This window comes from Ornithorhynchus anatinus, chromosome 16, assembly GCF_004115215.2.
Source record: "Ornithorhynchus anatinus isolate Pmale09 chromosome 16, mOrnAna1.pri.v4, whole genome shotgun sequence".
Classification (NCBI taxonomy): Eukaryota; Metazoa; Chordata; class Mammalia; order Monotremata; family Ornithorhynchidae; genus Ornithorhynchus; species Ornithorhynchus anatinus.
The window spans coordinates 5,035,444-5,160,435 of record NC_041743.1 but is presented as its reverse complement, the minus strand read 5'-3'; the positions used below and the strand labels follow the sequence as shown (position 1 = coordinate 5,160,435).

The window sequence follows — 124,992 nt, the reverse complement described above, 5'->3', positions numbered from 1 at the left end:
GAATGAAAGAGCCCGGGCTTAGGAGTCAGAGGTCATGGGTTCGAATCCCGACTCTGCCACTTGTCAGCTGTGTGACTGTGGGCGAGTCACTTCACTTCTCTGTGCTTCAGTTCCCTCATCTGTAAAATGGGGATTAACTGTGAGCCTCCCGTGGGACAACCCGATGACCCTGTATGTCCCCCAGCGCTTAGAACAGTGTTCTGCACAGAGTAAGCGCTTAACAAATACCAACATTATTATTATTATTTATTGAGTAATTACTCTGTGCAGAGCACTGGAGAGCAGCGGCAAGGGCCCGGGCTGGGGAGTCAGAGGTCCTGGGTTCCAATCCCGACTCCGCCGCTTGTCAGCTGGGCGACTTGGGGCAAGTCACTTCACTGCTGTGTGCCTCAGTGACCTCAGCTGGAAAATGGGGATTAAAACTGTGAGCCCCACGTGGGGCGACCTGATCACCTGGTATCCCCCCAGAGCTCAGAACAGTGCTTTGCACGTCGTAAGCGCTTAACAAATGCCATTTTAATTACAACTGGGCCACAGAGACCATCCCTGCCCAACCCAACAAAGGGCTCACAGGCTAAACGGGGGAGAAAGACAACAAGAAGCAACGGGGCTCAGGTATTTGGACACAGAATACAAGAAGCAGCGTGGCTCAGCGGACAGAGCCCAGGCTTGGGAGTCAGAGGTCATGGGATCGAATCCCAGCTCTGCCACTTGTCAGCTGTGTGACTGTGGGCAAGTCGCTTCACTTCTCTGTGCCTCAGTTACCGCATCTGTAAAATCCGGGATTAAGACTCACGTGGGACAACCTGATTACCCTGTATCTACCCCAGCGCTTAGAACAGTGCTCTGCACATAGTAAGCGCTTAACCAATACCAGCATTATTAATAATAATAATGCTGATGGCCTTTGTTAAGCACTTGCTACACTTTGTTAAGCGCTGGGGAGGATACCAGGTGATCAGGTTGTCCCACGTGGAGCTCACGGTCTTAACGCCCATTTGAGGCTCAGAGAGGTGAAGCGACTTGCCCCAAGTCGCACAGCTGGCAAGGGGCGGAGCTGGATTGGAACCCAGGACCTCTGACTCCCCAGCCCGGGCTCTTGCCGCCGACTTGCTTCTCAGTCAGGCGTCCATACCGTCAAGCTAGAGCGATAGAATCATATTGACACATCATCAACAAAATAAATAGAGTAATAAATAATATGTGCAAATCCGCCCAGGGGCGGGGGGAGGAGGAGGGGCAGAGGGAAAGGGAGGGCGCCAATAGAGGCCTTCCCCGCCGGGTGGCGCTGTTGCCCTTTCCGCGGCCTGTGGGGCAATTTTGGCTTTTAATAGATAGGACGGCTCTTTGCTCGCCGCCTAATATTCACTCATTCCCTCGTATTTACTGAGCGCTCACTCTGTGCAGAGCACGGTGCCAAATGCTTGCTGGCATTGGTTAAGCGCTTACTATGCGCCAAGCACTGTTCTGAGCGCTGGAGGTAGAGACAAGGTCCTCAGGCGGTCCCACAGTCTTCATCCCCATTTGACAGATGAGGGAACAGAGGCCCAGAGAAGAAGAAGAATGTTGGTATTTGTTAAGCGCTTACTATGTGCAGAGCACTGGGGTAGATTCAGGGTAATCAGGTTGCCCCCCCGTGAGGCTCACAGTCTTCATCCCCATTTTCCAGATGAGGGAATTGAGGCACAGAGAAGTTAAGGGAAGTGACCTGCCCAAGGTCACACCGCGGACAAGGGGCGGATCTGGCATTAGAACCCGTGACCTCCGACTCCCAAGCCCAGGCTCTTCGCTGCTAATAATCCACTAAGCCACGCACTGTCCCGTGCCAAGCACTGTTCTATGCGCTGGGCGGATACAAGTGAATCAGGTTGTCCCACATAATAATAATAATAATCATGGTATTTGTTAAGCGCTTACTATGTGCAGAGCACTGTTCTAAGCGCTGGGGGAGATACAGGGTAATCAGGTTGTCCCACGTGAGGCTCACAGTCTTAATCCCCATTTTACAGATGAGGTAACTGAGGCACCGAGAAGTGAAGTGACTTGCCCACAGTCACACAGCTGACAAGTGGCAGAGCTGGGATTCGATCCCATGACCTCTGACTTCCAAGCCCGGGCTCTTTCCACTGAGCCACGCTCACAAGCTTCATCCCCACTTTACAGATGAGGAAAATGAGGCCCAGAGAAGTGAAGTAATTTGTCCAAGGTCCCACAGCAGACAAGCAACAGAGTTGAGATTAGAACCCATGACCTCTGACTCCCAAGTCCAGGCTCTTCGCTGCTAATAATGATGGTATTGGTTAAGCGCTTACTGTCTGCCAGGCACTGTTCTAAGCACCGGAGGAGATTTATATATACAATTTTGTTTATTTATAATGATGCTACTGGTATGTGTTTACTTGTTTTGATGTCTGTCTCCCCCCTTCTAGTCTGTGAGCCCGTTGTGGGCAGGAATTGACTCTATTTGTTGCTGAATTGTTCTTTCGAAGCGCTTAGTACAGTGTTCTAAACCCAGTAAGTGCTCAATAAATACAGTTTAATGAATAAATGAGATACAAGATAATTGGGGTTGGACACAGTCCCTGTCCCACCCAGGGCTCATGGTCTTAATCCCCATTTTACAGATGAGGAAATTGAGGCCCCGAGAAGTGAAGTGACTGGCCCACACAGCAGACAAGCGGCCCAGTCGGGATTAGAACCCATGACCTCCTGAATCCCAGGCCCGTGTTCTATCCATTAGGCCAGGCTCTTGTGATCCAGAGGCTGCTGAGCTCTTTTGCACTCAAATTCCTGGAATGGAAGTCGGTTTAGGGACTTGCCGAAATGGGAATACTCACGCACAAGAAGTGGGGCGGTGTAAACCTCTTGCAGTATGTGGGGAAACTGAGGCACCGGGTATGGTAATGATTTGACCCAGGTCTTATAAAGAGTCAGGAACGGGATACAAGATAATCAGGTCCCACACAAGGATCACACTCTGAGTAGGAGAAAAAACAGGTATTGAATTGTTACTATCAATCAAGAGTATTTACTGTATAATAATAATGATGGTGTTTGTTAAACATGTACTCTGTGCCAAGCACTGTTCTAAGCATTGGGGTTAGAACAATCAATCGTATTTATTGAGCACTTACTATGTGCAGAGCACTGTACTAAGCGTCTGGGAGAGTACAATACAACAGAATTAGCAGACATGTCCCCTGCCCATGATGAGCTTGGTGGGAATTTGGTGAGCTGGAAGCCTTTTGAGCCTCTGTGTAAAACAGAGTACCGTAAGGGGAGATTTGAAGAGACGTAAAGGGTTTAGTCAAGCCCAAAGAAAACACACAGCATTCTGTTCTCTTCACAAAATGCCAAATGCCTCTTTCTGAAGGGAGAAAGGAAAGGGGCAATAAAGCAGAAACACAAATGTACCGGTTTTGCTTTTAATTGAACGGCAGGAGCTGGCTATTTAGCGTCTTTGGACAGAGCAGAATGGGTTCTCCTCAGCAAGGACAACGTTTACGCTACCCTCTTTACTGTCATCGTTATGAGTTAAGGCAGAGGGAGGAGGATTTTCAAGTGAATTAAATTATTGCCCCTGGGAGGGGAGCCAACCGTTCTCCGTCTCCTCACCAGTCGCGTAGGACAGTGGAGAAATGGGATTCATTTGTGGCAGAAGGAATTTATAATATAAATTGAGGGCTGGAAGGGACTATGAGAGGTCTCTGAGGCCAGGCCCCATCTTCTCTTTGGACCGATCCATCCCATTTTAAAAGACTTCCAGAAAAAGAGATTCCACAGTGTCCTGTGGAACCCCAGTCCAGTGTTTAATGACAGCAACTCTGTGGAAATACTCTCTGGCATCTGACCGTAGGACATTCTGTAGAGTCGAAGGCCTTCTTGTTCTAAATTCAGGGGAAACCAAGAATAGCCGACTATTCCTTGCAAAATCCTCCCAGCTCTATCGGCCTTATTGTTTAGTGAGACTGTGAGCCTCCTGTGGGACAGGGACTATGTCCATTCTGATAAACTTGTATGATAATAACACTAATAATTAAGCACTTGCTATGTGCCAGGCACTGCAGAGGATACAAGCAAATTGGGTTGGACACAGTCCCTGTCCCACCTGGGGCTCATTATCTAAGTAGGAGAGAGTAGGGTGTAATCCCCATTTTACAGATGAAGTAACTGAGGCACCGAGAGGTTAAGTTTTTGTTTCTGTTTGTGGGGGGAGAGGTTATTGATATTTTTTAAGTGCTTACTCTGAGCCAGACTCTGTACTAAGTGCTGGGGTAGATTCAAGCAAATGAGATTGGGCTCAGACTATGTCCCACACGGGGCTCCCGATATGAATCCCCATTTTACAGATGAGCTACCTGAGGCCCAGAGGAGTTAAGTGACTTCTCGGGTCACAGAGCGGACAAGTGGCGGAGCCAGGATTAGAGCCCAGGACATTTGACTCCCAGGCCAGTGTGCTTTCTACTAGGTCATGCCATTTCTTTGAACTTTTAATTTGTTTTTTGCAGGCTGGGTATTGGAATGGATAAAGGCTGCTGCAGTGTTTTCTCCATAACTTCACTAGAAACCCTGGACCCACATGTTTTGGGGGGGCTTTTTTCAAATAAAAAAGGAACTAAAAACAAGTTGTTTTTGTCTTAAACTTTGGCATTCACAGAGTCAAGCTCTGAAAAATCTTTACAGATGTCCAACTACTAGTGGCTCAGGTATCCCGATTTATTTTTCCAAATTGCAATTTGTCCCAGCTCTTAAATTTTTTTTCCAACACATTTAACAGATTAAAAACAAAATAAAGGTGAAATCCAATTATTCAATCTCTTTTTCCCCTCAGAAGTTTTTTGGGTTTTTTTTTTTAATCATTGAAAGCTCAGGCTTCAATTCCCCTTAGTCTAATAAATTAAAGTCCATGTAATCCTTCTCATACTAAAACTATGCCCTTTCCATAATAGCAACATCATGATTTTACTACCCAAACTTTATTTTTGCCTCATCTTTAGGGTGTGTATCTCTGACCATGATTTTACTGCCCAAACTTTATACTGCTTTTTCTTAAGCGTGTGAATCTCTGTTCATGATTTTACTGCCCCAACTTTATTTTGACTTTTCTTTAGGGTGCAAATCTCTGTTCCTTCTTGATTTTTTTTTCCATTCTGAAAAGGTCATTTTCAGTCCTTGATTTGCAATTGATGCGTTCAAATCAGCGCTGCAAAAAGAGGCTAAAACATGTACTTTGGGGGCTAAAGTGATAGCATATGCATCTAAAAAAGCAAGTTATAGAAGCATTCTCAAAAGAATATCCCCACTCTCTCCACGACCCCAAGATGCCAGGAGAATTTCCATTTTGCAGAGGACCAGCAGAGCTCCAGCAGTGTCTGTGTCCCCCTCTAGGCTGTAACCTCCTTCTGAGCAAGGAATGAGTCTGTTATATATTGTTCACTTGCCCTCTCCCCAGCGCTTAAAGTTCTCTGCACACAGTAAGCACTCAATAAATACAATTGACAGACTGACTATTCTTCCTTTTTCTTCCATCCCCAAACCCTTGGCTCAATAAGTACTATTGATTGATTTCTCCTCTGTGATTACCCTCCCTTTGTGCTTCTAAAGGTATTTAGAGAGCTGGGCAAATGGGAAGTCCTATTTCTTACTGGTATTTGCAGTTTTTTTTTCTGGCATTCGTTAAGAGCTTACTCTGTTTCAAGCATGGTATTATGCACTGGGGTAGATACAAGATAATCAGGTTGTGTCCCACAAAGGGCTCACAGTGTTCAACCCCATTTTACAGATGAGGTATCTGACACCCAGAGAAGTGAAGTAACTTGCCCATCAACCCACAGCAGTCAAGTGGCAGAGCTGGGATTAGAACCCAGGTCCTTCGGATTCCCAGGCCCGTGCTCTATCCATTAGGCCATGCTGCTTCCCCATCCTGTGTCACTTAATTCCATAAATTGTGTTCTGCCTCTAGCTCTTCCTTGGCATTTTGGAACCAGACTGAGTTCCCGCGACAGATTCCCAGCATCTTTTCAGAGGCCCAGGAAGAAATGGAGTTATTGCGTGGTATCCAAAAGATTCAGGTATTCATTTAAAAATCTCTTAAGAAATGTACCCTAACCCTAGCAAGTCAGAACTGAGCTACATTGGACCCGGTGCTATTTTAGAAAGCCAGAGTGCACAGAAATGTCATATTGATGGGACTGGGAAGCATAAGGAGGTTCAAAAAAGGTTTGAATAAAGCCAGGGGGAAGAAGACCCTGAGTTGTTAGAGAGGATATTAGAGGAGTAAGGAAAGGATGTCAGAAGGTTCAAGAATTTTAAATATATAAACGGGTGATAGGTTCATGATGGGTTATAGGGGGGAAACTACTAAATTGGCACATCTATAACCGTGAGGATGAATGTAAAATCAGTGGTATTTATTGAATGCTTACTGTGTGCAGAGCACTGTACTAAGCTCTTGGGAGAGGAGGACAATAAAACAGAGTTGAAAGATACGTTCCCTGTCCATAGTGAGCTTACTGTCTAGAGGGGCGAGTTTACCGTCTAGAATGTAAAGGAAGGTATCCATCACACTGACCTGGGTTCCAATCCCCGCTCCACCAGTTGTCTGCTGGGTGACCTTGGGCCAGTTGCTTCTCTTCTCTGTGCCTCTGGTACTTCATCTGGAAAATGGGGATTAAGACTTTGAACCCTATGTGGGGCAGGGATTGTGTCCAACCTGATTGATTATCTTATGTCTACCCAAGCCTGAAGGGGATTGCCCCAGGTTACCTGGTAGGCAAATGAAAGAGCTGGGATTAGAACCCAGGTCTTCTGACACCTAGGCCCTTGCTCTTTCCATCGGGCGTCAGGAACTATTGTACATTTCGACTTCCTCGTTGTGAAATGTGCCTGGATGCAAAGGAATTTTGATGGCCTCACTCTCATCCACCAAATGAACGATTTACTCCAAACTTGTCCTCACAATAGCTAAACCGGGCAGTCAGTCTAATAGGATGAATAGGGTTTTTGAAGTCACATGCCCCCAGGCAAGCATGACTGGGTCCAGGAAGCCTAGATTTCTTGAGTTGAAGTCAAGATTTGTCAAATGGGGAAATTGAGGCAGGAAGAAGGGAAATGACTTGCTCCAAAATGATTCCCCTTAACAGATAACCTGGGGTCCAAACCCAGATCACCATTCTGGCCTGCAAAATACAGCTTGAAATAAAGCCAGGCTAACGTTTACGAAAAGGCACCATAATGCTCTCTGATTTAGTGACAGCTCAAAGCAGTAGGATGCTCAACCAAGCAGCTGGAGGGAAATAAAGCAGGATAATAGTAATTGTGGTATCTGTTAAGCGCTCACTATGAGCCAAGTATTGTCCTAAGTGCTGGGGTAGATAAAAAATAGTCAGATCCCATATGAGGCTCACAGTGAGAGGGAGAACGGGCACTGAATCCCCATTTTGCAGCTGAGGTCACCAAGGCACAGAAAAGTTGAGTGACTTGCCCAAAGTCACACAGCAGACAAGTGGCCGAGCTGAGATTAGACTCCCAGGCCTGTGTTCTTTTCTTACTAGGCCACACTGCTTTTCAAGATGCAAGATGCAGAAGGGACGTTTTACCGAACCGTTAGAAGCAGGCAGGGAATCCACCGTAGTATGGGGAAGACTTGTGAATATCATTTGACAAAACAACAGATGGTGACAGATTTCCTGAGTACAGGAAGTCATCCCAGCCAAAAGATATTTTTTGTTTATCTCTCAGTGGATAACCCGAACTCACTGTCAACAGGGTGGATGTTCTGCTTGACTTGCTTATGGAAGGAAAAAAATAGACCGTAATTCAGACATTTTTTGAAGAAAACAGAAATCTTGATTAAATTGCAGCTACAGAGGCGGTAACTAAGATCCAGAGAAGTTAAGTAACTTGCCCAAGGTCACACAACAGAGACATGGCAGAGCGGGAATTAGAACCCAGGTCCTTCTGACTTTCAGACCCACACCCTATCCACTAAGGGATAATCCTGAAGTAGTAATAGCTATAGCATTTATTGAGCAGCCACTTGTTGCAATATTAAGCACTTGGAAAGTACGAAAGAACAAATTACACTTTGCCTGCTCAGCAGGAGCTTACACTGTAATGGGGCAGACCCACATAAAAATATTTGCAAATAGTCAAAATAAGTTCTTAAAGACACGGTGTGGTGGATAGAGCCTGGGCCTGGGAGTCAGAAGGTCATGTGTTCTAATTCCAGCCCTACCACTTGTCTGTTGGTGTGACCTTGGGCAAATCACTTCACTTCTCTGTGGCTCAGTTGCCTCAAACCCCTGTAAAATAGGGATTGAGGCTGTGAGCCCCATGTGGTACAGGGATTGGGTCCAACTCAATTTGCTTGTATCCACCCCACAGCTTAGTAGAGTGCCCGGCACAGAGTAAGTGCTTAACAGATACCACTATTATTATTATTATGAGAGACGAGGACTCTCATAATAATGTTTCTGTGTCCAACCCAATTAGCTTGTATCCACCCCAGCATTTAGTACAGTGCCTGCTAGCTAATAAGCACTTACCAAATACCATAACTATTATTATGATCATTATTCCATATACACAGATACAGTATTCTTTACTCCACCCCCCTCCCTGCTCCACCACTTGTGTATATATGTGCATATCTACCATTCTCTTTATTTCTGTAGCTGCCTCTCTTCTTGTTTTGTTTAGCTGTCCGTCTCCCCCTTCTAGACTGCCAGCCCCTTGTTGGGTAGGGATTGTCTCTATCAGTTGCTGAATTGTACTTTCCAAGTCCTTAGTACAGTGCTCTGCACACAGTAAGAGCTCAGTGAATACGATCGAGTGAATGACTGACTGACTGAATGAGTGATGAATGAATGAAGAATGAGTGAATGACTGACTGAGTGAAGAGAGTGAATGAGTGAATGAATGAATGAAGAATGAATGAATGAAGAATGAGTGAGTGAATGAATGACTGAACTGTGAGCCCGTCAATGGGCAGGGACTGTCTCTATCTGTTGCCGATTTGTACATTCCAAGCGCTTAGTACAGTGCTCTGCACATGGTAAGCCCTCAATAAATACTTTGAATGAATGCATGAAGAGAGTGAGTGAATGAATGAGTGTCTGAATGAATGAAGAATGAGTGAGTGAATGATTGACCGAGTGAAGAGAGTGAGTGAATGAATGAGTGTCTGAATGAATGAATGAAGGAGTGAGTGAATGACTGGCTGAGTGAAGAGAGTGAGTGAATGAATGAGTGTCTGAATGAATGAAGAATGAGTGAGTGAATAACTGACTGAGTGAATGATGTGTGAGTGAATGACTGAGTGAAGAGAGTGACTGAATGAATGTGACCGGATGAATGAGTGAATGAAAAATGAGTGAGTGATGACTGACTGAATGAGTGAGTGAAGAGAGTGACTGAATAAATGAGTGACTGATTGAATGAATGAATGCAGAATGAGTGAGTGGATGAATGATTGAGTGACTGAATGAATGACTGAGTGACTGACTGACTGAATTAGACTGTGAGACCATTAATGGGCAGGACTGTCTCTATCTGTTGCCGAATTACATATTCCAAGCGCTTAGGACAGTGCTCTGCACAGTCAGCGCTCATCAATACTATTGAATGAATGGATGGATGAATGACTGAGTGACTGAATGAAGAATGAGTGAGTGAATGACTGAGTGAATGAAAACTGAGTGAGTGAATGACTGACTGACTGAATGAGTGAGTGAGTGAAGAGAGTGAGTGAATAAAAGAGTGGCTGACTGACTGACTGGCTGACTGAATGAATGAAGAATGAGTGACTGAATGAATGAATGAAGAATGAGTGAGTGAGTGAATGACTGGGTGAAGAGAGTGAGTGAATGAATGAGTGACTGAATGAATGAGTGAGTGGAGAGAGTGAATAAACGAGTGGCTGACTGACTGAATGAATGAAGAATGAGTGATTGAATGAATGAAGAATGAGTGAGTGAATGACTGGGTGAAGACAGTGAGTGAATGAATGAGTGACTGAATGAATGAGTGAATGAAAAATGAGTGAGTGAAAGACTGACTGAATGAGTGAGTGAGTGAATAAACGGGTGACTGACTGACTGGCTGACTGAATGAATGAAGAATGAGTGACTGAATGAATGAGTGAATGAAAAATGAGTGAGTGAAAGACTGACTGAATGAGTGAGTGAGTGAGTGAAGAGAGTGAGTGAATAAACGGGTGGCTGACTGAATGAAGAATGAGTGAGTGAGTGAATGAATGAATGAGTGAGTGAAGAGAGTGAGTGAATAAACGGGTGGCTGGCTGACTGAATGAATGAATAATGAGTGAATGAATGAATGAGTGAGTGAGTGAAGAGAGTGAGTGAATAAACGGGTGGCTGGCTGACTGAATAATGAGTGAATGAATGAATGAATGAATGAGTGAAGAGAATGAGTGAATAAACGGGTGGCTGGCTGAATGAATGAATAATGAGTGAATGAATGAGTGAGTGAAGGGGGGGGGCGCAGGAGGGAGGCCTGGTAGCGGGATCGATGGTCTCGGCGCTCAGGGCGGCGGGGCTGCGGCGGGGCTTCCGGCCGAGCGCCGAGCGCCTCGATGAGGAGGGAGGAGGGAGGAGGGAGGAGGGAGGAGGGAAGGGGGGAGGGAAGGGGGAGGCGCTGCGCTGGAGCCGTTGGCGCCGGGCCCGGCAGGCCGCACCTCCACCACTGCCCCCGCCAGACCGGCCTCTGCCTCCCTGTCTCCTTGTCTCGTCCTTCCTTCCTTCCCCAGACCCCGGCCCGGCCCCGCAGGTACCGAGGTAAGGCGAGCGGGGAGACGGCGGGCCGCGAGGGGAGACCTGCCCCCAGCCGAGGAGCCAGGAAGGAAGGAAGGAAGGAAGGAAGGAAGCAGGGGCTCATTCATTCATCCCTCCCTGCCTCCCTCCCTCCCTGCCTTCATTCATTCATTCATTCATTCATTCACTCCCTCCTGGGCGCCCGTGGAGCGCTTACTATGGGCGGAGCGCTGGGGAGAGTGCCAGCGCAGCAATGAAGGAACTGCCCCTCCCACCCCGAGCCGGCAGCCCCCGCCCGGGCCTCCCACGTCGTCAGCGCCCCTTGGCTTCCTGCGGACAGTCATTCGTTCGGTAGTATTGATTGAGCGCTTACGATGTGCAGAGCGCTGGGCTGAGCGCTTGGAATGGATACATCGCCGACGGAGAGAGACAGTCCTGCCCACTGACGGGCTTCCGGTCTAATCGGGGGAGACGGACGGACAAAAACAGTAGCAATAAATGCAATCGAGGGGATGGACCTCTCATTAAAATAATAGCAATAAATGCAATCGAGGGGATGCACCTCTCATTAAAACAATAGCAATAAATAGAATCGAGGGGATGCACCTCTCATTAAAACAATAGCAATAAATAGAATCGAGGGGATGCACCTCTCATTAAAACAATAGCAATAAATAGAATCGAGGGGATGCACCTCTCATTAAAACAATAGCAATAAATAGAATCGAGGGGATGCACCTCTCATTAAAACAATAGCAATAAATAGAATCGAGGGGATGCACCTCTCATTAAAACAATAGCAATAAATAGAATCGAGGGGATGGACATCTCATTAACAAAATAAATAGGGTAATGAAAATATATTCAGCCAGTCAGTCATTCGGGCTGAGTGCTTCCTGGGTGCAGAGCGCTGGACTAAGTGCTTGGAATGGACAATTTGACAACAGAGAGATCACCCCTGCTCAATAACGGGCTCAAAATGACGCCGCCTCCACTTCTCTGCCCTTGGGGACCTCAAGTCTCAGAGGGGGCCTGGCACTGTGACACCCCCAGGGGATGGGGTCCGTGTCTACCCCCCTCTGCTTGGATAATGGTGGTATTCAATAAGCGCTCACCATGTGCCAAGCGCTGGGGTGGATACAAGGTCATCAGGTGGTCCCTTGTGGGGCTCCCGGTCTTCATCCCCCTTTTACAATAACAACAACAATGTTGGTATTTGTTAAGCGCTTACTATGTGCAGAGCACTGTTCTAAGCACTGGGGGAGATACAGGGTCATCAGGTTGTCCCACATGAGGCTCACAGTCTTAATGCCCATTTTACAGATGAGGTCACTGAGGCACAGAGAAGTGAAGTGACTTGCCCACGGTCACACAACTGACAACTGGCAGAGCCGGGATTGGAACCCACCACCCCTGGCTCTCAAGCCCGGGCTTTTTCCACTGAGCCACGCTGCTCGGATCCATCCCAGCGCTTAGAACAGTGCCCGGCACACAGTAAGCACTTAATACCCTTATTAGTATTATTATTCTGGGCAAAGCACTAGACTAAGCGCTTGGGAGAGTACAGTACAGCAACAAAGAGTGACAGTCCCGGCCCACAATGACCCAGCAGTGTGTTGTAGTGGTTAGAGCCCCGGCCTGGGAGTCGGAAGGTCACGGGTGCTAATCCCGGCCCCGCCTCTTGTCTGCTGTGTGACCTTGGGCAAGTCACTTCACTTCGCCTCAGTTCCCTCTTCTGTAAAATGGGGATTGAGACTATGAGCCCCACATGGGATAGGGTCCAACTCGATTTGCTTGTCTCCACCTCGAGCACTTAGGACAGTGCCTGGCACATAGTAATCCCTTAAGGAATACCATCATCATCATTATTATTATTATCAACCCCTAGGCGACTGCCGCTGTCTGTGAACGAGGCCTGGGTCCTAGCTGGCTTCGTTATCTCATGGCATCGGCCCCCTGGGTCTCCCCCAGCCCAGGTGGGAGTCAGTGTGCACCAAATCACTCCACTGTTGGAATCTCCTGTGGATAACCCTTGGCATCTCTGGGCTCATGTCCCTTCACGTTGTCATTTTTTCTGGATTGTGGCTTTGGGCGAGGACGCTATCCAACTGCTAAGGGATCATGGAAATGGCGGAAGAGAGGAGAGCCCTAGGTATCCTGTAGTAACGTCTTGGTCCAACACCTTTAAATACATTACATGATGAGCTTAAAGTCCCAGCCAATGCTTGTTGACCTTTGCCTTATTTAAATTGATTTAGGATAGATGGCGGGACGTTATTCCTACCTGCAACTTTCCAGTAGCACTCTGGCTTGCGGTTCCAGATTTTACTCTCCATCTTTGAATCTGTAGAAAGGAAACGTATCATGACTAGGAGGTAAGCAGTGGGATTTATTGAGTGCTTAGTGGGTGCAGTGCACTGTACCGAGTACTTGGAAAAGTACTGTGCAAGAGAATGAGCAGACACGTTTAGTACCCATAACAAGCTAACGTGAGACAAACTCATAATCATTTGAAAATGAAGAGGGGCGATAAGAGTCTGTCTCAGGAATGAGTTTACAAAATTAGTCGTTGCCCATGGATCATACTCTCAATTTGGTGGGGTTTTTTAATTTTGTTTTTTAATTATTGTGGCTAATCCAGGAAAAGGCCAAAGTTCAGTCATGAAACACCTTGGGGCATACTTGAGTTGACCTTCTCTTGTGCAAGTTTTCTTGTGTCACTGGGCTTTCTAAAACCTGGAGATTTAGGGGTGGGAGAAAATCCATCTACCTGATTTTTCTCTTCAAAGGATTTGCCGGATTTGCTTGATGTAATTCTTAAATGGGAAAGAATGTTCTTGCTTCCTAGGGAAGTTAAATGGTTCACTGTTTAAATTGATCATTTTCATTTGGTGAGTCTTAGCAGAAGTTTCACAAGACTCTGGTTTCCTGCCTTCTGCTTGCTAGTTTTTCTGAGCTTGGCTGCAGCCTAGTTTTTGGCTCACTGTGGGCAGGGAAAGTGTCTACCCATTCTGCACATAGTAAGTGCTCAGTAAATACCACTGATGGATTGGAGGAAGGTTGCAGAGGTAAGAAGAAGGTGCCTGACCAGGAGTTTGTCATAAACAGTTTGGAGGGGAAGTGGCCTGGTTTGTTTGCCTTTAACTCAGATGGGTTGAATCTGTCCCAGTACTTCCCTTTTGAGGGGAGTCGGAGCTCCTCAGATGCAATTGAAGGGTGGTAACTTTAGAACAAACATAAGAGAACGTGTCTTTGTACACTGGTGGGAAGTACGAGAATTTTGTTACCCCAGGGAGGTGTGGAGTTCAGGTTCAGCAGGAGGTTGGAATACATTCATGGATGAACAGTCTGCTAGGTGGTGAGTTAGGAGAAACTTTAGAGATGTCAAGTAGGGCAGGCATCCTGTGAGCAATCTTTGGTATTTATTTGAACGCTAACTGTGTGCAGAGCACTGTACTAAGCACTTGGAAATGTCTGGCACATAGTAAGCGCTTAACAAATACCATTACTATTATTATTATTATTGATAATACAGTTTAACACTTTAACAGGCGCATTCCCTGCCCACAACGAGCTTCCAGTCTAGTGATTGATTGGTTCTCATAGATCTGGAAAGGATTCTAAGGATCAGGAGAATTGTTTTCCACCAAATCTAGGTCTAGGGACCACCCAGTGAAGCACTTAAAACAAACAAAAGCAACCTGTTTTAGTGGAAAGAGCCCAGGCTTGGGAGTCAGAGGTCGTGGGTTGTGTCACTTAACTTCTCTGTGCCTCTGTGGGGGTTAAAACTGTGAGCCCCGTGTGGGACAACCTGATTACCTTGTCTCTACCCCAGGGCTTAGAACAGTGCTCGGCACATAGTAAGCACTTAACAAATACCATCATTATTATTATTATAACTGGGGGAGGTTAGATGGACTTTAATCACATAAAATTGCACAAGTTAAAAATATCAGTTGAATCTTGAAGGGTTTTGGATGAAAGTTCCTTAATGGTCTACTGGAGGGAATGTGGCTGTCCAAGAGGGTAACTACCACACTAGTCTTCCAGGGAATCTGGGGATCCATTGTTGGGGACAGGATTCCCGGTCCAGTAATTACTTTTCTTTTGCTCTGTAGATGCTTTTATCCCCTTTCTTTTTAAAGCAAGAGTGTGCCAAAATCAAATGGAGAAATAGTATAAAAGGCAGCAGGAGGATGGGGATGGGAACTAACAAAGAACCCTGAAAGTGAAAAAAGACCTGTAATGTTTGACAGGTCTACAAACAAATGAAGGCAGTTGAAAGAAATGTCTACGTGAAGGTCATCGGGAAAATCACAAAGAGGAGGATATGGGATGAAACAGAACAAAGGAAAGTTATGCAAGCCTTGGGAGAAAAAGCTATAAATAGCTGGAAAGAGAAAAATAAAGCAAATTAACCAAATCCAGTGAGTAAATGGACTAGGAGACTGAGATTATCATGTGATGGGCCAGTTAGAGAAGGAAGAGCAGCCGGGACCACAGAGAGGAAGCCATGGAACTTCGGGTTGAATTCACCGCAAGACTCATGAGAGAAACGGCACTATTTTGGGGGTAGGAAGAGAGCTGGGCCACTAAAAATTACATCCCTGGGAATTCAGCTAAAGGAAATGGAAGATTTGAGTGAACAAAATATCCCTCTAGTAGTTGGAAACTAAATTATGCAGTTAGATGTAAATTGTGATTAGAATCAGAAAAGTGGCTAATGTAGGGTAGTAGGACGATTTCGAATTATTTTCCACTAGGAGGGCTACTCTTTCTTCAAGCCTGGATTATGTTAGTGATGATCTCTCTTCTCTATTCTGTTCTGCCTCGCTTCTTCTCTCCCTGTCTCTTCTGGAATGGCTTCACTCTACTATTTTGGACTTTTTTCCCTTTCCCTTGCTGACTTTTAAAATAGATTCTTTTGCAAGCATTTCATTTTGTGTTTTGTCTTTTTTTCAATCTACCTCTCTTTTTACCTGTGTTTTTATTTTCTCCCACTGTTTCATGAGAATTTCTCACTGGTGTGTGTTCCAACGTTATTGCTTTGCCTTTGGGTGTCATCTGACTAATTATTTTCCATTGTTTCTTTGCCTTTTTAGGATATATTCTCTTTTTAATGGCTGTACATGTTTTTCTTTAAGTCTCTGGAAATGTTTTGCTTCACTTTCATATTTTGATGTCCTTCATGTATTTTTTAAAAAAATTTTCTGCTTTTGTTCTTTAAAAAAAAAGTTGTTAGATGTTTGACACTTTCTATTTATTTGTTTTTCCTGTTACCTCACGTTTTTGTGGTATGCTGACTAGCTGGGCAGGCTTTCCTGGTGGAATGGTTGCATGGAGACATCTCCCATTCAGAATTCCCCAGTTGAACTGTACTGTTCATTCAGATTTTTTGGAAGGTGTGCTTCAGGAACCCCTCTTCACTTCCCTCCTTTTTGAGAGGGATTTTATTTTTTTTGGCATCCCTTTCCCTATTTTGTTTTTACAATTTTTCTTTCCTCCTTTCCCTTTGGATTTTTTTTCTTCCTTTTCCCTTCCTCCTCCCTTCAAATATCAGCTGCTAGGACTGACCCTTTAGGGGTTGAGTTTTTGATTTCCCCCAACCTCCACCTCTGTTCCCCATTTCTCTTTAATTTTAGCTCCCTGTTTTTCCTATTTGGGAAGTTCCTTGAAAAATGATCAGGAAGGGACACTTGTATTCTACAATACTCCCCAATCATTGTCCCTCCCTGATCAATGTCCCTCCCTGATCATTTTTCAAGGAACCTCCCAAATTGACCATTGAAAAGGAAACATTTCAAATAGAAGAAAACATGAAGCTGGGCTGATTTTCAGGGACCTGTGGATACTGGGCAGCTGGATATAGCCTAGAATCTCCGAACTGGATTTTGCAGGCCAGGAGGGAGGCATCGAAGCGGACTTTCCAGAAAGATGTGGGGGTCATGTCAGAGCCCTCAAAGTGTTGGTATGTTCAGCGTTTTCCTGAAACGCTGTGATGTTTGGCAGATGATATTAGGAGGCATTTGAGTCTTGAAAGAACTAGCTTCTGGGACTCAGCTGGGGATAGTGAGTGTTCCGAGCTTTTGCATTATTAAAAAAAGCAAAACAAACCCCACTTTCTAAATCTCCAAAGGGTATAATCATGGACCTCTGGTGGTTTTCTGATTATGCTAGGCCATTTAGGTCACTCATAGTGCACTTGTCCAATAAAGTGCCCTTTGACAGGCAGAGAGAAAGCATTTTCAATCAGAATAGTTTTTTTGAACAGCTAGTTCTGATTTTTATTCTGAATAATGGTTGGGAGCTCATTCAAGAAGTAAATGAGTGAGAACCACTCTGCGATAGTGATGACAACTTAAATTTAACATTCTTTCTGGAAGAGAAAGCCAAAAACCACCCCCTCCCCCCAACTCAGACACTTAATTTTAAAAGAGGGAATTATGAAAAAAAAAACCTTAGGAAAAGTGGCAAGGACTAGCTCTTCTGAAGAAGTATGTAGGTTCTGAAGAAGTATGGAAATCTGACTCACAGCTATTCATATGTTTCTTTGCTTGAGAATTTTGCAGGGGATAAAAAGGATCAAGAATTTGGCCTCTCACAAAATGTGATTATGGAAACAATCTGCCAACTCTTAGCTCTTGGCATAAACAAGAGAGAAGTGGTCACTTTTAGTACTGCATAGTCATTTGTTTGTTAGCGATCTATAACAAGTGTAAGGTTTTAAAGTGAATCCTCAAGTTTTGATTAACTGTAAACTTTCAATTCCTATTGTAAAGTATAATAAATACTTTATGTGTCATTGACCTGTCAGCAATATTTATAGAATGCCTTACGTGCAGAGAGACTTGCATGGGAATTTTACAAAAGAAATGAAACATTCCTGCCCTTACATATAATAATGATATTGTGACTGTAAAGCACTTACTATGTACAAAGCATTGTAGGAAGCGCTGGGGTAGATATAAGCAGATCAGTCACCGTCTAAGTGGGGAGAACAAGTATTTGATCCCTGTTAGATGAGGAAACTGAGGGGCAGGAAAGTTGTGACATAATGATATTCATAGAGCACTTACTGTGTGCAAAGCACTGTACTAAAGCACTTGGGAGAATACAGTGCACCTGAGTTGGTAGACTCTCTGCCTATGAGGAATTTACGGTTTAGAGGGGGTGACACATATTAATATAAAAAAATCACAGATATGTACATAAGTGCCATCAGACTGAGGTTTGGGTGAACATCAAGTGCTTAGAGGATTCAGATTCAAATGCATAGGCAACGCAGACGGAAGAGAGGGAGTTGGTGAAAGAGCTGATTCGGGAAAGACCTCTTGGAAGAGATGTGATTTTTAATAAGGCTTTGAAGTTGGGATGAGCGGTAGTCTGTCATATGTCAGGGGAGTTTCTAGGTCCGAGGGGCGTTGTGGGAAAGGGGTAGACAGCGAGACGGAGGCACAGCGAGCAAGCTGGCGATTGGCGGACCTGAGATTAGAACCCAGGTCCCCCGACTCAATAAATATCATTGACTGACTCCCGGATCTCTCCAAGCAGTCCACGCTGCTTGTATATAGACTAGTAGAGGAGACTAAGAAATTCACAAAGATGATGTAGGTAAGAGTGAGAGACTACACGGTCAATAACACAGATAAATATGTTGAGGAGGCCAATGAATTGATCGGAAAGATGGAAGGAATAAGTAAGGACTAAGGTATTAAAGGGGTCCCGCATAACATTTAGAAACCTAAATCTCAGTATATTTTCTTTGATAATGAATCCTTATTGCTTTTGAAAGAGGCAGCACAGCCTAATAAGAGACAGTAGAGCACAGGCCTGGGAGCCAGAGGACCCGAGTTCTAATTCCGGCTCCACCGCTTGTCTGCTCTGTGTCTGTGCGCAAGTCATTTAACTCCCCTGTGCCTCAGTTTCCTCAACTGCAAGATGGGGATTCAGTCCCTGTTCTCCCCCCTATGTGGGACAGTTACTGTGCCCCTCCTGATTAGTATCTATCCCAGTGCTTAGAACAGTGGTTGATACATAGTAGGCGCACCATTTAAAAAATCTGCTCAGAAAAGAGTTCTGTACAATACCCAGAAGTTGCAGAGAAGAAAAAAACATGGTTTCATAATGCAGTTTGGTTATTGAACACCTCCTGATCTTGTTTAGAAGGCCCCTTTCAAAGAACAGGTCTAAACACTTTGGCAAGCTTGTGATTCTGGAGCAGTTAAAACTATCCAAAAAGTGGTAGAACTTTTGAGTGGCAGCACTGAATCAGATAAATCACGAGATAGATTCTACTTTCCCTCATTGTTGTGGGCAGTGGTGTGTTTTTTCAGATAAGGACTGGTCTTTGGGTTTAGGGCTTAAAAGAAACCAAGAGTGCGCCCAGTGAAGATTAGGCATGGAACAAAAGGAATCAGGCAATGGGTCCGAAAGAAGTGTAATACTATTGTACAATCGCTCCCTTCTTTCTCCTTTTTTGGCTTCCCCGGGAATTTGTTCTTGCTGGGTTATTTGAAGCAGTCAGCCCTCTTAGTTTTGTGATATGAAGAACTGGAGGAGCTACTGGAGCTGAGGAGAATGGGAGACGTTGACATGCGAGTGGGAGGAAGAGTTTTTCAAAGCTCATTCAACCCACGCAAATTCAGTTTGCAAGGAGAGAATTAGGGGAGCCTTAACAGATCCTTGGGATGGATTAGTCCATCCCCCGTTAGATTTATTAAACTCACGGTGCAATAAACATTTTAAATAAAATCAACCGAGTCTTTTGTTTTCTCCTGAAGGAGTCGTGTTTCATTTGGGGAGGTTAGGAAGAGGAAGAGTCTCCTGTGAGGAGTGACGATGCCTCCCAAATTTAAGCGTCACCTAAACGATGATGACGTCACTGGTTCTGTAAAAAGTGAAAGGGTAAGTGTATGTGAGAAAAAGATTTTATAAATGCTTACTGAAATGTTGAGTTCACTTCCCCCATATATGGGATTTGTGGCTGAGTAAGATACTGTGAGAGTAGAACGGTGTCCCCTAGAATAGGGGCAAGAGCTCCCATAGCACACTCCCTGTCCATGCTGCTTTTGAGGGGAACAGCAAAGACAAGGTCAAGAGGAGGCAGCAGGCTCATTTGAAGCTTCTCTTTGTTCAAGCTTTCTGAGCTCTATGCTACACCTCTCCTGCACATTTGCTCTTTACAAGGCTACCCACCAAACACACACACAGACACACACTTAGTTCAAAACATTAGCTACCCTGGGTCCGTGCTGTCCCCCAGCTTCATGGGAAATGTAGTCTTGTATTTTCTCCATCCTGCTTGCCTACAAAACAAAGGCTTTTGCTTTATGACTCCATACGTTTGTCCTCCTATGATGTTTTCCCTTTTTGTATTTCCTCTCATCATCACTGTTGCTTCTTTCTGATTTCTCTTCCCTACCTTTCCCTCTACCCCTGCCTATACTGGACAGCCTGCAGTCTCCCCTTCTCACCTCAGATCCAGGAATGTGCTGGGTTTAATTTCTATCTCTGAGTACAAATGGACAGATCAGAAAATTCTATGACTGTGATGTTGCAGAACAGGGTATGTCTAGGGATTATTCCTGCTATGATCTGATGGCTCTATTTGTAGATAAATTAAGGGCTGAGATTGAATATAACTGAATTAAGATCTGCCTGAAACGGTTTTAAAAGTGCCTGGTACTCTGTAGCAAGCTGAGAGAACCACTCTAGTGCATAATGAGGTCATTGTTTTCAGTAGTCATTGAACTGTTCCAAGAATCAAAGGGGAATTACTTCTTTAAAGGGAGAGGATTGAAAATTCCAGGAAAAATGTCCTCATCCAGGACAGGCAGGTCAGAGGCAAATTTGTTATTCCCTTTTCCCACTTCAGCAATTATACAGCTCTAATAATAAATTATAGTTCCTTGTTTTTATGGAATACCTGTCTCTTGAAAAGCCTGAGACATTTTCCAACATTAATCCTCACAAAGCTCTCTGCCAATAGCAGTTGGCAAGTAGAAGAATCTCCTTTCACCGGTGGAGAAACTGAATCGCAGAGAGGCCTTGCCCACGATTAATTTTACAGTGAGCTGGAGCAAGAACCAGATCTAGACTTTTGGGCTCCTGGCCACTGTACAGAGAGGCAAGGCTCTTCTTTCAATCAGTGGTATTTATTCATCATCATTAATGGCATTTATTGAGCGCTTACTGTGTACAGAGCACTGTACCAAGTTCTTGGAAGAGTTGATAGACATGTTTTTTGCCCACAGCAAGCTTCTATGAGGAGAACAGCCTCGGTAATCCCTCTCTTTTAAATTTAGATTTCCAATCTTTAGGGTAACAGGGAGAAAAGTTTTAGTCGTCGTTTCTTGCCCACTGTCTCGTCATTACTTTTCCAAATAGAGTGTGTTTGCTGGAACATTCCCAGGTAGTATAATAAAGGAAAATCAGTAGAGAAATATGGTTCTTTGAAGTCTTCAGACATTATGCTAAGGTAAGAGATGGGCAGATGGTGGGGACGAAGCAGTGGTTAACCTAGGTGCCCATCACTCAGGGCACCTAGCTGTCCGGCTGTCTGAACTGGCCTCCCAGCCTCCCTTATCCCTGAGAGCTTCCAGTCAGGATTGAAAAGATCCAAAACGGAAGCCTTCTGGCCTTTTAGCTCCTTGCAGCCTGCCCCCCTCCGAGTCTCTATCCCTCATAAATTCTGTGCCCCCTTTCCATGCCTGCGTTCAGAGTGAAAAGTTGGCATTTGTGGCGTTTAGCAAGTCCAGGTGCTTTTCCTAACTGAGGGCCGGATTTACGGTTTTAAACTGCATTATGGAAGTCACACGGCTTGCTTCAGTGAGATCCTCAAGTCAAAGTGAACAAGCCCTTCGGTGAAGTCAGACTGTAGTAGGAAGTAGTGGTCTTCTAATGAGAAGTTTTTATGCCAACTCGGAGGTGAAAATATGCTTTATTTCACAGAGAAACCTCTTGGAAGAAGATTCAGATGAAGAGGAGGACTTTTTCTTGTAAGTATTTGGAAGCATCCCCCCTTAAGGCAGAAGAAATGAATAATCATTTTAGTTGCTACCTAGTTTCTGGGGTAAATGGGAAATTGATGATATTTTCTAACACTTCTCTTTTTCAATATTGTCTTTTGGTTACCCTCACCTGAAAGGCTCATTTTTCTGCTGTAACTTTCAGCGGCCCAGTTATTCCTCAACTTGGTGGTGGTTGTTCACATTCAAACTTGTTACCGCCGAGGTGAAAGTTGACTGTGGATGTAGTTGTAGCTGAAAGGACTTAGGAGCAAGGGAGAGTCTGGACCACATCTACACACACTACTCTGAGCCGTTGACTAGGGAGGGCTCAAGAGGAGCTTTAAAGAGCTGTGAGCCAGTTGCGAATTGATTTTAAACTTAGCTTGGAAGGAAATAGAGATGGTCGGTTATGCTGAACAAAAAAGTCTTGAAGGTCAGTTGATCCAGAGTGATCCATACTTGGTTACTCCAAAATCTGAATATTTCATTTTGTAATTCAGTACCATCATATTTTTGTAAGCCTGGCTCTATCGTTGTCTCACACTTCCTTTCCTTCCAAACAGAAACATGCCTCATTCCATATATCTCCAGCAGAATGCTTGTTCCAACTATTTATAGAAACCAGAAGGAGAGTTGGAAAATAGTTAAAACTGTTGGATTGTTAGTTTGAAAAATGGTTCTGCTTTCATCCCTGAATGCTTCAGACATTGGTTTGATAAGTTTTTGATAATGGGTAATGAAATTTCACACTTCGAAATATTTCCTAAAAATAAATTTTCTCTGAGACTCCACCCTGCCATCCAACATTTTACAATGGATGAAGTGCATGATGAAGATTTACTTTAGCTGCCGCTTGGCTTGGCCAGACTTTTTAGCATTTTCACATCTTTCGTTTTGAGTTGACAGTGTTCTGGGCCTTGAGTTGTGTTGCTTATGATCTTTCGTAATTCATTGGTTAATTGCACAAGTGAATGACGACTAAGAATTTGAGTCCCTAGCAAAGATACAAATTGGATGGAACGGGTTTGGCGGTGAATGAGAATTCTGTAAGTATTAATAAAGGTGAAAAAAGAGCAACTCAAGTTGGCCCAAGTAACTTCCTTAAGTGAACTATCAAAATTCTTACTACTTTGTGAATGCTCTTTACAGTGGTTGCTAACTTTTGCTCTATTTTGCTTTCAGAAGGGGCCCAACAGGACCAAGATTTGGACCGAGGAATGATAAAATCAGGCAGTAAGTTAAACAGGCATGTCAATTTTAAATGCTCTTGATTCAGGGTTAAACCAAATTTCCAATTTTGAGAGCATAGGATCTCAGCCCGATTCAGCTTCTCCAGTTTTCTCTTCCCAAGTCCACCTTTGAGAGAACTGAATAATCCTTACATAGGCATCTAGCAAGCCAGTCCTATTCTCTCATAATTACTGGACTGAAAAATGATTCATTCAGAAAGGTATGAGAAGCAGCGTGGCCTAGTGGATAGAGCATGGGTCTAGGAGTGAGAAGGCCTTGGGTTCTAATTCTGGCTCTGCCACCTGTCTACCGTGTACCTTGGGCAAGTCACTTCTCTGTGCCTCTATTCCCTCATCTGTAAAATGGGGATGAATGCTGTGCGCCCCAAGTTGACCAACTGATTACCTTGTATCTACCCCAGCCTTTAGTATAGTGCCTGCACCTAGTAAGCAGTTAGCAAACAACATAAAAAAGGTTTACGAAAGGAATATAATAGGATATTTGTAAGCTAGAGTTCAAGAATTTAATTTAAAGTTCAGTCTGGCAAAAAAACGATTGATTCAGGGGCATAAAATGGTTCAAAACCATCAGCTATTTAATGTTTCCCAAGTCATTTCTTAAAAATCAATGCAATTTTTTCTGGATACCGCACCAAAGTTTTTACCAGCTTCCAGTGTTTTTCCATGTCCGTCCTCCCTCTCAATTTACATTAGTTAAAAATAGCAAGGCTTATAAATTAAACAGATCTACTTACCCCAGCTTCTCATTCGTATTAAAAAGTGGCAGTAGGAAGAACTTAAAATATTGAAATTTAAGCCATTCATATACTATGACTTTGGGTTAAATAAGAAGGGACTGGAGGTGGGAACCAAGTGAAGGGAGTGAAGCAATAGCCTAGCTGGGCTGTGACCAGAGCCACAGCTTTTCGACTAGAGAGAAAGGGGTGGATCTGGAAGATGTGAAAGAAGAACCGGCAGAAAATTAAATGTGAGAGGGGAAAGCGGAGCTGTCGTTGGATGATGCGCAGACACTACCTTAGAGGATCTCAGGACCACTGCCTGGTTGCAGCCACTTGTAGGTTGAGCCTTGGGTGGGTGTTGTGGCCGGAGAGCGTCGACCCAGTACTTTGGGGCCTGGATCAACTTCCATCGGAAGGCTACTTCTTGAGGCAATCTCATCTTGGTTTCTCTTCAGGTGTCATCCTCATATATCGAACTGCCCCACCACTGTTTCAAGTATTGCACCTAGAAACAAAGTTATCATTAGCCTGCATTGAAAAGCGTTTGTAGTCCGACCCTAGATACGTCAGTGATGGGATTTATTTTTAATGGTATGTGTTAAGCGCTTACCTAAGGCACATCTCCTCCAAGAGACCTTCCCTGACTAAGCCCTACTTCCGTCTTCTCCCTCTTCCTTCTGCGTCACCCTGACTTGCTCCCTTCATTCATTTCCTCCTCCCAGCCTCATAGCACTTATGAACCTATCCACAATTTATTTATATTAATATCTGTCTCCCCTTCTTGACTCTAAGCTTGTTGTGGGCATGGAATGTGTCTGTTTATTGTTATACTGTACTCTCTCAAGTTCTTAGTACAGTGCTATACACAGAGTAAGTGCTCAATAAATATGATTGAATGAGTGACTACTGTGTGTCAGGCACTCTTCTAAACACTGCGGTAGATAAAAGGGAATTGGATTCACTCTGTAACCTACATGGGGCTCACAATCTTAACCCCCATTTTACAGAAGTAACTGAGGAACAGAGAAATTAAGCAACCTGACTGAAGTCACACAGGAGACAAATGGTGGAGCCAGAATTAGAACCCAGGTCCTCTGACTCCCAGAATGATGCTCTTTCCTCTAGGCCACACTGCTTCTCGATTTTTTTCCATGTCATATATGTCTTCCACGTGGTGGACTTCTAGAATAGCCTGGCTTACCCTTTATTCTTCACTGGTTTCATGAATAAACTAACAGCCCTGGCATCATCTGCTGAACCATGCGAAGTTATAAGCTATTGCTATGTGATCAAGCAGGTCTAGCTTCTAAAGGAAACAAATTTTCTTCTTGTGTGCCAAGCAAACAGCCCTCATATTTTTTCCTTTGTTTCAGATAAATGATGGCTGTGCTCTGAGATTTATGATCCTGAAATACCCTCAGAATCCAACAGTACATTTTTAATTCTCCTTCTGAACATTTACAATAGATCTGCTTTATCAGCAGCGTTATGCAAACTTGCAGGCACACATTAGTTCAGCTAAAGCCGCTTGTCTGACTGAAACCCTGGGGGAAAAAATGCTATTCAAGGAAACCAATGAATGTACTTCTGCTGTCCTTATTTCAGTCTCTTTACCAAGTTAATTTTCAGAAAATCACAGTCTGAAAACCAGAGGCAGTGGTTATTAAAATACTCGCTGAGGCAGCATGGGTGATTTGATAGGGAATTTTTGGAAACACCCCCTTTTGAGGAGCAAGGCAAAAGGAATTTTAAAAAATATTCAAAAACAAGTTGGTGAATAAAAATAGTGATCTAATTTTCTACTACTAGGAAGATTTAAAATATTTCATTAGAAACATAAAATTATATTTAACACTTTTGTTTCTGATTTTGTTAAAGAGGGGAAGTCTCTCTAGTAAGGTAGAAAAGGTAAGCTTAACGCTAGGACTGCCCTGTTTTCTATGTGGAATGTACGTATTTCTAAACAAACTAGCAGGAATTACTTGTCATTCGTCCAAAGGTTGGAAGAGAAAGAAAACACATAACACCATAGTGTCGAGATTGTAACGTGACATTCACCCATCATTTCTTCTGGCAGAGATCCCACAGAAGTAATGAAGTTTAAGCTTTAAAGGAAGGAAATCACAGGAAACTTTTGTTGGACAAGCTGTGGTTTAAAAGGAGTGAGGCAGCTTGCACTCAGCTATATCAGAAGACATATGAAATCCTTTTCCATTTTCTTAAATTTAAGATCTTAGTAAAACAGAAGCACTAATTTATGTTTAATGGCATATTTTCTTGGTTAACTTGTCTGATCAGTTGATAAATCAGTAATGATAACTTGAAAAGCCCTTATTTAAATAATGCTGGATTCTGCTGAGTATGGGAACCCAAGACAGCTTCTGTGCATCTGAGGTCTCTTTACTACTCACATCCCTGCAATCAGTCAATCATATCTGAGTGCTTACTGTGTGCAAAGCATTATACAAAGTGCATTTGGGAGATGGTAAACATGCTCCCTGCCCACAATAAGCTTACAGTCTAGAGGGTTTGCCTGCAGAATGTAAGATCTGTTGGGGAATTTTCCTTTGCAACAGCAGAATCACAGATATTCTGCTAGTGAATTGGGCAATCATACTAAGAGGTTTAAGACTTTTTCTTTTCCTCTATGAAGGGAAAATTCCTTATGTCACACCTATAACCAGCTTCTGCCAGGCCAGGTCTCACCCCCTTACACTGCCCCCTCACCAACGCACCCCCACCAAAAAAAAAACAAACCCTAAAAACAAGGAAACCTACAAACAAAATATAATAATTACAACTTGTTTATCTGGAAAGGAACATTAGCACTTTCTGAAAAAATATTCAGTCTTAATAAGGTTTTTCTTAAGCTGGTATATTTTGTTTGTACAACAGCACTAACAGTCATTGCCTGATCAGTTTTCAAGGGTTCCATTAACTTCAGGGATTTTAGGCAAGTGTTATTTAAATATTTTAGTAAAGTCAAAATTATACTGTTACAGTATCGTGAGATTTCTTGGTCAAAGATGACTTCATTTTAATGTAATGTTTAATATTCAATGGCAGAGGTTTAAAGCTGTGGGTGTTTTACATAAAGGACCTTGCATTATACTCATAGCCGTGTATTGAACACCATTAATACTGAGCCATCCATCCAACACATCACCCAGAAGAGGAACCACTGTTAAACTTCACTCATAGCACCTGGGTGATTAAATAAGCCCTAAGGGAGCCCTTCCTGTATATAATTTCCAGCACTGAAGGGTCATCATCTGAATCTGACAGCAGTTTTTGTAAGAATCTTTTAAAATTCAAACCTCAGTTTGATTTCCACAAGGGACCCGAAGGAGTAAAATGTTAAGTATTTTCTAATATACTGTGGCACTTCCATCATTTTGTACTAGGGAAATATTCCTGAGCGATTAAGTAGCTGAGGCATGGAATTGAATTGGTATTTTTAGATTAAATCTTTGTGCATTGAAAGGTCTGAAGCTCTTTTAGGAAGAGAGTCTGTAAGTCAAAAGAGGAAGTCACAAGATTGTTAGTGTTTTTTTTAATAATGTGAAGAGAATAAAAAAAATTCCTCAGTGTGCTGTCTTTGGTGTAGACCTGAACTTTGGTTCAGTGTTTCATCAGTTCTGCTACTTTACAACTGAAAAAGCTATCTGTCATTCAGGAGCGTAGATGAATAGCTAAATAGCCCAGGGAAATGTGAATTGCACTGCCTGTCAGCAGACTCATGTGAAGCCCAGTCTCTTCATTTCCTTTAGGATATTTTTCAAAATTTCTGATACATCTGGAAAATTCACACGTGGACACGATGTGCACTACATGGAGAATCTGAGGCACAGAGAGGTTCACCGAATTGCTCACAGATGGACCATGGATCAATAGTGCTTAACAAACGCCGTTAATTACTGTTATTAGGCAATAGTACACTCCAAGCCTTTCCATTATAGCAAAGCCTTAAAACTTAATTTTAAATTAACACTGAAGATTTGTTCCACCTATTTTATATACTTAGGCTGATCAGTTATTTAAATTTCTTAGTGTCCAGAACCAAGTGGATGAAGTCATTGATGTCATGCAAGAAAACATTACCAAGGTGATTGAAAGAGGAGAGCGATTGGATGAGCTACAAGACAAGTCAGGTGAGAACATTTCTTTTTGTATTCTAGTACTATTCTCCTGTTTTTGATATTAGTTACATATATCTCCCCCCATCTTCCCTGTTTTATACAGATTTGAGGCAATATAATATTTTTACACCGACAATAACAGAATCCTGATATTAGGGAATCATTGTTTTATTTTACAGAATAATTATAAGTGCTTAGTGTAAGATTTATTTCTTTAACTTAGTGAATGATCTCAAAGAAATTAGAAGTGGAAAAATAGTCTTTGTGGATAAATTTGTTGGGTTTTTTTGGTCAGTCTTCAAAAAGCTTTAAAGATCATTCTGTAGCCTAGGAGATCTTGTAAACCTCTCCTGATATATTTGTTTTATCTGTGTTCAGGTGTATTTCAGAACTCCTGGTCTTGTAACTGAATTACTCCCAAGTTTTCCACCCAATATGGCCTTTAGTGTGTTTTTTTTACCCAAAGTTTCCTCCTTATATGGCCTTTAGTGCTTTAAATGAGAAATTCTCGGTGAGAGATAAAAATTTATAGTCTCAACTCAAGAATTCTTATACTTCCTTAGCTTGGCCACCACTTGTTATGCCTCTCCAGACAGGTAGCCCCAATTTTATAGAATGTTTCCTTACCAAATTTGGTATCTTCATTTAAAATCATTACCTGGAAAGGATTTTCTTTTGTCTGCATCGATGGAACTAATTGATCTGTATTCATTTGAAGGATTATTTTTTTTTGCCAGTAATTTTGGGGGAAAATAACCAAAACAGTATTTGGCTATACCAGGCCTTTTTAGAGGTGAAGCAAAATGGAGAGAATGCACAGATTATTGTTAAGTAGATTTTATGCAGTTAGATGTAAGGAAGCTGATGTATCTCTTAATTTTTCTCTCTGTTCTCTGTGTAATGTAGATAGTTTGTCGGATAACGCATCAGCTTTTAGCAATAGAGCCAAACAGCTTCGAAGACAAATGTGGTGGCGTGGCTGCAAAGTAAGTAAAAGGAAAGGCAAGACAAGGTAGGGAACAGGCTGGCTAGATTCTGACACTTGAGTAGCATAAGAAACATGCACCAATTCTTATTGAAATTGGGGCTTCTTTCATGAGAAGGAAATATTTTAAAAATGGGAGGAAACTCTCAACCTGTTGCTCTTAGAAAAAATAAAGCAAGTCCATGTCCCGCAGATGCCTCACTCTCTCCTTAGTGTCTGTCTCCTTGAAGGATGCCCCAGTGAATCTCTGGATCACTGAAGGACTTCAGGATCAATAGAATTGAAAAGAAGTGAATGTCATTCAGGAAACAATGGCTCATTTGTTATTAAAGAACTCTCTTTATAAATGGTGCTGTTTCTTTGTTCACAGCAATGCCAGTTTAAGTTCAGTTTGAATCTCAGCAACTTCAAACCTGGAGTAAAAATACGTGAGGGGAAAACAGAATCTGGAAATTCGAATATAGATATTCTAATTAGCAAATCTCTCATTTTTCCCAACTGCTTGCCATTCTTGGCTTTGCCTAGAATTTTTTTTCCAGTTCAGTATCCTTTTGCACCTCTCCTGAAGGAATATTTTCTTGACTGAGGTCTTCCCTTTTTTTAAAGATTTTGAATGATTGGGCTAGGCCAGTCCGAGGACTGTGTCATTGGTTTACTTTCTCATCCGTCTGCTCTTTAACCTATTTTTCCAAGCTAAATGTTCAGAGTAGGGGGCTGGCTTATCTATCTCATTCTAGACCTAGTTATAAACAGATTTAGTACTTCCCGTCAAAGGGAGAGAGGTTTTTCCATTGCCTTTTTGGTAACCTCCACTACTTCCAAGTTAAAGTGCTTTAAAGATTGCTAAATGAAATGGAGGTTCCCTGAACCTACATGTACCCAGGTCCCAGAATTCCAGAATAGGGAGAAGCATTTGGTGAGTTCTGCATCATGGTTTGCCAGATTTTTAAATTAAACCGTACGTTGAACTGGGGAGGGCCTTTCCGAGAAGCAGCGTGGCCTAGTAGGTAGAGCATGAACCTGGGATTCAGAAGGACCCGATTCTAATTCCAGCTCTGCTACTTGTCTGCTGTGTGACCCTGAACAAGTCACTTCACTTCTCTGAGCCACAGTTCATCATGTACTGTGGGACATGGACTGTGTCCAACCTGCTTTACTTGTATCTAACCCAGGGCTTAATATGGTGCTTGGTATAGAAAGCTCTTAATGCCATAAAAATAAAAGCAGTCCTTTCTCTCCAAAAGGGCTTAATTGCCTCGAACTAAAGCCATTTTACAAAGCCTCAATTTAAGTGACGACAAAACAAGTTTTGTACTACCCCACCCCTCACTCTGATACTGTGTAAATTGGCCACTTGCACTATTTCTCACCCAGTAGTACAATATAACAGTTATTGGATTTAAGCATTCCCTGGCAGAAGAAAATGTTTTTCATTGAAGCACTTAAGAGTTATGTAAGCATTTCCTTTCCTGTCTTCTAAATGTTGAGTTTAATGGTAGTTGACCAAAGACCTTGTGTTCCTTTTTGGTAAGGTGATAAAACTACTAAATAGCTTTCCGAAGCAATTTGGAGGAAAAAAAAAGTTTTCAGGAGAATAACAAAATTTCAGATCCATCAGTTTGTTAGACAAGAATTTCGGGCAGTTGTTGCTTTCTGTCAAGTTCTCACGGAACGTTTTAGGTTTTCTGATGTTGTGATCATCCACTGTACTAAGCACTGTGGCCTAAGTCCCAGAGTTCAGTACACCCGCCAAACCATTTTTGGGGGGTTATTGTAAATTCCACTTAAGGGAGTATCAAGTCAGAAAAACTTCACTAGCCTTTTTAAAGAAAGGGCTATTCTCACAAGTCACTAATCTGAATGATCTATTTGAGCTCTGTCTATTTTGGGCAAGCTGGAGTCCCTGTACTAAATATCTTGCAGCAAACCTTGTCAAAAGGAACTTCTTAATTTGAAGGTTGATGAAAGAGATTTCTGGGAAAAAGTGAAGAGAGTTTCCTGATTTAGCAAAGCAGTTGGTGCATCTGCAGACCCCTCGTTTAGCGTATAACTGTTTAAAAGGCTGAATCAGTAAACAAAGCCTAAAACGGTGACCGTACCAAGAAATAGATCTGCCTGACTGCAGCCCCCGATTCTAATGTAGATGGTGTCAAGGTCTGTTTAGCCTCACTCATGACCTAAAATAATAATGATTATGGTATGCTATAATTATGCTTAGAATATACCCAGCGTTGTGCCACACAACGTAGGTGCATGATATTTGGATCAGAAACAGTTCCTGTCCCTTCCAAATCTCACATTTTAAGAATGTTGCCCTTACAATCCCTAAGACAAATTACTTGACCATTGCCAGATTTTGATTCTTTGCAAAGGATCCCTTTAGAACCTCTCCTAAGGGGGGGCGGTACATGGGGGGTAGTCAAAGCACCTGAAGAGATTTGTGAAATTATTAAAATTGTAAAAAGCCCCTTAAAAATGCGCTGTTGGCCTGTGACCTTTGGTGTTCTCCACACCTTCAGTCCCACAGCATTTACACACATATCTGTAAGGTATATGTACATATTATAAATTATTTATATTGAATCTTTCTCCCCCTCTAGACCATATTCTCATGGGCAGGGAAAATTGTTTTATACTCTCCCGAGTGTGTAGTATGGTCCTCTGCACACAGGAAGGAATCAGTAAATAAGTAGATAATAAGGATTAATTACTGAAGCAATATTCCCTTAGAATGTTCCATTTGCAAGTTTGAATTCCCAGGTCACATGTGTTCCTAATCCCTCATGACTGTTAGGAGAAATATCTGTATAACTTACAGATTTACTAGTGGGGAAGCAAAGTCAGAATATTTCCATTTAACCCAATCTCATCTATCAAAATCAAATATTAATGGATATTTCTTTATGTGTGTTTCAGATGAAGGCCATCATGGCATTGGTTGTGATTATCCTTTTGCTAGTGATCATCAGTGAGTATTGACTGCGCTTCTCTGAGGGGAGAGGGAGATTTCTCTTTTTCCAGAGTCACAGCAGTTTTACAGTTAAGTTTACTGTTCACTGAAAAATCATGATTGGTCCACAGTAACTCAGCAGCACAGTTGGGATGGAAGAATGGATCAATTACCATCTCCTGCTTGTCCTTTTTAATATATTTCAAATGGAGGACATCCCATTTGCAGCCGAGGGTTTAATAAAAATGTTGGTGTTGGGGATCACTTAGAATTAGAGCGTGGATCAGCAATCACATTAGGCTCTTATCGCCATCTTGGTGCTTTGTGATTTTTAATCATTAATCTTTCTTTAAGTTCATTTAGTCACCTAAAAAGTGACTTTGCTTTCCCAGAATCGACCTCAGTTTTGCAAGATGCTCGGGAGATGAATTATAAAGGGTTCTGAGGAGTTTTAGTTAGTAGTACTCTCACATGAATCACTTGTTTGAGTCCCCAGCCGGTGACGTAAAAAGTCTTCAAGTGGGTTGAAATGGGAAAACGTACCCTTTTACTCCATGGCAGCTGTGAGCAGTGGCAAAATGATCACGTCCCAGTGAACGAAGACTTTTGCCATAGTCCATTTCATTAGAAAAGGGAGCTTCGCCAACAACGGTTAAGGTGGGAGAAGCCTCTGCTTTGGTTTCTTCCTCCCTAGTTTCCCAGAGGTGGCAGACTAATGCCACTACCAGGAGATTCTCTTCTAATGTCCTTTCTTTTTCCTTTTCACAGTTCCCCTAGTCCTGAAATATCGTACTTGATTTGTGACCAGAGACCTCCATTAAAGCAATCCCGGGACAATACACACACAAAAATTGCTGCATAATTTAAATGAAACCTCTGTATATAACTTTCAGAGATCTTTTTTCAAGAAGGAAAAAAGAGGCAAGTATCTAGGTCAAAGCAGAACATTGCAACCTCCCAGATTACCTCCTCTTCCTAACCTGACAAAATATGCTATCAGTCATGAAAACACAATTCCTTTGCCACTGTGCCATTCTCCTAAGATCTTGTGCAGCTAGATACTTGCTAATTCATTTATTTGTATATATAGCCGAAGCATTAATGTTATTTATATTGTACCAAGTTTCCTATTTGTGTAAAGTAAGCCAATTAAATTGTTTCTTTAAGGTGGGAGTGGGAGAGAAGCAGCCGCCGAAAATAGCTGAATCAGTATGTTAAAGAGGACGTTGACCTTTTGGTAAATAATTGCGGGGGTGTAATTTCATGTTTAAAATTAGGTTTTGCCAATAAATTGAGGGTACGTGGAGCTAAATGTTTTCACTATGGCTTCGTACATTTATGACAAGACATTCCACTGACCTGTTTTTAAAAGGATGTGTGGCATTCATGGCATATTTTTGACTAAGAGGGTAAATGAGGAAGAACGGTCCAACAAGGTGTGAGTGATGTCGATCAGTCATGCCACTGGATGGAGTAGTGGAGAAGGTCCTAAGGAGTGTTTGACCAGGGAAGGCCCGCCAGGTTTGCAGCTTCCTCTGTTGGACTCCTAACTTTTTACCCTAGTGAAGATGGGAGCAGGAGTAAATTCAGAAAACTACCCCCCCCCCCCAATCTCAATGCTAGGCACCAGTCTCAACTCCGTAAATTTACGATTTGCAACTTTTCTCGATCATCCTGTGGTAGAAGTGCAGTGAGCTGACCAAAAGTCAGGACCTGGAAAAATCCCTTAATAATAAGAACTGGCAGGCCTCTTAGGGGTTCAGTAGTCCTCATGCTGTGTTTAGTATGAAAAAAGACAGGTGATAAACTGTTGCTATTCTTTTTCAAGCTCTCTTTCAAATGTATCCACTTCACATAGGGCAAAATGAGCTGCGTATGTTGACCGACACTAGGGACAGGTAATTTAAATAGTATTTATTGAGTGCCTACTGTGTGCAGAGCACTGTGCTTAACCCTTGGGAGAGTGCAATGATCTCAGATCGTAAATCTAAACTGGGATATAGGATGGAAACAAAAGTGTGGAAATTAAATGATGAACTCCAGAATCAGTATTATATAGGCCCAATCTTAGGGGCTGAGCAGATGTGGGTTTAGAGTGAGAGAAATTTGAAGAAAGTAAAATCGAGTTTAGGTCATTTAAAGCAACTGGCAAATCATAAGTGTGTTAACTATGTTTGCTGTTGCTAAAAGCAACTGAGGTCTTTACCAGGTTGGAGTAGTATTGTGGAAGCTTTGGACGAGCAGTCCCAAAGCTAGGTGTATATGTGACTGAAATGATCAGATGCAGACAGTAGTTCATTTTCCATATTTCAGGGGCTAATTGGTTCAGCCCTGTGCATCAGTTAGAATGGATGTGTACTCATTTGGGTTTCCCTTCTGTACCAAGTTCACGTTGTGGAGCTGTCCTCTGGAAGCATCCCATGGATTGATCCAGGGGCCAGTAGTGAATTTTTCACTGGATCCTAGAACAATCGGGGCCATCCGGGACACACGTTAGTGAAAGTGAAGATTCCCTATCGGATTGTTTGTTATAGTGTTACATTCATGGGGAAAGTGTTATTACTTTTTAAAATAAATGTTACTGAATGAAATAAAGGAAATGTTTATATGATTTATATTTGTATCTCTGGCGTCGTCCTTTGTATGTGAAAATGTTGGCCAATCATCCCCATCTCAGCAATACTGATGCTGAGGTCATTTAACGCTAGAGCGGTTGACTCGATTTCATGTAAAGCAAAGCGGCTGGCAAGGAAGAGAGGCAAGTATCTAGGTGATGGTTGTGGTCTCAACCTGAAGGGCAATATCCCTCATTAGGACACACTAGGACAGATTTACTCTTGCCCTGTTCATTATCCCTCCCCTCGAGTAATTCTCTCCATTTCTCTTTACTCCCTCTCCCTTCTGCATTGCCTGGATCTGTGGGCTTTCAGTGCTTGATATTCACCCCGCTCACCCCACAGTACTTAAAGGTACAGTCCAGAAGCACTAAATAAATATCACTGATAGAAGAGAGCTGGGCCTGGCTTGCTGAGCTGTAAATACCTGACAGGTGAGAGCTAGTTGAAGACCACCAAAACCAAACCCCGGGCACTAGACCTAGGCCAGACTTCTCCTCCTCTGTGATTCTGCAGGCTGTCTCTTTACCTTGTGGGTTCCTTCCAGAAAGACTGGCCGAGCAGCAAACTAAGGGATTTTGTTTGGGGATGACTGAGGGTATTTTTCTGCAACTGTGATTCAGTTGAATGTCTGGAACAAAGTAACTTATACCCTTATAGGCCCATTTTATCCCCCCTGTACAGTCCGAATTCTGACATTCCTCTCTGTGTAGCTTTTATACCCATGGCCACCTGCTTCCTTTGGCTGTATCCTATTTTTATGCAGAGTGCACTCGTTTCTCATTCTTCCTCCATAGATTTCGTTGGCCATCAGGCCGACATTGCAACTTGTCACATCACTGTCTCAACCTGAGCGAGGTGTCTGTACCTCCAAACACTCTCCTATTCCCTTATAGACAAACAACTTGTCCCCTGAAACTTGGATCTTTTCTCCCTATTTCACACAATCTTAACACTTTTTTCCTCCACAACACCCCAAAGGCATGTGGCTTTTTCTCCATCCCTGTAACCGGGGTCTGGACAAAAGATCCCCACTGCATTTATCCTTACTCCAGTCAGGGCTAACAATTTCTGCCAAAATCAACTGTCTCCCCCACTTCAAACTCTAGAACCCCACAAAAACCCACCTCAGTTTCTGGTTTGCTTTCTGCATATCTGTCCGTCCTCACAACTCACAACTGTTTGGGGTCATATCTTTATAGATCCTGCCCTCAAGGGCATTAAATGCTAAAGTGTTTAATGATTAGCAACAGTTGGGGCAGGGTTAACATTTGTGTAGAAATGAGGGGAAAACACAAGTTTTAAAAAGGTCCGTCACTAACCATTTTTAAGTGTTCCAGCAGAATCCCTTTCCCAAATTGAGTCACTGCAGCCTTTAACATGCCAGAAATTGATTTTCCACATTGAGTCAGTAACACCAGAGGCTGACTTCATGCCTCCGAAGCCTCCGAGTGGGACGTTAGGTCAGTCCCCCTCAGATTCAAAGCATTCATTGCCTGGAGTAAAGAAAAATCATTTGTTTCTGCTGATTTACTCACCTCCCCAGATTCTAATTAACACCAGGATGTGCATTTAACTTCAGAGTTAGAAACACAACCTTTTCAAAGAAAGTGTAGATACCAATTAAAGAGTTGGGGATTAAAGTGTTCGAAATGTCTTACACACCCAATTTTACGCACCTGGCAAGTTGACCTACCAAAACAGAAAGCACTTTTTCCTACAATACACGAAAAGCTTCTAAGAAGGAAGTGTATATTATTGCTCCAGAAAAAACACCTTTTGTCATAGAATTTAACCAAGGATCCTGCACAACTGTAAATGTATTTATCACATTAGTACTTTTGCTCACATTATGGATGGTAAATGAATACAAAGACTTGGACAGCTGTCAGGAACCTTGAAATCATACTTCACTCTGCCATCAGGAAGATAAGCTAAACCATTTGAGGCTGAAAATTGTCCATTCTGAAAATTCTCCAGGAAAGGGGACCTTCTAGATTCTATAGGTAAATCCAAATATTCAATGATTTTAGCCTGATCCTCCCTGGAAAAAAAAAAACATCTAAAGGAAGAGAATGAGTAGGCATCAGAGCACATATCATGAGAAGAGTTTTTGGATAAAAATCGATCATTACCTTTGAGAACTGGTGTGAGCCTTGACTGAGTTTTGAAAGTGACTTCTGTAGACAGTAAGTGGGGTCTGTGGGTTTTGTATATCTCCTTATGCCTCATGAAACAAAGATGGGTAATTTACATAATGTAAACAGTAATTCTATCTTAAAAATGACCTGTAAAAAAATTTACTGAACCTGTTTCCCATTTGTCTAATCCCATGGGTATGATCTACTTTGAACATGTGGTTCTCTCTTTTTATCTGTTATAATTCTCTGAAAATGTTCAGATATAGCAATCCATTACAGTGGATTTCCCTGCCGTGCCTTGGCATACCATCTGTAAGAATTCGGGAACCAGATGGAAAAGTCATAAGGGACCCAAACTGGTAGACTGTATTATCCAATCAAAGTAATTTGGAAGTGGAGGTGGTGCCTTAAATGATGCCCATAAGACTTAACTATTTTTCAAAGTCATGCTTGTAATTATTGCATCAGTTAGTACATAGTGATGTTGATTTATATGAGTTCCTTCTCCCCTGAGAGTGAGCTCCTTGAGGGTAGGATTTATCTTGGTTTAAAACACACACACAAGTTTTCATGTGTGGTAAAGGGAAGGGACTGACTGCTCACTGTCCAATCATATCCACACCTAGTGATTGGCTCTCAGCAGAGCCCAAGTCCAGAGGATGACTACTATTCCCACATCGTTCAATCGAATTTATTGACCACTTAAACAGGGTGCCGAGCACCGAAATAAGCACTTGAAAGAATAATAATAATAATAATGTTGGTATTTGTTAAGCGCTTAATATGTGCAGAGCACTGTTCTAAGCGCTGGGGTAGATACAGGGTCATCAGGTTGTCCCACATGAGGCTCCCAGTTAATCCCCATTTTACAGATGAGGTAACTGAGGCCCAGAGAAGTGAAGTGACTTGCCCACAGTGACACAGAATACAGTATATCAGAGTTGGGCGACCCACTCCCTGCCCACTCTGAGCTTATAAACTAGAGATGTTAATCTAGTCTTACAGAAAGGTGTTAGTCTTACAGTCTAGAACTTATTTCTGCCATGGGGGCCAGTTTGGGTCATGTAGTCCTAAATGAGTAACGAGTGTGAGGTTGAAAGACATAGGGTTGAATTGGAAGTCGGAAGAACCAGATCGCAGGTTTCTCCTTCAGCTCTTCCTGGTTTGGGATCATGACAGCAGCATGGCTTGTGGAAAGAACCCGGGCTTGAGAGTCAGAGGTTGTGGGTTCTAGCCACGTATCTGCTGTAGACCTTGGACAAGTCACTTAACTTCTCTGTACCTCAGTTACCTCATCTGTAAAATGGGGATTAAAAGTTTGAGCCCCATGTGGGACTTGATTACCCTGTACCCTGTACCCAGCACTTAGAACAGTGCTTGGCACATAGTAAGTGCTTAACATGTCATAATTATTATGACAGTCCAACTGCCCGTCAGACCATTGATCAAGAGGGAAACTCAAATTATGTCATAGTATCTGACCGGGGATGCGAGGGGGGCTCTGTGCCACTGCTTTCTGACCTTAGCTAAAAATGCTAATTGCACTATATAGCCAAGAGTTGGCTTGGTCAACCAACTTGTGAATTATCCCTGTCACCTCCTCTTCTGGGCTCCCTGCATTTCAGGCATTTTCATTACTCATTAGGACTTTCCCCAGAGGGTAAATTAGGGAAATTAAAGAAGATGAAATCCCTCCTACAGTAAGCTCATTTAAACGAACCTCGAGGAATATAAGCTTTGCATTTTTGAGACTCAAAAATTGTAAAATGGGCTCATTTTAGCAATCTACAAGCAGATTTTTTGAAATGGAAACCTTGCTGTTGTGATACTTATGAAAATGAGCTGAATAAAAAATTGTTGTTAGTAGCACTGGGAAAAGGTTTGGAAGGGGGCACAGGTGACACCACTGGTTAAAAATGGGTTTCCCAAGTAAAGAATAGCTCAATTCATTTTTCTTTCAAATTCAATAATTCTCCAAAGCCTAAAGAAAATTGCACATTTTCCAGGCCCAAAGCAAACTTATTAAGCCTTCTTTGAATGATGGGTAAAAACAGCTGCAGATCCTAAGCTTCCTGTTTCCTGAAATATTTTTCTTTCAAGAGGAACTTGGCTGAAAAGGAAGGCTCTCCTCATCTAAATTACTTGGGGAGACAGTTCCCAGAGAAAAGACACATACACACATACACACACACACAAATGCAAGCTAGAATTTGCAGAAAACAAAAGGAAGGTGGTTATTTCTTCAGGGAGTGATTGTTTTCTGTGAATTGAGCGGAACACCAACTCTCCGGTTTTTGAGCACAGACTGTCCTTTGGAAAAACTGAGCCTTTGGCTCCTTACAGGAGCAAGCATCTGTCTCTCTCTCCCCTTCATTTTGTTCGCGGGAGATTGCACTCTGATATTTTTAAAGTGAAGCTTTTTTAATTAAAATCTTCAGAGGCTTGAGTCATGTTCCTGTCTACATGGGTCTAACTGGCTGTGCTGTAAAGAGTTTCTCTACTCCCTCTGGGATAAATCTATTCAGAGAGGAAATGAGTAGATTAAAACGTTCCAGTAACAAAAATCCCCTCCCCAAGATGGGTTTAAGACTGACATATTAGTTAATGTCTACTTAACATTCAGAAGGATGACAGAGAAAAGAACAGATCTGTCACCCAAGTGGAAGTCATACAGCAGGATGTAAAGAGAAGAGAAAAAAATCTTAACCCTAAACTCACCAGACTACATGTTCCCGTTAAACAGTATTCTGGTATGTTGCCGTGGTTATAGATCTAATAAATTTAAAAATAAAAAACCTTGTCAGGCTGTGCTTTCTCTAGAGGAATCCAGGCAGAGACACTCCTCAAGAACTTCCAGTAGTTGCCCATCCACTTCTATATCTAACAGAAACTCCTTACCGTTGGCTTTGAAACACTCAATCAGCTCACCCCATCCTATTTTACCTCCCTATTTTCCTGCTATAACGCAGCCTACACACTTTACTCCTCTAATAGACTATGAGGTACACCTAAAAGGCTGCTTTCTCACTGCCAACTCCTCATCCACACTGGAACTCCCTCTCCCTTCATATATGACAGACCACCACTCTCCCCCGCTTCAAGTCCTTATTAAAATCACATCTCCTCCAAGAGTCCTCCCCCAACTGAGCCCTCACGTCCCCTGCTCCCTCCCTTTTGCATCTGCTTTGCACTTGGATTTATACCTTTTCATTACTCCATTCATTCCCAAGTATTTATTGAGCACTTTGTGCAGAGCACTGTAGTAAGCACTTGGGAGAGTAGAGTACACAATAAACAGATACATTTCCTGCTATTCATCCCACTCTCAGCCCTACAACACTTAAATACATATCTGTAACTTACTTTAGTATCCCTCTCTTCCTCTAGCCTGTAAGCACCTTGTGAGCAGGGAATGTGTCCAACTCTGCTACACTGTGCTTTCCCAAGACCTTAGTACAGGGCTCTGCACATAGTAAGCGCTCAATAAATACTATTGACTGTTTGAGGAGACATCCAATCACACCCACAAGCAAGTCCCTGTGACTGTAGACTAAGGTACATATTAGACTAAGTCTTACCAGAGAGCTGCTACCTGGGCAAATGTTATATTTTTCTAGAAATTGTTCCTAGATGTCACATGGGGCTCACAGTCTTAATCCCCATGAGGTTAACTGAGGCCCAGAGAAGTTCAGTGACTTGCCCAAAGTCACACTGCTGCCAAGTGGCGGAGCCGGGATTAGAACCCACCACCTCTGACTCCCAAGCCCGGGTTCTTGCCACTAAACCACGCGAGGTGTCACACGTGGATTGAGCATTGATGAAGGGGTTCTGGCAGTTCAGCGGTCGTACTGGAAAGTGACTGCCAGTGTCCAGTTCCCTGGGAACAAAGGTTTCTTCCAAGAGCTCAGAGGTTTTTCCTCCTCCCAGTCTTAATGGAGCGAGCAACCTCAGCTACAACTCTCACCATAAACCGGGAATGGCGCTAAGAGAATCTGCCTACGTCCACCAGACTATGGCAGTGGACCAGGCGATCTGGTGTAGGGGAAAGAGTAGAGGGCTGGGGGGCAGAGCACGTGGGTTCTAATCCCAGCTCTACCACTTGGCTGCTGTGTGGCTTTGGGCGACTCACATCACTTCTCTGAAATGAGAATTCAATGCTTGTTCTGCGACTCTGAGCCCCATATGAGCCAGGAACTGTGTCTGCCCAGGTCATCTTTTTTTCCTACCCCAGTGCTTAGTTCAGAGGTCGTCACATAGTAAGCGCTTAACAAATATTACAATTATCGAGCAGAGACCTCATGAAGATCAAGAGACCACAAGGCAGACTTGACTGGCTAGCTAATATAGGCGGTAGTGACATCTCATTCGGAGTTCTTGCTTATGTGGTAACATTTTTGTGAGAATAAAAATGACGCCATTTGAAACTGATTTTCAACAGGGCTCCTAGGGGGATTAACCTTGACTAATTTGACCCTTTCATTCTCTCTGACATGTCTAAAACCATATCCTCTTAACTCTCTAATATGCTTCTCTCTCATTATAATTACAGCATTTATTAAGTACTTAATATGTGCTAAGCGCTGGGGTAGATACCAGGCTGTGTGATTAGTCACGGTCTCTGTCCTGTTTAGGGCTCCCTACCTAGTTTATCCCTATCTTACAGATGAGGAAACTGAGGCCCAAAGAGGTTAAGTGACTAGTCTAAGGTCAGACCAAAGAGCTGGCCTTCAAATCGGGCTTTGCAATTCCCAGTTGCATATTCTTTCCACCAAGCCATACTGCCTCCCCATACACACACACACAGGGAGGGAGGGATTGGGGGGGAAGATGGAGAGAGAAAGAGAAAGCACCTAGCATGGATGTATTGCTAGGTACACTCTCTACGTACAACCGATATAGTGTAACCACATGTGCTCAGTATACGTTGTAGGCTATCAATCAAGGGTGAGAGCGGATTAATTGTTCATTTTTAAAAGATGCATTCAATCTGGAAATAGTTATCGCCTAACTGAGCTCCAAGAGGTGATTCTCCTTCAAAGAGTGAGTCGTCCACTTCCTTCTTCTCAGCAGGATGAGGCCTAGCCATAGTAGTGGAGACTTGCCAAGGGAGGAAACGTCTGAATAGCAATCACGCTCTTTAGTGGCGGGCCTGTGCCGCCTCTTAAAGCCCATGGAAGGAGCGAGTGTTTGCTTGTTCATTTATGCCCAGTGGCATCCTATGCAGGAGCTGCAATTCGTAGAGGGTATTTCCAGTCAGCACACCGTAGAAGAGTTATAAAAGAAAATAAAGATGACTGTCTGGGGGACAGTAAATCCCGAGGAAATTCCAGTGGATCAGATGCTGATGGAAAAAAAACTAACATTGGAGGTAAAAAAAAAATTCTGAAAACTAATACAGAAATTCAGGGTCCCTAAATCTACGAAATCCACTTTTGAAACTGGAACTCTTGTTTGCACCAGGACAGCGGTCTGGCACGCAAGCATAGGCACTGCAAGAGTTTAGCATCACGGCTAGGCCTTCAAAGGTAACTGCTAGATTAGAAAAGAAATCTTAGTGTAGATTTTCAAAGAGCACCTGATAAGCCACCGAATCCCTTCTTACTGGTAAAGACAGAAGTCATGGAAGAGAAGCCAGGAAGTTTGACATTTACCTGTACAGAGCCAAGGGAGAAAGATAGAAATATTCCCAAAGGGAACATCCTAGAGAAGGACTGACATCAGAACCATTAAAGAAAAAAAATAGTTGACCCACTGGAGAAGGGATGCACCAGGATCCTCTTGGGCTGTCCTCAGGCTGGCTTCAGACAGTAAGCGACGGAGGCAAGAGAAGCAGCTTGGCCTCATGGAAAGAGCACCGGCCTGGGAGTCAGAGGTCCTGGGTTCTAATTTCAGCTCCGCCACTTGCCCGTGCCTCCGTTACCTCATCTGTAAAACGGGGATTACGACTGTAAACCCCACGTGGGACAGGGACTGTGTCCGACCCGATTAGTTTATATCTACCCCGGCACGTAGTACAGTGCCTGGCACATAGTAAGCACAACGTACCCCACTGAGAAAACAACAAAAACAAGAAGACCTCAGGGTGTGATGTCCAAGGGAGCAGCAGTGAGGCACAGCAGTTGGACGTTCCAAAGCTCCCGGCCTGAGTCGGAACCAGAGATCGTGTGAATGAAGACCTTGGGAGTGAGACCTCTGAAGCGATTTGGGCAAGGGCTAGGGATTCCCCCTAGAGAAGCACTCTATCTCTGGAGACTCAGATCTCTAAACGATGTCACTGCTATTCTCTAAGTGAACACGCAGCTTAACCTAACAACATCAGAAGGGACAGGAGATAGGAGTGAGAGGAAAGACCAAATTTTTCTCAGCCTCAAAGAGGCCAGATAGCTGAAGCCCACAAAACTTTGTTATCACTGACTGGTTACCAAAGAAAAGCCACCGGACGATAAGCACTCTAATCCTCTTCTCCCATGGTCCTGCCCAGACCTCCTTAACCCTTCTGCTTCTAACCCCAGTGGAGAGGAGTTTGAGCGATTCATCTATTTAGAATTCATTATGCCTTGGTTTCTGTAAATAACGATATTAGCAGCAAGGGTATTTAAGTGCTTATGACGTGCCAGACTTTGAACTAAGCTCTGGGGTAGCTGAGAGAAAATCAAATCAAACACAGACCCTGTCTCACAAGCATCTCACAGTCTAAGGAGGAGAAAGAACGGGTATTTTATCCCCATTTTCCAGATGAGGAAACTGAGGCACAGAAAGGCTAAGTCACTTCCCCAAGGACCCAAGCAGACCTGGGGCAGAGCTGCGACTAGACCCCAGGCCTCCAGATTCTCAGTCAGGTTATAGGCGCTCAGTAAATACGATCGACAGAAAGCTCTTCATGGACAGGGAACGCATCTGCTAATTCTGTAGTTCTCTCCCCAGCGCTTAGGACTCTGCCCATAGTAAGCGATCAATAAATGACTGATTGATAGATTGATTGTTTGAAGGGAAAGGGAGGGCATTTCCTTCCCTTATCCCCGATTATGGAAGATTAGACAGCACTCCTATCCCAACACGTGGCTTTCAAGGGCTTCACCCCCTTTTCTCTTTTGAGAGGACTGACGACCAGAGACCTTAGCACCCAAAGGTGCTAAGAGAGAGGGGACGGGAGGAAATAATCCACTCCCAAGACGGAACAATTATCTGTGGCCACCTGTAGCCAAAAGTACAAGGACAATGGGTATGACTGGACGCCTCCCACTCGTGCCTCCAGAATCTCTCTCGGTTTGACTTCGAACCTTTGTTGCCCAGATTGCCAGATTCCCCAGACAGTAAACTCAGATTCCCCAGTGCAGGCCGGTAAGAACATCGACAACCTAAAGTCTGATGGATACACGCTTTGCCTGTGTGCTGGAAGCAGCAGGGTTTTAAACACTAAGGCAAAATGCCAGAGGTGAAATGCAGATGTAAAATTAGATTCCTAAGAGAGACTCTATCCACAGAGGGTGACTCTGAGGAGAAGGGACTTCCAGTTGTGCATCTGGAGGAGAGGGGTTTGTGAGTATATGTGGGGAGCCGGAAGGTTAAAGGGACAGGAGGTTTTGCGGCCAGCCGGTTTTGCTGCTAAAGGTGTTAGAGGTTTCTCGGTCCTTCCTGTGGTTTCTGTTTTTTCCTGCTTCTGAAAGATTAGTTCATGGAAGCAAGCGGCTTCATAAAAATCAGCTATTTAAAACTGCAGGGTGTGTGTGCTGGTTTGACTTCGGAAGCAATTAGGCCTAGTGGGAAGAGAGTTGGTCTTGGGTGTGATCTCAGGCAAGCCATTTAACCTCTCCAGGTCTCAGTTTCTTCATCTGTGATGAAAATGCCACCTGCCTCTCCGCACTTCTCAGCAGTGTATTGAGAACACAGTGCCATAAAGTAAAAGTGCCATCTGTATTAATCGATTGTATTTATTGAGCACTTACTGTGTGCAGAACACTGTATAAAGCATCGGGAGAGTACATTCGGGAGAGGAATAACACATTCCCTGCCCACACGAGACTACAGTCTAGGACGAGCATACAGTCTACTATTAATAATATTATTAGTCTGTAATATTCTTAATAATGCTTTAAACTAGATAATTTTCTGGTGCACAGTATTAGCTAACTCAGAAGAGCTTTCCATGTTCCCCTGGGCCAAGTTGGGGAAACACTGAGGAAAACACTCACCCCCTCCTGCAGGCTTTGCTTCCAACACCCTATTTGCCTCTGCTGAAACGCCAGGCCTCCCTTCAACAGTTAGCTCTTAGTCCCATTAGAGTGAAGTTGCTCATGAGTTGGGGATATATCTTTATTTTACACTCTCCAATCTGTGGTATTTATTGAGCACTTACTGTGTGCAGAGCACCAAGTGCTTGGGAGAGTACGATACAACAGAGGTGGTAGACGTTCCACGCCCGCAAGGAGCTTACAATCCAGAGGGAGAGACATGCATTCAAATAAATTATGGCTATGAATATATGTGCTGTGGGCTGAGGGCAGGGTGAATACCAGATGGTTAAAGGGTACAAATCCAAGGGACAGGGTGATGCAGAAAGGAGAGGGAGTAGGGAAAATTAGCCCTTAGGGAAGGCCTATTGAAGGAGATACAATTTCTAGTAATAATGTGATTTAATAGTTGTAATGGTATTTATTGCCAAAGCTGATCTAAGTGATTTTCCTTTTGTCATTTTTCCCCATTTTATATAATGCCATTATGTTGAAAGCTGGCATTGATCCAAGCCCAAAAGAACACATGATGCTACAAGAGTGGAGCTCCCCACAATGTAATGGGCAAGAAGGATTATATTCTCACACCACAAATAAGAAGAAGAACGTAATCCTTTCCTCCTAGAGCCTGTAGAGCAGAGCTCAGACTCAGTCAAGCTCGGAATGTCCTTGTCCAGAAGCCCGCCCCCGACCCCTGGGTTGATGCATTCCAGTCCCAGAAGGACATGGTTGCTCTGAAGGTCAGAAAGACAAAGTGACATTTTGTTACCTGGAAACAGAAAAATCAAATCCAGAATGGAATGTCTCAAATCCAGTTCTGTGTTTGGCATTCAAAAGAATAAATGGGTTTCCCCACCCCTAAGCTAAATTACATAAACATGTCTGAAAGAGGACAGGAAGTTAAAATATTCTAAAGTAATATGAACGTTTAGTCACCCCCACAAAAGCATCTTTCAATTACATAGGTGTCACCATATGCTCTATAGCCTTGGAGAGCTGCACTGACCTTTTAGAGTTTTGAGCAGAGACAGTTTCCAGCCTCTCTTGGCTGACCTCTCCCCTCCCCAGTCCTTATTTTTTTTCTGTGGTGCAGGAAGGAGGGGGAGGTATCTGTTAAGAGCTTACTATGTGCCAGGCACTGAACTAAGCTCTGGGGCAAGTACAAGCTAAACAGTTTGGACACAATCATGAGGTTCACAGTTTTAATCCTCATTTTACAGATGAGCTAACTGAGGCACAGAGAAATGAAGTGACTTGCCCAAGGCCACGCAGCAGACAAGCAGCAGAGCTGGGACTAGTCCTTCTGACTCCCAGGCCTGTGCTGTATCCACTAGGTCACGCAGCTTCTCGTTCTTCGCCCTGCTGCTCAGATCAATTTTCTAAAATGGCACTCTGCATGCATTTCCCCATTCTTCCCAAAAAACTCTGACTGCCCATACTTCTCCACATTAAGCAGAAACTTCTGTCCAGTCAGTTTTAAGGCATTCATTCAGTCCTCTCCCCATTTATCCTCTCTCCTCTCCTACTACACCCTAACTCACAGGGCTCTGCTTCTCTCAAGCCAACCTACTCATCATGCCTCATTCTCACCTCTCTTACCACCAGTCCCTTGTTAATACCCCACCCTCTCCCGATCTGGAACTCCTTGAATAAATCATTCAATTGTATTTACTGAGCACTTACTGTGTGCAGAGCACTGTACTAAACACTTGGGAGCATACAGTATAACATTACAGACACATTCTCTGCCCTTGAGCTTATAGTCTAGAGGGGAGAGAGACATTAATATAAATAATTTACAGGTATGGACATAAGTGCTATGGGGCTGGGAGAAGGGATGAATAAAGGGAGCAAGTCAGGGTGATGCAGAAGAGTGTGGAAGAAAAGGAAAAGAGGGCTTAGTCAGGGAAAGCCTCTTGGAGCAGATGTGCCTTCGATAAGGCTTTGAAGGTGGGGAGAGTCATTGTCTGTCGGATATGAAGAGGGAGGGCATTCCAGGCCAGAGGCAGGCTGTGGCGAGAGGTAGACGGTAGACGAAATCAGGGTACAGTGACTAGGTTGGCTTTAGAGATGTGAAATGTACAGGCTGGGTTGTAGTAGAAGAATAGTGAGTTGAGGTAGGAGTGGGCAAGGTGATTGAGTGTTTTAAAGCTGATGATAAGGAATGATAAGGGTAAGGATGATAAGATTATTGAGGAGTTCATTCCTTTATATTCACTGAGCACTTACTATGTACAGACCACTGTGCTAAGTGCTTGGGAGAGTACAAGACAACGAAACAGATACATTCCCTGCCCACAGTGAGCTCTCAGTCTAGAGGGGAGGAGCGGGCAAACGTGGACTGAAAGTTTCTGTAGAAAGATGATTGGGGCAGCAGAGTGAAGTATGGACTGGAGTGGGGAGAGACGGGGAGAAAGAGGGACAGACAAAAGGCCGGGAGGTCAGCAAGGAGGCTGATAGAGTAATTAAGTTGGGTTAGGATAAATGCTTGGATTAATGTGGTAAATGAACTCCCTATTCCAAATCCAGCAGACCACGGTCCTTCTGAAATCACATCTCCTCCAGGAGGCCTTCCCTCATCATCCTCTCATCTTTGCTACACTCAAGGCGGATCACTGACTACTTTAGAATTGGGAACCGCAGTTCCGCAAGGAATCTGGAAGCCAAAAAGCTGCTTTTGGAATCTTGGAGGATCTGACTTCTCCATAGCTTGGCCCAAGGGCTCATTGCTGACCGGGATATTTCCCTCTCTCTCTCCTTGTCTTCACGTGCAAGAAACGGCAGAGAGACCTTGGCTGACAGCAAAGAGCAAACAGTCGCGCTGGCTGTAACCGGCACCGAAAGAGAGCGGGTGGGGAAATGGAACATTCTTGCTTTAAGAGATCCAGCCTCCGGGGCTGGGAGATTCCTGCAGAGTTATCCCCCTGGCAGAGGGAATTGTGCACATCGGTGGTTGGGCATATGCCCCACCCAACTCAGCCTCCCCCACTCCCCTTGGCTCCCGGCTTAAATAGGAACCCTCCCCGGAGCTCAGGACCGGAAAGCGAGCTGGATCCCACATTCACACGACTCCCCGGGCAGTGGGAAGGTCTAGGAGAATCCCTCCGAGGGCCACTACCGGTCAGGACCGTGGCAGGGCCTCCGGGGGGCGGCGGGAGCGCCGGACCTCAAGATGCCGGCCGGTCAGCTGCTGCCGCTGCTCTGTTTGGTGGCCGGGGCCCTGGGCAGGACGGGCACCCTCACCAAGGCCAACGATAAGAACGGGAGATGCATCTATTCGTTCAGTGTGCCCAGCCCAGTCCAGTCAAGCTGTTCGGATGGGGGCCAGGACAGGGAGGCCCTCCTTGACCTCCAGAGGGAGAGCAGGGCTCAACAGTCGGAGCTAGAGGCCACCAAACTCAGGCTGGGTGCTCTCGAGGCCCTCGTCGGTCACCCGCAGGGGGGCCCAACTCTGGGCCCCGGGCCCCCGGGAGTCGAGGAACTTCAGAGAGAGCTGGAGCTCCTGAGAGGGGAGAAAGCTCAGTGGGATGCCCAGGCCGCCTCCCTGGAGGCGGCCTACAGCACCCTCCTCGGGGAGAAGTCATCTGTGGAGGAGGAGAGAATGCGCCTGGAGCGGGAGAACGCGGACCTAAGGAAGAAGCTGGAGAGCAGCAGCCAGAGCCGGTGCGGCCCAGCCACGGCAACTTCGGGCAGAGACCCCCGCCGGGGTGCAGAGGAAGGTAAGACCGAAGCGGCAAAAGGGTTAGGGCTTCCGGCCCTCCTCTCCAGCTCGCCGCGCAGTCGGCCAGGGGTCGGTTAGTCTATCCCTCCTCTCGGGCGTGGTGCTTCCGGAGAGCCAAATGGCCAAGGGGATCCATCACCGGAGGTTCAGTGAGTGAGAGATGCTTCTGTTCAGTCAGTCGTATTTACTGAGAGCGTCCCGTGCTAAGCGCTCGGGAGAGTACGACAGGTGTCCCCCGGCCAGGTTGTAAACTCCTTGAGGGCAGGGATGGTAATCTCCCAAGCACTTCATAGAGGCACTCACTAAACGTTACTGATAGATCTACTTTTTACCACACTCCATTGCCTCACGCTTTATTCCTCAGTCCACTCGTACGGGCTCCCATCGCAGGGGAAAGGGTGGATTGTCTGTGTACCTGTCTCGGGGTACAGGGGAGAGGAAGCTCAGGAAAGCCCGAGTTTAAATAGATCAAGTACCCATCAAAATGCTTTTCCTGTGACGGAATCCTTCATGGGCCGTGAGACTCATTTCCATGCAAGCGTATATGAACGAAGAGGTATTCATTAAGTGTTTGCTATGTACCAAGCACTGTCTTAGGTGCTGGGGTAGATGGAAAACAGAGTAGATCGGAGTCATTCCCCTGTCCCACTTGGGGCCTCCCCTGTCCCACTTGGGGCCCACTGTCTAAGGAAAGGGAGAACAAGCATTTAATTTTCACTTTATAGTCAGAGGTGAGATTAAAATCCAGGTCACTTGACTCCCAGGCTCATGCTCTTTCCGCTACAGCAACACCGCCTCCTAAGCTAATCTCCCTTCTGGCAACCAAACCCAAACTTTCTGCCCAGGTTTGTGAATGAAAATATCTATTTCTAATTTAAGCATGATTTAGAAATTCAAAAAAAAGGATCAAAAATACCATTTTATTTTCTTCAATGTCAGTGTTTTTAAGAGAACTTCAGCAACTTGTACTTCTTGGTTTTTCATTCTCCTCCCCCTCTCAACTGTACTTCCAGCCCCATTTTAAGGAGAGGATAAGTTTTGGATGGTCATGCTCAACACGGCCGGCTCTTAGTTCTAACCTTTAGACAACTTCCTGACCCTTTTTCCCTATTACAACCTCATTATTTAAGCAAAGAAGCCTTCTTCCCAGACCTGTTAGGCAGAATAACTAATACAAGTTATTATACCATTTGCCAATCTTCATAAAGTTTTGTAAAAAAGGAAGAATGATGGAGGCTCACCTGCTTGCTCCCCGTGGAGGAGGGGAGCAGAGCAGCTTTTAAAATTAGGAGGTCCTAGAGACCCCACCATAAATAGCCTTCCTCATCTCCCACTTGAAGCCCACCAAAACCTCTCCCTGAGGATCACCGAATGGGGAAGCTGACCTAGTTTGGATGCCCCACTACACAGCAGCCGTGCCTATGACCTGGAAAGGGAAGCTTGAGGCTACTCTAACCCCCTGGAATTGTTCCAGGGGGTCCCTAACCTGTCCCCATTCTTGGGACCCTTCATTAATCAATCAACCAATTGTATTTATGGAGCATTTACTATGTGCAGAGCACGGTACTAAAAGCTTGGGAGAGTACAACAGAATTAGCAGACATTCCCTGCCCCAGACGAGTTTACAGTCTAGAGGGGGAGACGGACATTAATATGAATACATATTTATAATATATAATTTAAAGATATGTTCCTTATTGATGGGGGGTTGGGCATGGGGAGAATATCAGATGTCCAAAGGTCACAGTTTGAGGTGCTTAGAAGATGCAGAAGGAAGAGTGAGCGGAGGAAAAGAGGGCTTAATCGGGGAAGGCCTCATGGAGACGTGACCTTAGCAATGCTTTGAAGGTGGAGAGAGTGGTGGTCTCTCATTGTTACCGTTTCCCAGCTTTTGCTTAATTCCACTCCCAGTTTTGAGGAAAGCTTCAACATCTGAAGCTCTTCTGGGAATTTCTGCTGCAGTGTAGATTTAAAGATATGAATCTAAGTGCTAAGAAAGTGGGGGGGCTGGCCAAGTTCTAAAGAGGCAGTGGGGAGATGAAGGAGGGGCAAAATGTGGGGGGAAATGAGAGAATTATCAGGGAAGACCACCTGGAGGAGATGAGATTTCAGAAGGGCTAGGAAGATGTGGAGGGCGATGATCTGCTGAATGTGAAAGGGGAAGGAGCTCCAGACTGGAAGGAGGAGGTGAATGAGAGGTCCATGACAAAAGGGATTCGAATGAGGCACAGTGAGTGAAGCGATAGGGAAATTGGGTTTAGTGTATTTGGTAGCCATGGCTCACAGTGTGTTTCAATCTGTCATTTCAGTTTCAAAGTGGGGCTTAGAGAACACGGCCTTCCAGGAGCTGAAGTCTGACTTCACGGAGATCGCTGCTTCCAGTCTCGTCCAAGAGAGTCCTCCCAGCCAAGCAGGCACAGGAGACTCAGATGCTGGTATACGCTATACTTCTTTCTTCATTTGGCCTCTTCGTCTCTATTTCAATTTGATTCGTGTGCCACTGGCTTTCTCCTCCTTTGTATTTCCCACAGTTGTGATAGCATCCTCATTGTATCATCTTGCTCTGCTTCCAAATGACCCCTCGCTTCAATTATCACTAACTCAGCCTAATCAAATATCTGGCTGCTTTTCATCTCTCCTTAATGACAAATGGCCAAAACACGATTTGAGGCATTGGAGGGAAGGGGAAGAGAAATGTGGGTCGAAGCAGTTATCTTTCTCCTGATGAGCTATATAAAGTTTAATGCTTTTGATTTTAGGGTCAACGGGAGGGAGGGGAGAAGCCTCGACCTCTAAGTGCAGTGTAGGCAGGGAATATGTCTGTTTATTGTTATATTGTACTCTTCCAAGTGCATAGTACAGTGCTCTGCACACAGCAAGCGCTCAATAAATACGATTGAATGTATGATCGAATGAGACCCAGAAAGAGACTGCTCCCCGCCACTTAGGTACTGGTGACTTTTGCGTCCACCATCCCTAAGGCTGTAGGTCGGCGCGGCATCTCACCTCTCTTCCCAGGGTGCGGTCGACTGGTCTGGGTCGGCGATCCGGTCACCTTCCGGAAGGCGGAGACCATCGCCGGCAAGTACGGTGTGTGGATGAGAGACCCCGAGCCCGTCCCCCCACACACCAGGGAGACCACCTGGAGGGTCGACGCCATCGGAACGAACGTTCGCCAGGTGGCCGAGTATGCCACCGCCAGCCAGTTCTCCAAAGGCCTCCCTTCCAAGGTCCACGTCCTGCCCAGGCCCATGGAGAGCACGGGGGCCGTGGTCTACCATGGCAGCCTCTACTTCCAGAGGCAGAAATCCAGGACCCTGACCAGATACGAACTGAAGACGGAAACCGTGAAAGTTCAGAGGGAGGTTCCCGACGCGGGCTACCACGGGCGCTTCCCTTACTCTTGGGGGGGCTACACCGACATCGACCTGGCGGTGGATGAACTCGGGCTCTGGGTCGTCTACAGCACCGAGCGGGCCAGGGGAGCCATCGTCCTGTCCAGGCTGGACCCGGACACTCTGGAGACGAGGCAAACCTGGGAGACCAACATCCGCAAGCAATCCGTCGCTAACTCTTTCCTGATTTGCGGCACCCTGTACACCATCAGCAGCTACTCTGCTTTCAACGCCACCGTCAACTTTGCCTACGACACGGGCACCAACAGCAGCGAGGCCCTGGCCGTCCCCTTCAAGAACCAGTACGGATACAGCAGTATGGTTGACTACAATCCCGCTGAAAAGAAGATCTTCGCTTGGGACAACTTTCACATGGTCACATATGACGTCAGGCTCTCCAAAGTGTGAGGGATCGCCGGGGCGGCCCCGGGGGAGGACTTGCCGATCCGAGTTAGCAGGAACTTTAGGGCCGAGGAAGAAGCAGCGGGAACGGGCCGTCTCACGGGCATGCTTTTCTATGCTTTCCCAGCTTTGTCCATCCTGCGCAATTCACATTCATAATACGCCTCACTCTGAAGTAATAGCCAGGCAGGAAGGGAGAGGAGGTTATCGGCCGTTAAATAGCGATCGGTGGCACGAGTCGGAGACGCAGTCTGGGGGCCTGGTCGAGATGAGCAAAACTTCTCGTTGGGAGTCCTGAGGTGTCAGGAAGGACGGGAACCCTCTCGGGTTTGGGTATGGAAGTAGGTGGGGGAAACCTAGCCTGCCTGCTGTACGGCTATTCTGATTCAGAACCTGCAAAGCCAAGATGCCGAGGGAAGAGCAGCAGCTACTGCAGCCCGGGCCGGGCCGAGGGCAGAGATGGACTCACTTGGATTGACTACTGTTATCTGAGTAACCATCTGGATAGCATTTTGCCCAGTCAAATAAATACACCCTGCAAACTGTTCGACTTGTGAGAGCTGACTTATTGTCTGTAGCAGATGGGGACCAGAGGTGGGAGTTCTGGGGTTTAAGTTGAAGAGGACCCAAGCGTTACACTTGCAGAGGGGCAAGCCGTTGACGCATCCAGTAATATCCGATCCGGCTTGCTGACGCTTGGGCTGGCTGGGTTGAGGTGGTTGAGGGAGGGTCTTTTGCTTTAAGATCTCCTGTTCCAATTGCATCTCTGAATCCCTCTCCCACCCCTAAACCTAACCTGCCTGGCCTCTGCACTGCCTTGGGGCCATCCAGGTGAGTAACAAAGTGGGGAAGGTTAATCAGTGGCATTTAAGCGCTTACAGCACAGACCACTGTATCTTAATACAAGTACAGTTGTACTTGGAAGAATATAATAGTTGGTCGACAGGATCCCAGCCCTCAAAGAACTTACAAACTAGTGAAGACAAGATATGGGGATGGATTTTTTTTTTAAAAGACAGAAAGTCAAAGTGCTAAGTGGGCATGCTGATATCAAGGTTTTCTGAAATGAGGATTCAGTTTTTTTGGCTCATCCGTCTGCCACTTCATCACGCAGAACAGGTAAGAAAGGCCTGGCCCGCCAGACGAGACTTAAGGACAGGACAGGAATTTGTTAGTTACTACCCCTGATCATGTCCCGAAGGAAGGGTAAAGAATATCCCTTATCCTAGTGACTGTGAGCCCATATTTCAGACCCTTCCATACAGGCCTCTAAAGATTATTATTGCCAAGTGTTGCTGGGCCTCATATTGGAACTGTAGACCAAAAACTTCAAGGACCGTTGTGGGCAGGGAATATGTCTATTTATTGTGGTATTGTACTTTCCCAAGTGCTTAGTACAGTGCTCTGCACACAGTAAGTGCTCAGTAAATACTACTGAATGAACTAGAGGCTCTCTATTCCAGGACCACATCTGAAGTGCTGGGAAAGGCTGGCATGGGTAAGTTGGCTGACGGGGGGCGGGGTGGGAAGGAAGCAGTCACACCACTTTTATGGGGGATGAGAGAAGTGAGACATCAAAGCATTCCAATGAAATGCAATGCTGCGACCATGGGAAGCATCGTGGCCTAGTTTAATCCTGGCTCTGCCACTTATCTGCTGTGTCACCGTGGGCAAGTCACTTAACCTCTCTGTGCTACGGTTCCCTCATGCGTAAGATGGAGATTCAGTACCTGTTCTCCCTCTTAGACTGTGAGCCTCATGTGGGACCCGATTACCTTGTATCTACCCCAGTGCTTAGCATAACATTATAACTTAAATGACACAATTTTGGGGCTGGCCACCCTGTGCCTAGGTGGAAAAACTCCAACAGAGTCGCCCCTCGTCTAAACCACTGGGGATGTCTTCAGGGACTCGGTACCTCTTTGAAAGAAATTAAAATGAGTACGAGTGACCTCAGGTCAGTAAAATGCTTAACTTGGAGAAGAGTGCATCATTGGATGGGGGTGGGAGGTCTCCTTGCATTTTGAGAGGTTTAAGCACACTTAGTTTCGACACCAAGACACACGGAGGTGGGCGATTCAGCTCAGGGAAGGAACCCATGACCTATCCACTTCTCATCTGAGTGTGTTAGAAGAGACTGCTGCAGCTGAACAGGCCGAAGAACAGATTCCCTTCTTTGCCAGAAAGTTTCTAAGCTGTAAATACCCGTTACAGACAGGCATACAGTGCTGCACTGCTTATAGAATCCTGCACACAAGTTAAGTGTTCAATAAATATGACTCATTAATTCATTCACCAGTGCGATTATTTTGTTTCCCCTCCATTCTCTGGCACGGCCCTAGTCTCTACTTCTACCACCGGATTCCTGTAAAAGCCTTCTTATTGGCCTATCTCTACACATCAGCAATGTTTCAATCACCAAAGAGGTAAGTCATTAACACTCAGGAGTCACCCAGTGAAAACTCTGGCCTTAGGGCAAACAGTTCAATACCTTTTTTTTTTGTTATGGCATTTAAGCGCTTACTATGTGCCAGGTGCTGTACTAACCACTGGGACATATAGAAGTTAATCACATTGGACAAAGTCCATGTCCCCATAAGACTCAGTGCTCATTTTGCAGATGAGGTAACAGGCACAGAGATGTGAAGTGACATACCCAAGGTCACACAGCAGACAAGTGTCAGAGCAGGGATTAGGACACAGGTCCTTTCGACTACCAGGCCCATGCTCTACTAGGCTACTCTGCTTCTCATGTTGTCATGGCCTGGTCATATTTGCATCCATAACTATCAAAAGTTGTTAAAATTTGACCCCTTGTCAGAAGCCAAAACATGCCTCTGGCCTCAGTCCACAGCACATCATTCTCTTTGCCCGGAAGGATATTTCCCATCATTTCTTTCCTGTCAGAGTTACTACAAAGACAAAACAAAACCCTCATGACCTCCGTGCCGTTTTGCCAGATTAACCGCTTCCAAATCAACTCATCTCCACCTCTTTCTCAGTTATCTGTCTGTCAAGAAACTAGCGGATATCAGATAAAGACAGTCAGTTCTCCCATAATGCCAGATTCCCATTCTTGCAAAGCCTCGCACTAAGGAAAACACTCGTAATGTCATGCTCACCACATTCAAAGCCACATCTCCCTGTAGTCAGTCAATTGCAGGTGGTCAAAAGACCATTCCTTAATTCTGCTACTGCATTTATCCAAAATGTGCAGAGGAAAATGGGCAGGATGGAAGAATGAGCTGTACTTACATATTTAGTATGTATTTATGCTTCAAGCCTTGTTTGCCCGGCTAGCTCTTAAGGCCATTTTGTGTTTCTCTGAAAACTGGTACCTCAAGCAGCCAGTGCAGGGAGCTGCCCGTTCTGGGTGCTCAATAAATACTGTTCTGGTAAAAGATTCTTCAAGAAGTGCAGGACCAGCCATCCTGGCTATTCTTGAAAGTTTCCACCCTCAAACAGGACCCAGTAGGAAGACTGCTATTAAAGCAACCCTTTCCTTCCCCTGTTAAAGAGATCAGCATTTCAACTGTGGTGTCCTCTGCCTGCCAGGCTTGGAAGGAAGCTGATGAGCTTCAGCTGTGTGAAGAATCTTTGTTTCCTCTGTTTTAAATATAAAGTATTTGTTACGTGCTAAGTGCTGGGGTAGATACAGGCTAATCAGGTTGGACGACTTCCACGTCCCACCTGGGGCTCACAGTCTTAATCCCCATTTTACAGATGAGGGAATTTGAAGCACAGAGAAGTGAAGTGATTTGCCCAAGGTCACCCATCAGACAAGTGGCGGAGCTGGAATTAGAACCCAGGTCCTTCTGACTTCCAGGGTTGTGCTCTACTAGACCATGTTGCTTTCCATCAGTTCTGTGGAAATTTCAGAGTTCAGGATACTTCCAGAGTAGCCTCTTTATCCTGAAGAGCCACAGCTTTCTAGCAACTTATCTGTGTGCCTTTCCAGCATTCCCTTTCCCTTCACAAAGGCCAATTAATACAGCCCCCATAGGAATTACTACCTATCACTATTCAGGGTGATCTAATGGAAAGAGGCTGGGCCTGGGAATCAGAGGACTTGGGTTTTAACCCCCCACTCTGCTCATCTGCTGTGTGACCATGGGCAAGTCACTTCACTTCTCTCGTGCCTTAGTTACCGTACCCGCGAAATGAGGATTGAGACTGAGATCCCGCCGTGGGACACGGATTGTGTCCAACCTGATTTTCTTGTAGCTACCCAGCACTTAATTCAGTGCCTGGCACATAGAGCTCAACAAGTATCATTAGGAAAACTCCTCTGGACTCTTTTCCACGGGGTTAGTTTTGTTAATCAAGGCACCCGGAACTCCCTCCCAAGTCCAGATGGCTTTCTCCTCCCTCGAATTAGTAGCAAGGTACAGCTACAAGGTCTTCTACTCTTAAGACTTTATTGCTTCCAGACACAGAACAGTACAAAATGTCATCAAGTAAAAGTCATGTATGAAAACCATGTACGTGAATCATAACAATCACGTGAATCGAGTGACAGTCTCGGGGGAGGGGGCATTGTGGGTCTGGGGGGAGGAGGAGCCACTCTATATTAGAAGGGTGAATTCCAAGGACAAGCGGAAATTGTCCGTGTTTCTCTGAGCAAAGCAGGATGAAAGAAGCAAGTGTTTTCCTTTAGCTAGTTCCCTTTTCCCTCAGACTGCTGGTCCTTCACACACACAGTAGGATTGGCCCCTGTGGAGTCTTCAGAAGGAGATGGGGGAGGGGGCGGGGGGACCGTGAAGATCGGGGAGATCTTTCCACGGAGAGGGGTGTCCCCCAAGTGGCAGGGGGTCCTTCCAGCATCGCCTCCATTCTCATTCCAGTTCAGTATCCTACCAGGAAATGCAAACAGGTCAACAGTCACTGGGGAAACTTGCCTCGGTTCCCCTACTGGCCCTGACAGTGTTCCAGTGGAATCTTTGCCTCCTCACTGCCTCAGGAGCATCAGAGATCACAAGTGGCACAAGCTCCCTTTGGTAGCCCAAGACCACCCGGAACCAGCACGAGGTCTTCACCCAGTTAACCCATCAGGAGGAGAACCATGATTTCCTAAGATGACGGTTTGCGGGCCCTCTCTGGGAGGCGGATAACTTATTCAAGCCATCTGAGACAGTCCACCCCGCCAACGGTGCCCGAGTTAGATTTGCACTTGTTCTCCCCAGAAGTCAAACTTTGGCAAACAAGGAAAAGTTCCTTAAAGTACCTCTGGCTCATGATGGACCTGCGTCTGAACACCTCCAAGGCGAAGTCCTGGGGTGGGAGGGTAATACCATTGATCACCGTGGCCTCGGGAGCCACCGCCATTAACTCCAGGGCCTCGCTCATGGTTGAGGAAATCTGAAAAACAAATAGGAACAGTGACATGAGCCTCTCATACCCCTAAAAGCTTTGAGGTGATTGTGTACAGCCAACATTTCTGCCTAAAATGCCCATGATCTAAGTGGTGGAGGGAAAAAACAGGGAGAGTAACCATCGCCAGGCTGATGAGACGATGGATAGCCAGGTGACTAATAACTGCATGCCAAGTCCTGGGATGTACATCAGATAAATCACTTTTTGACCCCTGAGAGCTAGTGCCCATAGTAGGGATGGTTAGCTCAGAGAGGTTTAGTTTGAAGGAGTGTTGCTCAGTGGAAAGAGCAGGGGCTTGGGAGTCAGAGGTTGTGAGTTCTAATCCCACTCTGCCACTGATCAGCTGTGTGACTTTGGGCAAGTCACTTGACTTCTCTGTGCTTCAGTTACCACATCTGCAAAATGGGGATTAAGACTATGAGCCCCACAGCCTGATTACCTTGGAACTATCCCAGCACTTAGAATAATGCTCGGCCCATAGTAAGCGCTTAACAAATACCATCATTATGATTAATAATCACAATGTGCTTACTATGTGCTAAGCCCTAGGGTAGGTACATGCTAATCAGGTTGGACACAGTCCCTGTCCCACATCAGGCTGACGCCTTAATCCTCATTTTACAGATGAGGTAACTGAGGGCCAGAAAAGGTCACCCTGCAGACTAGTGGCAGAGCCAGCATTAGAACCCAGACCCTTCTGACTTCCAGGCCTGGGCTCTAGCGGATAGGCCAGGCTGCTTACAGTAATAATTATGGTTAGTAATAATAATAGTAAGTAAGGCACTTACTATGTGCCAAGTACCACGTTAAGCACCGGGATAGATACAAGATATCCTGGTCGGACAAAGTCCCCGTCCCTCACGGAGCTCACTGACAGGGAGGGAGAACAATCTATTGTGCCGATTAGGAAACTGAGGCACAGGGAAGTTCAATGACTGGCCCAAAGTATCCCAACAAGCAAATGAAGAAGCCAGGATCAGAAGCCAGCTCTCCTGACTGCCAGTCCTGAGCTCATTCAAAATCAGAAGGGGTGGGAGAGCAGCTATTCAGTCTCCATTTTATAACTGAAGATGCTGAGCCCCAGAGAAGGGCACCTCCCAAGGTCCCACAAAAGGCAAGGGGTGAAACTGGGATCAGAATCCAGGTCTCCTGATTCCCAGGCCAGAGCACTTTTCCCCCCCTGGTATTTGTTAAGTGCTTAATACGCCTCACGCACTGTTCTCAACTCAGTCAGGCGGGGCAGACTCCCTGACCCACGTGGGACGCCAAGTCCAAGTAGGAGGGAGAACAGGTATTGAATTCTCATTTCCAGATGAGGTGATGAAAAATAAAGTGACTTGCTCAAGGTCACACAACCAGCAATTAGCAGGTCTGTGATTAGAACCCAGGTCTTCTGATTCCCAATGCTACGCTCTTCCCACTAGGCCACTGCTTCTATTTTCAGGACGTCGTGAAAGGAGGAAAGGGGGCACTTACCTACCCCAAGGGGCAAGACTCAGGAGTCTCAGTAGGAACACGGCCAATCCCTCCTCTTCCCCCACTGCCTCTCCTTCTCTCCCCTGGCAGCCAAGTGCTCTACAGCCCTACCTGAAACGACGGAGCTCGGTAACCCCGTTTGCCCCCCAAGCAACTGACTCTAGTTTGCAAGTGAATAACCGGTATGAACAAATACCCCGATTAACATTAAGCGGTTTGGCCATTTCACCCACCGGAGCGAGGTGAGAAGGCTTCACTGCCTTCTTCAACGGTTGATTGTAGATAAAGCATTTCTCCCCTTTTGCATTTCAAAGGCTGAGAGCAGGTGACCTCCTTTCCCTAATGAAAAGGGGCCCTTGGGCTCGTTTTTATTTCCATGGAAACAAGTCATCCTCTCTAATCAATAGCCAATGGGAGCCGTGAGACGAGGACTCGCGTGGGTGGAAATGAGCACATCTCTACCATTTAAATCTGGTCGAGAGGCCCCACCCGCTGCCCTCTTCCCCATTTCAGGAACCCATCACCCCCCATCACACACATTCGCCTGTTGCTGGATTGCTCACAGCCGTTAAGGAAGGTTCAGGAACGGATCACATCACCAGCCTCCCTGCCACAGAGTCACAAAGCTGGGTTAAGAAATGCAGAATTAACACTGCTCTCAGGCTTTGTTCCCTTCCGTCCCCACCCCCAAAGTTTCCCCTTTTGTAAGAGTAGAGAGCCTCCCCAGTTTCCCTCGGTGCTCCACCATCTTATCCATTCCCAGCGAGCTACTGAAGTGATGGCTGTCAGTTTAGAAAACATTCCAAAGTTCTGAAAACTGCAGGAACTCAAAATGTGGGCTCCTAGCAGAGCACAGTTTAGACATTAATGAGCCAGGTTGCAGATTACTCTACCTGGGCCTTTTATTTCAAGATGATGTAGCAGGGAACCAAAGGGACAAAAAGACTACAACTGTAAATCTGAGAGTGCCTGGTTCTAGTCCCAGCTGAAAGACCTTGGGGAAGGCACTTAAAGGCTCTGGGCCTCCACTTCCTCATCTGTGAAATGGGAAGGACACCTGCTGACCTTTCCTCAGATTGGGGCTGGGTCTGATCTAACCTGTTATCTGCCCCAGCATTTAGCATAGTGCTTGGCCCAGAGGAAGAGCCTAATAAGTACTAGGGTTAGTTGATTCCTGACTAGTGATACAGAGGTACAGGAAGAACAAGTAAAAAGCACTGTACGCCCTATGATTTCAGAAGCCATTAGTAAGAAAGAGGTCTTTAGCTGGGGATTTCAATTATTCCTACTCTTTTTCAGGTTTCCATGGATAGGCAGGAGTGGGTCAAAGTTGGAAAATACACACCAGCATGGATAAGCTCCTTTAGAATGTGCTTGTAATGGGCAGGGAAGGGGTCTACCAATTCGGTTATATTGTATTCTCCCAAGTGCTCAGAACAGTGCTCTGCACATAGTAAGTTAAATATAATCGATAAGTCTCCAGACATGCCGATGTGAGGTCATCTTAGTGATGTAATCGAAGTCTGATTCGAGTTCGTTAAACCCTGTCAGCACGAGAGGTTCAATACTATTCGGAGCTTGCCATGCAAGTACCACATACTACAAAGTCTCTCTCAGAGATGGAGAACTAATCAAGGCTCCCTTCTTTACCCTGTAAATGTTACAAATCTCAAAACTCACCTACTTAACTTGGTTGGTCTCATTCACCCACTTCTCTTGTTCTTCAGCTCACTTTGAAGGAATCAATAAAGTCATTACTCGGAACTCGGCACTTCAAATTACCACCTCTGCCTCTCTAGTGTGGCAGAGAGGTCTGGCTTGCTCAGGTTTAATGGCAACAGCCTTGAACGAGCGAGGGCGATGGCAAATACCCCCTGAAGCGAGAGGAATTGGGGGATGGGAGGCGGATACCACGGCCACAAATTCATCATTAAGAAGATCTGAGTCACCTGGGCAGAGGGCTGAACTCCACTTATAAATGAAGCCCAGAAATCAGCTGGTGAGTAACTCCTGGCAGAGTCCACTTATATTCTACCCATCCCAAGGTTTAGTCCTGGCACGTAGAAAGTCCTGAATGAACCTCAGGCCAAACGTCCACGACCACAAAGAAATCAGGGGGCACAGTGAGATCCGGTCAGTGGGACTTTGAGAAAATATCTTCAGCCTCTGCCACGGGGAAGCCAAAGCACGATTTGCTGGTCAAAGAGGATGTTTTGTGGGGTCCGCCGACCAGACTGTTGAACTGGGCAGACTCCGGTCTGTGAGGGAGTGGGAGAGAAGCCAATCAGGCCAGAACACGGGGAGAGAGTGGCAGTTGGCCTCCGTTGGGAGCGTCACTGACCGCTGGGATCTGTTGATTGGGGTGGGGGTTCTGTCTCTGGGCAGGACAAACCAGCATTTGGGGATGAACAGCCAGCTGGTGAGCAGGTGCCAAACCTTCCATCTTTTCTACACATTCCACGTTGCTGATACTGCATCCCCAATGGGGCAGTGCCCGGGGGAAAATCAGCCTGATGGTGGGGGGGGGGGTGGAGGGGCAGTCCAAGCTGCCTGGCCCAGGGAGGCACCGTGTGGTCCAGTATAGACCGACCTCTCCTCCACTCCATCTCCCCAGTATCCCACAGTCCCCCTCTTCCTCGGCCCCTGGAAGAGAACCAGTTCTCTCCTCTCTCCCCAACATGCCGTCACCCCTTCAGTCCCTTGCTCACTTGAAAAAAGGGTCTTTGCGGAGCTAGGACCCTTCCAAGGGAGTCCTGAAAACTCTCCAAGCAGGTGGCACCTGCCAACTGGGGTTGGTCGGAGAAGTCGGTGGGGATGCTCTCGGGCCCAGCCACTGGCATTGCCCACCTCTGTGGAAAAAAACTAAAGGCATCATGGTGTCTGCTTTCCCATTAACCGAGTCCAGTAGGATTTCTATTCTTGATTCCCAGGTTGGCCCAAGCTACAAAGCAGACATGGCAGGTAGGAGTGGCCAGACTATGAGGGGAAGCCTGACTCTAGTTAGGGGTGCAGGGATCAACGTCAAAATGTCAGGTAGAATGAACATGGCCACAGTGGACACAGCCTGAACCACATATTGCTGGACTAAGCCCTTGCCTCAATTCTGCCAGTGACTTCGTTCGTGCCTTTCCCTCAGACTCCCCATCTGATAAACTGCTTTCGGTGTACGCCCGTGGTACAGTGGCGGACTTCTGGAGATAATCAAGCACCTTCATTGGCAGAGCACCTGTAAGATGTGTCTAAAACAGTTGAACTCTTCAGAGAGGGGTGAAGGCGAAAGGGTTATTCAGAAAGCAAGACCTCCAACATATATTCTTCGCCTCCAAAGTCCTGGTGAAATATGCACTTCCCCAACCTCATCTGATCTGCCACTGAGATTTGGGGCGGGGGGAGAGTCAGGGACACTCCTACAAAGCAGCTTGGCTCCTCCTTTCTCAGCTACACAACTCAAGTTTGTAAATCCTGGGATAATGCTCTCCCCACTCCAGTTTATTTACACCAGTTCTGGGCTTCAACTTGGTAAATCTCAGATGTTTCAGGAATTGGGGTAGAAGAGTCTGGTGTTTCAACAGGATAATAATAATAATAATGATGATGGTATTTGTTAAGCACTTGCTACGTGCCAAGCACTGTTCTAAGCGCAGGGGTAGACACAAAGTCACTGGGTTGTCCCACCTGGGGCTCACAGTCTTAATCCCCATTTTACAGAGAAGTTAAGTGACTTGCTCAAGGTCACACAGCAGACAAGAGGCAGAGGCAGGTTTAGAACCCACATCCTCTGACTCCCAGGCCTGTATCCTTTCCACTAAGCCACACTGCTTCCCTATCTGCCACTGGCTACTGATGACTTCAGGTAATTGGGAAATAATAACGGGAAGATCATATGTTCTAACCAACCTCATGAATATGATGGGAAGGACATGCTATAGGCCTCCAGAAGGTTGCGGCAATGTAAGATTAAATTTTCAGGAAATAGTCGATTTTGTGTGTAGTCCCAGGTCTTCTGGCTGCATTATTTCCCGTCTTCCTCTATTTTTTTAAGCCAGGGGATTCAACCAATCGGTCAGTGAGATTTGAGTGCTTACCATGTGCAGAGTACTTGGGAAAGAGTGGGTAGACAAGACCCCTGCGCTTAGAACAGCGCTTCACACATAGTAAGTGCTCAACAAATACCATGATTATTATTAAAGGAGCTAATAATCTCAGTCACCCTTTTTCTCTCGAGCGCCATGATTTGTCCAGGGTGGGAGCTAAGTTTGTCCCTGCCCTTGGCACTATTCAGGATGAAGAGGCATCCGTCGTCTGTTCACAGTGGGCACGAGACCCGAGGCCTCCGTGGGGAAGCCGCACGGACTACATCACTGCCACACCCCGCTTACAGCTCAGACATGGTTTGGCCTTTCAGCAGGGAGGGCTTTATCCGCCAGATCGGCCTCCTACTTTCTGCTCCACCAATCCACTCTGCCGGTCCACCTTCTCCAAAGCGTTAAACGCTGTTAAATTCTCCAAGGGCATCAAATTGGACTTCACTCCGGAGGCTTCAGTGGCTCACTCTAGCCACAAACCAGATCTCCGGTGCCAACTTCACGTCGACCCCATAACGCTGAGTTCGGAGCCATAACCGATTGTCTCTCGTTCAACTGAGCAAAATTCCACTCCCCACACCCCATTCTGAAGTGAGCCGGGCTGTTTTTTTCCCCAAGGATCTGCCATCACCATCTTGGGCAAGTTCCCCAACCAGAGGGCTGCCCCTCTCCTGTATCTATAATGCCACCTGAGAACTTTGACAGAAATAACCAGTAACCAGTAGATTTCCTATCCCCTCCACCACTCAGAATCGCTGGCTTTCAGAGACCACTGGTCTTGGAGTCTTATCTTCTAGCAGAAGAGATCCGTGATTTGCTTATCCTCTTACTCTGATGAAAATCAGAATGACGACATTCAGTGAGCACCATGGAGCAAACATTACACTGAGATTGATAGACGATTACCAAATCACAGTCTAAGAAAGAGAGTAAACAGGCATTTTATTGATAAGAAAACTTAAAGAAAGAGGGGTTTAAAGTGATTTGTCCACAGTCATACAGACCAGTTGCAGGGCTGGGACTAAAAGTAATAAATGTATGTTAAGCACTTACTTTGGGCAGAACACTGTACATACTGGGATAGATGCAAGGTAACAGGTTGGACCCAGCCCATCCCACATGGGGCTCACAGTCTAAGGAGGAGGGAGAAATTGAATCCTCATTTTACAGATGAGGAGCGTGAGGTACAATGAAGTGATCTGCCCCTGGTTTAACAGGAGGTAAATGGAGGATCCTGGATTAGAATCCTAGTCTTCTTCCAGGCCAAACCTCTTCCCACTAGGTCACGTATCTCAGGATCCCAAAGGAAAATGAGATCACTCCCCGAAGCCTCAGGGGCCAAGAAAGGGAGGAGGGAGAAGCAGCAGGACCACACGGGACCTCTCGTCAACAGGAATCACAGGAGGGATCTGGGAAAACTGTGAAGTCCCTGGAAAGGGGTCCAGAGCAGACGGGAGCATTACGGGGAGTGTCAGAATAGTTCCCAGATAATAATGTTGGTATTTGTTAAGCACTTACTATGTGCAGAGCACTGTTCTAAACGCTGGGGTACAGGGTAATCAGGTTGTCCCACATGAGGCTCGCAGTCTTAATCCCCGTTCTACAGATGAGGGAATTGAGGAACAGAGAAGTGAAGTGACTTGCCCACAATCACACAGCTGACAAGTGGCAGAGCGGGGATTTGAACCCATGACCTCTGACTCCCAAGCCCGGGCTCTTTCCACTGAGCCACGCTGCTTCTCCAATTTCAATTCCACATCAATTCCAAGCTGGCCAGCTTGATATCGGACTTGACTTGCGGTTCTACACCTACAGACCCGGAAGCATAAAGCCACCCCAATCTGGCGCCCAAATCGAATCTCTTCTCAGATCTTAGACCCAAAGGCGACCAGCCGCTCTGGCCAAGCTCGGGAGATGGGAAGCTTCCCTCACTCTGGGGCCGGAGTGGGAGAGGAAAGAATAGTAAGGACAGATTCGTAACCAATGTGAAACGCCCAAGTCAGAGAGGTCCACTGGTTGGATACCATGCCGACACACGCCACTGGGGTGAAGCTCTGTCAGCCTGTGAGAACTCACCCACCCCAGTGATTCCAGACCTCTCGCTCTGAGGGGACACAATCTGCTGGTTTGGTCTTTGCAGCACAGCAAGACAAGGGAAGGAACCAAGTTCGGGGTAACCAAGGAAAGGGAGGAGAACTGCCAGGAACAAAGGAGGCGAAAGGACTAGTTCTGGAGCAGAACCAATTCGCATCCATCTGTGGCAAGACACCCCAAGATACATCCAGACTTGAGGAACGGAAACCAGCTGCACTGTGCGGTGTACCTGGTGATCACACTTCAGGAACTCCAACTGGCCACTCCAACTGGCCCAGACACGACCGATAGCTTCAGAAGACTTGACTCCTAGGTGAATTCTATAAATACCCAGCTCAGAAGAGCTCATGTACCTAAGGTGGATTAGTGCAAACTCCAGTGTCACCAGTTTACTCTTGCCGGGTGTGTAGTTTCCCCACAAGCCAAAGAAGGCTATTTCCATTTTTTTTTTTTTAATCTAGGTAAAGGAATTTCAAACCCAGGGGCTCCGGAGTCAAACTACCCATCTTGTGCCACACTTCTTTTCTCTTGAGGGACCCTACCAACCAACCCACAGCCCCGTCACGAACCATCACTTCGAGAAACTCACTCCCCTGCCTTGCCCCCGAGCCCTCCCAGCTCCAGTTTCAACTGGGAAGACAACTGGGCCACCAAAGGATCTATTAAAAAAAAAAAAGGCAAGATAAGAACCAAACCCCCTGGGCAACGTGTGGCTTGGAGAAGCCAGTCAGCCGCTGGCTTGTTTTTCTTACCTGAATAGATTAGAGCTTTGAAGATTCATTATTTAGAGAATACTTTATTAGTTTCTGTAATCAAACCCATGTAAATAAGACCTTACATATTTAATACAGTGCGTTACCCCTGTACAAATGGAAAAAAAATTAAGTTTAACGTTTCTAGACCAATATGGCTGTTAATTTCTGTACAATGCCAACTTAACACAGTACAAGTAGGATACTTTTTTTTCCCCAAAGTTGACATCACAGCTAGTTTCCAAAAGTTCAAATTATATATATATATTTATATAAAAAGATAACCAATAGCGATTCGCTAGGCATCAATAGCAGCAACAGCCTTTCCAGGTTCTGCAGTCATCTGAACAAAATTATACACATTACTTTCAGCTCACTCTTCATTTCCAAAAAAAAAAAAAAAGAAAAAAGTAAAAAAAAAAAAAATCCCAGAAAACAGCAAATTCTGTTACTGATGTGGTACCTGGCGCCTTTTATTAGCTTTTCAATCATCATCTGGAAAAAAAAAACGTAACTCTAGAATGACATCATTAAAAACAGCTCTGGTATAGCAGTCACTACTACGTATCATAAGCAGGTACAGGATATTTTACATTCACAGAAGTATAATACAGTACTGTCCTACAACTATAATACTAGAGGATACAATTAAAAAGGCATTTATTTGACTTGATTCTACTTTTCCAGCACAGAGTGGGCAGGAAGGGTGGTCGGACGCAGCTGTGTTTCAGCGACGCGGGCGACCCAGTTCTAAGCACCTGTGGCTCCGTGAGGCCGTCGCCGTGGCGACAAGCGGGCCGAGGGCCCAGGCGGAAGCGCTCACGGGGAAGTCGGCCCCGGACACGGCACCGCCGCTCCGCCAAGGAAGATCAATTTCTGTACTATGATTGTGTTTCTTCACCCCGGTTTCCTCGTTACAAAATCAGCAGCAGCAAGTTGCCAGAATAAAAAGGAGGCTACTCCGTCCGGCATCGGGCGCCTCCGGGGCTTAAAACTCCGAGAGCCTAAAAAAACCGGGTGCGGCGACCGCAGGCTACGAGCGGCGGAGAGGAACCGGCTCCGCTCGGCCAGCTGGGTGTCCGCCGCTTCTCTCTCGTTCTGTGTGGCCCGCGACAGTGCTGTTCTACTTCCGTGGAGGGGATGCACACGGGTCAGGGTGAGGACGTTGGGGACGGGATGCCCCGATCCCGACTACCAAGACGAGCAGAGCAGCCAGCGGCCCGAGCCGGGTCTCTGGTGGCATCAGAGGGGCTGCCGAGCCCCCGTTTTGACTTGTGCTGAAGCTGCTTACGTGTAACGGCGCGAAAAACCTCCTACGAAACCGCGTACGTTTCCGAGCCCCGCCGGGGTTACGTCGCAGGTCGCCTTACCCTTCCGGCTTCGGTTTTCTGCCGCTGTCATTCGAACCCAGTCCTTTCCCTCTGACCCCCCCCCACTTCCCGTCCCCCTTCCCTGCCATCCCACCCGCCCCCCACCCCCTTCAACGGCGAGCCAATGCCTTTTAAGACTTCGTCTCTTCAGTTTTGATTGCCTGAGGTTTAATTGGCCCAGTTCTAACAGGTTTCGTCGCCGTGGTTGGGGCGGGAGGGGGCTTCTCCTCGACTTTCTCCTGGCAGACGCCAGGGGGGTCGGTCAGAGGCTCGGAGGGTTTGGCGGTGTCGCTGTCCACCTTCGGGGCCTTGCCTCCCATCGGCTTAGTCTGCTGTTGCTCGGAGAAGAACCGCTGGGTGGACTGCAGAACCTCGGCTCTCTGTTTGGCCTTGAAAGACAAGAAATGACTCGACTGAAAACACAGAAGGATTTGCCTGGACCAACACAGACACGGGAGCGACAGCAGGCAAACCCTTTCACTAGCAAGGCGACAAATCATCGCTTCTCTTTCAAGCCTTGCCTGGAAACGAGGTGCTCCCTCCCTCCCCCCGCCGCCGCTCTCCACCTCCCTCTTCACCGTGGTGGGACACCCAAGTCAAACGGCCCGCTCCCTTGAACTCAGTCCTTTCTGCAACGAGCAACACAGCCTACTAACTCCAATGTATTTAGGGAGCTTGCTTGTAAGTTTGAGAGCACGGACGGGAGGACTCGTCTGGAGCTTCCAGTGATCGACAAAACGAGAGCTGAGCCAAAGCAAAATTACAAGCAAGCGCTTCCGCTAGCGTTACCGACGCAGAGATCAACAGTCTGATTCCCGAGTCTTCTTCCCACCGCTCTCCCCTGCAGGGGAAGAGTGTCACAGTCATTAGAAACTAAGACTACATTTCATAATCCTTAAATTCAGGCTGCCGGCCTCCATTCCTTGGATCAGCTACGCAGAATACTCCTGCGTGGCTTTTAGGCATACGCCGATACTTACGCCAACCTGCAAAGGATCACACCACAACCTAGACGACGGGCCCTATTTCTTACTCACTGGCTGTAGGTGTCAAAACGTCTTCGGGCCCTGCGGTTACGCGACCTCGGCCGCTCACAGACCCAAAGATAGGTGAGGGTCTACTTTGCAGCTAGTCAACAAGAGAAGTCTGGTACCTTGCCGCGCAACTGTGGCTAAGTGGAACCACCACCCCTAGGCCGGTCCCCTATCTCCAGCTCGGTTTTCTCTAGCTTTTCATCTGTGCTGCCACTCTGATGAGCGGGCTATGAATGGACGGGAATACTGTGTCGCATCCAGTTTCACACGGCCAAAATGGGCTTGAGAAAAGCCAGAGTCGGTTTACGTCCGTACGGTGAACGTCCACATCTTTGTCTGAGAGCTTGCGGTTCTGACCCGAAAGAAGCATGACTCAGATGCTAGACATCTAGTTCGGATCTGTGGGACTATGAACTCTCGTCTTCCTTAGAGACAGCAAGTAAGGTTCGTTCTTCTAAATATCCCTAGATACGGACAGCCCGTCCGCATTATTCTAGCAACCTGAAAGCCTGTTTGAAGAAAAACCGTTAACTAAAGGACTGTGCCAGATCCACAGGTAAGGCAACCGCATGACATTGCCAACTAGGCCTAAGTCGTCCCCACACAGACTCCTAAATATCTTCCGTACCCGGAAGTCTGGAGTGCCTTTTGTCCTGAAGGATCCCGAAGTGCTCTTCCAGATACACAACATACCGTCACTCAACCAGGCAGTGAGACATAGCGGTCGCTGCTGGGAAGGTGGCAGGTAAAGAGGAACCCAGGGCAACGGTTCAAGACAGAAAATGAAGAATATTTTATCCAACTGACAACGGTAAGGAAATCTCGGTAGATCTCCACCGACACCGATTTGGACAGGTCCTCAGAGTCGGGGCCGTCACTTCGATGAAAGATGGAAAGGGTAGCTCAGTGAACCAAAGGGACTTCCTGTTTCTCCTCCAAAAGGCCCAAACTCAGATTTCCCTTCAGTTGTAATTACTGCCAAACAGCTCCCTTGGCCACGTGATCGAAAATATTGGCTTGCTACTGAGTACAGTTGCAAATGGTGTGGGGTGGGGGGGGGGGGGGGAGGGGTAAAAAAATGTGCTAAGCCCACGGAGACAATGAATGCCTGGATACATGTTAAGGGTCCAGAGGCATCTTAAGACATGATTCGGAGACACGCTCTCGCCCTGTCAGCTGTGAACACTGTACTAACCTTCATGTCTTGTTCGGCCTTCAACGCAGCCTGGGCCTGATTGCCTCTGACTCCAGATAGTGATCCACAAGGACCCCTCGCCACATGGGGCAAACGAGGGTGGCCCATGAGGCCTGTGGTCATCGGAGGAGGCATCTGACTGGCCAGTGCCATTGGCGGCCTCTGAACAGGCGCTGGGAAGGTGTTAGTATGTGGGGCTCTTACCAATGGAGGGACCAGGTTAGGCTGAGAGAGGATCTGAGTGGAAAAAAACAAAACATAAAACATCGAACTGTTAAAAAAAAAATGCCACCTAGATCACGGGTTGGCTCACCCCAGAGCAAATCTAGCGCCCGGTATGCCCCAAGGAAGGGTGAGGGTTGGATCGTTCGGTTAACAGTGGCAAAGAGTAAGACAGGCCATGCTCCAAGGTTCTAGTATGGAAAAATTAGGTCAAGATCATGCTAAGGTGCTTCACACGCTTCTAGCAACTCAGCTGCAAGTTCTGACAAGAAAAGAAAAAAAAAACAACAAAACAAAACAAAAAAACAAAAAAAACAAAAAACAAAAACAACACCCAACAGAAAAGCTACTAGGGCATCTCCAGAAGAAAGACGGCCGCAATGGGTAGGAAGCATACCTGGACCAAACCACCCAAAGCGAGGTTAAGTGGTCCTAGTGTATACAGCGCAAACATCCTCTCAAAAATAATCAAGTGGTGCTGGAAGAATTAATCTCGGTTAGCTCTTTAGCGTGATTCAGGGGAAGACGGTATATGCCGAAAAAGGCCCGGAACTGAAACTTCAACCACAAGCACTGGGACCCTTCTCCGAAGACTTCGGTTTTTCCAAGAGAAACAAAAGAACAAAGAACACAAAACAAAACCAAAACCAAACCCCAGGTCTTGCACGAAACTGTCGGAGTTGTGTGGGGAACCTGGTAAGCTTTCCTGCCTCTCCTGTCCGCTCGCACCGGCGAGACTCCCTCCCTGCGGGGCTAGACCTCGGATCTCCTAAATGGCACCGAGAGGGGAAAGCAAGGGCGAAGAAAAGCTGGCTCGAGCCTACCGACCCTCGACCTGCGACAATGAAAGGAACGACCGCAGTGAACATCTGGGCCTCCGAACGGGCTACGCTTGGCAGCTCGACCGAGTAGCAGTGAACCGGACTGGAGGTTCATTCTGAACAGAACTACTGTTGCTCGTCTACTTCTGCCCACCTGGGGTGCGAACTGGGGAGGAAACGGCTGGGTCATCCTCACAGTGGCAGCTGCGGACTGGAACTGCTTCTGGTAGACAATGCTGTTCATTTTGCTGGACTGGCTGTTGGGACTTGTAGAACTGGCCCTTCGAAAGAAGCCGACATCAGTTAGGAATGCCAACGGTACGAACGACTAGCATTCCTGCGAACGGACCCTGACGGGAGAACCGACAGGAGGAGCGGGTCCAACTGTTAATCCGCTGGAGAGAGAACCCCGCCGAGGGGGTGTGACCCTCTGCCCCTACGCCCCACCCCCTGGGGAGCAGGGCCACTTGGGGATTGGGTGGGTGATTCTGCTGACTGGGCTTCGAAGCGCATCGCCACCCCAGGGCAGGGAACTAGGGGAGGAAAGGGGCACCTCGCCTTCTTTCCAGGTGCGGGGGGAGGAAATGAGGGAAGAGATAGGGAAGGTGGGAGTGTAAGCCAGTCTGCCAGCCCTGGGACCACCGGACTCGAGCTCCCGCCACTTAGCGTTCCTAACCTTAAAGCGGACATGGGCAAAGAGGCAAGATGGGAGAGGAGCAGCAGGGCATGCTTAGAACACCTTCTGAAGCCTGAGCCATAGGACTGGGTTAAGAGTTACGTATCTCCCCTCACCCCCCCCTTGGAAGTCTACGCTCAAAGGCTTCCCCTCGCAGCGCTTTTGGGGTCTTGCTACCTATCGAGCGGGAAAGGTCCATTTACCGGAAAGGGCTGGACGTCGGAGTGGTGCTTCTACCACCGATTGGAGGAGTACCTGGCTTAACATCAATACCGCTTCCAAAGGCTTTCAGATCCATCTCTGACATCTGAGAAAAAGCAGGAAGCTGATTTTACCATCGGCGACGTCGAGTTAAAAGCTGCCCTACTCGGTTTCTCGCAAACGGACGGGACGGGGGAATCTCGCTCTCGGCACCCCGCCGAGAGACCATCGATTACCGTGGAAGCCCTAGCTAGAACCCATCACCAAACAGCACCAGGAAGATGGAGACGATACTACATCTAATTCAGCTCTCCCAGGCCTGCCAAATCCAAGGGATCGGGAACAGATAAGGAATGCTTTATATCAAAGGGGAGGATAGAAGGACAGGCTTTCTTTAGAAGTCAACCCCAAGTGGAAAATACTCAAGGAGCCTTATTTTCAAAGCAATTTACGTACACCTGAGGTCTAATTTAAAAACCTAGAAGTGAAAAATTACTGGGGTTGTGAGAGGTTTTCCAGACACGATGCGATTAGTTAGCGACGCTTGTCAAAAATTGTGAACATTCCCTGTGATCACGGTCAGTCGACCATTCACTTAACTCACCTTTCCAGTAGTTGCAATCATGTTGTGCTGAGCTCCGGCAGGGATTAATCCTCGAAAAGGCTGGCTTACTTGCGTGGGCCGATTGAGGCTCTGGGCCGGAGCCTGTGGGGGTGTATGTTGCAGTGGGGGCTGGAGGGTCTGAGGCAGAGCAATTAGAGGCTGCCCCGTCGATCCAAAGTTAGGTAAAGAAAGCTGGGAAGCAGGCAATGGCACTGTTACCTGGAAAAGCAGGAGCACAGAAGGCTCAACAACTTACATGGTACATGTTAAACACATCCCCACCGTGACATGACACCCTCCAAACACGTTCATTCATTCAAATTTATACGACTTCCCTCCCCATGAATTAAGCGGGACCCCCTCCCAAAACCCTACAAACCCACACGTCATTTCAACTTCAAAACAGGAAGTTCGGTGGCTACGACTTGGGGATAGAAGAGCGGCCCAGAACCAGGCTACCGATTTGTCAGTTGCCTGGGGCCTTGACATTTGCCACCACTTCCTCACGGGTAATTACGATTTCCTTTTAAAATTCGGAGTTCTATGGAAAACGCCAAAAGGGCAACAATTTATGCTAAGGAAGTAATGGATAGGATTCCGGTACTTGGTTAAAATAATAGTCCTGACGATGACGGTACCGACATCGTGCTTCCTATGTGCCAAGCGCTGGAGGACAGCAGGAAATGTGAATTGAAGCCAGCCCCATACTGTAATCAGACTAAACCAATCAATAAACCAATCATAGCTATTGAGCGGTTACTGTGTGCAGAGCACTGTACTATGCGCTTGGGAGAGGACAAATGAGTTGTAGAATCTTTCCTTGCCCACAGTGAGCCTGATTTACTATTAATGATGAAGACTGTGCTATTTATTAAGTGCTTACTATGTGCAAAGTACTGAATTAAGCACTGGGGCAGATGCAAAATAATCGAGTCCCACAAGGGGCTCACACTCTTTGTAAGAGAGAGAAAAAGGTAATGAGTCCCCATGTCTCAGATGAGGGAACTGAGGCCCAGAGAAGTTAAGTGACTCGCCTAAGGATGCACAGCAGGTAAACGGCAGAGCCAGGATTAGAACCTAGGTCCTCTGACCCCGAGGCCCACGTTCTTTCCATTAGACCTTGCTGCTTTAATGCAGAGAATTGTAGGAAGAAACAATTCCAAAATTCACCTCCACTAGAGGAGTTTAATAACTATAATGATAATCGCGGTATTTATTGAGGGCTTACTATGTGCCAAGTTCTGAGGTATATACAAGTTAATCGGGTCCCACACGGGGCTAACAGTTTAAGGGGGAGGGAGAACAAGTATTGAATCTCCAGAGAACTGAGACACAGAAGTTAAGTGTCTCGTCCAAGGTCTCAAAGCAGTCCAGTGGCAGAGCCGAGATTAGAATCAAGGTCCTCTGATTCCCAGGCCTGTGCTCTTTTCACTAGGCCACACGGTTCTGTTCATTCATTCAATTCAATCGCATTAATTGAGCACTTACTATGTGCAGAGCACTGCACTAAGCGCTTAGAAAGTACAATTCGGCAACAAAAAGAGACAATCCCTACCCAAAAATGGGCTCACGGTCTAGGAATGGATATGGTAAACCCCACCTAGGGAATTGCACAAGGCAAAAGAAAAGCTGACTTGTTGCTCGGCAGATGATTCCACCATTTGGAAAGCAGCTGGGTGTGAAGGAACTTATGGGAACAAGATGTCAATGCTTGCAATATAGTGGCCCGACTACCACTGTTGCATAGGAAAGCAGTGATTCTGCTACGATTTTTAGGATGGGGCAGGTTAAATAAATGATCAAAAACTTGTCACAACTGCCTCCGAACCAAAGCAAAAAACTACAAAAAACCCAACCTCTATAGAAAAAGAATGTGGGGCTGGTCTGAGCTGTAATTTTCAAATTCTAAAAGGAATCACCATTTTCAGGAAAGGGTGATTATGCCAGAAGAGATCCTAATTGAACAGGAACATCATGGTTAAAATTCAAGTTCTCTGTGCCCGTGTTCCGGGAATAGTTCAGGGGCACAGCCAATGTTAAATGTCTTCCAGGTGGGATTCTACACAGCATTTCCAGTATTGAGTACACCATCAGTCCGAGCTGTTAGACAAAACCTCTTGTCTTAAAAGAGGATAGGCAAATTAACAGGCTACAATTGAAACTTTCACCATTACACAGTAAAAATGCCAAAGACACTGAGCTCATTTCCACCGTCGCCCCGACCCACTATTGGCTTTAAGCCATCGCGCACATAATCATTTAAAAAGGCTGTGGCTGAAAAAAACGGGAATAGTAGAAACCTGCAGACAAGCAAAACCTGCCTCCAGGCGCTAGCCTGGCATTAGCCATTGGCAGTTATAATTCTAAAATGTTCACTGTTCCCAAAATGTGGGATCTGCATTTAGCTAGAGCCCTCCCCCTCCCGTCCCCCCGCCCATTCATTCTCCATTCTCACACATTAATGACAAACAACATGAAAAAAGTAAGATTGAGGAAATTTACCATGCCATAGTTTACCTGCTGGAGAGCATTGGGAGACTGGGCAGTATTATAGAAATTGCTCTGACCAGGCTGTTGAACCTGTCCAGAGTAAATATTTGAAGCTTGTGTGAGACTTGCTCTAGCCTAGGAAAAAGAGCACAAGCAATTCTAAGACTCAGCAGCATTAACAAAATGCCTTATCATTTTGCACAAACCAAAAACACATTGCTTCAATTTACCCAACAAACTGATAAATACCGTTTCTAGAAGGCACATTCTACACTTTAAACTGTTTAAATTTTCTTTGCACAAAGACAGAAAATTTGGTAATTGGATAAATTTACCACTTGTTTTCTAGTACAGTGGTTAAGTGCCAGGACACCCTAACAAAGTAGGCTCACAAAGAGTGTTGATTTTGCTGACTTTCCAAGCAATGCTTTCCCTAGGGCGATGTCAAATCTGAGACGAGATCAGTTTCAGGGTGAGAGCCACTTGGGATAAAGTGTAGATTACTACCTACATAAATACCAGTTTGGTCCACCCCGCAGAAACACTTGTGGAGCTTCTGAGCCAAAAAACACAGAAGGGAACTGGGTAGGCAGAATTGGAAACCAGGTTGGAGCAGAGGGAAAGGAGAAGATAAGAGAAGGCAAACACTTGAAGGAAGAAAACCTGTGAGCATTTCACAAGAATCAGCTAAAGAGAGCAACTTCTTTACTAAGCACTTTCTTCGGGCAGAGCACCATACTGGACACCAGTGACCAAACTGCACGTCAATTTTTCTAACTTTACCCATATAATATCCAACGAGGTAAGGAGGATGCATAATTTGCTTTCACGTTACAAATGTCTTTACGCATAATTTGCTTTCACATTACAAATGTCTTTCACTTTTAGGACAGTCCACCTCAAAGCTAATTCGAGTCTTAAATTTAAGGAATTAAAAACCGTTGAGCAGATAAAAAGGAATCGTGCAAACGACACCTTCAATTCAAGCCCACCCCATGACCAGAAATGAAGTAGAACCCTCACTACTTCACTAATGAGGGTACCACAATAGCTCAGTTCTAACTTTTCTTACCTGAAGAAGATGTGTGTCAATAAGTTGCGAGCCTCCCAGGCCAGAAGCCTGGCTGAGCTGATGCTCGTACAAGATAGGGATTGGCTGGGTGTTAGAAGTCTGCTGAAACGCAAGACTCGACTGTGCCTTGGCAAGTTCCTGATGCTGCACTGCTGGGAAGTTATGCAAGGCCGTACCAGACAGAACCACGGGGGACGGCTGGGATAGACTGCTCTGCATAAAGGCTTGCTGCGATCTGCAAAAGAATTGGAATCAGAGATAACCTTAGATCACCCTTATGCTCAAGAATTATTCTGGGGTCACCAGGAGGTAGCTAGAAGTGGAGGGGAATCCCCAACAGAAGTGGGTAGCAGGAAGTACACAGAGGGGCGAGCCCGTCTCCTAGGATCTCACTCCTCCCCTCAGAAACCAAAGTGCTGGAATGTTAAGAATGCTGGAGAGTGCCGGACGCAAAACCGTCTACATTATCTTAAGAGTTCCTTTAACTGATGCGACGTTTGGCAGATTTCGCTGATCGTCTCTTAAAACTAAAAGACAATATACCACATATTAGCAATCTGCAAAGAACTGGGAGCCAAATCATCTTGGAAGAAATAAAATTAGACATGGCAAACTTTAAGGGTGCTCAACACCCAAATTACACTAATGGGTGAATTCAAAAGAAAATGAGCCAACAGTGATTAAAAAAAAAAATTCAAGCACCACTAAAAAGAAAGAAAATGCAGGTTTTATACATAAACTGAATTCTTGATAAACTTTTACTATATTTCAGGACGATTCTTTGGCTTAAATGAAGATGAAGAGTTAGCACAACTACTCAGTTATCACATAGCCAGAGTAGAGCAATACACACCTATACGGCTGCAGGGATGAATTGAATAATTCCTGAGCCTGAGAAACAGCTGGCCCCGCTCCCAAACTTAGTTGGGCTTGATGTTGTCCTTGAAGAGGTGCATAGATGGGGATTGGAATCTGCTGTACTGAGGTGGGCTGCAAAGAATTGAAACATTGGAAAACCTCAAAAATCAGTGCAACTTAAACCTCAGAAAAACTCCACCAAATCAACAAACTCAACAGGGAAGTGCCAGGCAATATGCTTAGACTGTCAAAAGACAAAGAAAATCCAAATCCACACTGGCATCTCCAATTACCTGGGAAAGTCCTGGCTGGAAGCCTTGCTGTTGAGCCAGGGACGGTGGAGCCAGACGGGCATGCTGAGTGCTGAACAGGTGACTTGTGTCCATGTAGAAAGCTGGGATCTGAGCTGCAAACCAGGGGGAAAAGCAAATGAATCAGGACTGGTTTTGGCATTTTCTTTTGGGATTCTCTTTTAAGACAGAGTCAAACAAATGGTATCTGAAAACTGTGAAGTCCAATATACTTAGATAAAAAGTGTGCCTTGAATAAACCAGAGGAGCACAACTGAAAATGCAACTGGAGTCGTGGGCATTTGATGCTAATTTAAGAGATTTTAAAGAGGCTATTATTTCAGCAGGCCACTCTTGGCAACTGCAACTTTTCATATTTTCAGTATCTCTTCATTTACCTCAGGGAAATAAATTCTGCGGCAAACCCAGATTTCATTGGAATTCCGAAGTTATAAATGAGTACCCACTAAAATTCAAGAATGTCTGTAGCTACATCTTTAATAAGCTTAGAGGATCAGAAGGATCTCCAGCCTAGACAGCCTGATTTTTCAATTAGAACGGAAGTTGGATTTGGACTGTCCTTCAAAAATAAGAAGTGATTTTGTGAAATGTCATTTCTGGTGCTCACATTCATGGGTGACATTCACCAAATAAGAGTTCCTTCCATCTGGCTTAAACACAGTCAAAAGATACACACTCAGGACTCGAAAAGCTCTTTGAAAAAGAGTGACAGGTAAATCTACTAGGCCATGATATCCCCAGACTTTTGAGATCTCAATGTGGTCCAAACTCACAATGTGAACACACCCTCAATCCACAGTGTTTACTGAGTACTTACTGAGGGCAAAGCACTGAATTAAGTGCTTATGATAATTCAACAGAATTAGGGGACATGAACCCTGCTCCAGAAGCTTCCAGTTTTGCAAGGGAGACAGGCACCGAGATTTAACATCATGTAACTTCTTAAGTGTTTTAAGTCTTCCCCCACCCAAATCAGGAGTCGGTAAACTGACAGAGCAGCCCACACAATTCCAGAAATACTGTTACCTGCTGCAGACTGAGATACATAGACCTGGGGACTCTGCTGTTGCTGGGCAATAAGGGAGGGCATGCAGCTCAGCTGGGAAAAATGACTTGCAGAAGGCAGGCTGCTTGTCTGTAACTGCTGGGGTTTCACTTTACAAATGTTGGGAGGGTCCGAAGTGGTGGTCGACTTAGTACTCAGGGACGAGGTAGTGTATGTACCAGCTCCTAGGTGGCAGTGGGGAGAAAACGAAATAAAGCACACTTAAAAAAGAGAAACAGTACTCTTGGGCTGAAACAGATTCTTTCCGCTGTAACCAGACTGGAATTAAACCACCTTATCAATGGCCATTGCTGATTTGGGGGAAGCGAAAGAATGGATGGATGATGGGAGGGATGGAAATGGGGCACTAAGAGGTCGTCGGAACTCAGGCCAAACCCAACTAGGCGAAATCTGCACCGACCAAACTGGATCTGGGGATTTACGCTGGGCTGTAAGGCCGGACCTCACCCATCCGATCCCCGAAACTAAAAACACACAAAAGCACCACCGGAGTGCCTGCCCATGTATCTAGGTCACACTGGCCCCAGAGCCACCCTACGGCTTTAGCCAATTGTGCAAATTGATTCAGGACACCCAGCCAGACTGAAGACAGCTCGCTTGGTGTGTGTATACAAACCCTTTCAGGGGAAATGACAATAATCCAACCAGAACACTACAGTGATGAAGGCCAATTTCCTAATTTCTTCTAAGAGCAGTTAGCAGATCTTCACAGGCATAGAAAATTTAGTGATTCTAAACATTCAAGGAAAACAGGGTTCAAAGGCCTCCACCTGATAATGACGTCGTAGGAGTGACTGAAGCAACAGGAATAGGAGGCATCGACGCACTAGAGAAAGAATTGTAATTGGCAGGGTTCGGTCCACTGGAACTGCTGACCCCAACGCTGGTAATTGGGGCGGCCGTTGAAGTTGCCGGGGAACTCTTTTCCCTCACATTTGGAGAGTTTTCCCAAGCTTTGCGAGCAGATTCCATCTGAAGAAGGAAGAATGTTTACCTAAAGCTTATACTGGTTATTTCAGTGAAGGATACAGCAGATATCCACTATAGTGAGAGTTTTTTCAAATGAGTCTGAGTTCTTTAAAGATTCCTGCTCTGTTCTATTTAAAAAGAAATTTATCAGTGTTCATTAAAGGGCAGGGTAAGTTTTAGCAACTCCCCCTTTCTCTTTTCTCCTCTTCTTTCTCCACCCCATCTTCGTTTTTCAACATGACCCCCATCTTTAAAATTAGAAAGTTCTTAAATACGGTACAAAAGTAGTTGCCAGTTCTACAGGCACATCAGGTTGGAGAAAACAAAGCCCATGGCTCTCCAGAGCTCCCATAAACAGCAGTTTGCTACACTCATGTGCACTGCAAACCCTGCACAGCAAACCAGGTTCCATAATCCACTCCTGGTCCTACTTGCATGGAAATGCTTGTGCGGACACTAAGGCTTGAAGTATAATCCCCCAATTAACACAAATCTGGATATTATTATAACCATCTGCTCTGCAAACAAGGAATCCCTACGTGAACCACAACCAAACTCTTTCCTGACTGACCACTTAACCCCAGTGAGAATTCTTTCCCTCACTCCCCATTTTAAGGGACAAACAACAGTTATGATCCAACTATTATATCACTGAAAAACTACAGAAATATTTAAAGTCAATTCAAAGAAATTTTTCTGCTTCTGATCCAAAACTTAGCACTCAGTACAGTGCACTGCACACAGTAAGCACTCAATATAACTAATTGACTTCCTCTCCATTCTGCCACGACACGCAGCTAATTTTTTAACTGCGTCACCTAAGTAAGAGGAAGCCACGACCTAGATATGATTCAAGTTTAATTTTTCCCCCTAAATTTGCTGAGGTCTGGCGCCTTAAATTATTTTACACAGAAACTTCTTGAATGGGATATACTCACATTAGTCACCAAAGTCTCTTCCATCTTTGTATTGCTGGTGGCCACAGTGCTAGGCAGGGAAGAAGGTGAAGTGTAGTCTGTTACCGATTCCTGCGAAATAGGAAAAGGAAAGTTCCTCGGTATGTAGTACCAGCTTTATCCCCAGGTGACAACAAAAGGCAGACTTACTTCTTTACAAATAACTCTGAGATAATTTGAGCGTAATACCAAGACTCCAATTCTCAACTCATTAACGAGACACGATGCTGCGGCTGCTAAGGGGACAGATCCAACTATCCAGTATTTCAAAACCCACTGCCAGCATGTTATTGTAGCTACCAATATTCTTCTCTGGACAACGATAAAAAACATTTTTCTTCAACTTCCATTTGAATCTGTACTTCAGCACATTCCACGATCCCATCCGTGAGTCTGTACCTGTACCTCAAGGGACAGATTAACAGAGGAAGCCAGGACCGTAGCTTCCAACTCCAGTTAATCTGTGGGACACGTGGGAAAAACGGATATTACTTCGCAGGTTCTTCCTTCTGCTTCACCTACGCATTCCCACCGGTGTGGGTTGGTGCTTCGCTTTTCTCAGGCAAATGTTAAGTTGGCCTTGACGGAAGATTGGAAAACAATACCGCGTGGAGGAGGAAAGCCCTAAATTGACTTCACCACTGAAGGTTCCGACTAGCCTCGCAGGAGATGGCTGAAGTTTCGGTGATAAGCCTCCCTGGGGAGGGGGTGAACCAAACAAAATTCACTTAAAACTGCCTGAGATACTATAGATTCTTCTCATTATCTACTGAACGATCCGAAAGGAGAGAAATCTCAAGCCATAAACCCTCAGAGTGTTAGAGTTGGCTAACGTAGCTTTGACTCTCAATTTTTTGGGGCTCTTCCCAATAATCCTTCATACCTTTGTATTAGCGGCAAACTCTGGAGCAGACACAGATATCATCGTTCCAATTTCAGCACTCATTTCCGCAACTGCTTTGGTTTCCTTCGCGGGAACGGGCTCGCCATTTCTGACAGCAGGAGGGCTGGTCTTCTCCTGTCCTTCGGGCTCCACCTGTTGGACGTCCTTCACTTTACGGTTTTTTAATGAGCGCTCTTTCCCGATGGGACCGGGTTTATGTTCTTTGTTCTCTACTGGACTCAATTCTGGAAGCTAAGTTTAGTGTTTCATAGTGAGTGGGCAATAGTGGTGGAACAACACGCTCTTACTACAGGAGAAGTGCCTTTCCCACCAACTCAAGTTGGCATGCAATTATCCTCTCTCGCGTGGACGTTTCCAAATTCAAAGACTGGAGATAGTCTACCACTGGCATTTCAAAATCTGTCCTACCAATTCCTTTGGTTATTTTAAATGCCAATTTTTCTGATCGTACCTGAAGGTAATGAAAACATAGGACCTATAGCCCAATGTTAAATTTCGGGGACTCAAACCACCTGAAAGGCTGGACTTCTTTAAATCAATTTTTTTTTTTTGCTGTGGGGCCGGGGGCGTAGAAGGCGGGGGAGAAAGAAGAAGAGTAAAGAGAAAGGGGGAGTTGCTAAAACTTACCCTGCCCTTTGATGAAAGCCGATATATTTCTTTTTAAATAGAATAGAGCAGGAATCTTTAAAGAACTCAGACTCATTTGAAAAAATTCTCACTATAATGGATATCTGCTGTAACCATCACTGAAATAGCCAGTGTAAATTATTTATGCCTTTATGCATTTCTTATAGTATGTAAAATTCACTTCCTTACGAGTCAGAGATCATACCTCAACTAAGGGAGCTTATCCTGGATTCTCATTCCTGTGCCACAAATATACAGAACAGTAGTAGTGTTCTGGACACAATCAGGAGGAGTAATTCTCTGGAGAAGACACTAATGCTAGGAAAAGCCCAGGGAAAACGTGGAAGAGGCAAAGCAGCAGATAGATGGACGAAGACCACAACAACGATAGTGGAAGAACTGTTAGAAAGGTTGCAAATTATGGCAGAGAACAGGTCGTTCTGGAGAAAGTATATCCACGGAGTCACTATGAATCGGAAACGACTTGATGACAATAATAATAATGATAGTGATACTTACATTCCTGAAGACACTGACGATTTTCCTCTGAACACAATTTATGATTTTATTTTTTTTAAAGGAGCTCGATTGCCTCTTATTCCTCCTATAACTCTTGATGTTTGTCGCAACTTCTCTACCTATGCCTTGGCTTCCTCATCCGTAAAGTGGGATCAATCACCTGCTCTCCTTTCCTGTTACGTTCTTCCCAAACTAAACTCTGAGCCTGTGTCCCACCTGATTATTATTTACCTATCCCAGCACTTATTACAGTGCTTGGCACAAAGTGCTTAACAAATAGCACTAGGCTCTGGGGGAGAATATACAGTTGGGAATAAGATACAGTCCCTGCTCCTGGAGGGGTTACTCTCCTAAGTCCATAATGCTCTGCACAGAGTACTCACTAAGTACAACCGCTTGATGGTATTCCCGCACGTCCGAGATTCAGGTAAGTTTATTTTACCTTTTGAGCCTTGATGGGTCCTGCACGGGGCTGCTTCTGCCGCTGCTCTTTAGGCTCAGGTAATTTGTCAGGTGATTTTTCAGGAAGCACAGGAGCCGCTTCATTTTCACTTCCATTTGAGGCCGGGGCACCAAACTGGATTGTTTCAATTCCAAGTTCAACTCCGCTTTCCTGTCCATTCTTTGCTCCCTACCAAGATTACAAATATCCACGTTACTAGACCATCGGGACAGAACATTACTGTTCAACACCCCGAAAATGAGGAAATGAATTTAGGGAAGAAAAAGGTTAAACCTGCCCTTCTTCCTCAGGGAAGTATGGATTTTCTGCATCCATTGCCAGGGTTTGCTTAGCTCATGTCTTCACCTCAAAACCAAGGCTTGGATATTGCTACAGTTTGGATTTATGACAGCCGAATGATAAGCGCCAATGGGAAGGTATGATGCTGGGCACCTGCTCTGCTTCTTGTATATTACATGAATTGCTTTGCCTCCCTCTGCTCCCATACCCCCAACATACACACAAAAAAATTAAAGAATAGCCTAAATGTGGCAAGTATTAAAGCAAACCCTCAAATTTAAACCAAGCTTCTACCTGAATTTAATTGCCCCTTAAATTATATAAACAGTCAAACCCCTCCAACACCTTAATAATTGGCTAATGATAAGGTACTGGTTCTATTTAATTCTAGTTAATTGATTTCTTTGAATATGTTTTGCGACATACTCCCCCTGGAGGATTATTTCACACCTAAAGGGAAAGCTGATATTTGAAAAATTAATTTTCAGTCCAAGCAAAGTCACCCGGTCCAGATGGTCAAAAGCAGTGAATTAGAGTACAGCAAAGTTGGGTTAGTTATTTGAATATTTTTAACAGTAAAGTTCGTTAAACACTGGAATGGCTGATTAAGGGAAGTCAAGAAATCTTCTCTCAACTTTTAAAAACAGATGCTTTCGCCCCAGAAGGGCAGACTCAATAACTTCAAAGTTGTCTCAAGCCCTGTGATTATGCCCTATTACTGTATCTGGATCATCATTCAACAAGGGCCCAGAAGGATCATACTGAAGTCTGCAACAAACACCTGAGGTGTTTGTCTTTTGCACTGCTGCAATGATTTTTAGAAAATCAGCCCCCAAAACATACTCTTGCCTAATACCTCTAAAGATAAGAACTTAAATGGGAAGAGGCAGGCAACTTCCATTGCTGTCTAAAGCTTTCTGGTTGCAACAGAGAATAAGTGTGAGAAAAATGAAGTCATTTCACAGGTTCGTATCATAAAACTTTAGAGTAAAAAAAGCAAAAAAACCAAAACCCAAACACCAAACCCATAAAACCTCTTACCTCTGAGGGTGCAGCGGGGCCGAAAGACGTCAATGGCTTATTCCACGCACTGACTGAAGGTGGCTGTGGTGGACTGATCAGTCCCACTGCAAACCACAAGGAACAAGGTATGAGCTGTGATTCTTAAATGATCCAATATGCCAACTAATCCAATTTGGGGGATGGTTTCTCCATTCCAAAGTTTGTTCTTTTTCAACAGTGCGCTAACACCCACTCCCCACAATTTCAGAAAGTGACTTACATTTCTTGGAGATGTCGTTCAGGACAGCAGTAGGGGCTACCTTATTATCCCACAATTCCGCTCCTAGAGTGCCGTGAGAAGGCACATTCTGTGAGGGTTTTCCCGTGGCCACGTAATCCGTACCATTTGTCGCATTTGGGGCATTTGCTGTCTGGCCTTGGGGCTGAACCGCAGTCTGCGGTTGGCTCGGGGTCGGAGTCGGCGTCGGCGTCGGGGTCGGGGTCTGTGACTGAGGCTGGGCCACGGTCTGTGCAGCGGGAGCCGGTGCCGGTGTTGCCGCTGGCAAGGGTGCCTGGGCCTGCTGGACTACTGCAACTTGCTGCTGCTTTTTGGCAAACCGGGGTGGAAGTTTAGAATTCTGGCTTCTTCCTTTCTCGTTTGAACTCTTTTTGTTCCACACCTTGAGCCAGGACAGAAGAATACAGAGTTTGCAACCACGTGGTTGAAGGTAAGGTGAAGTTCAAGTTCCCGGTCTGTCAGTGCCATGCCTAATATGGCTAATACAGAGCTCGGCCGAAGGGTGTCCGAATTCAAAGGTTAAATCTTTGAATCTTAAAGGTTAAATCTTAGAAAGACTCCTAACTCCACCTCCTAGCTTCCTGAAGCTAGGGGCACAGGCTCCAAGGCCTGACTCAGCAGGGGCTCAGGCAAAATCCTGCATCTAGACCACTGGTTTTCCTTTGGATCCATTGTTCCTTTAACGCTTTTTGATTAGAGGCAACTACAGCGGAGCCTGCTTACCCTGAGTTGAGTAACTGCTGAAATAACGGCTGACTCCTTTATGTCCTCTCCCAGCCACCACAATTAACCTCAAGCTGAAGTCTGTCTAAGTTTGTAGTTTGAGAAGCTATTTTTAAACACTTTAATAGTAATAATGTAATAATAATGCTGGTATTTGTTAAGCACTTACTATGTGCAGAGCACTGTTCTAAGCGCTGGGGTAGATACAGGGTAATCAGGTTGTCCCACGTGAGGCTCACGGTCAATCCCCATTTGACAGATGAGGTAATTGAGGCACAGAGAAGTTAAGTGACTTGCCCACAGTCACATAGCTGACAAGTGGCAGAGCCGGGATTCGAACACATGACCTCTGACTCCCAAGCCCAGGCTCTTTCCACTGAGCTACGCTGCTTCTCTAATGATCATAACTTTATGCACCTTGTGTTGGCACGTCTGCACAATTCCATCACCATTACTATAGGAAAGAATACCTAGGGTCTAGTCCCAGCTCTGTCACTGGCCGGCTGTTGTGACCTTGAGTGGTACACACAATCCCTCTTTACTTCAGTTGCCTCACTTTTAAAAGGGGGATTCAAATGCTTGCTCCCCTCCCTTTTAGGCTGTGTTTAACAATGCTCATCTTGTAGCACGGTGCTTGGCTCACAGCAAGCACTTGACACCATCACCTTCATCTAAGTTAAAAAACACTTCTTGACCTGTACAGTCTGTTCTTCCTTCTTTCTGCGCTCTTCGTCCTGCAAGCGTTTCTGCTGTTTTTTTGATACAACTTCAGTAAAGCCATCATCGTTCAAGTTTGACTGGGGATCTTCGACTACCGTTACTTCAGGATGGTCATCAATGATTACGACACCTATAAACAAAAAGAGGACTCATGACGTTCTCTGTCTTTAGTTACAGAGGAAATAAGGACACTCCAATTTTGTAACGTGAACTGATGGTCAATCAGTGGCATTCACAGGATGCTTACAGGGTGCAGAACACCAAACACTCTTGGGAAAGTACAATACAACTGAGTTGGTACACACGTTTCCTGCCCACAAAGAGCCCACAGCCTGAACTCTTATGCTGTCTCTCTCTTTACTGACCATCTGTTGTCTATCTTATTAGACTGAATTGCACTCTCATTCAAGGGTGGAAACAAAACATGTTCTTAAATGGATACTCCAACTACTAAAATTAGGATTAAGCACAAAAAATAAGTACTAAACTCACCCCGTGACAGCTATGCCTGATGCCCTGGTCAAGAAGTTTCAAAATATCTGGGAATTTAACATATACAATTTCATTTGGGATTTAAAAAGGCAAACTCCACTTTCAACGTTCCCCTGAAGTCAGTTACTGACATCCGAAGCATACTTACACACGATTGCTTTTAGGACCAGAAACTTAATCCTGCAGTGCCACGTGGCCTCTTTTTTTGTTGCTTTGTTTTTTAAATGGTATTTGTTAAACCCTACATGTCAAGCACCGTACTAAGTGCTGGGGTAGACACAAAGTAATCAAGTTGGACAATGTCCATGCCCCCACATGAGGCTCATAGGTTTAATCTCTTTAACAGATGAAGTAACTGAAGCACAGAGAAGTTAAGTGACTTGCCCAAAGTCACAGGACAGACATGTGGTAGAGCCTGGATTAGAACCTATGTCACCTGAGTTCCAGGCCGGTGCTCTTTTGCACTAGACCACACTGCTTCTAAGTATTCTTTTCCCGGTTATTTTAGCCTTTCTTTTTCCTTCTATTCCCCGCTGTTCCTTTTTCAAAATGGCCTATGCTCTTCTCTTCCTTTCTCGGTTCCCTTTCTGCCCTATACCTTGGGCACAGTCCTGAATTCAGTCTAACCCACCTTTCTCTCTTCCTTGAGGCCTTTTATTTTTTATTCTTTTATACTTTTATTCTTTCCCACACCCTAAATTTCTCCTCTACCCTATCCTCCCAGTCTTCCATTCCACTCAATCTTCTGGTCACTCTTTGGGTTCATTCCCCATCTTTCTCCAAGTGTGGGGATTAGAGAAACACCAGTGGGCTTCAAACCACACAATCCACACAGCCTGGGGATACATGTCCCGTACTACTTATTGCTTGACAACAGCATGTGTTAGGCTTGGCTCCATTGTTCCAGCCAATCTGTTGATAAATTCATCTAACAGTACATACTTGCATAGTTGTTGAGGTCAAATTGGGACAGGGCATCCACTTTCTCTTTAGGTTTCTTTGGACCAGGTTTAGGCTCTTCTCTTTTTTTTCCACCGGCCTCCTTAGAATTCTTCTGGCCTGTTCCATTGGGTCCCCCTTCTTGATGCATCGAGCTGCCGTTGACCGGATCGACACTTGCATTACCACCTGTTTGGTCTTCGAATGGCCTACAAGTGACAAAAGTATTCAGACAAAACAAATCCCACAACACAACATGAAACAAGTGAAAAAGGAACCCTTTCAGGAAATACTAGGTTTTTAAAAAATGGGGGGATGGGGAGGAAAAGAAGAGTGCAACACTTCTGCATCTTTGAACTCTTCTGTTCTCTTTTCCCAAGATATGCACAATTAGATCAAATCCACATTGTCAAAATGGTTGCTCAGTATGGGAATCTGGCTTCCAAAGAGCCCCCCATATTTCTGTTCAATATGAATCCCAGGAAAAAAAACCCTACAATTTATCTGCATTCCTTCTTCCCCACACACACTTAAATATCACTTTCCTGTTAACTGTGGGGAGACCTTCACAGGACAGAACAAGACTTTATCTGAAGATACTACAATCACTAGTTCTGACAATGGTTTAAATGGTTTACAATTCACAGAGATTATATACTGAAGTGAGGTGCTGTACGGCCAGGACCAACTCAATTTGCTTGCTTGCTCTTCAGTTATATATTATAGGTCACTTGCATTTCACCAGAGATCAAAGGCACAATGAAAGAGGAAACCTCAAATTTTCTCTAGTTCTGGCGCTGACTCAAATCAGCAGCCCGTCACACATGCTTAGACACTTTTGTGGATGACACGGAGTGCACAAGTGTCCTCTGTTCCACAAAAATTGATGGTTTTTAGTCTTCCGTATTTTCAATAATGTAAACAAGGCTTATTTCTACAACTCCAAAATGTATCCTCCCGATCTGCAGCAAGGGAATTTTCAACACGCACTTCTAACTGGTGGATAATCGCCTGAGGCTGGCTTTTTCGAAGGAACTGAAATCATAACAGCACCTGAGGCTTCCAAACTGACTATGAAATGACACTGATAAACTAGAACCAACAATCTTTGGCATTTATTGACTCCTTACTCGGCGCAGGACATTTACTAAGAGCTTTGGACAGTTTAGTAAGGGAGGCACCTCTTCCTAGTTCCCCTTTACTAGCCTGTAGTTCCTTGCATTTCTGGGAGTTCTGGATCATAAACTCCTTGTGTGTAGGGAACATGTCTACCCACTGTTATAATGTCCTCTCTCAGAGACTTGGCACAGTGCTCTGCACACTCTAAGTGCTTAATAAATACAACTGATTGATTGAAAGATTAGGAAAGAAAGACAGGATTAAAGCACAGCTTATAATGCAAGGATCTGAGTGCAGGCAAAAGGAGAACTTTTGAGTGGCAATGGAAAAGCCATTTATCTACTGGAAGGATTCATGTGAGTTCACTTGAGGAGCTACATGATCAATCTAATTGGCAATGGGTTTCCATATTTAAATACTGCCCCAAACAGATGGCCACGAGGTAGTCCTGTGGGATGCAAATTATCCAGGTTCGCTACCTGGAAAGGGCGGCCTAGAAAGAGTGGGGAGGGGAAGGGAGGACGGCACGTACGGCAAGGCTAGTGAAAGTTGCACCACCACTGTCAGACTTTCTGAACTAGATCTTCACATGAATTTGGTGTTTCTTGAAAAGGAAAGGCACGCGCGCGCATACACACACACACACAGAGACACAATTCTCTAATAAACAATCAAATGCCCAGGAAAAGCCAATTCAACAAGACCCAGATTTTACTGGTAGACACAGTTGTTGCCTCGGGGCCTAAAATTTCAAAACCAACACTCACCCTCTCTTCCCACTCCTCAACGAAGGACCGTTACGCCTTTCGCTCCGCGGGCCAGAGAAGTTTCTTCCCGACTTGGGTGGACCGCCGTTGCCCCGGCGATTCTGGCGATCCACTCCAGGTCGCTGACTGGAAAAGCTTCTCTTGGCTATTTCCCTTTTCGGGGGTAGGGCATTCTCTCCCGCCTTGGCGGCTGCCTGGGCGCTCAGATCGGCGTTTTTCTTCTCGTCGCGCTCACGTCTCTCGTTGAAGTCACTGCTCTCGGAAGCGGTCTCCCACTCTTCGTTGGCCTGATCCGAGGAGTTCTGATTGGATAAGTCGGGGGTCTTGTTGCCCGAAACATCCGCGGCAGCGCCGGCCTGTTCCTGGGCCACGTTATTCACGGCGCCGCTCGGGGCAGAGGCCGGGGCCGCGTCGTTGACCTTGGAAGCCGCCTCCCTCTCCTTGAGTCGTCTAAATCGTGGGGGCTTATCTTGCCTCGGCGGTCGGGCGGGCCGCTGCCTTCGCGGCCTCTCTCGGGTCGGATCGAATTTCCGCTCGAACTTTGGGGGTCTTTTGTCGGCCGGTCCAGGGACGAACGGCTCCTGCCTTCTCGGAGGCTCTCCATCCTCCAGTTTGGGAGTCTCCGCTTGCCTGGGACTCCACTGAGCATCCCTGTAGGCCGGCCTCCGGATGGCGGAGGGCCGGGGCGGGCGGCCGCTGGGGTCCCTTCCGCCCCGCCTGAACGTGCCGGCAGCCCCTCTTCCTCGCCTGGAGGGTTCTCCTTTAGGCAGGAAGCCAGGTTTGGGCTTACTATCATCCTCTCTGCCATAGGGCTTGTCTAGGGGCCGGCCATCTACTCGGATGCTGTTTTCGGGTTTGAAGGAGAGCAGGGGCTTGGGCGGCCTTTTGTTCTCCGGCCTCTCTTCTCTCTTCGGGTGTTTGCCTTTGCTCAGACTGTCTTTGTCCGAGAGGAGGGTGTCACTTGCGCTTTCGTGAACTTCACTGTCCGAGTCAGTCTCCGAACCCCGCTGCCGCCGTCTTTTGGGGACTATTTCAAAATCGGAGCTCTCGCTCCGAGTTTCGCTCTCTTCGCGCTGTCGGAGGGCTCCGGAAGGCAGGTGCTCCGTTCTCGGCTTAGGGTCTCTGTAGTGGGGATAATCCCGGCTTTGGCCTCTACCACCCCGGCCCCGGCCCCCGTAGGAGCCTCTGTAACTACGACCCCTGGAGTAATATTCTCCCCGGCCTCTGCCCCTGTAGCCCTGATCTGGGAACCAATCTCTCTCTCGAGCGTCTTTCCAGTAAGTTCTGGGGGGCAGAGTGGGGTCTTTTTTAATCGGCCTCGAATCCGGGCGAGGACGCTCAAAAACGTGATCTTTGCCGATGACCCTTTCGGGTTGCTTCTCTTCCTTGGGTGCGGGAGGGGGAGCGGGTTGCTGACTTACAGGCTTAACCGCAGACTCTGCCTGAACGCTCTCTGTGGCTTCTAAAGGCTTATCGGGATCCTGGGGAGGCTTTTTAGCCACATTTGAAGCATCAGAGGCAGGTTTTTCTGGCTCTGGCTTGGAAGGCGGAGGAAGGGGCTGAGGTGGAATCTGAGCTGGAGCCGGAGGCGGCGGTTCCTTCTTCTCAATCTTTTCAGGTTTCACCACTTTCTCCATTGGTTTTTCCCCCTTTTCTCCCTCTTTTTCCTTCCTCTGCTCCCGTTCTTCTTTCATGTCTCGAAGTACGGGTTTCTTAATGGGCCCAGACCTCCTGATTGGTCTATCGATCCCTTCGTCTCTCCTGTTAGAGCTTGGTCTTGGGCCCCAACGAGTTTCAGACTTGGACTTGTAAGGTTTGTCCAATTTTGGTCCGTCACAAGATCTTGTGAAAACTTCTTTTTTTGGTTTATCCTCAGGTCTTTCGGCTGGTTCTTTTATATCCGTGCATCTGCTGTTTACTTTGGGAATGTTAGCTGACGTCTCATTTCTTGGCTCCTCGGCTTTGACAGGATGGCTAGAGCCATGGGAAACGCTTCTCTTCTGGACCGCCTGGCTTTCTCCAATTAGCACCGGCTCTTCCTGAGAGCCGGGTGCAATATTCTGATCGGCCGCCTCAGCAGTAGGAGCTGGGTTAGTTAGTTCGGTATGGTGAGGTCGAACTTCTTCCAAAGACCTGCTTGGAAACTTCTGTACCTCTGCCTCACCCGTTTCTCTGAAAAATTCTGTCTTTGGATGAGAGTCCAACTGATTGTGTTCTACAGGATAAGCAGTGGTGATGACTTCTTGCTCCAAAGGAGCTTCGGGTCTAGGATGAAAAGAGTTCGAACACGTTGGTAGTAAGCTAAGCTTTCCCCCTATTTTAAAACAGCTCATCCCCACAGTGTATGTACACCTTATTCCCCACCCCAAAACTGCTCAAGGAGTAAATATAAAGGATAGCCCATTAAGGAAAAAATAGTTCACAGATTAGCCATTCTAATAAAAAAACTCCCGACATCTCCTGGGCTGATGGAAGAGAAATCTGCTTAAAAATCAGTCTAAGCAGTGCAATTTGCTTCCAACTAAATCGCAAAGGTTCATTTCTTCAGCTCAAAGCCTGCCGAGCCAAGAAAGCCAATTGCTGTCAAGGGTTGGAAACTTGACAATGTTCCTTGAGCACATAAGCTCCAAAATGAACGCATAAAAAGCCACTAGAGTGGAAAAGCTTAAACCTGCACATAGCCAGTACTTAATAAATACAATTACTACTCCCAACACCTACTGAGGGAGCACCTGGTCCCCAGCTAGCTGCAAGGCCCCTCCCTCTGGGCCGCAGCTACAACAGGCCCGCGACACCCAGCTCTGGCAAAACCCGCTGCTCATCCAAAACGACAGGGCTTCCCTTCATCTTTCCCCACTTTGCTTCCTCCCCTTCCATGCTACTCCCAAGACACATTCCCTGGGGCAGCAGCCAACACAGAGGGACTGGGGAAAGGGACCAAGACAACCATGTGGGTCAGGGAAGGGATGGACCGAGGCTCAGAAACAGAGGATGGGACAGAGCTAGCTAGCTAGCTGCATAGCGGGGGCCATGCCTTCAGGGAGCAGCGTGACATAACTAGCTATGGCCCTTCAGCACAAAAAAAACGTAGCTGACCTCTGCACTAGAGAATTCATGTCTCCTCCAGGGCCATCTTTAGGGATTCAGACCATCACCGGAGGGTGGGATTACAGTGAGATCGGTCATCATCTGACTCACTACAGTCCCTTTTCCCCTCAAGAATTACCTGAGGTCTTCGGGCTCTTCGGTCACTTTGGGAGCAGTATTCGCCTGTTGCGGCTCAGCGTGGGGATAGGGCTCTGACCCCCACATCATACGAGGTTCATTTAGGGAGACAGCATGATCTCTTGCAGACCGAGCAATATGTTCAAAAGATTCTGAACTAGCTGGGGATCCTTCCATCTGATCTCTTCTTATCAGTGGCTTAGGCGGCATCATTCCTTTGGTGAAAAAATTGGCAGAGAGAGGGATGAAAAGAATCACTAACGGATTATGCTTTTCTTAGGCATCAAACCACCTGCCCCCCACCACACTAAATAATTTGAACAGCTCAGGATAGCCCAAAAGATCTCCATACAGTAGGCATGACAGTCTCAAATATTTGTGAAATTGCAGAAACTGAGAGGATCAACTTCTTTCCCCAAGAATGTGATTTGAGATGAATATCAATGAAATATGGAATATGAATTTTAGCAAATACCAATTCATTTTATTAACAGTTGAATTTAAAAATTTGGCAAAATAACCTATATCACATTGAAAGAACAGAAAGGAAAAAGAGAAATCATGGTTAAAAGTAACCAAAAAGCCATATATTTGGCAATGTTGCAAGAGAAGGAAGAACAGAAACCATGGTCAAAATGAATCAAACAGGTACGCGACTCGCAACACTCTCATGTGTTAGAGGCAGTACTGGAACTGGGAGGATCTTGGTTCCACCATTAAGACTTTCAGAATGGGTGGCCCATCTCCAGTTTCTGCTATCTGGGGGTTTGGTAGAAAGGGTATAGTCCTGGGAGTCAAAGGACCTGGGTTCTGATATGACTTTGCCACCTGCCTGCTGAGGCACTGGCAAGTCACCTACCTTCTCTAGGCTTCAGTTTCCTCCTCTTTAAAATCTTTAAAACCTGTTCTCCCTCCAAGACCGTGAGTCCTCTGTGGGACCGGGACTGTGCTTGACCTGAACATCTTGAATCTGCCCCGGGGCTTGGTAACATGCCCGCCACAGAGTAAGTGCTTAAGTTTCACAATTATGACCGTCACCTTTGGTCACCAACAGCCTCGCCTCTCCCATTTTACTCAGTCCCGAGGCCCCGGGCCACGAGCCTGGCGTCTTTGGCGGCTGGCTACCTTCACTACCAGCATGGGTTAAAGTGTGCACGTGAGGCAGTCGCAAAGACCCAATAAGCAATTTTGGTTACATTACTGGGTCTGCTCCACTTGGGTAGTCACTCACACTCCATTTTATGCCTCTGATTTGTCCTCTGTGATGAGTCACGCCCATTTCCATTTCATTCCAAGACTACCGAGGGGCCCGCTTGCCTACAGTCAGATCGGAGCACAAGCCCACGAACAGAACAGACTCACCGGGGTGCATGGGGGGAAGGTCCATGGCGGGTCGTCCAGACATCATTCGCGGGTCCATGTAGGACTGCATCATGAGCCACCGAGGATCGAAGCCCATAGAAGCCAAATGCTGAGGGTGAGGTTGCATGGGCTGGTAGAGAGGCCTGTGCGGGGGAGGAGGGACGGCCCCAGCGGACGGCTGGGAAGGAGCAGCCGGTGGAAGGACGCCTTGCTGTTGTTGCTGTTGCCACTGCTGTTGTTTCATCTGCTCCTGGACAGCAGAGAGCTCTCATCAATACATCACACTACATCCCAAACTGGGAATGAATCTCTTCGAAATGACCCCAGAGTTGAACCGTTTGGACCCAACAGCCTAACTAGGACAACTTGCTTTACCACACGTGGCCCCCCGCTCATGTAAAAAATCAGAAAAATGTTCCAGTGAGCCACAATAATAATGAAGGGGTTGGGTTAGGGACAGTGAGACAAATAGAAAGTAACACTAGGGAAGGGCTAGACGAGAAGGGCCAAGTAAAGGAGATGAAACAGATTATTCAACTGAAAAACCATCAGACAAAAAAGCTAATCTAGGTAAGCACGCCCTGTAATCTATGGTTAATGACTTCAATTAATTAATGTTGGTATTTGTTAAGCGCTTACTATGTGCCGAGCACTGTTCTAAGCGCTGGGGTAGACACAAGGGAATCAGGTTGTCCCACGTGGGGCTCACAGTCTTAATCCCCATTTTACAGATGAGGGAACTGAGGCACCGAGAAGTTAAGTGACTTGCCCAAAGTCACACAGCTGACAAATGGCCAAGCCGGGATTTGAACCCATGACCTCTGACTCCAAAGCCCGTGCTCTTTCCACTGAGCCACGTTGCTTCTCACTTCAAGGGCTACGTGAGTTCTCCCAACTCCTCAACAGCCCCCACGCTTCAGGCCAGTTCTCCCAAAGTAAGTGTGATTCTATTTTAGGAGAGGTTTATATTCAACTCCGGAATTCCACAGGCCTCTGTTGGGTTTATGGAACTTCCTGGTTCCGGGGACATAAATGTGCACAAGCGAAAGCTTCTGGATGAAAACTAACGTCGGAGTCCCAATGAATTCAAAGCGTTTACCTGCTGCCGCTGGAACCGTGGTGGCAGTGATTTCTGAAACTGTTTGGAGTAACCAGATGAGACGGCAGGGCGAGGCAGAGACCCTGAATCCGGCTCTGTTTCATGAACTGCCGGTGTGCTCTCTTTTTCACTCCGATTACTATCTTGCCTAGTGAAGGATGGCTGCTCCTCTGACAAGACAAAAGGTTGAAAATAATGTTTCAGTCCACCTCTTGGGAGAGTTTTGGGATACCCTGAACGACTGCATAAAAATACACAAGACTCAGTTAACAGAGAAGAGGACAAAGTAATGGCTATATAGGTATTTCAGAATTCACATGAATATAATCCAGCTCGACGGACTGAATCATAACAGTCTTTCTAGAGTATTAAAAAGGACTGCCACAAATTCCCTCAACCCAAATTTCCACTTGAGTTTTCTTCAACTAAAACTCTCAGATTAAATTTCAGTTTTTGGCCTGAACCAAAAACAAGACGAAGCAGTCTCAAATTAACTTTATGGACATTTGAGGCACGCTACAAGTTGTTTATTACTGGATACTCATATGGAAGAGTTAAATGAATTGGGATTGAGCACCTTAAGAACAAAGGATAACTGAAACTTCTATGATTATGCAAAGTTGTTATGCGACAAGATGTTTAGGAGAAGTAGCATGGACTACTGTACAGAGCATGGCCTGGTAGTCAGAAGGACCTGGGTTCTAGTATCAGCTCTGCCACTTGTCTGCTGTGTGACTTCAGGCAAGTCACTTCACTTCTCTGTGCCCCAGCTACCTCATCTGTAAAATGATAATTAAGACCGTGACCTCCATGTGGACTGTGTCCAGCCCGATTAGGTTATATCTGTTCCACTACTTAATACAGTGCCTGGCACATAGTAAGCACTTAGCAAATACTACAAAAAAACACAACTTGCCACCAATATAATTAAATTCCAAAAAAGTCAAGTTTTTACCAACATTCAAAACCTACTGGATGTTTCCTGTAAATCATCTTGGAGAGAAAAGCTCAGAGACCACCAAGCGTGACACGTCTCTAGTGATACAATCCATAAACGGGTGTCTTACTACTCAAGTATACATACCTCTGGTTTCTTTATTACTGCTGCTTTCGTTTTCTTGTTTCTCTATTACAGCTTCTATCACAGGTTCTTTGGGCTCTAACTTGACTTCCACGTTTTCTTGTTCTTTTTCACGCTCCCTTTCGAGCTCTTCTTCCCTTTGGCGCTCCCTCTCCTGTTCCTGCGCCTTTTCATGCTCTTTCTCCAGTTCTCTTTCCTTTTCTCGCTGCTGCTCCAGTTCCCTCTCCTTTTCCCGCTGTCGCTCCAGTTCCCTCTCCTTCTCGAGTTCCCTCTCCTTTTCCCGCTGCCTTTCTAGTTCGCGCTCCTTTTCCCGCTCTCGTTCTCTCTCTTTCTCTCGCTCCCGCTCCTTCTCCCTCTCGCGTTCACGTTCCTTCTCCCGCTCCTTTTCTCGCTCCCGTTCCTTTTCCCGCTCCCTCTCCCTGAGTTCCTCCGGAGAGGGTTGTTTTTCCACAATGCCATATTTCTCATTTAACCGTTTCAGCTTCTCTGCACAAGCGGCCTTTCTTTGCTCTTCCATTCTCCTTTCCTCCTCTTCTCGCCGCTTCCGGGCACGCTCCACTGCTGCGGAGATTTCCGTCTGCTGCCTTCGTCTTTGTTTCCAAGCTTCATCCTCATCAGGAACTGGCTGCTTAGGGGGAAAGGGGCCTTGTCTTCCAGGACCTGCCTGGCGATCCGGAGGTGGATGCTGAAATAGAGTGAGATGAAGAATCTCAGTTAACTGTGTTTCCCAGAAAGAAAAAGACCACATCAACGTGACAGAAAATGAGCTTCCTAACTCAAACATGTGCACTTTATGTAGGACTAAGTCGGTAAAAAAATAATTCAAAAGCTAGACATGTCGAAGGAAGTGTTCTCCTACAGTGTATTGCAAATCCCCAAAGCTCTCATTTTTATTAAATGAACATCAGGAGCCATTTTACATCAGGGGCATACGTAACTGCCCGCTAAGATCACAAACTTATTTAACCGAAGATACAAGAAAAACCAGACATTTTGAAAAAGACGGATGTATTTAAAGGGCGGATGGAAAACCAAGAGTAATTTTGCCCCATGAATCCAAGGAAGGCCTTTCTACACCAAGCTCAAAGAAAAAGACTGAATTGAAATGAGCTCTGAACCTACGCTCACCTCTACCCAACTTACTATGTGGATCATGAGGAGACTGAAAGACAATCGGATACAAAACAGCTGGTGTGTGGGGAGATGAAATGGGAGGGGAGAGAGGAAGAAAGGGATAGAGGAAATGGTTTAAAGGACATAAAAAAGAGCTGCCTCGGGATCACAAAGCCCTGTGGGTGAAAGTTGAACTGAATAGAGAGAATCGGTGTGTCATGCTGCAGTGAAGACAGAAGCAGTTTTTTGCAAAGTTTAGACAGAATCACTAGACAGAGTAAGAAGCGCATTCAATGTCAGTCGCTACTATTAACAAATGCAGTGGCCAAATCAGAGACTGATCTTGGGGGCGTGGGGAAGTTAGACTGAGTCCCATGCTGGCCTTTGCTATCTCACATGCACCATCAATGGAGACAACTTAAAATTCCAACTCAGGGCACTGGTTCGGATCCTCAGATTCCTGTCAGAAGCTTACTCCTTGGAGCCACATGAAGAGGTATTCACATATAAATGCTGAAAAGAGCTAGCGTCAAAAACACCAAACCCAGCTGATTGTTCGAAGCTGCTATGCTCGAAACAAGCGTCATAGGCACTGATGAATAGCTTTAGTAATGTAACTAGGGCCAGCTCTAAGGTTAGTCATGAATCAGTATACCTACCAGCACTCATCGCTGAATAGGATGGCACTTAAAAAGGCAGGAGGCTAAGGGGCAGGGAAGAAAGAGGAGAGTAAAGGGAAAGACTGCCTAATATTGCATCAGTCTTGAAAAGAAGCCACAGCAGAGAGAAGTAGATGGGAAGGTTATTAGTCTCAAGAGTTTGTAAAACGCTGTGAGACACATTGAAGCACATTTTAAATCCAGACAGGGCTCTGGCTTCAGATACACACTTATCTATTGTTCATTATTAGACTCGAAGAAACAGCACGTCAACTACACACTCCTATCCCCCTGCTCTTCTCTTTATACATCTGAAGTCCTGCACCAGTGTTTTGCCACAATACCTGTTGCATAAGAGATTTTGGATGAGGTGGAAGGTGAATGGAATTGTTCTTTTCATGTAATAAAGACTGTCCTGGGGGGAGCCCGCGTTCCTATTACACAAAAGGAAAAAGTGTGGTTAATCGGCTGTCTGGAAACATTTCTTCCAAAAAAGGAGGTTTTTAAATGCCTGCACACTTTCTATTAAATCTGTTCTGAAACTGCTCTAGTTAACAGTACGAGGGTACAGACATATGGCCTTCCTCATGGTGACAGCACAGTTGAGCTCCTGCGACCTGTATTAAGTACATTATAACATTTCCACTTTTTTGAAAATGGCTTTGTAGATTTTTTTTTCAAAGTACACTCCATAGAAGCAAGACCTTTTCTGTTCTTAGCAGATCAAAAGATCAAAGTGGATTCTCTTCAAAGCCCAGGTGAGATTTTCCTAATAGCAAGTCTTAAGGTAATCATCAAAGAGATACAGCCCAGAAAAGAGCTACTAGGGAGTTCCTTGAGAAACCTGTAAATTGCTTTCAGTTGTCCCCAGAAAGGTGGCAAAAGTTGAGGAGATGAAAAATGCATCTCAAAGTACAGGGTTGGATCCACACGTGAAAATGGAAGTCAAAGATGATGGTGGTGTGAAATTGCTGGGAGGATCACAAGCACTTTAATTGGGAATCTGGATTCTATGCTTCCTCTCTAATTTTGAGCACCTCTTTCTGTTAACTCTCAACTTCTTAAGAGTTTCCATTTACTGTACCAACTATCACACCAAGACAACTGCAACGGTTACCTGACAAGAGAAATCCAAACCCACCTGATTGAAAGGAGGGCCTTTGCTATAGGGTCCTTTGGTTACTGGTGGTTGTGGAAGTGTCTGAGGAGGTTTAGTGCTGGGCCCTTCATTTTCTTTTTGACCCTCGGAGTTTTCAGAGCCCTTTGAAGCTTGCTCTTCGCTGAAAATATCAAGGTTAAAAAGCAGGGTTGGATCAGCCAAGGAACAGACACATCTCTCTCACCCCCTCTCCTTCTCTGCAGTGTCAAGTCCACAGAATTAGGTTCACAAAAGCCTTCCCTGCTCCCCAAACCTTCTGCGCTGGGGAGTGCTCCCAGACCTCCTTCTGCCCCAGGTGCTAGCTCCAATTTATCAAAATTTGCAGGCTTTGGTCAAAGGATCCAGCACCCTTGGAAAAAAAAAAGTATCGCAATGCTCCTCTTGGGGGCCAGTAACGCAGTTTCCACCCAACCTAGAAGTGAGGGCAGCTGGGAAATTCAGTTTTTAATTTCCTGCAAAGGTCACCTCTAAAGGCAACTTTAAGGCCCAGAGTCTTAACTTACTGTGCTCTACCTCCCACAGATTTCAATCGCCTGCCCAGTGAGATTACTCGCCAGGGGCATCCAGACACCCTGTGTACAAATACACCTTAACTTATCCGCTGAGCTTGTCCAATACAACACGCTACTACTTGTTGCAACTAAACCGCTGCCACGGAATCTTACCCGTCATCCCGGTTTTCTTTCTGATTACCTCCCTGCTCATCATCATCACTGAAATTCAGTTGTTCAGTATAATCCACTTCCATCTGGGCTCCTATTAAATGGGGGAAAGACTCAGATCCATGTTTCAAATGCATTTGGCAACTGAAAAAGGGAGACGTGATCCCAGTTCTTACCAGCCCAGCCTTCGTCGGGGTCGACATCTGGGTTATCAAATTTATCAAGCTCCTTGAGTTCAGTTGCGCTAAGGATAGAGGGACGTTCGGGCTCAGGGGCCCATGAAGGGGGCGGGCCTCTCCCTCGGGGACCTCTGTAGTGAAGAGAAAATGGGGAGGGAGGAGGGGAGAAGAGATGAGAGGATGAGCTAATGAGAACTTTACAAAATAATTCCAACTAAATTGGTTAAAAAATGAAAAGTGTAAATAATACTTTGCTATTGAATGACTGTCTTAAACACGTAAAATTCAATGTATTTATTGAGCGCTTCCTGTGTGCAGAGCACTGTACTAAGTGTTTGGGAGAATATGTCATAAAGAGAGTTCGTAGACATGTTCCTTGCCCACAAGCTTACAGTCTAGAGGGTATTGTTCAAATGAATTTACTGTGTGCAAAGCACTGTATGAAGTGCTTGGGAAAGTACAACATAGTAGATATGATGCCGGCCCTGCCGGAGCTACAATCTCTTGGAATCATTTCACGTATTACAGTAAAGGGACATCTTCAAAAGACGCACACAGACCACTCTCTAAAAGCACTTTTTTAATGACTTTAAAAAAACATCCGGGGGAAATCATAAAGTAACGGAACACATTCTAAAAGGAGACACTCAAGATGTGTTTCTCACAACTGTCTCCAAGCATAATCCTCCTCCCACCCCGAGGAGAAAGCAAAAATATTATTTGTGTAAGCAGAAACAAGGGTGGGAAGAAGAGAAAGCTGTAGATAGAAGACAGAAACTGAGGGAGCTTCTTCCTTGAAGCCTCTGAGGACATCGGGGTAGGGAGAAAAGAATGGTCAGAATGCCCTAAACACAGCAGAGACAGATTCTCCTGCCCAGAAGGGAATTTCTTCATTGAAGTGGGAACTCTTGGTAGAAAGAGAGGATAGGAAGAGAAGTAACTGAGTTCCTATTACATGATTCACTTGGGGAATATATTAGGAGATGAACCAAGGGACCATTTAACTTTCTCTTCTTCTCCTCTCTTTTTGTCTCCTCTTTTCTCCTACTCCCTTGTTATAATTTAATTCTTATATGATACCAGGTGATAAGCACCTCCCCGTTCTGAGTTGCAAGAATTATGCAAAAAGGTGGGGCAACGTCGACCAATCGTATCTGAGCACTTACTGCGTGCAGAGCCCTGCGCTAACCTACTGGGAGAGTACAACACACAGAATTGATAGACAAGGGTGAATATGGTGTAGAGATTCATGTCCATTAGTCATTTAAAAGGATGGCCTAGGTGGGGGGTTTAGGCAGGGAAGGTCTTCTGAAGGAGAATTAATTTTAGTAGGGTTTTGAAAATGGGGAGCGTCGTGGTTTCTCAGACATCAACAGGGAGGGAATTCCAGGTCTGGACATGGACAAGGGGTCAGCGCGACTAGAAAGACATGATCGAAGTACAGTCCGTAGCTCGGTGTTAAAGGAGAGGCTGCAGGTTGGGTTGTTGTAGGAGATCAGGGAGGTAATAAAGCGGGACGGAAAGAGCTAATGGAAAGGAGTTTCGGACTGATGTGGAGATGGATGGTCAAACACTGGAGGATTCTGAGGAAGACATGAACTCTTTCATTAGTTCAGACCTGAATGAGAGCTCTCCTACTTTTCCTTTAAGTAGTCTTAATGGGCAGAAAGAATATAAAGCTGGATGAACCATTGACTATTGGGTGGTCTCTTTTGGTGTTTATTTCAATGGTTAAGTGCTATTGGGTGGTCTCTTTTGGTGTTTATTTCAATGGTTAAGTGCTGTCACTGATTCCTGGCTGTCGCACCATCACTGGCCCAGTTCTAGATTTACGATGTACTTTACACGTCACAAAGCTCGACTTCATTATAAGACAAGGTGCATTTTGACAGACAGATTAGAACGTTGGCTTTAGAAATGAGGGGAAAAGGATCAGGAACAAGACAGAATTTGAGTGAGCAATAAAACAGGCAGCATAAGTATGTTTACTCCTTACTTGTTAGCATCAGATAACGAAGGAGGGAACCTGATTGGACCATGCAATGGAGGATATGCCATTCTAGGATACTGCTGAAACATCTGAAGGAAACCAAATAAATAATCAGATTTCATATAAAAACGGAATAACCCACCCACCCGAACCTGTCTATTCCCGGGTGACACGCGGCCAGAAAGAAAATCAGCATTCTTTGCTATTTGCTACTAACCTTTACCTATTCTGGTTAAGTGGCTATTTTAACACTGGCCAAAATAACTGAACACTTCAGTTTAAAATGTTTCCAGCCCAGCTGCAGGTGCGATGGACATTACTTTGTAAAACTAATAGGTGCCTATGGGAGAGTCTACTCTGCCTAGCAGCCAAGGAAATGCTGCTTTATCTGATGTCTTCTTTCCAACAGACTGGGTGGGGGGACATAAACCCTTCATATCTATTTGCTTGGGTCTTAAGATATGCTATGCTGGATGTTGGCGACAATGGTGTAGAGAAGTCAGAGAGTGGCACAGCTGATCCTCCTGCTGCCCCGAAGCCTAAAAGCACAGCTGCAGCATGGCTGTCTCTCCCCACGACCCTAATCAGTAGTATTAACTGAACCTTTACTACGTACAGAGCACGGTACTAAGCCCTTGGGAATATACAACAGTTCCCTGCCATAATGACCGTAATATATTATCCCTCCCTCGCCTTCGCACAGCCGGGGAAAAAGATGTTACCAATACTTGCTCCAAGCCTACCTGAGGTCAGCTAATGTGAGGCCCCTGATAAGGGTTCTTTGATAAAAGCTAGGTTGTGCCCTGATGCCAACAGAATACCATGTAAGGGCTTTTCATCTAACCTTACGATACTTCTGTGGAAATCAATACTAGTATCAGTAGAAAATTATTTTTGGTTTTACGCTTAAAAGACTGAAATGGTACAGCTGCGCATAAAAGAATGAACTAGTTCTCCGTTACCCTCGATCGAAAAGGAAACAGCATGGGTAATTAAAATTGACAGCATTAAAGCCTCGACTGAGCCGATGATGTCGGTCATCTTCTCCCAGCAAACGTTATACCAGAGCTTCTAACAAGCAACCAAAGAGAGTGGTTTCATCGTCTTCTGTTTTCCTAGTCCCTCCCCTGCAGGTTAACCAGATAGAGGCAGCGTGGCTCAGTGGAAAGAGCACGTGCTTTGGAGTCAGAGGTCATGAGTTCGAATCCCAGCTCTGCCACTTGCCAGCTGTGTGACTGAGGGCAAGTCACTTCATTTCTCTGTGCCTCAGTTACCTCATCTGTAAAATGGGAATGAAGACTGTGAGCCCCACATGGGACAACCTGATTCCCCTGTGTCTACCCCAGCGCTTAGAACAGTGCTCTGCACATAGTAAGCGCTTAACAAATACCAACATTATTATTATAGAGAAGCAGCGTGGCTCAGTGGAAAGAGCCTGGGCTTTGGAGTCAGAGGTCATGAGTTCAAATCCCGGCTCTGCCACTTGCCAGCTGTGTGACTGTGGGCAAGTCACTTCACTTCTCTGTGCCTCAGTTACCTCATCTGTAAAATGGGGATGAAGTCTGTGAGCCCCACGTGGGACAACCTGATTCCCCTGTGTCTACCCCAGCGCTTAGAACAGTGCTCTGCACATAGTAAGCGCTTAACAAATACCATCATTATTAATCCATAAATGGAATAACTGGGAGTTAACTAAAAGTGGGCACTTGCCAGGCCAAAGTTTTTTGGGTTAGAGTTCTGCCCAAGAATGTAAAACCTTACCCCCAGGTACAAAGATGACTCAGAAGGCATGAAACAGATCCATAATATATATATATGTGTGTGTGTGTGTGTATGTATATATATATACATACACACACACACAAATAAATGTATACATATAAAGATATCTCTCTCTCTAAAACTCATCCAAGCTGACTGACCCAAAGTACTTACATAAGGAGGCATCATTGCCCTGTACTGAGAAGCAAGACCAGGCTGCTGTTGCCCATTGACTCTGGGCTGAGGCAACTGTGGTGGGACACCAGGCAGCCTCTTTTCGCCGGCTTTAAGGGCATCATTCTGTTCTGCTGTTCCGGCAGTGCCGTCTTCTTGTCCGGGGAGTTTATTTTCTTGGTCACCTGGAGAGAGAATGCCAGATTTACCACCATCTCTCCCGACTGACAGTGCCTGATATTTTCATACTGTGCTGAACCTTAAGGCAGAGGAAATACCGAGTGGAGAAAAATTCTGGTCTAGGATCAAGATCCAAGCTCAAGAGCTTTGATCAGATTGCACTTGTAAAAGTAAGGTGCACAAATTTTAATCGGGTCGGCAACAAACCACTCCTGCCTTCTACCTAATTAGCCATACAATGAGTTGGAAGCTACTGAATTTTAAGGTACCAAGTAGAAATCAGACCTACTACAAAATACTTTTTAAAATTGCAGTTTCATATCATTTATACCTCAAAAAAACCCACACTTACTTGGCCTTATGTTGGATCCAGATCCATAGGCTTCATCATTTGCATCTTTTTCCTTTTTCTCCTGATCCCCAGCTGCCTGCAGACTGGGAAACTCTTGTTGAAAATGGCTATTTACTTGGACACCTAGGCAGTTAAAAATAAGGACCATCTGCAAATCGGGAATTGAATCTAATTCACAAAATGCAAGCACTAGAATCTGGTTTTACCACTGGATTAATAACAGTGATTTTGTAGTTATGTTATTCAACTTTGACAAAATTTCTCTTCTAGAATCATATCGCCCCTTTCTACAACTAGTGGAGTTTGTATTTAACAGAAATGCCAGGAATGCCACATAAAATAGAAGGACTTGCAAGAAAGGAATTCAGAGACCCACAAAATTCCCCACCCTCAGAACCCAGTCAATGATCATTATTAAATTATTCCCTTTGTGAATTTATCTGACCTGTAAATGCCTTCAAAACAGCACCACCTGAGGTGCTAGTAAATGAACGTATTAAGTGCTGAATAAACACCACTGACTGGTAGAGAAAGAGGGGAAAGAGATCAGAGGGACTGGTTTTAGCTTTATCAGAAAGAAAAAGAGAAATCTGAGTGCTCTGGAATACCCATATTCTAGGAACTTAAGGCAGGATCTACTGCCCATGTCTTATCGACTCGTGTAGCTGCTGCTGTTTGTTGCAAATGGAGCTATTTCATGTCTCCTTTCCTCTTACACGGTGTCATCTGTTGGCTGCTTCACAGAGAAGGTGGGCTTGGCAACACCCTATGCTGCCCCGACCCCTGAGTAGGATAAAACAGTGGACGTGGCACCGTAGTAGAACTGAGTGTTCTCTTTCCTTTCTCCCTATTTTCCTGCCTCTCTCCAACACCCTAAGTTCACCCCAACACTCAAAATGAAAAGCTGGCATGCCTGGTGATTACCATTTGAAACAACGCTCCAGCAGAGCAACTTGGAACAAACTTCTTCTGTGTGGCTATTCCTCTACAGTCAAACCCAAGTTTCCATCCCTTTTTACTTACCATCTCCTTGCCCACTCTGTTTGTTACTGGCCCATGATTTAGGGGCAGGAGGAGCCTCTGGGGGAGCAACAACTCCAGGTTTCGGCTGTGCTGCAGGCGGCACTTCTGGTGGTCTTTAAAAAGAAAGCAAACAAATCAGTCAATTTTTAGGTCAGCCTGCAAAGGCCAAAAAACCAAGACTTTCTTGAAAAATGCTGTGCTCCTTCCATCAAAACTTTGGGGGGGGGGGGGAGGAAGAAATCTTCCTTCATGCTCAGACTTGACACTTGCCTGGGAGATAGTTTGCTGTTATGCAATGATAAACTACCAAAGTGTCCAGGTTATTTGTTTCCGGCTGACCATGTTCAATGTAATCCCAATCTCTCTTCTAGCCTAAATTCATGGATTTAGTTGTGACTGAGTGGCTGGCTTTTGTTTTAAATGATTTCCAATGGACCATTAGAACACTGCCATTACACCTAGAAACCACAGAGTAAGTGTATCTGACAAGAATCTACAAGGCTCTCACTGAGGTCTCATCAAGGCATCAAGGCCAAGTTTATGAGAATATATGTTTTAGGTGTGGCCATTCGCCATCTTGACTAACAAGGGCTGACACCATCCTGAACAAAAGGCAGTCAGCCACATAAGGTAACCGACCCCCCACTGCCTCTCACCCAAAACAAAAGCTGCCTTCTTCCACTCCATCTCAACCTGTGCTTCCCATTCGTGTCTGGTTATTCTGTAGTTCTCTCAAGCAGCGTGACCTAGCGGAAAGAACATGGGCCTGGGTGTCCAAGGACCTAGGTTCTAATCCCAAGTCTGACACTTGTTTGCTGCCTGACCCCAGGCAAGTGACTTCTCTGGACCTCAGTTACCTCAACTGTAAAATGGGGATTAAGACTGTGAACACTATATGGGACAGGGATTGTGTCCAACCCAATTATCTTGAATCTACCCCATTCCCTAGTGCAGTGCCCTGCACAGAGTAAGTATAAAATACCATTTAAAAAAAAGTCGCACACTGTAAGGACACAAACACCACCAATTGACTGATAACCTAATAGCTCCCTGAACTTGGATTCCCCAGTTCTGATCAAAAGAGGGAAGAGATTTGGAGGTATGAGCAAAGCCCTTCTGAAAACCTAGCAATTCCTAACATCCTGGCTCAAACCTCCTCAATACTCACATACTTCATTACACATGTTATTGAAACACTTAAATATCGCACGCTCTCTTCTTTCAACTAAATAATGACAAATCTTGCCTGAGTATAATTCAGTCATAGCCACTGAGGCCGACACAGAACTCTCAACTGGGTCCCGGGTGAAATTCCCTTATTAGTCCTGTAAAGTCACTGTGGACAGGGGACGTGTATCAACTCCGTTGTACTGTACTCTCATGGGCTTAGGACAGTGCTCGGCACACAGTAAGCATTCAATAAATACCACCGAAATACACGGTAGCTGATTCTGATCTTCATTTATGGTCGTATAAGAACGCAACTGCAATTTTCATCTTCCAAGAGGGAAAAACCACGAAACAAAAAACAACTCACTTCTCTGGAGTTTAACAATTGCCTCCCTCACACTGAGTTTCCTGAAGGCAAGGCTGAAGGTCATACGTTTTAAGCTTCCCTAGTTTCCAAAGCACTCTGCATATAGCAAGAGCCCAAATTCTTTGATTACCATGAAGTGATAGAAAAACCTTTGATTTTTACTTCTGGATTTTCTTGTAATTTCTACAATATCCCCAAACCCACCCTAAAAAGGAAAAAGGGCATTTATCCGGTGTATACAAGTGTCTTTTATTAACTCACTTTTCTTCCTCGTGCTGTTCTTGCTTAGAAGCCCACCCTGAGCCATCCTTCGGCACGATGTTCACATTTGGATCATTGCCTTTGTTCTCTGCCTTCAGACTAGGGAGATTAGCAGGTGGGGGCATACGCCGCGAAACGGCAACTTTTCCAAGACTCTGTAATCCATGGCGAGCAGCGACTACAGGAAATCAATCACATTAGCATTTACTTGTTTTTATTGTAAAGTCTGCCTCGCTCTTTTAATAAATCCAAGGGGAAAGGAGTGAATGTAGGCAGTTTGCAGATGTGTCACACATTGCCAGAACATACATCATTTTCCACCTGTATTGTTCATGTAGCACAAAAAGCCTTTTAAACAATTTGAAATGCCCTAATGTGCTAATTAAAACAATACAATATTTGTAATTACTTGAAACACCACCTGTTGGCATTCAGCACTGCTGATTCCAAACCCCCACTCCTCACCATTTACAAAAAAAAAGGCCTCTCAGAGGGCTGTTGGCAGGTTTAAGAAAAATCTGGTATATTTCATTTTAAGAAGAGTACTATTAAGGGTCACCATACTGTTATAAATCTAATGACTGGTGGTGAGAGCAATGGTCAGTGAGTGCTATTGGAAGAACCAGGATGACTGCTGATCAGAAATCCTGATTCATGTAGAAATTAACCAATAGATTTCTTATGGAATTTAATGGAGGGGTTCCTTTCCTAAAATACATGAAGGCAACATATACATCTCCGCACTGTAGCTCTCTGACGTACAAATCAACAAGGTAAATAAGATTTGTTCATTTGTAACATTGCTATTAGAATATTTTTATGCTCAAGCTAAAGAGCTAAGTGATGGACATCTCAAGACCAATATTTTCATCACAGATCTGATTTTAACCCCATTAAAAAAAGTATGTATCCCTCATTTTACTCACCTGTGGTTTTCTGAGTTTCTAGTGACTTTCCTTTGTATGTATTAAATAGACTGAGTGTTGCATACTTTGTTTTCCCATCCTTTGCTTTTGTGCTCTGGCCTGACTTCTCCGACATTGCGGGGGAAACTCATCGAGTCTAGAACCTCCTTCCTCACCCCTCAAAACCACTCTTCAGAAAAAGACAAAAGAAAAATAAATTAGTTCAAATTGCTAGAACAGCATTCAATTTCACTTTTTTGCCAGATGTTAAAAAACGCCAATTTGATTAAGAAATATTCTGCTGCATTAGAAGCTTTAATTCGTACTCTCACAGAAATTCTAAGAACATTAACAACAGAATTCATTAACCTTTTTAATTGAAGTCAGAAAAAGGCCCAACCTCATTAAGGTATCAACTTAGTCCTCACCCAAGGTATTTTTGAACATGACACCTTTGACCCCCAAACCCACTTTTTATTAACCCATTTCCCTATGCTCATTTTTATTCCCCTGCCCCCCCCCACCCCCATTTCTCCTGCCATTTCTTTCATGCGCTTAACTTCATCTCCACAAAAAACAAATGGAAACTGTGCCCACGTTACCGCAAGTCTTGCTGTTCTTCTATTGGTCTTATTAGCAATTTTTAACAAAAATGGAAAGAAAAACCAAGTGATGAATTGCTGAATCTTAGACTATTTTAAGAAAGGAGATAGTATTTCGACTGTATTTCGGATGTCACGACTGGACATCCGGCAACTGCTCTAACGATAGTCTGGGTTCCCCTCAGAGTCCTTTCCCCTTCCCATCACTCTGAAGCCTCTACAGAAGAAAAGACAAGTCTCGATGAGAACAATGCCTCTTCTTTCACGGAAATAGCCTTAAAAGCAGTGGTACCCAATTACGGAGTGACAGAAGAATTTAGGATGCGGACGCCTGGATTTATTTACACCCTCGTTACTAATATCTATCTGCTCAATTTATCCATGTTGACCACTCGAATGGTCTTTTTATCTCCTCTGTTAAGAGTGTAAGTTCCTCATAGGCAGGGTACATACTACTTTGTTACCCTGTACTTCCCAAGAGACTAGCAAAGGACACTAGTCACATAAATGCATCATAAAAAAATAAACAATCAGAATGCCCTTAAAAAACCTTAACAGGGCCCTAAAACTAAATGATTAATATAAAGGACAGAATGTGCAGCATGAATTCTATTAGATTTTAAGTGTTCTAGTCCCCTTGAAAAAAAAAAGTGGGGATTTTTTCCACCCAAGAGGAGAAAGTTCTGTTCAGGCTAGGATGTGATTCTGGTCTGGGTTCAACTTGATTTGGCTCAAGTTCCACTTCCTAAAATGCAAGTTCATTTCCCCTGCAGCAGCTGAGAATCTGAGCTCCAGGAGCAGTCCCCCTCACCCCCCATGGCAGCATGGGTCACACCACTTCTAGCCTGTCAGGGCTCCGTCAGGGCTCCAAAGCTCCCTGGACACATCTCCAGCAACTCCCACTCCCTTCTGCCTTGCCCTGACTTGCTCCCTTTGCTCTCTCCTCCCACCCCCTTCCAGCCCCAAAGCACTTATGTACATATCTGTCATTTTATTTGCGTTGACGTCTTTCTCCCCTAGTCTAGTCTGTGAGCTCACTGTGGGCAGAGAATGTCACTGTCGATTGTACTGTACTTTCCCAAGCGCTCATTACAGTGCTCTGCACACGGTTAAGTGTTCAATAAATAAGATTCAATGAACTATCGACTAAAACAAGGGAGTGAGGAAATCCATTTCAAAAGGCAGTTTTTTTATTGAAATGACCAAAGAAATGTCAATTTCCAAGTCAACCGCAGCAACGCAACTCACTTGAGTGGAGTTTTGTTGGGTTTTAAACATGGTACTTTGTTATATGCTTTCTACATGTCAGTCACTGTACTAAGCACTGAGGTAGATACAAACTAAACAGGTTGGACACACGTTCCACATGGGGCTCACAGTCTAAATTACCCATATACACTAACCACAACTAATCCTGCAAGTTTTGAAGTTGGTTTTTTGTGTAACTATTTAAGGAAAAACAGTGAATAGAGCCAAATAAGTTTACCTGTAAATCTCTGAAAATAAGGGGCCATTAAAGAAAGTTCTCATACCCATTAAAAATGAATCACATGGCACAGAGAAGAGAGCAAAAATAACCTTTTCCCCATTTCACTCATGTTAGAAATATGACCCTTCAATTTAGGCTACCCAGAAAAAGTGAGTGGGGAGACATGGTGGATCAAGAGAACAGAGAGCAGAGCGGACAGCAACTAAAGAGAAAGTTGGGGGATGGAGCAGCACTCTCTCTCCAAAACATCCTAAGAAATCCTCTAATTCACAGTTTGAGAAGTATTGTTTTGGCCTCAAATGGGATCCACTCACTTTTTCGTTGTGATGAGCTTGTTAAATATACGAAGACTGCAGCTTTCATCTACTGTGCAGGCATATCGCACATTACAACCAAGTTTGATTGTAGGGTATACTTTCCCCACAGACTCACCTGCAATTAGTTAAGGTTCCTCTCCAGAACCAACCCCTGATATAATGGCCGGGCCACCTCCACCCCCAACCCTCCCAAATCTCTACTTTCTTCCAACATGAACTCACCCCCACTTTTTTCTTTCAATCCCACTGGTAAGAACCACTGGGGGTGTGGTTACCAGCGCATCACCCTTCCCCATTCCCAGATTACAGTCCTACCCCAGACCAGCTGTGAATAAAAAGTCAGGAATGGAAAAGGAAAAGGACAGGGGCAGGATGCCATTCACAGGGGCAAGTGGAAGGGAGCCAACGGACTTATATGCAGTGATTGGTTGTAAAGTCAGGGGGCTGGGGAAAGGCAGAAAACAGCACGGGGTTTATTTCTGGGTTGCAGATATTGTGGTGGGGCTCTAACCTGGAGGGCCCAGACCTTATCATTGACACAGCGAGGTTAGGCTTGGCTGCTTCTCCCAGACTAGAATTCTTGTATGTAACAAACAAAATGAGGGGCAACTAGGTGCATGCACACAGAATACAGCCACGGACACTGAAAATGCACTTAATTTTAACTTAAGCATTTGAAAAGGACCCTGGAAAACACCATTCACTATCACATAAGACCACACTGACATTATGAGCTACAGCTCAACCCCTTGGCTGACCCTAGGTTTTGTATGCCTAAATGAGATGCTAAAGATGACCTTACCCAGAAGATAGAGGTCTTGATTGATGCATGAGGAATGGCATTTAATGTACTTTCTAGATGTACCATTTCAGCTGTACAGCGTAATGGGCTTTAACTTGAAGACAGTGGCTCAGTTTACCGCCTATACCATACTACTTCAATCCTATTTGTAGAGAACTGCACTAAGCGCTTGAGAGAGCAAAACAAAGTTGGCAGACATGCTCTCTGCCCACAGTGAGCTTACAGTCTACCCGGGGAGTCTCTGGGTGTTAAAACAACGCATGCACTGACCTTCCCAAGTGATCAGTGGATAGGAGGGAAACTCTGTAGCTGAGTTGAATGTACAATTTCTTGTTGAAATTTTTAGCGAGAGTTCACTTAGAAGCCACTCAGCAACCAAGGACAGGAAGCCCTCAGCTCTCGATGAGCCTTTAAACTCTTTGGGAGGTTCAAACACATCAGACTACCCATCTCGGTCGGTGACAGAACCTTCAAGAGAAGCTTCTTAAAAGCTCTTGGACTGTATTGCTCCGTGCAGGGACTCTGCTTGCAGGATTTTGCCAACACTCCCCCGAGGCAGTTGAAATAGTGCATTGGTTGTGTTCAGGGCGGCCTCTTGGTCCCCATGCATCTTCAGAGAAATTCTACTTCTTACAGACGGTTTCCGTGCTTGCCCTTTTTTGTTAATCACTCACTCGCATGGAAGAAACATTTCTGCCATTCTTTAGTACTCAACTAAAAATCCCATTTCCTCCACGAAGCCTACCTTGATTAACAAGAACCATTTAACTCCTCCCAACTGGTACAGCCAATCCTATTTCTCCTCCAACCTTTCTAAGTAAAATCTGAAACCATTCATCTTTTCTCCCTATCCCCTTTCCTCCCAATCCACTCAAGAAGGGAAGCTTCCTAATTTTGCAGACGTTCTGCTACCTTATGGGTTGCAAAAAAAATTGTATCAGCTGCAGGAGAGAGGTGAGGTTAATGAGAATTGAGTGCCTGGATGTAGCCCACTGTATAATGTGTCGGAGTGCATAGCAGATGCAAAAGACACAATCCCTACACTCATGAAGATTTACAATATAACCGGGGAGGTGACTGGCATATATACGTTAAAGTTGCCGATAGTTCTAATTTACTAGCCTATTTTAGTTCAGTTTCAAAGAGCATAGCATTATAAGATGCAGGTGTTTCTTCCCATGAAAAAGTGAATTTTACGATCCAATAAATATGATCTGGAAAGCTGGTGGGGACAGACAGATGGTATTTGGGAGAAGGAGCGAAGAATCAGTAGTAAGAACGAAAAAATGAAAACAAATGAGCAACTAATAAAAAAAATTAGATCACTTCAAGTTTAGTGCAAGGTAAAGATGTGCATAATAGACTCATGTTTACAGTTCTGCAGTCATAATGCATTTTGAAGTAGCAAAGTTAGAGACTCTTAAGAAAAGTGTTTTTTAGTCTTTCTATTGGTTCCATGTTTGTGCAGATAATGGTTGAAAGGTTATTTGGTTTCATTTGCACTACGTTACAAACAACTATGGGAACATCTCTTTTGTGTTATGCCACAGTAATTAGCACATTATTTAAAACTCTTCAGTAAAATAATCCCCTGAAGGATAGAGAGACAGGGAGGGAAAAAACACACCCAAAAAAATACCCAGCAAGCCTTCTGCAACCTCCTCTATAACCCTTGGGGTGCACACGTATTGGAAAGAGAAAGCTTTTAATTACCTAGAAAATGCTGAAAAAGCATGTCAATTTGCCTATGTTGTGAAAAAGTCACCATAAAAAGGAAATAGATTTGTGCAGTTAATCTATTTAGTAGTTCAGATTGCAATTGTTAATCTAAATATTGAATACATTCCAGTGGTTTGCACCATGTTGGAGCTCAGCACAAAGAACTAGAACACTGGCTATTTTTCCCCCAACAAAGAGGAAGCCCCCCAAAAAAGGATCAGAGAAGCCCCATCCATCACTAAGACAGCTCGTTTCCTATTTTGGAAAATAAAAATAGCTAAAAATGGTGATTCATCTTATCTGTCTTCTTTGTTCTAAAAATGTTAAAATCTACATTTGATCCCACCAATTTTGAAAATTCAGATCTTAATGTTAATTTCTAATAATGAAATTTGCTTGCCTATTTTAGTGAAGCTAAACCAAATTCCTAAATGAACTTCCCACACAGTATCTGGAATACTTCTAAATGATTGAATGAATATCTTTTAAAAATGAACCATACTTTCCACATGTTTTAGGGCTACAGCATCTTGGAGGGATTGCTAAGATATCAAATATTAAAACCACACTGAAATCAAATCATTTTCTGAAAGGCAGAAAAATAACTGCTTTGTGACTTCCTTTTTTTGGGGGGGCACATCTCAAATTTTTATTCCCTTTTTTTAAGACGCCTCCATAACATTTTTTAGGCATCCTCCAAATAATTTTCTTTCCTGTTAAACCAAAAGTAGGGAACTCCATTGAGTCCAAGGCTACTGGGAAATGGATTCAGATATCTACTATTAAGAAACCACCACTGCTCCTAAATGACAATTTTTGATTCATGCAACCTAAAGCCATTTCTCCCAACTGTGACTAATGGAAAGTTTACACTTGGGACCGATGAGCTGATGACCTGCATGCTTTTGGAAAACTGAGGATTTCTACAACAAAAAGGAGCTTACTGGTATACAGAAGATACACCTGTGATAACCTGGCAGGGAAAGAGATCTCAGTTTTTGACTGGTATGAGGACCTATGTGCTATTACAGTCCCTGTCCTTGCAGAATTTATCATTTAGGAGTGCATCCAGGGATCTAGTCAATTTCTAATTCAGTAAGCAGAGATTGAAGGAAGCTAGGCTAGGTGAGACTACCAAAGAGCAATTCAAAAGCTACTCCGCTCACAAGAATGGGAACCACAGTGGAAAGAGCCCAGGGCTGGAAATCAGGAGACTACTCCCAGCGCTGCTAATTACCTGCTGTGTAATATTAAGTAAAATTACTCTGTGGCTCAGTTTCCTTACCAGCAAAATGGGGACGAGCACGCTATTCTTCCTCTCTCTCAGATTGTGAGCCATGAACGGGAAAGGGGCTGTGGTCTGATTATTCTGGATCTACAGTGCTCGGCACATAATAAATGCTCAGTAAATACCAGTTACCACCAGTCCAAAAGCAACAGCATTAATTTTCCTGAATGGTGGTTGACAGGGCACCCTGTGGCTTAGGAAGCGGACTCAAGAGTAAGGCTAAGTATCGCAAGAAACAGCTTCTCCGAAACAGAAAATTCCTGGTGTTTTAAGGTTCTTTCATACTAATTCTATGAGTTATGGAAGCCTACGAATATATCATAAACATGTCAGCACTACCTTCTGGGGTTTATTTTCTAAAATGGCATCGCCACATATTATACATGCAAATCTCTCTCACAAACTCTCATACTTTTAAGTGCACTGGAGATGGATATGGACAATATTTCTGTGGCTGTACCTGTTTAGGATTAGGCTAATAAATGCTTTGAGTTGAAGGTATCCAGGCAAGCAACCCAGCATAACATACACAAAAAGAAACTTGGTATGAGTAATTTCGTTAGTAACCCCACCAAAATTTATGGACAACCATGTACTGTCACAGGTGGATGATTTCTTTTTATTAAGGCTTTTTAAAATGATCTCCTCTTTATTTAAAGGCAGAGATGGATTCTTCAACAAGATTGAGGGGGAAGCCGGCCTGAATGAAATTTTCCCAAAGGTCATTTCCCTTCTTGCAGTTAGGAACAGATACCAAAGATGAGCTCTGAATGCATAATCAACTCAGGCCATGCAACCAAAAAAATAAACTGTATCGACTATTCCAATGCAGTCGGCAACATGGGTGCTCAAATTGTATGTGCAATTTTAATGCATTTTATGGAGTCCTAAAATTCAAATGATCATGCCTGCTAACCTATGTCAATGAATGAAAATCCCAATGGAACATACTGCCCACTCAGATTTAAAAATGAAGACCAATGAGTTGAGGGCCAAATTTATGTAAGGCAGTGTATTAGATAACCAGGAAAAGTAGTTCCTTCCTGCCCCCCAAAGGTTTATATTCTCAAGAGAGAGACCAGCAAAGATAAAATATGAACGGAGACATGAATCCTTAGCTGGACACTGTCATTCGCGTTGACAAATAAGCACGCAAAATAAAAACTGCCAATGGAGGAACTAAAGTGCTTAGATTCTAAAAGAACATTTACAAGAACATGAAGAATTAGCTATTGAAATCTATTCCTAGAGTCATTATAAACTAGCTGTCTGCTTTATCTAAATTTTGTGTGCCGCAAAAGGCACATCACATCTAAGAATGCTGCCATATGCTCAACACAAACCACAAACATAAACGGCACTGCAGAACAAGCATCATAGTAATCCTTTTTTTGACAAAGTGTGATATAAATAATTCTGTTACAGCACTAATCAGAAAGGTGGATAGAAATAGGCTGTTTTTGGAAACTGACACTTTCAAATTAGACTCCCGAGAAGCAGAAGGAAGCTTTAAGCCATAACAAATTCTCGAAAATGTTATGTACTAAAAATTACTCTTGCAGAAAATTCACATTTCTGTAGCTGCCATTTAGCGGCCTCATGGAATCCAACCGTGACTAGTAAATTTATACCATGATCGTTATGAGAAATTTACATTTTTTGAAGATTATCAAGGCGTCGCAATCAGCTTGTCAAAATAGTGGAAAGAGCATAGTGGAAATAGTGGAAAGGCCTGTGAGTCACAGGACCTGGGAGAACGCTGCTCTGCTATCTGCCTCCTTTGTGGTCTTGGGCAAGTCACTTCACTCTGTTACGCGCTCTGTAGAACGGGGATTTTCAAAACCTATTCTCTCTCTGCAGACTGTGAGCCCCATGCTGAACAGGGGCTGGGCCAGACCTGATTACCTTTCCTCTACCCCAGCACTTAGTACAGTGCTTGTCAAAAAGTGCTTAATATCACATTTGTTATGAGAATACACATTCTGAGGTTTAGCATGTGTACGCAAAGTAATTTCACCTGCTAATCTCATTCTTAGCTTTAACACTTTCGCAGAACTCCTAACATCTTGAAAACTGCAACCTCTATTTTCAGGGGAAATAATTCTGAGCGCGACAGTGTATAAATGGTTCATAGCCCGGGGGGAAAAAGCCCCCCCAGTTAATTCTGCCTAGCCCAAATTTCTATCTGCTCAACTAATTTAATCAATTTCCACACAAGACCATCTCCCTCTTCTTTGCAAGTAGTCTCCTTCCCCAAGCTCTGCCCACTGTTACTGCTCATATACCACTGACTGATTGTGCCCAGACCATCTTTCTTTTATACCTCCTTCCATAGAACTCAAGGTGCTTCCACATTTGCCCTCAACAATCCAGTGAGGTAAAATGGGACAGATATTAATCCCCATTTTATAGCCAAGATTTTTTTTTTTAAAAAAAGAAGCTCAGAGGTGGGTCTACTACTTCAGTAAAGGATTTTTGTTGAACATTTCTGGGGACAAAAAAAGAGAAACATTCACTAAAGAGCAAACCTTGCTTTTTAATTCTGTCCAAAGATGAATTAACTGAACCAAAACGCACCAATAGCACTATTCAGGAATTGCAAGGCTAATGATTCAAAATCAACAGACGACGTGCCAGACTCCTACCCAGCATCTTTAATATAGACCCAGATGAACTTTCATCATGCCACCCAATTCACGACCTGACGAGCACTCCTTCACTGAAAGTCTAAAAGCCGGTCACAGAGGATTCAGAAGCCAGTTCTAGATTCGGTTTCGAGAACCCACCGCAGTATTGGTCTTCATCACCCACCAAGTACCATCAACGAAAGCATTAAACGCCAACACCTAAAGACAAGGCACATATTCAAATCAAGGAATGACAGGGTTTCCCAGTGGAGATGGGAGAAGGATGGGGATCGTGCAGAATTCTTCAAGGCCAGAAGATGTCACCAAAGGGGAGAAAAATCAAGGACGAGGGGGAAGGAAAAAAAAAAAAGGAGTAACAAGTCGAGACTAGAATTTCAGGGGATCAGGAGCCGCGGGACTTTAATGGCAGCTAAAAATTGCGGGGGGGAAACAGGTTAAATATTTAAGAGGCTACAAGTACAACCCCCTCCAAAAGAGGGATTTAGAGCGCTCCAGGAGTTGTCTCAGAGATTAAGGGAAGATCTATTTTATTCCATTTGGAAAAGATGAGCTCCAAGGCCAACACTCAAGCTTAACACCGCTCAGTGGATAAATGAGTGGGCCCAGCTTTTTTTCCCCCGGCTTTATGGTCTTCATAGCCCAGCCTCTCGGAAATCCCGGGGGGGGGGGGGGGACGGACAAAAATCTCTCCTGGAATTTAGCCACATGCCATGAACAATTCAGGAGGCCTTAGCTACACGGCTAATATTTAGAAGGGAGAGCGCCCTTGGGGATCTGAAGGGCCGAAAGCGTCCTAGCTCGGTTTCCCCCGTGGTTATTTTTTATGATCTTCTCCGGAGAAGGACGTGATGGGGACCGGACCCGGCTGCTGCAGTGCATCAACCCCGCACCTAAACGGGGCTCGCGTCTCCGTCCGAAGACCCGGGGGGACCCGCTCCGCCCTTTGAAGGCCTCGCCTCGGGGGGGGGACGAAAGGCCCGACCCTCTGGAAGGAGGCCGGCGGGGGAGGCGACGCGCCATCTCCGGGAAATTCGCCTTTCCCATTGTCTGCGGGCCTCGCCTGGAAGGAGGGGGGGGGGTCCATGGCGGCCCGGCGGGGAGCGAGGCCTAGGGCAGGGCGGCGGCTTCTCCTCCTGCGTTCACCGGGGCGCGTTTCCCGGGCGCGGAGCACTGGGCGAAAGGCTGGGCAAGGACAATGCGGCAAGGGGGAGGCGAGTCGGGGCCGCAGCGGGCTCGGAGTCCTCCCGGGGGGCTAGAGAGACCCTCCTCGCCACCGGAAGTGGGGCCGCGAGGCGGAGGCGGCGGCAGGGGCAGGACCGGCCGGGGAGCGGCGGGGGGCGATGGGGGTGGGAGGCCGAGGCCGCCGCCGCCGCCCTCCGTCGGGAACGAGGGCCCGCCGCCATCCTCCGCCCCCGCCGCCATGGCCCCCCACCGCCCCTTCCCGCCCCCGCCGCGCGCTCCTTACCGGCCACGGTGGGAGGGCGGATGTGGAAACGACTTTAGGGGCCTCGGCCCCGCTCCGCCGGAGGAGGAGGGGGAAGGGTCCCGATCCGCGGGCCGCCGAGGGGCTACCCCAACACCACCACCACCACCACCACCACCACGCCGCCGCCGCCACAGAGGGAGCGACAGACACAGAGAGAGAAATAGCCAGCCAGAGGGGCAAGATGGCGGCCGGCCAGAGCCGGCGTCTGACGTCACGCCGTCAGGCCGGGGGCGCACGCGGGCCCCGCCCCTCCCGGGCTCTGGTCACGTGGGCGAGCGGGGGGGCCGGGGGGGGGCAGGGCCCGCGGCCCGCAGGCGCTATTGTGCGGCGCTCACTACGTGCCGAGCCCTCTGCGAAGCGCTGGGGACCACCCGAGGTGCTCAGCTTGTCCCCCCCGGGGGCTCACCGTCTTCATCCCCGCTCGACGGAGGAGGGGACCGAGGGCCAGTGAACCAAGCGTGGCTCAGTGGCAAGAGCCCGGGCTGGGACGTCAGAGGTCATGGGTTCGAATGTCGACCCCGCCGCCTGTCAGCTGGGTGACTTTGGGCGAGTCATTTCACTTCCCCGGGCCTCAGTGACCTCATCTGGAAAATGGGGATTAAGACCGAGCCTCCTGTGGGACAACCTGATGACCCTGGATCTCCCCCAGCGCTTAGAACTGTGTTCTGCACAGAGTGAGCGCTTAACAAATACCAACATTATTATTACAGCATGGTGGCTCAGTGGCAAGAGCCCGGGCTGGGGAGTCAGAGGTCTTGGGTTCGAATTCCACCTCCGCCACCTGTCAGCTGGGTGACTTTGGGCAAGTCACTTCACTTCTCTGGGCCTCAGTGACCTCATCTGGAAAATGGGGATTGAAATTGGGAGCCCCATGTGGAACAGGGACCGTGTCCAACCCCATTTGCTGGTATCCACCCCAGCGCTTAGTGCAGGACCTGGCACGCAATAAGCACCAAACAAATGCCACAACTATTATTATTTTTAAGCGGTGGTCGTGTGGAAAGAGTCCAGGCCTGGGAATCAGGTGACGTGAGGGTCTCATCTCCACTCAACCACTGGCCTGTTGGTGACTTTAGGCAAGTCACATAACTTCTATGAGCTTCAGTTTTTTCATCTATAAAATGGGAATTCATTCAATTCAATAGTATTTATTGAGCGCTTACTATGTGCAGAGCACTGTACTAAGCGCTTGGAATGAACAAGTCGGCAACAGATAGAGACAGTCCCTGCCGTTTGACGGGCTTACAGTCTAATCGGAATCAATATCTATTTTTCCCCTGCTGCTTTGCCTGTGAGCTGGGTGGCCATGGGCAAGTCCCTTAACTTCTCTGAGCCTCAGTTTTTTTATCGGTAAAATGGGAATCGTGATCTATTTTTTCCCTCCAGTTAGACTTGTGAGCCCTTGTGTCTGAAGATCTTTTATCTACCCCAGCACCTAATACAGTACTTGGCACAGAGTAAGTGCTTAATAAATATCACAGTTACTATTATCGGGCTCTTTGACATGGGACAAAATATGTTTTTCCTCTTCCAGATTGTCTAAGAACTCCATTGTACTGTACTCTTCCAAGGGCTTAATACCATGCTGTGCACACAGTAAGAGCTCAATAAATACCATTGATGATGACGATTAGTTAGTCCACGGTACCTCTCCTAAAAATACTGACTTCCCTAATCAAAATAGCCCTCTTGGTGGAGCTTACTTCTTTTCAGATCATGAGAATTGAGGGTGTTTTTGAAGTACCAGCATTAGAAAAACCAAGACAAAATGTAACACTGCAAAAATCCCCACCTTTTCATCAACATTGGAAGCTTTCTATTTGCTTATGCAACTTAGAACATTGCAAAGCTAAACCACTAACCTATCTATTATTTAAATGCACCCTGTCATTCCTGGTCTTTGGGTTGTTCTCAGGTAACAACTGAGAGCGTAAAATTCTCAAAGTACAGTGGCTCCCCGGGCATCACGGTGGCATGACGTCTCTAGGATCCATCCAAAGTGTTCAGATTCCTTAGTTTAGTCAATTCTTCTGTATTTTCAGATGCTTCCATAAGAGTCTTGTCTTACGCAGTCGAGTCGCCTCCAACCCAGAGCGATGCCATGAACTCATCTCTCCCAGAACGCCCCACCTCCATCTGCAATCATTCTGGTAGTGAATCCACAGTGTTTTCTTCCTAAAAATACAGAAGTGGTTTACCACTGCCTCCTTCCCCACAGTAAACTTGAGTCTTCGCCCTCGACTCTCTTCCATGCCGTCGCTGCCCGGCACCGGTGAGTTTTGACTTGAAGCAGATGGCCTTCCACTGCTAGCCACTGCCCAAGCTAGGAATGGAATGGGCATGCCGCTGCTTGACTCTCCCTCCCGTATTCGAGACTGGTCGAGTACTGGAAACTCTCCGGGTGCGACCCTGAGAGGGGTCCATAAGAGCAGTCAATAAAAAATACCCAGTTAGTAGGTTTCTCTTGACCATTAGCCCAGTGCTATAACCAAGAAATTGAGTCATTTTTCTAGTTCATGAAAGGTCAACCAAAAATATACTCTCAGAAGTGTATTACTGAATTGACAAAATAAAAATCTACATTTATTCAGACGCATTTCTTGAGTGCTTACTGTGTGCAAAGCACTGTACTAAGTGCTTGGGAGAGTACGATATAAAAATAAACATACACTATAACAAACAGACACCTTCCCTGCCCACAGTGAGCTTGCACTCTATATAAACTGTTAAAATGTAGATATGTAAAAAAATGCCTATACATATTAAAACAAAGTTTGACTTCACATTTCACCACTCTCCTAGCACTTATGTGCATATTTCCTATACTTGATTACTTCCACCTCTCTGCAATCTAAATGTCTCCCTCCTTCCCTAAAGGGACCATGTACCCATCACGCTATTGTACCTTCCCAAGCATTTAGTACAGTAGGTTCTCAATAAATGCTATTGATGGATCAATTTTTAAAATAGTTTAATATCTGCTTTAAATACAAATCTATGATTAGAGGTCACTGTGTAGGTGTGATTAGGCGAGTTCTTAAATAGATCATTCTAAACAAACAGGATGGCAGTTCTAGACTCTAAGCTCACTATGGAAAGGGAATGTTTCTGCTAACTCTCCCAAGCGCTTAGTATAGTGCTCGGCACACATTAAATGCTCAATAAATACAATTGATTGACCTCGAATACTTCCTGAAGAGTACGATATAACAGAGTTGGTTGACACGTTCCCTGCCCACAACAAACTTACAGTCTAGAAGGGGATACAGACATTAATAGAAATAAGCTACGGTGATGTACGGAGTGCTGAGGGACTGAAGGAGGGGTGGATAAAGGTTGAAAATCCAAGTGCTAGGGTGACACAGAAGGGAGTGGGAGAAGAGGAAATGAGGGCTTAGTTGGGGAAGACCTCTTGGAGGAGATGGGCTTTAAATAAGGAAGGGGATGGGGATCATCTTTCGAATATGAAAGGGAGGGTGTTCCAGGCCAGAGGCAGGACTTGAGCAAGAGGTTGGTGGTGAGATAGATGAGATCGAAGTTCAATGAGTAGGTTGGCATTAGGGGAGCAAATGTAAGGGCTGGGTTATAATAGGAAATCGGGGAGTTGGGGAAACCTGGACTGAATAGTCTTGTAGAAAAACGATCTAGGCGGAAGAGTGAAGTATGAGCTGGAATGGGGAGAGCCAGGGAGCAGGGAGGTCAGCGAGCAATAGTCGAGGCGGGAAAGGATAAGAGTTTGGATTAATGTGGTAGCATTCTGGATGGAGAGGAAAGAGTGGATTTTAGTGATGTTCTAAAAGTTGAACCAATAGGATTAAGGGACAGATTAAATACGTGGCTTCAATGAGAGAGTTGAGTCGAGGACCACACCAAGATTGGGGCCTTGTGAGGCAGGGAGGATGGTGGAGCAGTCTACGGCGGTGGGAAAGTCAGCGGGAGGACAGGGTTTGGGTGAGTAGATAAGGAGTTCTATTTTGGACCCGATAAGTTGGCGGGACATCCAAGTAGAACCGTCCTGAAGGCAGGATGAATTGTGAGACTGCAGAGACGGCGAGAGTTCAGATCTAGAGATACAGATTTGGGAATCATCCGCCTAGAGGTGGAAGTTGAAGCCATGGGAGTGAACGAGTTCTTCCAGGAAATGGGTATAGATGGAGGATAGCTGGGGACCCACTACTGACCTTTGAGTAACTCCCACATTTAGGGGTTCATTTATTTGAAATGAAGACATGTATTTGAGTTACTTGCATAGACTAATACGTACCTTCTTAAGAAGCAAAAATTACTGATATTCACCAAAACAAGGAGGAAACAGACGTACCCCGTTACTACCATTCAGATTCCTGGGCTTGGATTCTGCCCATCTGCTGGCTAATTTCTGACAGGGAAATTAAAATTCTAAGAGATCTTTCAGAACCATAAATAAACTACCGCATTTACCTCTTAGGCGGAGGTGAAGAAAAGATTTCAGAAACTCTCTGCAAACCATTTTGATGCGTCAGTTGCGTCTGTGTCCTGATTTATTAAATTTGCTATACATCAGAAATAGACAACAATGATAATTTGACTAATCGAAATGCTAATTTTAGCTAATTGTGAGCAAGGATCTCTCTCATCTCTGCAATTATATGCTATTAGAAAAAAGAACCATATGGAACCAAAGACCTATTTTTGATCATTCCAATAATTATAACAGACCAAAAATACAGAAATCACAGCATGCACAAGAGTCTAATTTCTAGTTCATTTGCCATTTTATTTTTAAGACTAAATTTTATGATAAAATTGCCAAACTGCTAATTAGTGGTTAAATTCAGGAGGCCAGCTTCCTGACAGTTGACTGACTCTTACCCTTCTTAAATAATTAATAATACTGTAATTACAGTATTTTTGAAGGGCTTACTAGGTACCTACTATGGGTAGGTGCAAGAGGGTCAGTTCAGCGCTTAGACTGGTGCTCGGCACATAGTAAGCGCTTAACAAATACCACAGTTATTATTATTCGGGCACAGTCCCTGCCCTAAACAAGATTCACAATCTTGTGAATTTGAGAAGCAGAGTGGCCCAGTGGAAAGAGCACTGGACTGGGAGCCAGAGGGCCTGGGTTCTAATCCCAGCTCCACCACATGTTTGTTGTGTGACCTCGGGCCAGTTGCTTAACTTCTCTGTGCTTCAGGTGCCTCATTTATAAAATGGGGATTAATGCTGTGAGCCCCATGGGGGACATGGATTGTGTCCAACCTGATTAGCTGGTGTCTACCCCAGCGCTTAATACAGTGCTTGGCACATAGTAAGCGCTTAACAAATACTAAATAAAAAAAGTGTTGGAGTGGGAGAAGGATTATCAGGGGATGACTCTTCTCTAGGGAAAGGCCACCATTTCTCTAACTTCCAGTTCACACAAGCCCGAGGAATTTTAGGTCTCCAACTTGGACTGGTGACTTAAGAAGAAGGACCTCTCAGATAGCTGCCAAACCAGAAAGTGGCAAGGAAGAGACCTTAGGAAGGTTCAGAAGATTTTTAGATTTTAGACTGTGAACCTCATGAAGAACAGGGACTGTGTTTAATTATTGAATAATTCCCCCTTGTGTATTTTCTCTCAGCTCTCAGTACTGTACTCCGCACAGAGTAAGCATTTAATAAATGATCAGGAAGGGGAAAATCGGCTTATCACTTGGGGAGTAAATCCAGTACTGGGTAGGAACTATCAGTTAACTCATATCTGCAGTGCTGGGCTCGTTTGGGGCTCTTTTTTTTGATTTCTGATCAATTGGAAGTCTTGGTAAAAAATCCCTGAAAGCTCACTTTCAGCCATTAGTACCATATCTGAGTACTGCTGGCTCTACAGAATAATCAATCAAAGGTATTTTTTGAGCACTTACTATGTGCAGAGCACTGTACTAAGTGCTTGGGAGAGTATAATACGACAGAATAATAAGTAATATCACAGAGAAAACGTTTATTCACTGGGGGTGTTCCTTTCGACGTTTAGGATGGTAGTGATGAAGGAGAGGGAAGACAGAAACTCGTTCTGTTCTCCCTCTACAAAGAAATTACTGGCCTGACCCTAGTTCAGTTCTGCTTCATTCTGTTCCTCCTTCTTATTTCTATGGGGGCTAATTAAACGGTTATTTTAGAAACCATTATTTGGGATGCTGAAAGTTATAATGAAATAATTACGCCAACTGGGACTAGGAGGAAGAATTCTCCGACCCTTTCTTGCCTTCCTAAATCTTAAATAGTAAGCACTTGACAAATACCATAAAAAATGCAAAAAGCTCAACTATTAATATTAATAATAGAATTTGTTAAGCACTTATAATGTGCCAAACACTATACTGAACACTGGGGTAAATACAAGGTAGCCAGGTCAGACTCAGTCCCTATCTTTTCATTCATTCAGTCATATTTGTTGAGCACTTCCTGTGTGTGGAGCACTGAACTAAGCGCTTGGGAGTGTACAATGTAAAAATGAACCGACGCACTCCCTGCCCACACCAAGCTTACAGTATAGCGGGAATAATTGTGCCCAATCAGGACTCATGGTCTCGGTAGGAGGGAGAGCAGGTATTGAATTCCCCTTTTACAGACAAGGAAACTGAGGCACAAAGAAGTTAAATGACTTGCCCAAGGTCACAGAGCAGGCAGACGGCAGAGCCGGAATTAAAATGTAGGTTCTCTGACTCCCACGCCCGCCATCTTTCCACTCAGGAACACTGCTTCTCAGCTGTACAAAATGTTCTGAAGTAATGTAAATCTCGGGATTTTTTTTCCTGGGAGAACGTGGGAAATGGTACACCTGTGTCTTTTTTAAACGCTCCTGTCCTCTCGCGTGCTCCATCTGGCTGAGAGCTAAGCAAAGACACTGAAAGGAGGGGCTAGGGAGAGGTGTTTGGTGTTTGGAATTCTACTGGATCTCAGCTCAGACTTCGTTTCCCATTGATTTGAGGGAAGCACCGAGACTCATCTTGGAAATTCTTTTTTTTTTTATATCCCCAAATTCTAATTTATGGCCCTTCAAAAGGCTGACCAAGATGTGCAATTTGGCAAATATCTTCCTTGAGCCAGTATTGTCCATCTTGCAATATTGATTCTCTTTCCTGGGCATTTCGA

At 45.3% G+C, this 124,992-nt stretch overlaps 4 protein-coding genes across 18 annotated transcripts; 2 read left to right on the top strand and 2 right to left on the bottom strand.

The window, feature by feature from the left end:
- Positions 1-6,626: 6,626 nt before the first annotated feature.
- MYOCOS (myocilin opposite strand) lies at positions 6,627-61,439 on the bottom strand. 3 transcript variants are annotated; one of them, XR_005660907.1, is made up of 5 exons: positions 60,859-61,439; positions 57,554-57,687; positions 24,046-24,255; positions 13,057-13,116; positions 6,627-6,656 (listed from the first exon to the last, which is right to left on the bottom strand). XR_005660907.1 is itself a non-coding variant. In XM_039914325.1 (3 exons), the coding sequence occupies exons 2-3, from the start codon at positions 57,673-57,675 to the stop codon at positions 56,987-56,989; spliced, it is 318 nt and encodes a 105-aa protein (XP_039770259.1). In that variant the 5' UTR covers positions 57,676-57,687; positions 59,412-59,509; the 3' UTR covers positions 56,731-56,986. The 3 variants fall into 3 exon arrangements, 1 of the variants encoding a protein (XP_039770259.1); XR_005660906.1 differs by lacking the exons at positions 6,627-6,656; positions 13,057-13,116; positions 24,046-24,255 and adding an exon at positions 56,731-57,182 and having other exon boundaries at positions 60,859-61,420; XM_039914325.1 differs by lacking the exons at positions 6,627-6,656; positions 13,057-13,116; positions 24,046-24,255; positions 60,859-61,439 and adding exons at positions 56,731-57,182; positions 59,412-59,509.
- VAMP4 (vesicle associated membrane protein 4) lies at positions 10,623-34,439 on the top strand. Of its 3 annotated transcripts, XM_029080965.2 has the most exons (9): positions 10,627-10,796; positions 13,031-13,147; positions 19,553-19,676; positions 21,723-21,769; positions 22,964-23,014; positions 27,801-27,901; positions 28,796-28,875; positions 31,791-31,842; positions 32,593-34,439. In XM_029080965.2, exons 3-9 carry the CDS (start codon positions 19,611-19,613, stop codon positions 32,619-32,621), a joined length of 426 nt encoding a protein of 141 aa, XP_028936798.1. In that variant the 5' UTR covers positions 10,627-10,796; positions 13,031-13,147; positions 19,553-19,610; the 3' UTR covers positions 32,622-34,439. The 3 variants fall into 3 exon arrangements, with proteins under 3 accessions (XP_028936799.1, XP_028936798.1, XP_028936797.1); XM_029080966.2 differs by lacking the exon at positions 13,031-13,147 and having other exon boundaries at positions 10,623-10,796; positions 22,967-23,014; XM_029080964.2 differs by lacking the exon at positions 13,031-13,147.
- On the top strand, positions 47,886-53,033 carry MYOC (myocilin). Its single transcript, XM_001515035.4, has 3 exons — positions 47,886-48,530; positions 50,842-50,967; positions 51,551-53,033. Exons 1-3 carry the CDS (start codon positions 47,984-47,986, stop codon positions 52,333-52,335), a joined length of 1,458 nt encoding a protein of 485 aa, XP_001515085.1. The 5' UTR covers positions 47,886-47,983; the 3' UTR covers positions 52,336-53,033.
- A 4,694-nt stretch (positions 61,440-66,133) lies between the features above and the next one.
- Positions 66,134-118,080, bottom strand: PRRC2C (proline rich coiled-coil 2C). Of its 11 annotated transcripts, none has more exons than XM_029081104.2 (35): positions 117,859-118,080; positions 107,550-107,718; positions 106,624-106,801; positions 104,826-104,938; positions 103,803-103,925; positions 103,271-103,455; positions 101,342-101,424; positions 99,343-99,476; positions 99,170-99,260; positions 98,487-98,625; positions 97,690-97,779; positions 95,577-96,258; positions 94,493-94,662; positions 93,394-93,643; positions 92,033-92,246; positions 88,807-91,071; positions 86,924-87,129; positions 85,465-85,619; positions 84,029-84,428; positions 83,788-83,873; positions 82,447-82,635; positions 80,838-81,089; positions 79,937-80,026; positions 78,800-79,001; positions 77,990-78,193; positions 76,946-77,058; positions 76,648-76,784; positions 75,795-76,029; positions 74,735-74,857; positions 72,233-72,451; positions 71,631-71,734; positions 70,906-71,032; positions 70,328-70,408; positions 69,709-69,945; positions 66,134-67,868 (listed from the first exon to the last, which is right to left on the bottom strand). In XM_029081104.2, exons 2-35 carry the CDS (start codon positions 107,662-107,664, stop codon positions 67,611-67,613), a joined length of 8,250 nt encoding a protein of 2,749 aa, XP_028936937.1. In that variant the 5' UTR covers positions 107,665-107,718; positions 117,859-118,080; the 3' UTR covers positions 66,134-67,610. The 11 variants fall into 11 exon arrangements, with proteins under 11 accessions (XP_028936937.1, XP_028936939.1, XP_028936938.1 ...); XM_029081106.2 differs by having other exon boundaries at positions 74,750-74,857; XM_029081105.2 differs by having other exon boundaries at positions 77,990-78,190.
- Between the last annotated feature and the right edge of the window lie 6,912 nt (positions 118,081-124,992).

Bases quoted from the DNA above. Each gene is read 5' to 3' on its own strand.
- VAMP4 (XM_029080964.2), top strand. From the start codon at position 19,611: ATGCCTCCCAAATTTAAGCGTCACCTAAACGATGATGACGTCACTGGT. The intron at 28,876-31,790 runs GTAAGTAAAAGG...TGTGTGTTTCAG, and splicing joins TGTGGTGGCGTGGCTGCAAA to ATGAAGGCCATCATGGCATT. The intron at 31,843-32,592 runs GTGAGTATTGAC...TCCTTTTCACAG, and splicing joins CCTTTTGCTAGTGATCATCA to TTCCCCTAGTCCTGAAATAT.
- MYOC (XM_001515035.4), top strand. From the start codon at position 47,984: ATGCCGGCCGGTCAGCTGCTGCCGCTGCTCTGTTTGGTGGCCGGGGCC. The intron at 48,531-50,841 runs GTAAGACCGAAG...CTGTCATTTCAG, and splicing joins CCGCCGGGGTGCAGAGGAAG to TTTCAAAGTGGGGCTTAGAG. The intron at 50,968-51,550 runs GTATACGCTATA...CTCTCTTCCCAG, and splicing joins CACAGGAGACTCAGATGCTG to GGTGCGGTCGACTGGTCTGG.
- MYOCOS (XM_039914325.1), bottom strand. From the start codon at position 57,675: ATGAGCGAGGCCCTGGAGTTAATGGCGGTGGCTCCCGAGGCCACGGTG. The intron at 57,183-57,553 runs GTACTTTAAGGA...ATTTCCTGGTAG, and splicing joins AGGTCCATCATGAGCCAGAG to GATACTGAACTGGAATGAGA.
- PRRC2C (XM_029081104.2), bottom strand. From the start codon at position 107,664: ATGTCGGAGAAGTCAGGCCAGAGCACAAAAGCAAAGGATGGGAAAACA. The intron at 106,802-107,549 runs GTGAGTAAAATG...GATTTCCTGTAG, and splicing joins AGAAACTCAGAAAACCACAG to TCGCTGCTCGCCATGGATTA. The intron at 80,027-80,837 runs GTATGAAGGATT...CCTATTTCGCAG, and splicing joins AGTTTGCCGCTAATACAAAG to GAATCGGTAACAGACTACAC.